Source organism: Oryctolagus cuniculus, chromosome 1, assembly GCF_964237555.1.
Source record: "Oryctolagus cuniculus chromosome 1, mOryCun1.1, whole genome shotgun sequence".
Classification (NCBI taxonomy): Eukaryota; Metazoa; Chordata; class Mammalia; order Lagomorpha; family Leporidae; genus Oryctolagus; species Oryctolagus cuniculus.
Window position 1 is genome coordinate 155224451 of NC_091432.1, and position 130074 is coordinate 155354524.

General features: G+C 42.5%; 2 protein-coding genes and 2 long non-coding RNA genes across 7 annotated transcripts in view; 3 read left to right on the plus strand and 1 right to left on the minus strand.

Annotated features, from left to right (window-relative positions):
• The first annotated feature begins 3334 nt into the window (after positions 1-3334).
• Positions 3335-57699, plus strand: CARNMT1 (carnosine N-methyltransferase 1). 3 transcript variants are annotated; one of them, XM_002708240.5, is made up of 8 exons: positions 3335-3823; positions 17902-18097; positions 19889-20052; positions 40702-40842; positions 42485-42663; positions 44045-44158; positions 54304-54407; positions 55058-57699. In XM_002708240.5, exons 1-8 carry the CDS (start codon positions 3345-3347, stop codon positions 55157-55159), a joined length of 1479 nt encoding a protein of 492 aa, XP_002708286.3. In that variant the 5' UTR covers positions 3335-3344; the 3' UTR covers positions 55160-57699. The 3 variants fall into 3 exon arrangements, with proteins under 3 accessions (XP_002708286.3, XP_051702570.1, XP_051702569.2); XM_051846610.2 differs by lacking the exon at positions 3335-3823 and adding an exon at positions 4027-4296; XM_051846609.2 differs by lacking the exon at positions 3335-3823 and adding an exon at positions 4229-4335.
• Positions 57700-60999: 3300 nt separating this feature from the next.
• Positions 61000-61262, plus strand: LOC138844089 (uncharacterized). The gene is made up of 2 exons (XR_011379508.1): positions 61000-61114; positions 61195-61262. It is a non-coding gene; the product is annotated as an uncharacterized lncRNA (long non-coding RNA).
• Positions 61263-78164: 16902 nt separating this feature from the next.
• On the plus strand, positions 78165-86376 carry C1H9orf40 (chromosome 1 C9orf40 homolog). Its single transcript, XM_002708210.5, has 2 exons — positions 78165-78828; positions 84872-86376. Exons 1-2 carry the CDS (start codon positions 78427-78429, stop codon positions 85028-85030), a joined length of 561 nt encoding a protein of 186 aa, XP_002708256.2. The 5' UTR covers positions 78165-78426; the 3' UTR covers positions 85031-86376.
• Positions 86377-87804: 1428 nt separating this feature from the next.
• LOC103348271 (uncharacterized) overlaps positions 87805-130074 on the minus strand; it is a 53963-nt gene continuing 11693 nt past the window's right edge. The window contains exons 2-4 of one of the 2 annotated variants that reach the window (XR_007919858.2): positions 113396-113573; positions 108823-108907; positions 87805-88062 (exon numbers count right to left, since the gene is read on the minus strand). This is a non-coding gene — a long non-coding RNA (uncharacterized lncRNA). Of the gene's footprint in view, positions 88063-108462; positions 108640-108822; positions 108908-113395; positions 113574-130074 lie in introns of those variants that run through there. The other variant, XR_516703.3, reaches the window with a different exon arrangement.

Consider the following 130074-nt stretch of genomic DNA (forward strand, 5'->3'; position numbering starts at 1 on the left):
GCTCAGGGTGTTCTGGTGAGAGACATTGCTGGGGAAACCGACCTTACACTGAGGATTGCCCAGATCCTTTGTGTGATCCTCGGGACACAGAGGACGAATATGACATCCGCTGGGGCTAGGGCTCAGGCACTGGTCTCCATTGAGGAGAGGAGCTCAGCTGAGCAGAGTAAATTTCCCTTCTGAGTAAAAAAGAAAGGAGAAAGATTTACCACGCCAAACCTGGGTGTGTCACATTAGGCATCTCTTAACCCTTGAGAACTGAACAGAGCTCTCTGGTCACACCCACTACTAGCCTCTAGATACGCACTGAAAGCAGACTTCCCACTTATTTACAGAGCCATAGTACAAGGATAAAAGCCACCAAGGGGGGGGTAGGAAAAGGAAAAGGAAAAGGAAGGGAAGGAAGGGGAGGGGAGGGGGGGGAAGGGAAGGGAAGGAAAGGAAGAGAAAGGAAGGGAAAGAAAAAGAAAAAACCAACAAGTATCTCTGTCGCTCCCCCTCTTCGTGGAGGAACGACACAGGACCCTGCGCTGTTCTTTCGTCTGCTCGGCCCTCCCCGGGTTTGCTGCTGGTTCTTCCCGGGTTGGCTACTATCCCTTCCACCTCCGTGGAAGGGCAGTTCCCCCTGGCCACATTCCCCACTTCCGCAGGGGAGCGGCACACCACCGGCCGGGTCTCTCGGGGGCTGCACGGGTGTTCCTTCAGCTAGATGTTCCCCTTAGATGTTCCTGGTGCATGCCGTCTCTCTCCTCCTTTATAGTCCTCCTCCGCCAATCCTAACTCGGCTGCCCACACGCCGAGTACGCTGCTCTCCTCCAATCAGGAGCAAGTCCTACAGTTTATTAGTTGAACTGGAGGCAGCTGTGCGGAAGCTGTTTACTTCTCTCCCAGCGCCATATTGTGGGAGAGCAGATGCATAGAATAAGTCTTAATTCCAGTAACTCAGTCCAGTCCGGATTGCTCCCCACATATCTCCACATATGCTGGAAAGCAAACGCACCAATTCAAGAAAACAAGAACAAGGAAGACAACATGACACCCTCAAAATAACATGACACTTCAATGCTAGATTGTGAAGATGATGAGATGGAAGAAATGCAGGAAATGGAATTCAAAAAATTGATCATAAGATTACATAGAAATAATCAGAAGCAAATGCATGAACTACAAATGATCTAGTTTCCTCAAAACAAATAAATAGAAAACAAACAAAAAAACAATGAAAAATAAAAAGAAAAGTAAGAGGGCATGCGGGGGGCGGGGTGGATTATTGGTGACTAAAAGAGATATAGTAAACATTTATTTATTTATTTATTTGGAAGACCAAGTGACAGAGAGGGAGTGACAGAGAGAGAGAGAGAGATCTTCCATCCACTGGTTCACTCTCCAAATGTTCCAAACAGCCAGAGCCAGGCCAGCCCAAGCTGGAAGTCAGGAACTGCATTCAGGTCTCCCACATGGGTGGCAGGAACCCAAGCACTGGAACCATCACTTGTTGCACCCCACGGGGAGCAACAGCAGAAAGCCAGATTGGAAGTGCAGAGAAACCGGGACTCAAAGGAGATACTCAGTGTGATCCCAAGTGGTAGCTTAACTTGCTGACCCATAGCTCTTGCCCTAATATTCTAATTAAAAAAAAATGTTAAAGCTAATAAATAGTCATCTTTGGGGAAATGGGAAATTTGAATAAGAACTGTGTGTTAGATGATATTAAGATGTATTAATTTAGTTGACAAAAGTAATAACAGCATGGTGGTTACCTTAAAAAAAATTGTTGGCACTGGCATTGTAGTGCAGCATGTTAATGCTGGAGTGCTGGTTTGAGTTCCAGCTGTGGTGCTTCTGATCCAGCTCTCTGCTAATGTGCCTGGGAAAGCAGTAGAATATTGTCCAAGTGCTTGGGCCCCTGCCACCCACATGGGAGACCTGGAGGAAGCTCCTGGCTCCTGGCTTTGGCCTGGCCCAGCCCTGGCCTTTGCCACCATTTGGGAAGTGAACGAAAAGATGGGAAGATTTCCCTTGCTCTCTGTCACTCTGCCTTTCAAATAAATAAAATGAATCCTAAAAGAAGAAAGCAAATCTAGAAGAATAGGCAAGGAATTGATGTATTTGTCTGCAGGTGACTGTAGGTGACTTAGGATGGGGGTAGAGAAACCGTTCACATTTGTAATCCTCTTTCATTTTGACTTCTGAGTCAGGTATTACTGCACTATTATTACAAAATGGACTGGATTTTTAGGAAAGTTTTGTATAAAAACAACACTGGAGGCTGACACTGTGGCATAGTAGGTTAAACCTCCACCTGCAGTGCCGGCATCCCATATAGGCACCGGTTGGATTCCCGGCTCCTCTGTTTTTGATCCAGCTATCTGCTGGGGGCCTGACTCCTGGCTCCTGGCTTCAAATCAGCTCAGCTCCGCCCATTGTGGCCATTTGGGGGGTGAACAAGTGGATGAAAGACCTCTCTCTGTAACTCTGCCTCTCAAATAAATAAATAAATAAAAATCCATGACACTAGCATAAAATAATCACAAATTTTCTTATCATTGCCTTTGTTTCAATTAGCAATTTAAACCAGGAAAATATGAGCCACTTCATTTTCAACTTGATTATATCTATTTAGCAGACTTTATGGTCCCTGCACATATTTAACAATTCTGAATAAAACAATTTCTTTTGTGCCATTATTTGTAAGCCTGATTTACTGGGTGATAAATTGAATAGAGTGAGTTATTTTCTAAGAATAGCATTGAATGAAGATAGGTGGCCACTTTAGAGCTAAATCCAAGGAGAAGAGAGGCAAACACTGAATGGATATAGATGAGGAAGCAGTTATTAGATCAAGTCCAGTCTTGCCAAGAGCCACCATCACCGACACCTGCTGGGTGTTGTGGTCTTCTGAAATTCGGGTACAGGACAGAATTAGTTTCCTGCATTTTCCTCATCTGCTGCCATCGCCTCAGGGCGGGATTAGGATTTTCACCGGTCCCTAAACACTGGACACATGATGGTGCTTCCCTTTCCTCTTCTTTGATTAAACACAGGAATTCATTTAGAAAGTGAATTTAAAAAGTAGGATGAATGCAAGACTTTCCTTCTAACCCAAACTTTTTCTGCTTGGCTTTCCTTTGCGAGTGCTTTAGCTTAGGCTCATTTACTTGCCTGTGCCACAAGGCAGCCGTCCCAGGAGCCTTAAGCCCCACCTACAAGCCGCTCCCAGGTGCCAGCTGTGCAAGCCCCACCCACCGACGAGCTCCGCCTCCGTCTCCCGGCCCGGCACTCAGCCCCGCCCCCCAGGAGCGTCCTCGTGACGCCAGCGCGCTGTCGGCGAATCCTGGCAGCAAATGAGCGCAGGCAGCCGCGGCCCGCTGTCGTACCCTCGCACGCGCACGCGCGTTTGTTCCCGGAGCCCTGAAGACCTGGCGGAGCCCGGCGCGGATGGAGGCCTGAGGGCGGCGGGGGCGGAGCGCGCCGCGAGCTGGGGGCATGTCCGCGTCGGGCGCCGTCTAGAGGAAGGCCAAGCAGCCGCCACCACGCTTTCACTCGCGGTGAGACGCAAGCGGGCCAGGCCGAGGGCCGCGGCGGCGATGCAGCGACGGAGGCGCCCCCCGCCTCCTGCCTCTCAGCTGCCCGAAGGCTGCGGGGGAAGCGGCGGCGGCGGCGGCCGCGGTGGCAGCGAGGAGGTGGAAGTGCAGTTCTCCGCCGGGCGTTTGGGCTCGGCCGCGGCGGTTTCGTCGACCGCCGCGCGCAGCACGGAGGAAGAGGAGGAGAGGCTGGAGCGCGAGCACTTCTGGAAGATCATTAATGCCTTCCGCTACTACGGGTAAGGAGCGGCGACGGACCCCCGCCCCCCACGCCTCCAGGGCGCGGGGACCGGCCTCTGGAGCTGACCTCCGGGCCCCCGGCCACCTAGCAGCTCCGCAGCCCCCCTGCCCTGCGCACCCTCGTGTCCGCCGCGCCGTCTGCCGCTCTGCCTCCTGTCTTCTGAATTCAGAGTCAGATTAGCTCTCCTGCCTTCCACCCCTCGTTCGAGGCTGGGCTCTGAGACTGGTTGGGGCGACCGGAGGCGTGATGTAACCATTTCAGATAAAAAAGGATGGTGGTAAAATCGTCCAGTGCTGGGCCTGATTGGTATGTGTTGTCCGCGTGTCCTCTAAAGTGAGCACACCGAGAGTCCACGGTCACCTGCACGTGGGATGCCACAGGACGCATTTCCCCAACTGTTGCCAGCTCTCTTAAGGGTGTAAGGTTTCCATCCCACCCCCTAGGCGCTGTGAACGCACCTTTGCTTCAGTGGTGAGCAGTTTGAATGGTGCCGCTCATTGTCCTTAACTGGTGGGTGATTAAGGGCGGAGGTGTTCCCGGAATTCTAAAGGGTACTTGATTACTAAGGAGGGAAGTGAAGAGAGGCACAGTAACAGTCTGCATTGTGTTCTTTTATTCTGCAAACATGTATCAAATTCTCCTTGAAGCTGGGCACAGCGGTAATTACGTTCCTCATTCATAATACAACTTCTCAACTTCCTTTAGAAAGATGTTCAAATAGCTTAATCACAAAATTATAATTCCAAGATCTGAAAGAGACTTAACTGGATTTTCAGGTAAAGAAAGATACCACTTTTAATCGTGTAAGAGATCGAGAGGCCATCGGTAGCTATATTCTGAATCTGCTAGACTTGACCTCCTGTGCAGGTTAAAGTGACCTCTTAGATGGGCTCCTGCTGTGCTCTGTGGACATCTTTTATATGTTGTTCCTCTCATTTGTACTGTAGTTGTTTTTGGATATAAATCTGTTGTTTGACTGTGACCTCCTCAAGGGCAGGGGCTGAGCCTTATTTATTTTTAGGTCAGCAGTGCTTGGCATCTGTGTTGAAGCTCTATTTTTAACAAATAAAACATAATAGCAAAGAAATACATTATTCCCAAATAGGATGCTTTCCACTAATGATTAGTTTGTTACTGTTGTGAATTTAGAAGTTTGCTTAATACAATGTTAAAGTTACTTAGTATCTGATTACATTTTATCGGGCAGTTTTGAAGTTCAAAGATCTTGATGAAATAATTTATTAATTAAACTCAAAAATAGGGTCTATGTACTATATTATTTAAGGGGCCCAGAAGGGAATTTGCAGTTTGAGTACTTTATTTCTCCAGATTCAGTAGCAACAACACAGCCAGTCTGTGTCTTTTAACTGGAGAGTTGAGGCCATTTACATTCAGAGCAACTATTGATAAGTAATGGCTTTGCCTTGCCATTTTTCCATAGATATTCCTATTTTCTTACTTTGGATTTCCTTTGTACTTTTACTGGGAGATTTCCTTCCTTAACTTCTTCCGTAGTGATGACCATGTTTCTGTGTTTCTGTGCAGCAAATCCTTAACCATCTTTTGTAGGGCTAGTGTCACAGGTAGTGACAAATTATTTCAATTCTTTCAATTTCTGTTTGTTATGGAAGGTCTTTATTTCACCTTCATTCATAAATGAAAGCTTTGCAGGATATAGTATTCTGGGTTGACAGTTATTTTCTCTTAAGACTTGGAGTATATTTTGCCATTCTCTCCCAGCCTATAGGGTTTCTGATGAGATGTCCACTATGAGTCTAATTGGAGACCCGCTGAAAGTAATCTGGCATTTCTCTTGTGCAAGTTTTAGAATCTTTATGTTTTACTGTGGAGAGTTTGATTACAATGTGTTGTGAAGGTCTTTTCTTATCATGTCTATTAGGAGTTCTGTGTGCTTCTTGTACTTGGATATCCCTTTTTTCTCCAATTTAGGGAAGTTTTCAGTTATTATTTCACTAAAAAAGGCCTTCTAATCCTTTCTGTCTTTCCACACCTGCAGGAGCTCCTAGAACCCAAATGTTGGATTGTTTGATTGTATCCTGTAGATTACCAACTGTTTTTTAGTTTTCTGATTTCTTCTGGTATTTGTTTTGACTGTATAATTTCCTAGGCTTTGTCTTCTAAGTCAGATAATCTTCCGTTTCACCAATTCTATTAAGGCTTTCTACAGCATTTTTTATTCATTCTATTGAATTCTTGCTTTCCAAGATTTCATTTTGATTTCTCTTTAAGATCTCAATTTTGTGGGAGAAATTTTCTTTCATGTCATGTATGGATTTCATTAGTTTGTGCATTTGATTCTGATTATTTCTGACTAATCATATGATCAAGTTTTTGAATTCATTTCTTCAGTCTCATCATCTTCAAAATCTAGTATTGAAGTGTTGTGTTCTTTTAGGGGCATCACGTTGTCTTCCTTATTCTTGTTTCTTGAATTGGTGCATTTTTTTATTTGGCATTTGTAGAGATACTCATTGGTTTCTTTGTTTTATCACCTTGGCAGCTTTTGTCTTTGGACTATGTCTGAGTGAATTAGTGGAGTGTCTGCTTTCAGGGAATACCTCAAGGCCAGGGAGCCCTGTTCAGAGCTCCAGGGTGAAGGGTGTGTCTGAGGTGATGTACCCATGTTTGGCATGGTAAATCTCCTCTTTTTCTTTTTTTTTTTCTTAATCAGGAGGTTTGTTCTTGTCTATTGCTGTAGACTCAGCTGAGGTCCTCTCTTCAAAGGAGGCCAGTGCCTGGGCACTAGCCCCAGTGAGTATATTATTTGTCCACTTTGCCACAAGGACCACACAAAGGATCTGTGCAGTCCTCAGTGTAAGTTCAGATTCCCCAGCAGTGCCCCTTACCAGGTAACCAGGGATTCCTGATTGTCTGGAGCCTCCCATAGTGACTGCCCAAAGTCCCAGTCACACCCTGAGTCCTCCCATGCAGCCTCAGTATTTTCACAGCCCCTGCACACAAGCCTCCCACAGTCACAAGCACCCAGCCCCATCTGTTCTCCCCACTGGACTCAGGAGTCTCCACTTGGGTGGTTGCTGGACATGGACATGAGCTGGCACAGCTGTTACACATGTCCAAAATGGCACTTGTTTTCTATCAGCTTGTTAAAGGACACTGTTGAAGGGTGACTGGAGATAGAGAAAGCATGTCTGTCCTTCCACCTTTGGTTTTTTTTTTTTTTTTTAAAGATTTATTTATTTATTTATTTATTTGCAAGTCAGAGTTATAAAGAGAGAGAGAGAGAGAGCTCTTCCATCCAGTGGTTCACTCTCCAGATGGCTGCAATGGCCAGAGCTGCGCTGATCCGAAGCTAGGAGCCAGGAGCTTCTTCCAGGTCTCCCACGTGGGTGCAGGGGCCCAAGGACTTGGGCCATCTTCTGTTGCTTTCCCAGGCCATAGCAGAGAGCTGGATCTGAAATGGAGCAGCCAGGTCTTGAACCAGTGCCCATATGGGATGTTGGCGCTTCAAGCCAGGGTGCTAACCCGCTGCGCCACAGTGCCGCCCCCACCCCTTTGTTTTCTCTCCACTGGGCTCCATGCTGGGTTTCTTTTAGGCTCTTCCTGCAGCTTTTGTAGCCAAGTTCTAACTGGCAGGTTTTTTTTTTATTATTTTTTATTTTTTTTTTTATTTTTTTGACAGGCAGAGTGGACAGTGAGAGAGAGAGACAGAGAGAAAGGTCTTCCTTTGCCGTTGGTTCACCCTCCAATGGCCGCCGCGGCCGGCGCACCACGCTGATCCGATGGCAGGAGCCAGGAGCCAGGTGCTTCTCCTGGTCTCCCATGGGGTGCAGGGCCCAAGCACCTAGGCCATCCTCCACTGCACTCCCTGGCCACAGCAGAGGGCTGGCCTGGAAGAGGGGCAACCGGGACAGAATCTGGCGCCCCAACCGGGACTAGAACCCGGTGTGCCGGCGCCGCTAGGCGGAGGATTAGCCTAGTGAGCCGCGGCGCCGGCCCTCCTGCAGCTTTTTTACCAGTGACTTGAGCTGCTGCATTCTGGTCTCACCTCATTCTCCAACGCTGGTGTGGAGGCTCTCGTCTGCTTGGGTCCTGAGTTGTGCATGTCCTTGCTCTATATGTAGGTCCACTGTGTCCTTGCAATTTGCGTAGAGTTTCCTCTGCTGTTTCCCTAACTTTTCCCTGAGACCATACTCTTTCCACTTTTTTAAACTATCTTCTCCTAGACCAGAACAGTAAGCACCCTCCCTACTCTGCCATCTTTCACACAATTTCTATTGAAACTATTCAACTCCCATCAATAACTCTTTAAGATTTATTTTTATTTATTTGAAAGAGTTACAGAGAGAGGTAGAGAGAGAGAGAAGTCTTCCATCCACTGGTTCACTCCCCAAATGGCTGCAACAGCCAGAGCTGAGCCCATGCAACGTTAGGAGCCAGGAACTTCCTCCAGGTCTCCCATGTGGGTACAGGAGCCCAAGGACTTGGGCCATCTTCTACTGCTTTTCCAGGCAATAGCAGAGAGCTGAATCGGAAGAAGGGCAGCTAGTACTTGAACTGGCACCCATATGGGCTGCTGGCACTTCAGGCTAAGGATTTAACCCACTGCGCCACATCGCCAGCCCCAATTCAATGACTCTTAATAGACTTGAGCAGCCTAGTAGATTTTGAAGTGTATAGTCCCTAGTTAGATTTGAGACACTTATTAAAAACACACATTACGGGCTGGCACTGTGGCGTGGTAGGCTAAGCCTCCACCTACAGCACTGGCATCCTTTGTAGGCACCAGTTTGTGTCCTGGCTGTTCTTCTGATCCAGCTCCCTACTCCGGAAACTTACCTTCAAACCTGAAGCCTTTTGTACTGAAAGCAGAATGTAGCAGAAAACATCCTAGATTGATACATTCTAACATTTTATGAATTTGTGGATGTCTCCGAGTTGCAGTAACAGCACCAAGGTAGTGCTGGTTCCAATAAGGGTTTTATTATGCAGTGGGAAAGTCACACATTCTAATTCACACAATGCACTGGGCAAACCAACCACTCAAGGTTTCCAGAGTATCTCCCCTGCTCCTCATGACATGTCTTAGCCACAGAGGGTGGATTCTCACATCAGCAAAAGTGGGGACTCTAAGCCAAAGAACGCAGGTCTAGAAGGGCAAGTAGAGTCTGGGTTTCAGGTGAGCAGGGCTTCAATGTCGTCAGGTGAGCTTGGAGCCTTGGCATCAGGTGAGCACATGGCTGGCTTGGAGAACTATCAGGGGAAGGTCTGAGTGTGGTGGGTCAACCTGGAGCTTTGCTCTGCCGCTCTCAGGAGAGCCTGTTCAGAGAGTCTCTGGGCCTTTTTTTGGTCTGCATTTTTGGCAGTCAGTATAGGGCCAATAGGGTTCTGAGGAAGGTGTGTGCATGCAGTGGTGGTTCTTACCCAGTCCATGCAGATCTCTTGTAGTCAGCTTAGCCCTTGCTTATTTCTTGTTAATATTATGGTGAGGCTGTTTAATTTCTGCTCCTTACAGTGGACTTATATACTGTCTAGTACTATAGCCATGAATAACAGTGAAGTTTAAAATGTTTAGCTTCAGTGAAGTTAAAATTCAGTTGCTGTGTCTCATTAGGCACATTTTCAATACTCAGTAGCCATGTGCGACTAGTTTCTGTTGTATTGGACAGAACAGATACAAGCCTTTCTGTCACCAAGTAAGAACTCATGGATGATCTTATTCTACTTTGAAATTCCTAAATGTCTTTTCATGAGATTCCTAGAGATTTCACTTAGATAACATTCTAATGTAAAAATGAGTATAGCATTGTAATGAATAGTCAAAACGTTAGCTTTAAAATCACTCTTGCGCCTTGGCTCAATAGGCTAATCCTCCGCCTGCTGTGCCAGCACACCGGGTTCTAGTCCTGATCCCTGATCGGGGTGCTGGATTCTGTGCCGTTGCCCCTCTTCCAGGCCAGCTCTCTGCTGTGGCCTGGGAGTACAGTGGAGGATGGCCCAAGTGCTTGGGCCCTGCACCCCCATGGGAGACCAGGAGAGGCACCTGGCTCCTGCCATCGGATCAGCGTGGTGCACCGGCTGTAGCAGCCATTGGAGGGTGAACCAGCGGTAAAGGAAGACCTTTCTGTCTCTCTCTCTCTCTCTCTCTCTCTCACTCTCACTGTCCACTCTGCCTGTCAAAAAAAACAAAAAACAAAAAACAAAAAACTCTTGATGGGCCAGCACCGTGGCTCACTTGGTTAATCCTCTGCCTGTGGTGCCAGCATCCTATATAGGCACTGGGTTCTAGTCCCGGTTGCTCCTCTTCCTGTCCAGCTCTCTGCTATGGCCCAGGAAGGCAGTGGAGAATGGCCCAAGTGCTTGGGCCCTGCACCTGCATGGGAGACCAGGAAGAAGCACCTGGCTCCTGGCTTCGGATCGGCGCAGCGCCAGCCATGGCTGCCATTTGGGGGGTGAACCAACGGAAGGAAGACCTTTCTCCCTGTCTCTCTCTCTCACTCTCTATAACTCTGCCTGTCAAATAAAAAATAAAAAAAGACCACTCTTTGTTATGAATAAGATACTTAAGTACATAGAAAGTACTACAATTGAAAAACATTAGGTCTTGTTAGCAACTTCCCACTTTTAGGTGAGATTTTTTAAAAATAGATTTTTTTAAAGGATTTATTCATTTATTTATTTATTTGACAGGCAGAGTTAGAGAGAGACAGAGAGAAAAGTCTTCCTTTTCCATTGGTTCACCCCCCAAATGGCTGCTACAGCCGGTGTGCTACACCGATCCAAAGCCAGGAGCCAGGTGCTTCCTCCTGGTCTCCCATGTGGGTGCAGGGTCCAAGCACTTTGGGCCAAGGATTTATTTATTTAAAAGGCAGTGTTACAGAGAGAGAGGTCTTCTGTCCACTGGTTGACTCCCCAAATGACCACAATGGCTGGGGCTGGGTCAGGCCGAAGCCAGGAGTCTTTTTCCAGGTGGGTGCAGGGACCCAAGTACCTGAGCCATCTTCCACTGCTTTCCCAGAGGCATTAGTAGGGTGTTGGATTGGAAGTGGAGCAGCTGGGATTTAAACTAGTGCCAATGTGGGATGCCACTATGCTACCACGGTGGCCCCTAAATTTGTTTATCTTTCATTGACGAATTACATGAGATGTTTAAAATCAAGAACTCATTTTTACAGTTGAGAAAACAGGTATAAAAGATGGGCAACTTGTGGAAGGGACTTACCTGAAATTTCAAATGGTTCAGTAGTTCAGTAAATTTTTACCCAGCAATACTAAGCAATGAAATGAGTAAGGAAAATCTAACCTTAGGTATTTAAGAAAGCTTTAAAATGAATTGATATAGACTTCTGACAAACTATTTTCCTGTTTGGAATCCTTAGACTAGTTCAATTAGTATAGAGGATTAGGTCTGTACCTGTTCCCTTGGCTCAGACCCGGTGTGGACCCACCACACTGAAGTGGGAAGTCACTGCTGACACTAGCTTTCTAGAGAAAGTTGGGGGTGGAGACACCCTTAAGGAAAAAATGGTAACTGGATGTACTTTTCCCCCTTATCTGATAGAGGATGTGGCGTTCTGATGCTGACTTAACTTCAGAACCACTGAGAGTCTGATGTTTGTTAAACTTTCCTTTATAAGCAGGGTCAGCAGTTTCTTAAAAAGGGCAGGCAGTACATATTTTCAGCTCTTTAGAACTGTTCAGCTGTGCCACAGCATGGAGGCAGCCCTAAGCATAGCAAAGGACTGGGCCACATTCTCAGTTTTTTAAGATGCACCTATTTTAAGAGCATTTATGGATGTATGTTAACAGCAGCTCTGCATCAAATTATGTAACCAGGCATTGAGGACTCTGCTATAACTCATCCTGTTCTATCTAGGTAGTTCACTTTTGTGTCACAAATTGACAGCTCCAGTGACTGGGCTGTAACTCACTTCAGCTCCCCTGCAACCAGGGTAAGAAGTAGTCTTGGAGAACCAAAAATGGTGCCTTGGAAGTGTAACTGAACATTACTGATTACCTTTTACATATGCTGAAATATGGAGATTCAACAGTGACAAAGATGAGATATATTTTAGAAGAATTCATCTGATTAGATGGGGAGGGTGAGAGAGGAGTTAGATTGGACAGCATGCAGCCGGTAAGAGTACTCCTAGGTGGCAGACTTCTCAGTAATCTTTGGGAGATGAAACGGAATATGATGTAAAGCATTCAACCTGGGGTAATTTGCGTATAACAATTAGAATGAAAATTTCTTGGGCAAATTGATTGTGACATTATGGCTTATGAGACTAAGAGAAGAGGCAGTTCATCAATATTAGCTGGGTAGGAATGAGTTCAGGTTTTTGTGGGGCTTGTTCTAAGTGAGATCTGTTTGGTTATGAGTTTTGAGCTGTGGTAGAGGGCAGTTGTGGAGTATCCACTGCCCAGGAAGATTAGGAAAGCAGTTCTGTGAAACTACCCAGACATCAGGAGTGCCTGTGTCAACTGGCTGCTCTGCTTCCAACCTGGCTTCCTGCTGGTGAGCTTGGGAAAGCAATGGAAGATGGCCCAAGTATTTGGGCTTTTGCCACCCACGTGGGAGACCTGGATGAGACTCCTGGTTTTGGCCTGGCATTGTGGCCATTTAGGGAGTGAACCTGTGGATGAAGATTTCTCTGTCTCTCCTCTCTTTGTAACTCTTTCAGATTAAATCTTAAAAACATCTTTTTAAAATTTCAAAAAAAGAAACAAATTATTGATGGTGAATTATAAACAGTTGCAACTCTGTGGCAGAGTTACAGAGAGGCAGAAGGAGGGAGGAGGGAGAATATCTTCCATCATTGGTTCACTCCCCAGATGGCTGCAACGGCCAGAGCAGAGCTGATTTGAAACCAGGAGCTTCTTCCCGGTCTTTCATATGGGTGCAGAGGCCCTGAGACTTGGTCCATCTTCCACTGATTTCCAAGGCCATAGCAGAGAGCTGGATCGGAAGTAGAGCAGCTGGGACTCGAACCCATGCCCATATAGGCTGCCGGCACTTTAGGTGGCGGCTCTACCCATTACGCCACAGCACAGGCCCTGTGATGGCCACTTTATTGATAGGGATGTAAATTGAAAATCTTTTTGAAAATCACTTTGTCTCAAGAGCATTGAAAATAGCTGTGGGGTTGATGTTGTGGCATAGCGAGTTAAGTTGGTCCCCTCCCATGCCGATTCAAGTTCCAGGTACTCCACTTCTGTTCCAGCTCCCTGCTGATGTGCCTGGGAAAGCAGCAGAGGATGGCTCAAGTGCTTGGGCCCTTGCAGCCATGTAGGAGACCTGGAAAAGTTTCCTGGCTCCTACCTGGCCCAGCCCTGGCCATTGTGGTCATATGAAGGGTGAACCAGCAGATGGAAGATCATTCTCTGTCTCTCTCCCCACTCCTCAAACTCTGCCTTTCAGATAAAATAAATAAATAAATCTGATTTTTAAAAAGATTTTATTTATTTATTTGAGAGGTAGAGTTACAGACAGTGAGAGGGAGAGACAGAGAGAGAGAGGTCTTCCATCCATTGGTGCACTCCCCAAATGGCCACAATGGCTGGAGCTGCACCAATCCGAAGCCAGGAGCCAGGTGCTTTTTCCTGGTCTCCCATATGGGTGCAGGGGTCCCAGCACTTGGGCCATCTTCTGCTTTCCCAGGCCACAGAAGAGAGCATGTTTGGAAGAGGAGCAGGTGGGACTAGAACCAGCGCCCATATGGGATGCCAGCGCTGCAGGAGGGAAAAAAAAAATCTTATCCTTTCTGTCTTACCAATCCTGCTTTTGAAAATTTATTGTTTTTTCCCTAAAATATTATCTTCCATTGTCTCTGTTGCTGTAACTGAGTATTTTAAACCTGGTAACTTATAAGGAAAAGTTTATTTAGCTCACAGTTTTGAGGGCTGGGAATTCAGCATTGTCTGGGGGCAACTGGTGAAGTCTTTCTTGCTGGTGGGGTGCTCTAAAGGTTCTGAGGTGGTTCAGGGCATCTGTGGTAAGTGGCATTGCGTGTCTGGGCTCAGGATTTCATCTTCCTTTTCTTATAAAGCTACAGTCCTTTTGGATTAGGGTCCTTCTATTATGGCCTCATTTAACCTTAATTACCTCTTAAAGGTCCTATTTCCAAATACTGCAGTTGGATTAAGTGTCTACCCTCTTAATACTTTACAACATGGATTAAATTTCAGTATGAGTGTTGGTAGGGACCGAATATAGATAGATTTTTGAACTCCAAAAGTTAATCATGTAGACAAGTGAAAGTAGCTAAAAATGTCTGGTAACAAGTAAATTTTGGCTACATAGAGATGAACAGCCTTTAATAATTTTATATTTGAAAACTTTTCTCAATTTGGGAAAATTCTTTGGCTAAGAATGTAGAATCACAAGTGTTTCTCAAACCTGAATGTGAATATAAATTACTTGAGAATCTTGCTAAAAGGCAGATTTTAGTTCAGGAGGTCTTGGATGAACTGGGCCTGAGATTTGCATTCCTGACTTTTTTCAAGTGATAGGCTGTTTTGTGTACCGCATTTTGAATAGAAAGATGCTAGATGAAGTAAGCCAGGTACAGAAAGACAAGTAATTCACATCCTCACATGTGGCAGCCCAAACAGGCTTAGTGGAATACAGAGGAGAATAGTGGTTACTGGAAACTGTGATGATGGGAAAGAATAGGGAATGCCGGGCAAAGGATATGTTGTTTCTGGCAGGCAGGAAGATTAAAAGTATTTGAAATGACAGATATGTTGATTCACTTGATTCTGTCTTTCCACATCGTAGAGCTATATCATAACACCACTTTGTACCCCCTTAGGATAAATGATGGGGCTGTCGCTGTGGCATAGCAGGTAAGGCTGCCGCCTTCATTGCCAGCATCCCATATGGGTGCTGGTTTGAGTCCCTGCTGCTCGTCTTCTGATCCAGCTCTCTGCTATGGCCTGGGAGAGCAGTGGAGGATGGCCCAAGTGCTTGCTTGGGCCCCTGCACCTGCATGCATGGGAGACCCAGAAGAGGCTCCTGGCTCTGGATCAGCGCAGCTCCAGCCTTTGTGGCCAACTGGGGAGTGAACCAGCAGATGGAAAACCTCTCTTTCTTTTTGCGTCTCCTTCTCTCTCTGTGTAACTTTGACTTTCAAGTGATTAACTAAATATTTTTTTTAAAAAAGGACAAATGATTAGAAGTTGCCCTTTTCAGTTACAAAAAGTGATACTAGAATAAGCTTAAACAGTAAAACAGAAAGGTGGTTCCCTCTAAAGGAGAGATTATTGCTTTCTTCCCCTGAGTACTTTAACTTCTGCATTTTTAATATTTTCACAGGCAATATGTTATGTAGGTAAATACAGTAGGTATACCTACTATTTTTTTGAGCACTTCCTGTGTTTAGCAGAGAATAATGGTACCTACCTCATGGTTGTTTTTTTTTTTTTTTTTGGCAGGCAGAGTGGACAATGAGAGAGAGAGACAGAGAGAAAGGTCTTCCTTTTGCCGTTGGTTCACCCTCTAATGGCCCCTGCGGCCGGCGCACCACGCTGATCCGAAGGCAGGAGCCAGGTGCTTCTCCTGGTATCCCATGGGGTGCAGGTCCCAAGCACTTGGGCCATCCTCCACTGCACTCCCTGGCCACAGCAGAGAGCTGGCCTGGAAGAGGGGCAACCGGGACAGAATCCGATGTCCCGACCGGGACTAGAACCCGGTGTGCCAGCGCCACAGCGGAGGATTAGCCTATTGAGCTGCGGCACCGGCCCTCATGGGGTTTTATAGAGATTTTTTTTCAGAGTGATTCATGTTAAGTGCCTTGACCTAGTGCCCAGCATTTATTAAATCTCAATCTCAACCAGCTTTTTGCCTTTTTTTTTTTTTTGACAGGTAGAGTTACAGACAGTGAGAGACAGAGAGAAAGGTCTTCCTTCCATTGGTTCACTCCCCAAACGGCCGCTATGGACAGTGCTGCACCGATCCAAAGGCAGGAGCCAGGTGCTTCCTCCTGGTCTCCCATGGGGGTGCAGGGGTCCAAGCACTTGGGCCATCCTCCACTGCACTCCCGGGTCACAGCAGAGAGCTGGACTGGAAGAGGAGCAACCGGGACTAGAACCCGGCACCCATATGGGATGCCGGTGCCGCAGGTGGAGGATTAACCAAGTGAACCACGGCGCTGGCCCCTCAGCCAGCTTCTGTGTTCATCAATATTGTTGTTATTTGGTTTTTGTGAGACATTTGAGGCCCAGAGGAACGTATCTTATGGTCATTTGACATACGTGATATAAGCCCCTCAGGTTTTAACACAGATATATCTGACTTCAAAACTCACTATTCTGTCTTCAGGGGAAAAGAAGCCAATATCAGTGAAGCCACTGCAACCTTGATCTCTTCACCTTATGCCTAAGGGTCCCCTCACACCAAATCACCACACAGAAACTTAGAAAAACACTGCTTTCCCAGGCCATAGCAGGGAGCTGGATTGGAAGTGGAGCAGCCGGGACTAGAACCGGTGTCCATGTGGGATGCTGGCGCTTCAGGCCAGGGCGTTAACCCGCTGTGCAACAGTGCCGGCCCCTAATTTTTTTTTTTTTTTTTTTTTTTTTAAGATTTATTTGAAAGGTGCAGTTAGAGAGAGAGAGAGAGATGTTCCATTTGCTCTTTCGCTCCCTAAATGGCTGAAACCAGGAGCCAAGAGCTTCTTCCAGGTCTCCCTTGTGGGTACAGGGACCCAAGGACTTGATTCATTTTTCACTGCTTTCCCGATCGCATTAGCAGGAAGCTGGATCGTAAGTAAAGCAGCCGGGACTCAAACTGGCTCCAGTATGGGATGCTGGTGTCACAGGCAGCAGCTTTATTCACTACTACACAATACTGGTCCCTTCCCAGTTTTTTTAAAAAAGCACTATCTAATCCATCAGAGAAAATTACTTTAATAAATGTTTATTTCCTCCATTTCTTTGTAGTTTATTTATGATCTGCTCAAACATTAAACATACTGTTTAGTTTTAGATGAGCTGGGATTGCACATTATGGTATTCCGCAATTTCTTTTTTTCAACAAATAGTTACATTCCTGGTTTTACCAATATTATTGTTTATAGCTATAATATATTCATATCAGTGCTTCGCACTATATGGCTATATGTTAATTTCTTCAGTCTATTGATAGCTTACCTTTGGGTGCAGATTTTTTGTTATTTTCAACAGTGTTGCTATGAAGATTGGTTATGTTTCATGCTGCCCATTGGCAAGTTTCTTGGGTATTTCTAGGAGGGTTATCACTGGGTTGTGGGGCAAATACCATATTATGCTTGACTAGATAATGCTAAATTATTTTCCATACTAATTTATATACCCACCATCAGTGTACAATTGTCCTGATTATTCCACATTTTCACTAACCTTTAATATATATATATAATATATTATATAATAATATAATAAATTTTGCCCATCTGTTATATAAAATGACATTTCATTGTGAATATTCATTTAACTTTTAAAAGTTATGTTTGCTTTTCTGATTTTATAAATTGTTTGTCCCCAAAATACTGGAAACTTTTAGACTGCAAATTATGAATACTGTCATATAAAACCTTATAGAATTTCAATTTTCCCTTGCTTAGTGTTTTGGTAGTTTATAAGTTCTTTTATAATATTTAAAAATATTCGATTTGGTTGGCTTTTAATTTTGAAATACTTTTGTATATTTCCTAAACTAATTTCACAGCAGCATTTTGCTATTTAATGAGGGAAAAGTCTACAGCATTCAGGTGGTTTTGCTGAAAGTTTTCAGTTTGAAAATTGCAGTTAGAAAAATAAATAATTGTATATTAATTGCCTTTACTGTTTCCTGTTTTCCTCTTCTAATTGATATGCGTACTTACTTTTACTATTTATAAAAACATTGTCTTTTGTTTGGTTGCCTACAGAAGGATTCTTAATAAAGTAAAAGTGTACAAAACTGTCTAAGTTGATAGGTTTTAAGAAACTAAAAGACTGTAAATGATAGGATAATGTCCAATGTAATGAGGGATGAATAGTACAGAAAAAAACCATAAAATAAGACTGGCTTCTAAAAATTGTTTTGCCAATTTAAAAACACCTTTTATGTTTTAGCACCAGTATGCATGAGCGAGTACACCGAACAGAAAGACAGTTTCGATCTCTTCCACCTAATCAACAGAAACTACTTCCTCAGTTTGTTCTACATTTGGACAAGATCCGAAAATGCATTGATCATAATCAAGAAATACTACTGACCATTGTGAATGATTGCATACATATGTTTGAAAATAAAGAATATGGAGAAGATGTATGTGAAAGTTTCTTCTATTTGTTTTTACTAAATATTTTGAGATCTTTTATGTTTTAGGATTTTATTTTTATAATCTTGATACTGATTGTTTGCTCTATTCAGCAAGTGTTTTCCCTTCTATATTCCGTTGTTTGATTAGTTTAATAAAACAGTGTGCCAGAGATCAGATTCACTGATGTTATTTTTTTAAATGAAGATAGTTGTTGGCATTTTGATATGCTTTTGACGTAGTATTCTACATGTTCTGTGCTTAGGGCATTACATTTTTATATCATTTTACCATGTAGATAAAATTCCCCTCATATTTTTCTGATTTATCTACTGATATTTATCTTATACTTTAAGAAGCTTTTTCACTAATCTCAAGAGACTTGTAGAAATAGGAACTGAAGTCCTTGTTTTGTATTTGAAATATACTTTTGGACCACTCCAGTGGGAGCCTTTCTGGGCTTACCCCATCAATGACTTGGAGGGACTTTCTTCCCTGTCTTGAGAGAAAGAGAGAGAAAGGGAGGCCAATGTTGTGGCATGGTCCATACAGCCACCACCTGTAACTCTGGCATCTCATTTGGGTGCCAGTTTGTTTCCCTGCTGCTGTGCTTCCACTCCAGCTCCTTTCTAATGGCCTGGAAAAGCCACCCACGTGGGAGACCTGGAAGAAGCTCCTGGCTTCTCCCTGACCCAGCCCTGGACATTGTGACCATCTGGGGAGTGAACCAGACGATGGAAGACCTCTGTGTCTCTCCCTCTCTCTCTGCATTTTTGGCTTTCAAATAAAATAAATAAATCTTAGGAGAAGACGTGGGTCTCCATAGCCACTTAGTTTTGTCCTCTTTTTTTTTTTTTTTTTTTTTTGACAGGCAGAGTGGACAGTGAGAGAGAGACAGAGAGAGAAAGGTCTTCCTTTGCCGCTGGTTCACCCTCCAATGGCCGCCGCTGCAGCCGGCGCACCGCGCTGATCCTGGCAGGAGCCAGGTGCTTCTCCTGGTCTCCCATGGGGTGCAGGGCCCAAGCACCTGGGCCATCCTCCACTGCACTCCCTGGCCATAGCAGAGAGCTGGCCTGGAAGAGGGGCAACCGGGACAGAATCCGGCGCCCCAACCGGGACTAGAACCCGGTGTGCCGGCGCCGCAAGGTGGAGGATTAGCCTATTGAGCCACGGCGCCGGCTTTTTTTTTTTTTTTTTTTTTTTTTTTTTTTTTTTTTTTGACAGGCAGAGTGGACAGTGAGAGAGAGAGACAGAGAGAAAGGTCTTCCTTTGCCGTTGGTTCACCCTCCAATGGCCGCCGCGGCCGGCGCGCTGCGGCCGGCACACCGCGCTGATCCGATGGCAGGAGCCAGGAGCCAGGTGCTTTTCCTGGTCTCCCATGGGGTGCAGGGCCCAAGCACCTGGGCCATCCTCCACTGCACTCCCGGGCCACAGCAGAGGGCTGGCCTGGAAGAGGGGCAACCGGGACAGAATCCGGTGCCCCAACCGGGACTAGAACCCGGTGTGCCGGCGCCGCTAGGCGGAGGATTAGCCTAGTGAGCCGCGGCGCCGGCCAGTTTTGTCCTCTTTTGAGTGAAGACTGCTTAATTGTATGGTGGCTTTACTATTAATGGGTCTTAATCTATTGAGGGTAGAAAGAAGTGAGACCACTAAACTCTTTCATTTAGGATCTCAAGGTGCACTTAAACCCCTGTTGATTTATCCACTAAACTACCTATGGGCTGTTAGTAGCATGTCTATTCAACCATATTCAAAACTATTACTCTAAGAAGCTAATTGATTTCTGTTTTTTTAAACAGGGGAATGGAAAGATTATGCCAGCATCTACGTTTGACATGGATAAGTTAAAATCCACATTGAAACAGTTTGTGAGAGACTGGAGTGAAACTGGGAAAGCAGAAAGGGATGCCTGCTACCAGCCAATCATTAAAGAAATTTTAAAAAATTTTCCCAAAGAGAGATGGTAAATAGTATCTTATTTTTAACCAATTTCTTTAAGATATGGTAAGGATTGAGTTGCTCTATAAGACATTTCAAGTCTTGATTCATTTTTATAGTTGCTCTGTGCCTGTGTGTTTTGTGTGTATGAGTGGTATATTTGTTATTGAATGCTTTGTGTGAAATTGCAGTTCATATTTTGAATAATTTTGCTCTGGTAGTTATAGGAAATTATCTAGAAATTAAATAAGTTAGAATGACTGCTTGTTATCATGTGCCTTTTTTTATAATTTGCTTTATGGTGGATCAAAAAGCTATCCATTTTTAATTTTCATTATGATGAGTTTGTAAGCAAATCAGGGGTCTGTGTCATAGAGCATAGGTTCTAACCTTTTTGTGCCATGGACCCTGGGGCAGTCTGAAGCCCATGGTCTGTTTTGCAGAATAACATTTTTAAGTGAAAAAAATAAAATGAGTATTACAAAGAAATCTATTATTTTAAAATATAGCTCTCAAAATTCTAAAAAACAGATTTGTGATATAACATGCTTTCTTCATTTTTCACATTAAATGCAATCTAGCATTTTCATGTGCCATGGAAATGGTGAGTGGTATATCATTATTTTGAGAACCTTAGTAACTAAAGTGATGAAAATATGTGTGATTTTGGTTGGTAATAAAGTCATAAGCACTGTTACATTTAATATTGTTCATTGCCTATATTCATAGTTGAAGAAAAAGATATTGAATATTAATGAAATGAAATTAATTTTTTTCCATCCCCTTCATACACCCAGTGAATTTTTAGCCACAGACCTCTGGGATCCATCAGTCCTAGGTTAAGAACTCCTGACATGCATAGAGGCTACAAAGAGAACCACTGGGTGGAATTGTCTGTTATTTAAAGGGTTTTTGTTGAAGGCTCTTTATTTTGCATCTCCTTGCTCTCTTCACTGATGAGCATCTTTAAGATTAAGTGTATCCTTCCAGAATTCAATACATGTGTGTCCCAGTCTTGTTTTCATTTTCAAGTAACTTCAAAATTCTATCAAAATGGCATGAATTGTACAGATCTCCCATATACTTTTCACCTGAATTGTCAATTTTACCACATTTGCTTTATCCTCTCACATCCTCTCCTTCCCTCTTTGCTTTGCGTTATATATATTTATGTCTAAAAATTACACCAGTTATTTAAACTATTTGAAAGATTAGTTTCTATGCATAGTGCTTTTCTTCCTTACCACTTAATACTTAGTTTTTCCTAAGAACAAAGATATTCTCGTATGTAAACATAATACAATTATCAAAATGAGGAGATTTAATCTTATATAATGTACAGTGAATATTCATGTTTCATAATTTATCCTCTAATGGCCTATGTAAGATTTACTTTTTCTGTCTAGTCTAGAATCCAGTACAGGGTATTGTATTACATTTAGTTGCCACATCTTACTCTTTAATCTGGAAAAGTTCTTTGGTCTTTCTTTGACTTTCATGACACTGACATTTTTGAAGACTATAAGAGATACTTTATTGATTATGACTCAGTTTGAAATTATTGCATGTTTCTTCATAAGTAGACCTAAGCTGTATATCCTCTGTAGAAATACTACATAACTGGTATTCCTCTTCAAGATCTCACATCCAGAGACATGCAATGTCTGTCAGTCCATCATTGACAGTTTTAATTTTGATCACTTGATCATGATGTTATCTGTCTCTTCCACAATTTACTGTTTCTTTTGTTACAATGAATAAGCAATATCTGATATTTTTGCACTATGCAGTTGATAACTTGTTCCCCCTCAGACTTTGTCCTTTCTAAAATTATCGTCCATTCATGATTCTTGCATGAACCGATTTGTCCTATGCTGGTTGTAGAATGGTGATTATTTTCCTTTTGTTAAAAATATTTTGTGTTTATTATGTTCAGTTACTTGAAAGGCAGAGAAAGATATGCCATCCTGTGGTTCACTCCCAAGTGCCTTCAACTTCAGCCATCATCTGCTGCCTCTCAGGGTGCATTAGCAGGAAGTTGGATCAGAAGTAGAGTAACCCAGCTCAAACTGGTACTCTGATATGGGATGTGGGTATCCCAAGCAATGGCTTAACCTGCTGTGCCACAAAACTTATGTAATAGCAGTGATTTTTTAACTACAATTATTCCTTGGCATTCTCCTATAAGGAAGAAGAGCCCTTCCTTCTCCTACCTGTGTACTTCATCAGTAAGGACTCATGTTTCCTATTTTATGCAGTGGGTTGTAATCCATTACTGTTTTTATTTTATTAGTCAGAGTGCTTCAGATTTGGCCTGCAGGAGTTTTTCAAGGTCATGCCTGTGTCCTTTTGGCATACCTCAAACTTTATTTTTGAGTATTTCCTTACTCCTAGCACAGTAAGTTTTCAGGCCCATATTTTATCTTTTTTCTAAGATTTTATTTATTTGAAAGGTAGAATTATGGAGAAAGAGAGACAGAAAGGTCTTCCATCTGTTGGTTCACTCTCCAAATGTCTGCAATGGCTGGAGCTGAGCCGATCTGAAGCCTGGAGCCAGGAGCTTCTTCTGGGTCTCCCACGTAGGTACAGGGGCCCAAGCACTTAGGCCATCTTCCACTGCTTTCCCAGTCCATTAGCAGGTAGCTAGATTGGAAGAGGAGCAACCAAGACACAAACTGGCACCTATATGTGATGCTGGTGCCATAAGCAGAGGCTTAACCTGTGCTACAGCATTAGCCCCCTACCACAGTCTTAATTGCTTAAAGTAGCATGTAGTTTTTTCATAGTTTCTGTGATGCAGAGTCTGGCATAGCTTAACTGGGTCCTCTGTGTAGTTTTAAAAGGCTGCTGGGTTGTTTTTCCCCCTAGAGGCTTGACTGGTTCACTGCTGTTTCATTGTGGCTATAGAACATAGGCCGTGGGCCCTGGCTTTTTACTGGTTGTTGGCTACCAGCCCACCTTTGTGCATAGAGGCAACTGGTAGTTCTGTTTCTGGTGGACTTTCCCAAAATGGCCCTATACTTTAACCTATAAGGAGACTAACAATCATAGGTGTAAATATCCCATCACCTTTACCATTTTCTGTTGGTTAGAAGCAAGCCACAGATCCTGCACATGCCCTGAGGGAAGGAACTCATAAAAAGGTATGATTAACTAGGTGCAGAATATGGGGAGGCCACCTTAGAGTCTATGTCCCATAATTACTGCTGCATTTCCCTTTAAGGGTTGTACTGTATGGGGCTGGTGCTGTGGCGCAGTGGGTTAATGCCCTCACCTGAAGTGCTGGCATCCCATGTGGGTGCCGGTTCTAGGCCTGGCTGCTCCTCTTCCGATCTGGCTCTCTGCTGTGGCCTGGGAAAGCAGTGGATGATGGCCTAAGTTCTTGGGCCTCTGCACTCATGTGAGAGACCTGGAAGAAGCTCCTGGCTTCTGGCTTCGGATTGGCACAGCTCCGCCTATTACAGCCATCTGGGGAGTGAACCATCGGATGGAAGACTTCTCTCTCTCTCTCCCTCTCTTTGCCTCTCCTTCTCTCTCTGTGTAACTCTGACTTTCAAGTAAAACAAATAAAAAAATCTTAAAAAGGCGGGGGGGCTTGTACTGTTTAGCCTTCCTACTGGCAATGTATGAAATGACCCATTTAATCACAGTCCTGACAAACTATTAATTAACTTTTACCAGTCTTGGATGGCAAAATGTATTTTGGTATGGTTTTTTTGTTGTTGTTTTGAGAGACAGACATGAGAGCTCCCATCTGCTGTTTGACTCCTCAGATGCCCATAGTGGCCAGTGTTGGGCTAGAAACTGGGAGCTGGGAACTCGTTCCAGGCCTCCCACATGATGTGTCAGAGACTTAGCCACTTGAACTATCACCTGCTTCCTCCTAGTAGTGCATCTACAAGAACCTGGGCTCAGTAGTAGAGCCAAGTCGAACAGAGGCACTCCAATATAGGATGCAGGCACTTCACTCATCCTAACTGTTAGGCCAAATGCCCACCCCTTCTCAGCATAGTTTTAATTTTTTTTTTTACTTATCATTAATGAAGTTGAACATCTGTATGTTAAAGGGCCATTTTATACCTTTTTTAGAATTTTGAGAATTACATGCTTGTTTTCCCTCCTCATTTTTTTATTGGAGTGAAATGCATATAACAGAAGTATTCATTTTTGAACAAATCAACCCCAAATAAAACCTCATGCCCATTAATCAACTACTCATCATTCTTCCCACCCCACCCCTCACCTTTGTTTTACAACAGTTTGACTTTGAGCTTTTTTTTTTTTTTTTTTTTTTTATTTTATTTTTGACAGGCAGAGTGGACAGTGAGAGAGAGAGACAGAGAGAGAAAGGTCTTCCTTTGCCGTTGGTTCACCCTCCAATGGCCGCCGCTGCAGCCGGCGCACCGCACTGATCCGATGGCAGGAGCCAGGAGCCAGGTGCTTTTCCTGGTCTCCCATGGGGTGCAGGGCCCAAGCACCTGGGCCATCCTCCACTGCACTCCCTGGCCATAGCAGAGAGCTGGCCTGGAAGAGGGGCAACCGGGACAGAATCCGGCGCCCCAACCGGGACTAGAACCCGGTGTGCCGGCGCCGCAAGGTGGAGGATTAGCCTTTTGAGCCACGGCGCCGGCTCAAGCTTTTTTTTTTTTTTAATATTTATTTATTTGACAGGCAGAGTCACAGACAGCAAGAGGGAGAGTCAGAGAGAAAGGTCTTTTATCCACTGTTTCACTCCCCAAATGGCTGCAGCAGCCAGAGCTGAGCTGATCTGTAGCCTGAGCTGCTTCTGCGTCTCCCATGTGGCGCCAGGGACCCAAGCACTAGGACTATCTTCTGCTTTCCCAAACCATAGGAAAAGAGCTGGATCGGAAGAGGAACAGCCAGGACACAAAATGGCACCCATCTGGGATAATGGCACCACAGGCGGAGGCTTAGCCCCCTACGCCACAGTGCCATCCCCAAGGTGTTTTTGATGTGGTTTTTTGCTGTTGTATGTTCACATCATTTCTTTACCCTTTTCTCTATTGCATTCTTTTCTGGGACTCCAGTTATACATCTAAGAAGCTGTATGATATAATCTTTTAGGATTCAAAAGTGGCTGTTTTTCCATAGTGTCCTTCTTGTAACTCTTTTAAAAAGAAAATAAACTGTTTACTATTCCATTTCTCACAAACTTTTTAAAGTACGCTGGTGTGAATATGTGTGTATTTTTATGGTTTTTCTGTGCTGAAATTCCCATTGTATATGTGATCTGTCTTTTCAACTAGTTGCTTTAACATATTCTTCATGATTATTTTAAAATTTGATAATTTCAACATATGTGATGTTTATTGGTTTTTTTCTTTTGAAGACTTCCTGTTATCACTTTAAGTGATTTACTCAGTCCCTACACTAGTGTCCTGACACAGAAGAATGACTTTTATCTGGTTAATATTTAGTTTTTATTGTTCCTTTATATATAATTTCTGGCAATCAACTGAAACATTATGAGATGTGCAAAGTAGTAAGAAAATTTAACCAACTGTGATAGAAGACCTTTTTCTTGGTCTCTCTTTCTCTCACTGTCCACTCTGCTTGTCAAAAAAAAAAAAAAAAGCAGCAAATCATTAACTATGTTACTCTGATTCTGATTCTTCTACATCAGGTATCTTAACATAAAAAAAAAAATTTATTTTTTATTTCTTCAAGCCTGATAACTGGGTAGAATAATTAAGAATTTAGCTGTATTTCTAACTTGCTTAGCCATCTCTAGGTCTGAAACCACTAACATAAATTGGAAGAAATACAGCCAGTCCCCAACTTAAAATAGTCAACTTAGCATACTCACACAATCATTGTTTTTCACCTGAAGCACACTGTTCAGTTAATTACATGAGATATTCAATACTGTATGAAATGAGCTTCATGTCAGATGATTTTACCCAACTGTAGGTTAATTTAAGTGTTCTGGGCACATCTGAGGTAGCTTAGGCTAAGCTGTAATGTTTGGTAGGTTAGGTGTATTAAACACACTTTAGGGGAAGGCATTGTGGTACGCTGGGTTAAGCTGCTGCCTGCAACAAGAGCATCCCATTATAGGAGTACGGGTTCCAGTCCTGGCTGCTCTGCTCTTGCTCCCTGCTAAGGCTCCTTGGAAGGCAGTGGAAGATGGTCCTAGTACTTGGATTCCGACACCTAGGTGGAATACCAGGATGAAGTTCCTGGCTCCTGACTTCATGCTGGCAGCCCTAGCTGTTGTGTCACTTGAGGTGTGAATCAGTGGATGGAAGATCTCTCTCCCTGTTACTCCACCTTTCAAATAAAATAAATCTTAAATCACTAGTATATAATGGACCTAATATCCCTTCAATTGTGTGTTCAGAAAGTAATTATAGCGAAGCAAGTCAAAAAATTACTGACCACAAGTGAAAACAGCAAGTAATTTTCATATTTATACATGACATATAGATAAACAAGTACTCAAACATGTTGAATCAGCAGCCATTACATGCTAAAAGCTGACAAAACAAGATAATACCTTAATGCTACCCTTTCCAGATGAAAACATCAATACATTCATGATTTTCTGTGGGCATAGTAACCAATTTACTACTGAAGAACTATAGTTTCAAGCCTTGAGAGTCCAATATTTCTTATTATTACAAACATATTCCTGTTATTCTATTGTGAGAAAGATGCTAAAATCAAGATACATGAAATAAAAGGTGAGATGGCAGATAAAAACTCAGAAACAATTTCATTTTCTAGAAAGCAACAACATTCCCACCTGTCACATTTACAAATGCAAGGTTTATCAACAAATTATTCTCAACGGATTATTTGAGTCAGCTAGTACCTGCAAGTACATTTGGTTCACCGCCCCCCCCCCCCACCTGCCCCGAAGGCCATTGCAGCTGGCACGCTGTGGCCAGTGCACTGTGCTGATCTGAAGCCAGGAGCCAGGTGCTTCTGGTCTCCCATTCGGGTGCAAGGCCCAAGCACCTGGGCCATCCTCCACTGCACTCCCTGGCCACAGCAGAGAGCTGGACTGGAAGAGGAGCAACTGGAACAGAATCCAGCACTCCAACCGGGACTAGAACCTGGTGTGCTGGTGCTGCAAGCAGAGCATTAGCCTATTGAGCCGCAGCACTGGCCAGTTTGCTGCCTTTTTAATCTTGTGCTTGGCAGTTAAATTTGGGAAAATTTTTTTGTGACATGTTTTCTAGACAGAAATTAATTCCTAGGCTTCAATGCTAGACACAGCTGGTTAACGCCCTGGCCTGAAGTGTAGCATCCCATATGGGTGTCCGTTCAAGATCCGGCTGCCCCACTTCTGATCCAGCTCTCTGCTGTGGCCTGGGAAAGCAGTAGATGATGGCCCAAGTCTTTGGGCTCATGTGCCCGCGTGGGAGACCCGGAAGAAGCTTCTGGCTCCTGGCTTCAGATCGGCACAGCTCTGGCTGTTGCAGCCATTTGGGGAGTGAACCATCAGACGGAAGAACCCCCCCTCCTCCTGGGTAACTCTGACTTTCAAACAAATAAGGAAATCTTAAAAAAAAAAAAGAAAAGAAAACACTATTTCCTTTTCTGTGCTTTATCTATTATTATTATTTTTTTTTTTTTTTGACAGGCAGAGTGGATAGTGAGAAAGAGAGACAGAGAGAAAGGTCTTCTTTTTGCCGTTGGTACACCCTCCAATGGCCGCCACGGCTGGCGCCCTGCGGCCAGCGCACCACGCTGATCCGAAGGCAGGAGCCAGGTGCTTCTCCTAGTCTCCCATGGGGTGCAGGGCCCAAGCACTTGGGCCATCCTACACTGCCTTCCCGGGCCACAGCAGAGAGCTGGCCTGGAAGAGGGGCAACCGGGACTAGAACCCGGGGTGCTGGTGCCACAGGCGGAGGATTACCCTGTTGATCCGTGGCGCCGGCCTCCATTCTTATTTTTTACTAAGATCTATTTTCAATTAACCTTATACATGTAAGATTAACTATATATTAAGTAAAGAGTCAACAAATAGTATGAAAAAAAAACCTGTTCCTCAGTAGTAGAGACAAGGGCTGTTCAAAAGTCATCACATCTCAAAGTGTCAATTTCACTTCTATGGATTACCTTTTTAGGTGCTCTATTCGTTACCAGAGATCAGGGAGAACATATTGTATTTTGTTCTTTTGGGACTGGCTTAATTAATTAATTCTTAATTAAGAATCCGGCACCCCGACCGGTACTAGAACCTTGTGTGCCGGCGCCACTAGGTGGAGGATTAGCCTAGTGAGCCACGGTGCCGGCTGCTTTATCCATTATTATGTCTGGATTACAGATGATTTGTCATATATGAGACTGTGATCTTTGACCTCTTTTTTTTTACATGAATTATTTTCATCAGATATATGATTTGCAAACACTTTCTCCCATTATAGATTGTCTTTTCATGTCCTTTTAATGTCCTTTGGTCCAAAAAAGTTGTTTATTTGATGAATTCCAATTTATCTACTTTTTTCTTTTGTTGCTTGTGCTTTTCATGTCATATCCATGAAGTCACTACAAATCCACTGAAATGAAGATTTTCCTTAATATTTTCTTTAAAAGCTTGTTTTGAAAGATCTCTCATCCATAGTAGTTTGCTCCCCAAGTCCTGGCAATCACCAAGACTGGAGCAGGCTGACGCCACAGTCTGGAACTCAGTCCAGGTCTTCCATGTGGTGGCAGGGACCCAAGTACTTACACCATCATATGCCTCCCAGGGTGTCCATTAGTAGGAACCTGGATCAGAAGCAGCAGAGAAGAGATAAATTTTTTAAAGGAAAAAAAGGGACCCTTCCCCTGCAAAAAATTTGCTTGTATGTCAGTTTTGCTACAAATACAGCGTTTATCAAACTTCATTTCAAATCTTTGTCAAACAATTTGATAGGAATTATATACTACTATAGTTTGAATGAGTTTCTGGCTATTTTTTAATTTATATGAGTGCAGTTGAACATCTTTTTATTTCTTTGGTTATTTATAGCCCTTGCCTATTTTCCTGTGGACTATGGTCTTTCTACTGTTTATTGAATATTTTTATTTGGTAGCACTATTAACTGACTATAATTTGAATTAAACATGTTATCCCCAATAATAATAATAGTTATAAGGTTTTTTAAAAAAAGAAGCAGAGGAGCTGGGACTCAGACTGGGCACTGTGATATGGAATGCCAGCATCCCAAGGGGCAACTTGACCACTGTGCCAAATGCCTGCCCTCTCCATACCTCCCTTCTTTCCCATGCCCTTTATTCTAAGATTTTTTTATAATTTTAATTCTTAAGTTTAGGTCTTTGATCTATTTTGAGGTAATTTTAAGATTTATTTTTATTTATTTGAAAGGTAGAGTTAAAAAAGGAGATATATAGAGATCTGCCTACTGGTTCACTCCCCAAAGGCCACAACGGCTGGGATTGGGCCAGCCCAAAACCAGGAGCTAGGAGCTTCATCCACGTCTTGTAAATGGATGCAGGGTTCTTGTGCCATCTTCTGGTGTTTTCCCAGGAGCATCAGCAGGGGAGCTGGATTGGAAGTAGAGCATCCGGGACTCGAACCAGCATCATATTGGATGCCAGCATCACAGGTAGAGGCTTAACCCATTAAGCCACATTGCTGGCCCCCTATTTTGAGGCAGTTTTTGTATGTAGTATAAGCCAGTGTTCCAATTTCATTCTTTCATATTTGAATATCTGGTTTTCCTGGCACCATTTAAAAAAAAAACAACTGCCCTTCTGGTGCCGTGGTGCAGTAGGTTATTCCTCCGTCTGCGGTGCCGGCATCCCATATGGGCGTGGGTTCTAGTCCCAGCTTCACCTCTTCCAACCCAGCTCTGCTGTGGCCTGGGAAAACAGTGGAAGATGGCCCAAGTCCTTGGGCCTCTGCACCCACATGGGAGACTCGGAAGAAACTCCTGGCTCCTGGCTTCAGATTGGCATAGCTCTGGCCGTTGCAGCTATTTGGGGAGTGAACCAACAGACGGGAGACCTCTCTCTCTGTCTCTCCCTCTCATTGTCTGTAACTCTATCTCTCAAATAAATAAATAAAATCTTAAAAAAAATTTAATAAAAAACTGCCCTTTCTCCATTGTATAGTCTTGTTACCCTTGTTGGAAATGAGTTGACACTGTATGTTGGGTTTACTTCTGAACTCTATGAGTATATTCTGTTCCATTGATCTATATGTTTGTCCTTATGCCAGTACCGTACTATTTTAATTACTGTACCTTTGTAAATTTCAAATTTTGGAAGTATGAGACCTCCAACTGTGCTCTTTTTTTCTTTTTTATTTATTTATTTTTTTATTTTTATTTTTATTTTTTTGACAGGCAGAGTGGACAGTGAGAGAGAGAGACAGAGAGAAAGGTCTTCCTTTGCCGTTGGTTCACCCTCCAATGGCCGCTGCGGCCGGCGCGCTGCGGCCGGCGCACCGCGCTGATCCAATGGCAGGAGCCAGGAGCCAGGTGCTTTTCCTGGTCTCCCATGGGGTGCAGGGCCCAAGCACCTGGGCCATCCTCCACTGCACTCCCTGGCCACAGCAGAGAGCTGGCCTGGAAGAGGGGCAACCGGGACAGAATCCGGCGCCCCAACCGGGACTAGAACCCGGTGTGCTGGCGCCGCAAGGCGGAGGATTAGCCTAGTGAGCCGCGGCGCCCGCTAACTGTGCTCTTTTTTCAAGATTGTTTTGGCTATTTGCAATTCAATGTGAATTCCAGGATAGACATCTACAGTTCTGCAGACAAGGGTGTTATAGAGATTGTATTGATAAGTAGGTTGTTTTGAATAGTAATGATATTATAACATATCTTCCTATTCATGATTATAGGCTATCTTTCCAGTTATTGAAATCTAATTTCTTTCAGATATATTCTGTAATTTCCATTGTTAGGAGTCTTTTAATTTGGTTAGATTTGCTCATAAGTATTAAATTCCTTTAGATCCTATTATAAAAGGACTTTCTTAATTTCTTTTTCAGAATTTTCACTGCTAATTTATAGAAACACAACAATATTTGTGTGTTCATCTTGTACTATGTTTAATTTATTAGCTACAGTACCTTTTTTGTGGATTCTTTGGGATTTTTCACCCAGAATGGCTGCCACGGCTCGCACTGCGCCGATCTGAAGCCAGGGACCAGGTGCTTCTTCCTGGTCTCCCATGCGGGTGCAGGGACACAAGGACTTGGGCCATCCCTCCACTGCCCTCCTAGGCCACAGCAGAGAGCTGGACTGGAAGAGGAGCAACCAGGACTAGAACCTGGTGCCCATATGGGATGCCGGCGCCACAGGCGGAGAGATTATTTATTTATTTGAAAGTCAAAGTTACACAGAGAAAGAGTGGTCTTCCATACAGAGGTTCACTCCCCAATTGGCTGCAACGGCCGGAGCTGCACGTCTTCAAAGCGAGCAGCTTCTTCCAGTCTTCCACGGGTGTACAGGGACCTAAGGACTCGGGCCATCTTCCCACTGCTATCCCAGGCCATAGCAGAGAGCTGGATCAGAAATGGAACTGATCCGAAGCCAGGAGCTTCCTCCAGGTCTCCAACATGGGTGCTGAGGCCCAAGCACTTGGGCCATCTTCTACTGCTTTCCTAAGCCATAGCAGAGAGCTGGACCAGAAATGGAACAGCCAGGACTTGAACTGGCAACCATAAAGGATGCTGGCATGCAGGCTGTGGCTTTACCCATGATGCCACAGTTCTGGCCCCCAAATTATCCTTGTTTTAAAGGTGACTGTTAATAACTTTAATAAATACTAGTATAAATTACTTTGTTAATTTTTATCATTGATAGTACTTGAAGTATTCTGTAACTATTAAAAATATCACTTCTCGGCCTTTTGAGTGGTAAGATCAAGTGTACTATCTATTCTTATCAATTTATTATGACTATTAGAATTATTATGTAATCTCTTGTTTTTCAGTTTATGTAAATGTTTTAAGTTATATGGATCCTTATAAACATTACTTGAATAATATTTTCTTTTTTTAAAGATTTGTTTATTTTATTTGAAAGGCAAAATTACAGAGAGCGAAAGGGAGAGAGAGACTGAGAGGTCTTCCATCCCCTGGTTCACACCCTGAATGGCCACAATGGCCAGAGTTGGGCTGATCTGAAGCCAGGAGTTAGTTCGTTCGTTCGTTCCTTCCTTCCTTCCTTCCTTCCTTCCTTCCTTCCTTCCTTCCTTCCTTCCTTCCTTCCTTCCTTCCCTCCCTCCCTCCCTCCCTCATTTATTTGAAAGTCAGAGTTACACATATAGACAAGGAGAAGCGGGGTGGGGTTGGGGGGTCCATCCACTGGTTCACTCCCCAATTGGCTGCAACGGCCAGAGCTGTGCTGATCTGAAGCCAGGAGCCTGGCGCCTCCTCAGGGCCTCCCACACGGGTGCAGGGGCCCAAGGATTTGGGCCATCCTCCACTGCTTTCCCAGGCTGTAGCAGAGAGCTGAATCGGAAGTGGAGCAGCCGGGAATTGAACCGGCACCCATTTGGGATGCTGGCACTGCAGGCGGTGGCTTTACCTGCTGTGACACAGCGCCAGCCCCAGTTAGGAGTTTCTTTCAGGTCTCCCACATGGTTTCAGGGGCCCAAGTACTTGGGCCATCCTTTGTTGCTTTCCCAGTCCTTTAGCAGGGAGCTGGATGGGAAGTGGAGCAGTCGGGACTAAAACCAGCTTCATATGGGATGCTGGTATTGCAAGCAGAGGCTTAACCTTCTATGCCACAGATTTCCAATTGGTATTCTCTTTGAATCGTACAGAGTATGTCATTGTTTCTGACAGTAGGTAATATGGTAAAGCTCTTTATAATAGGGATATACCAGAGTTTGAATGACCTCCAAAGACTAAATATCAAATGCTATGTCACCATCATTCCTAGTACTTGAAATGTGATCTTGTTCATGGTTCTAATTAATTCCTGAATATACCATTGTGTCTAAATAGCCTACCAATTTAGCATATCTAAAAAGTGCATGTCATTGTTAAAGATACTGAGTGAATCTGCATACAAAGTACCATTTTACTGTTGGTTTTCTCCTTTTTTCTTTTTATAGAGGTGATACATTTCACAGAGTCCACAATTTAAAAGCTTTTCAAGGGATAGTTTCCTTTCTGTAACTGTTTCCCAGCCACTGAAAGTTCCCTGCCCTGAAAGTAACTCATGTTATAAGAATAGACTGGGTATATCTGAACTTTAAATGAAGTACATGAATACCTGTAAAATTTTTTTTTGCCATTTTTAGATTCAATAGAAAAGTATATATTTCTTCCTATATTGGTTTTTTATTTATTGAATTTAGTTTTATTTCCTTAAAGCAGGTAAGATGAGCTGTCAGAAAACTGAAAGCTAATGAAACACAATAAAGGCCACATCCATATTAAAGTTGTAGCTGTGCCAATAAAAAGTAAACTCTGTGACCTAAAAAAGATGTTAATGATAGCCTTCAGAATTCAGTCTGTTTCTAGATTGGTCAGCTTTGGGTCTCAGATAATTTCCGTGATCCTGTTTGTGCTGTAACAATAGATGGGAATTACCTATAAAAAATCATTAGTATGCTTACTGAAATGTGCATATAACTCCCTATGTAATCATTAAAAGGTTTTTCTTATGGAAACACATTTGTCCTATCAGTTTGTCCATGTTTAGAATTTTTAATATGCTTGTGTTTATAAGCACAAGCAACTTAGAATATACAGTTTTACTTACTTATGTATTTGTTAGTGAAGATAATACTGTCTTAATTTAATGTCAAAACACTTTCAGATTTATTAACCACTGGCTTATTTTTGCTTGAAATTGTCTTTGAATTCTGTGGTGAAAAGTTGCACATTCAAATGAGCAGTATAGCACATATATGTTTAAAGTATGAGCGCAGGTTTTAAACTTTTTTTCAGACATAAATTTGTTAATGTAACCCAATTGGTAGAACAGTATTTACTGAGCTTTATTATTTTCCCAACTAAGTTTCCAATGTTTAATAATTTAGTTCTAGGCCGGTGCTGCGGCTCACTAGGCTAATCCTCTGCCTGCGGCGCCGGCAAACCGGGTTCTAATCCTGGTCGGGGCGCCAGATTCTGTCCCGGTTGCTCTTCTTCCAGTCCAGCTCTTGGGCCCTGCACCCGCATCGGAGACCAGGAGAAGCACCTGGCTCCAAGGCTTTGGATCAGCGCGGTGCGCCAGACGCAGTAGCCATTGGGGGATGAACCAACGGAAAAGGAAGACTTTTCTCTCTGTCTCTCTCTCTCTCACTGTCTAACTCTGCCTGTTTAAAAAAAAAAAATATTTAGTTCTGTAAAGTATCTAAGTAGCTAAAGACTGCTTCTTAAGTTTGAAGCCTCCCTGAAAGGTGCAAGCACAATTTGTAGAATCACTTTTACTTAATGAAGTTTGAAAGCTGATGACTTGAATTTTTTTTTTTTTTAGATGTTTGAAAAAGATATTTATTTACGGGGCCAGCATTGTGGCATAGTGTGTAAAGCCACCGCCTGCAGTGCTGGCATCCCATATGGATGCTGGTTCAAGTCCCGGCTACTCCACTTCCAATCCAGCTCTCTGCTATGTCCTGGGAAAACAGTAGAAGATGACCCAATTCCTTGGGCCCGGGTGGGAGACCTAGAAGAAGCTCCTGGCTCCTGGCTTTGCATCAGTGCAGCTCCGGCCTTTGCGGCCAACTGGGGAGTGAACCAGTGGATGGAAGACCTCCCTTTCTCTCTATCTCTCTGCTTCTCCTTCTCTGTGTAACTCTTTCAAGTAAATAAATAAATCTTAAAAAAAAAAAAAAAAGTTTGTTTATTTGAAAGCCAGAGCAACAGAGAGAAGGGGAGAAACAGAGTGAGAGAGATCTTCCATCCACTGGTTCACTTCCCAAATGGCTGCAACAGCTAGATCTGGGTCAGGCTGAAGTCAGGAGCCAGGAACTCCATCCTAGTCTCCCACTTGCGTGGCAGGTGCTCAAGTACTTGTGCCATCTTCCACTGCCTTCCCAGATAGCAGAAAGCTGGATTGGAAGTGGAGTTGCCAGGACTCAAGATCGCATTCTCATACAGGATGCAAGTGTTGCAAGTGGTGGCTTAACCTGGTATACCATAATGTCGGCACGATTTTTTTAGACCTTAAATTTATTAGCTGTTTCGACTTTAGAAGAATGAAGGGATATCTTGTTTGGAGAAAAATCTATTATTTCTTCACATTTCAACATACTCTGAGAAGATACCGATATACTCCTGACTAGTTGAATACACATTTTTCTTTTACATGGTTGGATATTAGAAAAAATGCTCATAACTACATAAAGAAGCATTTTTTGACATAAAATTATAATTTATATTCTTAATTTTAATCTGAAAGGATTGTTAAAAGAGGTTCCATTTCAGATTTCTTTCAAATCAAAATAATAATTTATAATTAATATCCAAGTAGAAAAAAATGAGAAAAATATGGTGTAAATAGTTTATGTTGGGGCCAGCACTATGGCGCAACAGGTTAAAGCCCTGGCCTGAAGCGCCAGCATCCCATATGGTCACCGATTTGAGACCTGGCTGCTCTGTTTCCCATCCAGCTCTCTGCTATGGCCTGGGAAAGCAGTAGAAGATGGCCCAAGTCCTTGGGCCAAGCCCTGCACCCGCATGAGAGACCCAGAAAAGCCGGATTCTGGCTCCCGGCTTTGGATCGGCACAGCTCCAGCCGATGCAGCCAATTGGGGAGTAACCCATCAAAAGGAAAGCCTCTTTCTCTTTTTTCTGCCTCCTCTCTCTGTGTAACTCTGACTTTCAAATAAATACATAAGTCTTAAAAAAAAGTTTATGTCCCCTCCCCAAGATGCTCAAGTTTACAAGGTGATGCAAACATGAAACCATATTAAGATGCCATTTTCACTTCCTTTATGCATTGCACAGCTTTGAAAGTTATATAATTATCAGTGAAAGTGGGTAAAAATTTTAGAGAGGGAAGTTTGGCAGTATTTGTCATAATTCAAATGCATATATTGATCCTTGCAGTTCAGCTTTGGGGAAACTGTTTTATAGATAGACTTCTGAATATAGAAATTATACTAAGTTTATTAGTTTTAGCATTATAATAGACAAAGACTGAAAATAACCTAAATTGCTTAATTAGGCTTAATTGGGCAATTTTGATAAATTATGGAACGATCATGAAATGAAATTGGACTTTCAAGGTACATTAAATCAGGGGTCTAGATTTTTTTTCTTATGATGTCAGGCAGTAAATACATCAGGCTTTGCAGGTAGTAGGGTCTCTGTGGGGACTACTTTGCTCTGATGTCATAGAAATGCCCCCATAACAATACTTAAGTGTGAATGGGCATGGCTGTGTTCCAGTAAAGATTTATTTACAAAAATAGTGACTGGCCTATGGCCCACAATTGCTGACTCTTGTATTAAAGAGAGAAACAAAGGAAAGAGCTTTGTGTGTAAACTAACAGAAGTGTATGAAAAAATATAGACAACATTGATTGTGCCTCAGATATTTGGAAAAGATAGATGAGGTGAATATTTGTACTAAGAAGGTAATAATTTAAACTTGAGTTTTTGTGAGTGTGTAGGAGCTCTGTAGATAAAAACAAAATCTTTTGTGGGATCAGTGAGAAGCATGACTGAAATAAATATTGGCAGTGGATGAAGAGGTAAGTTTGGCCCATACTTTTGAAGGTACTTGAAGCTACTGATTACCCATTTTCCGTGGGTTATAAATTAAAACAAAATTTTTTTTTTTTTTTTTGACAGGCAGAGTGGACAGTGAGAGAGAGACAGAGAGAAAGGTCTTGCTTTGCCGTTGGTTCACCCTCCAATGGCCGCCGCGGCCGGCGTGCTGCGGCCGGCGCACCGCGCTGATCCGATGGCAGGAGCCAGGTGCTTTTTCCTGGTCTCCCATGGGGTGCAGGGCCCAAGCACCTGGGCCATCCTCCACTGCACTCCCTGGCCACAGCAGAGGGCTGGCCTGGAAGAGGGGCAACCGGGACAGAATCCGGCGCCCCAACCGGGACTAGAACCCGGTGTGCCGGCGCCGCTAGGCGGAGGATTAGCCTAGTGAGCCGCGGCGCCGGCCTAAAACAAAAATTTTCAACATTAAGCTCTGTTAGACTTTGATATTTTACATATTTGCTTCAAGCTTGTTTAATTTTTACTCTAAATCATGTCAAGTACTTCATTTCTCCCTTTTGAGATAATCATTTGTTGTTTTGTTATTCAAACCTTGTATTTCTACATTAACTAGATGTTTGTGTACTCCTAAGTAACACTGTATCCATTTAAGGTTTATTTTATGGTTTGTTGTCATTTCAAAATCATTTTTTGCTCAGTGTAATATTTTATGATACATGTATATAAACCACCAGTTAAGAGAAACGGTACAGTCTACAAATGCAAGGCACATGTGTCATTTTGAATTTTCCAGTAACCGCATAAAAATATAAACTGGTAAAATTGATAATATATTTTAATGACCCAATATATCCAATATTATATTATCCTAATATTATTTCAACATGTAACCAATATAAAAAAAACTAAAATAATTACCATGTTTTGCATTCATTTTTATATTGTCTTAGAAATCTGATTTTATTTTGCATTAACATTTTAATTTGTAGTTTTAAATGTTCAAAAATCTCTGCATCAGGCAGCCAGCCAGTAGCTGTCAGAGAACCACTTTTAGTGCTTAGTTGGATACACACTTCTGCTACCAGGGATCAGCCAAGTGTCAATATGTTGACATGACAGGAGAAAGTCTTTTGTGTTAGAGTTTTCTAGTACTACTGTAATGCAAAGATTCTGTATACCATAAAGTAAACCTCTATTAAGAACTGCATTTACTGTTAGTAAAATTGTTGGAGCAGAAAGGGTGATGCAAACACACTCTGCCCTCTTCTAATACATAGGCTTTCTGTGTTCAACCTAAAGGTATATCTTTCCCTGTTCTTTTGCCTTGAATAAACTGCTTAAGTATGCCCACCCCTTATTATGAGAGTTGTCACATTTTTAGTAAATCTATTGCTTTGCAATATTTGTACCTTTTCGGTGAACTAATTTGTATGCTTATTTTTGTTAAGAATGTCAAGCAGGCAACATTTGATTTCTGAGCCACATATTGTATGCCTCTTTATTCCTGCTTTTAAAGTTTCAGCCTGGTTTATGGTCATCTGACCATTATAGTCTATACTTAGATTTGTGTTTCTTTTATTCTCCATATAAATGTCCTAGTCTTTGTAGGGATTCATAACAGAAATTACCATTTATGGTACTTTAGTTTCATAAACATTATAGAGGAACTTTCCATTATGTGTTTAATACCCCTTATTATAAAGGCCCAATGGGGAAAAAATCTAGCTAAGAAAAGGTTTAGGGGAAAATTGTTTCCAATTCACTCACCCTTTACCTGGTTCTTTTTTTTTTTTTTTTTTTTTTTTCTTTCCAGAGTTCTAGAAGGCTTGTTTTAATGTCTTTTTACATGCCTACTGAAATGCTTTCTGTCATAGTGCAATTGGCATATATGTAGTAGTCTGCTAATTCTTTTAAAAACAAAGCTTTGGTATATTCTGTGTTTGATGGCTTGGTAATAGCCTTTTAATAATGGTTTTATACAGGGTGCTGTTAGTATATATATCTGCCATAAGGTGGGAGTAGAGAGTTTTATAGTTCTGATTAGTGAGGGAGACAATATTTAGAGTAGTCATAAAGCTAACTTTCTGTAAGTTACCAAAATAATTATTAGTACCATTTTTAGCATAATTTCCCTTGAGGTTAGCATGATTTCTGATTTCTGCAAGGAAATTTTTTACTCATCAGCCATTCTGAAATTGGTTACTGGTTTTTTTTTTTTAGACTGTGAATTTCCAAATCCTTTTATTTTCTGTTGCATTTCTTTGATTAAATAATTATTTTAAAGATTTATTTCTTTATCTTGAATGTAAAAGGGGGGTGGTGTATCTTTGATTTGTTTATTCATTGTGATTGGCACTGGGCCAGGCTATAGGCAGGACCCTGGGGTCATCTGGGTCTCCCACGTGGGTGGCAGGGGCCCAACACTGGCCAGTTTCTGGCTACTTTCCCCAGACCATTAGCAGGGAGCTGGATCTGAAGGGGAGCATCTGGAATATATATCCACGCCTATATGGGACACCAGTATTGCACACCACAGTGCCATCCCCTTTAAATAATTTTTTAAGCTGTAAGCTGGGAACAGCCACTTGGATTGGAGGTGGAAATACATCCTTTTATTGGGCAAGTGGAAACAGAAAGACACAGGTGTGGTAGAAAGTAGAATGTGCAAAGGAGGCCTGGATGGGCTACCCATTATGTTAGCTCCTTACACGTGGAGCACAGAGTCCTAGAGCTAGGATTTTTTTCAAGTCTCAACATTAAATATATATGATATATATATATATGTTAGGTGATCAATTTAGGTAGATCTGAAAAAAGTGAGATGTATCCATTCTCTTCATTAAAATCAAAATTCACATACACAAACTTTATAATTTTGGAATGAGAATTACATGGCTTCTCACCATAATTTTTTCCATATCAAGTACTAAAGGATAATCAGACCAATCCTAATAGGTCTGTTTGTCAGAAAATATTTTGAAGACGAATTTCCCCTTTTTTGTTGGGGAGAGGGATATGTACACAATTCAACAATGAAAAATACTAGATAGATTTTCATAGGAACAAATGTAAGTACTGTATGCGTAGACTGAATTTTCAAAAGTCCCATACTACCATTTGTTTTTTTTGTTTGAAGTAGGATATGCAAAGATCATCACATGGGCTACTGCTAGTAAAATATACTGTTGCTGTTTGAACATGCCAACTTAAAGACCATGTAATTTAAAGATAAAAATAATTTTAAGTGGGTTAGGTTTGGAAGTTGGATTTCATTTGAGACCCAAATTTTGGAAATTAAATAGGAAAATTTATTTTTCATTGATAGAGTGCCAGCTGATTATACATATTTCCCTATAAAAAGTATAATTTTACTTTTCTTGGGATTATTTTGATTTGCTAGAATTCCTGATAAGAGGCCTTGGGTTGCTAAGGCTTTTCACAGTTTGAAAGAGGAATGGCAGATCTTAAGCAAGGGAAATGTGATTGCAATACAATGCTGATAAAGATCACTTTGGTTATGTTCCTCTGGTTTGCCATCATGTTTTCTCGGTTAGAAGGCAGCTCCCATTTTCTCCTTGAAAATGTCCCCCATACAGCTTCTGGTGACTGGAGTATAGGAGGCTTTAGAGGTACACCTGATGTATTAAATTCTACATATATTTAATGATTATTTGTATAAATGATTGTATTACATATAAAATTTAGAAACAAAATTTTGTTTTGATGAAATAATTTTGTTCAAGTTGTTCCTGTATAATTGGGATCACTTTGGAATGATCTGTCTTCCTAAGAGAGTCTTTCAGGTGGAAAATGTTAGGAATATGAGTAACTTTGTAAGTCTTCTGATAGACAGTGACTCCTTTTTTTCTGAAAAATAAATTTCAGTGGGTAAAACTCTACACCTATATCCAAACAAAGTATTTCTTAATTTTAGGAAGTCAGTATCTTAGGGAGCTTATTATCAGATGATTAAGCTTTTAGTTGTAAATGTGGATTTTGTCTTTCTTTTTATAATTTTTTTTTCTATGAGGGGTTGGACATAATTGCCTTATTTCATTTCAGGGATCCTTCTAAAGTAACTATTCTGGTACCTGGTGCTGGACTAGGAAGACTGGCCTGGGAAATAGCTATGCTAGGTTATGCTTGTCAAGGAAATGAATGGAGTTTTTTTATGCTCTTTTCTTCCAACTTTGTACTCAACAGGTATTTAATTTATTTTTTGCTGGAAATAGTAATTTCTCAGAATCAGATTGACTTGCCTATTTTTTGAACATTCTGAATTTGAAGATAATTACACAGTGTTTGATTACAATGCATATCAAAAATGTTTAAAATCAATTCATATATAAATTACCACTTAAGCCAATTGTCTAGGTGAAACAGGATGAATAAGTGACTCTTTAGAAAGTAGTTGGGAATTCTATGAAATTGAAATGATTTCTATATAGAATCTTCAAGCCTAAGACTGATAGAGGAAGAGTATATTCTCTTTGTTCTTTTTTTTTTTTTTTAAGATTTATTTTATTTAATTGAAAGGTAGAGTTTCAGAGAGAGGTGGAAACACAGAGAGAGAGGTCTTCCATCTGCTGGTTCACTCCCCAGATGGCTGTAATGACAAGGGCTTTATCATCTCTTTGTCTCTTGAGTGAGATAGAGTTTACTGTAGCAGTCACAGCTATTTTCCTTAATCAAGTTCTTATAAATTGGCCAAGTATGCTCACATAATTAAGCTGGAAAGATCTGTCAGAACTTCAGCAGCCTCCTTTGTAAGATAGGGAAAAAGAGTTACTTTTAAGCCAGAACTGGTGTTAGAGGAAAATATCTGCCTTGTTTGAATAATATGTTGACTCTGATGGCAATACGAGTTTTAGGGGAGTGGTGAGAAAGGAAAAAGTTGAGGGTTGTAAAAATTAATTAAAAGAGATAGCAAACTTAGTTGAAACCAGCATTACTTTTTAAAAATTAGTTGGACTATTTTTACTTGAGTTTTCAGTTCAGAAATGAATTTTTATAAATTTTTTATTTATTTATTTTTTTCATTTGATAGGCAGAATTAGACAGTGAGAGACAGAGAGGTCTTCCTGCCATTGGTTCACCCCCTAAATGGCCACTGCGGTCGGCGCACTGCACCGATCCGAAGCCAGGAGCCAGGTGCCTCCTCCTGGTCTCCCATGTGGGTGCAGGGCCCAAGCACTTGGGCCATCCGCCACTGCCTTCTCGGGCCACAGAAGAGAGCTGGACTGAAAGAGGAGCAACCGGGACTAAAACCCGGGGTGCCGGCGCCGTGGGCAGAGGATTAGCCTAGTGAGCCACAGCACTGGCCCCTTTATAAATGTTTTAAATATTTATTTATTTGAAAGGCAGAGTTACAGAGAGGCAGAGAGAGAGAGAGAAGTCTTCCATCCGCTGGTTCATTCCCCAAATGGCCACAACGGCCAGAACTGGGCCAATCTGAAGCAGGGGCTTCTTCCCGGTCTCCCATGTGGGTACAGGGGCCCAACCACTTGGGCCATCTTTTACTGCTTTCCCAGGCCATAGAAGAGAGCTGGATCAGAAGTGGAGCAGCTGGGACTCCAACTGGCACCCATATGGGATGCTGGCGCTGCAAGTGGCGGCTTTACCCCCTGTACTACAGCACCAGCCCTTGAATTTACCTTTATTTTTGTTCTGTCTTTCAATCCATGATTGGTTGCTCATCTACATGTATATTTAAATTTTCAGATAATCGGATGGGTTGTGGTAGTGTCACTGTAGGTACTATAGAAAACCTTCAGTCATATTTTAGTGTTTAGATTTTCTTGGCAAAATGTTTAGTTAACACTGAATTTTTGCTCATATTTTGCAGATGCTCTGAAATTAATAAATACAGACTTTATCCCTGGATCCATCAGTTTAGCAATAACCGGAGATCAGCTGATCAGATTCGACCCATCTTTTTCCCTGATGTTGACCCCCACAGTCTTCCTCCTGGTTCTAACTTTTCTATGACTGCAGGAGATTTTCAGGAGATTTATTCAGAATGCAGTAAGTCCAAAGCAACAGATCTTGTCTCTATTCTAAATGCAATGAGCTGATTTTATCCTAAGCCACCATTTGTGATATAAGGTATACCTCAGTGATAAATTTAGTTTATTTTCAAGGTCACATAGCAGGAAGTGATGTGAACTATAAAGAAATAAAGGAACTTGAACTCTGTTGAATCTATTAATACAAGACAACATGAAGCAGAGTTCAGATGCATAATGAATGAAATAAAGATGAAAGTAGGTCAGTGTAAGAAGGGACAGGGTGAATGGCATTCAAGACAAACAGATGTAGAAAAGTAAGAATGAATGAGGTAACTGGGGACAGTAGCATAAATAGTCTTACCAGGGAAAAAAATGCTGGAGGATACAACTAGAAAAGTACCTTGTGGAAGCCTGTAAATTTTGGACTTCAGCATGGCAAACTGCCAAGATATTTGAGTGAAATATTAGAAAAGGGAGATAATAATGGGGAAGGGTACGGGGTGGGATTGGCAGTGAAAAGGAAAAAGAAAAACAATGCTGTGGGGGTCACAAAGATCATTCACTTAGCAGATAATTTGTTGAACACCTACGAAGTACCAGGCATAGTCTAGCCATTCAAAAGTGAACAGTGAGCAAAAAACGTCTTTGTCCATATGGGACTTACATTCAAGTAGAGAAGAAGGGAGAGACAAAGGCAGAGAGGAAGAGGGAGCAAGGCTATAAGTAAATCTAATGTTGTGAGGAAGAAAAATGAGGTAGGGTAGAAGGGGTGCAGAGTGACTGGGGGCCTCTTGTATAGAGTTGTCAGGGGAAGCTTTTCTAAGAGCAGAAACTAAAAGAGAACCTCAGCATGAAGAGGCAAACCATACAGATCTTGGGGGTATAGAGAATGCTGCAGAAGAATGGAATGGTGAGGAAATAGGTACTCCCTCCTTTCCCAGGTGATTATCTTGCATTGTGAATATTTAGATATTTCAGTGTCATTCATTTCTCTGTTGGCAGTAAGTGTCCGCAGTCTTTCTGAAAGTTGCCAGAATTTAAATGCAAATTTAATCAGAATTTAGAGTCCAAGTGCCTGTTTAGTTTTGCTTGGTTCTAGGTGAAGGCTAGAAGTTGAATAGATGATGAAAACTCTTACAGATATCATTTGGAAATGATATCTAGTGATAATATGTTAAAAATGATTCAGATTGATTATGAGGTTATTAAAAAACCTTTTTTAAACTACAGTAAAGTATCTCATTTAAATGATTATTTGGTTAATTTATCAGTGTTGATCAGAGGAGTTTGGCTTCTATATGCTTATAGTTAAAATATCAATACTAAGAGGTAACTGACGAGTTTAGAGGAAAAGTGAATAATGTAACATATGCAATAATTTGCTTTTTCTTGATTAGATACCTGGGACTGTATTGCTACCTGTTTCTTCATAGATACAGCTCACAATGTAATTGATTATATTGATACAATATGGAAAATACTCAAACCAGGTGGAATTTGGATAAATCTAGGTAAGTTCTTTATTATTTATTAAAGTTTCACACATTAATCTGAATACTTACTGGTGTTTTACATTTGCTAACTTCACAGTACCCATTGTTCATGGAAGTTTTAGTTATATGTGTATTTTTTTTTTAAGATTCTTGTTTTATTCGTTTGAAAGGCAGAGTTACAAGGGGCAGGAAGAGAAATAGAGAAAGAAGATCTAATATCCACTGGTCACTCCCCAAGTAGCCACAATAGCCAGAGCTGGGCCAGGCCAAAGCCAAGAGCCAGGAGTTCCACCCAGGTCTCCCACATGCATCCTCCACTGCCCTCCCAGGCACATTAGTAGGGAGCTGGATTAGAAGTGAACAGCTTTAGGGCTGGTGCTGTGGCATGGCAAGTGAAGCCTCTGCCTGCAGTGCCGGCATCCCATATGGGCGCCAGTTTGAGTCCCGGCTGCTCCACTTCCCATCCAGCATTCTGCTATGGCCTGGGAAGGCAGTAGAAGGTGGCACAGGTCCTTGGGTCCCCACACCCACATGGGAAGACCTGGAGGAGGCTTCTGACTTCGGATCGGCATAACTGTGGCCACTGTGGTAATAGGGAGTGAACCAGCAGATGGAAGACGCCTCTCTCTCTCTGCCTTTCCTTCTCTCTCTGTAACTCTGACTTTCAAATAAATAAATACCTCTTTAAAAAAAAAAAAAAGTGAACAGCCAGGACTTAAGCTGGCACCTATATTAGATGCCGGCATCGAAGAGAACCCCTTAACCCGTTACATGGGCCCCACTGTATGTGTTTTAAAACCTCTGGTTTTCTGTAGAATGCATCCTAGTGGTGATGCCTTCAAAAGCAGTGGGAGCCAAAAGTTGTATTTCACGTTAGGTAAATCTCAAACATTTCACTTTCAAAGTACATTAATTATTAGTCTGAATGGGTAATCATTTCTTTATTTTGCCTGTTTGAGGGAAAAGATTGTATCTCTTCCTATGAAATCCTACTCTTGGTAAAGAGTAGGGTTGGAAAATTTTTTGTGGTTACCTTGAGCTTTAGAAAGAATATACATTTATGCAAAAAACCTTTTTACTACATCCTGCTGCTCAGTGCTAGAAATTAGATGGTAAATATGACATCACCCTCTTATTTAGTTTGAAGGAAATTGCCAGTTGTTTCCTCTTCAGCACAAAGGGAGTATAATGATAGTATCAAGATAAATATATATGTCTTTTTCAATGAGATAAAATCTATGTTCAGAAAGACATCAAAGCTAGGGGTGAGCATTTGGCACAGCAATTAAGATACCACTTGGGAAGTCTACAGCCTATATTGGAGTCCCAAAGTTTGATCAAGTCCTGTTTCCCCCTTAGTTCCAGATTGCTGTTAATGAGCACCCTGGAAAGCAGCATGTGATGGCTAAAGTGCTTCAGTCCCTGCCACCCATGTGGAATTCCTGGATTGAGTTCTCGGCTCCTTTTGCCTGGCCCAGCCTTGGCTGTCACTGGCTTTTAAGTAGTGAATTAGCAGATGGGAGATCTCTTTCTTTATCTATGTGTCTTTCAGATAATTAAAAAAAGACATCAAAGTTAGAATATAAAGGTTTGCAAGATGAGGGTCTTCATACTATATAAAAACACCAACATATTCATAAGTCCTTCCTCTTCAGGATGGGTATAGTTTTGTTGCTGGGTTCTATCACCTAGTCTTTTTTTTTTTTTTTTTTTTTTTTTTTTTTTTTTTTTGACAGATAGAGTTAAACAGTGAGAGAGAGAGAAAGGTCTTCCTTCCGTTGGTTCACCCCCCAAATGGCCGCTACGGCCAGTGCACTGCGCCGATCTGAAGCCAGAGGCAGGTGCTTCCCCCTGGTCTCCCATGTGGGTACAGGGCCCGAGGACCTGGGCCATCCTCCACTGCCCTCCTGGGCCACAGCAGAGAGCTGGTCTGGAAGAGGAGCAACCGGGACTAGAACCCGGCGCCCATATGGGATGTCGGCGCTGTAGGTGGAGGATTAAGCAAGTAAGCCACGGCGCCGGCCCCCACCTAATCTTTTTAATGATCTTATTTTAACAGAGATTTTGCCCTTAGGACTACCCCTAGAAGTAGTAGTTAAGTGATTTCCAAACATTTCTTCAGAATTCTGTAGGATCTGATGAATGCAGCTATAAAATGCAATCATCAAAATAAGGAACAAATATAACAAACCTCAGACCTTCTTTAAAAGTAGTTTAACTTTTGGGCCGGCGCCATGGCTCAATAGGCTAATCCTCCGCCTTGCGGCGCCAGCAAGCAAGTCCTGGTCGGGGCACCGGATTCTGTCCCGGTTGCCCCCCTTCCAGGCCAGCTCTCTGCTACGGCCCAGGAGTGCAGTGGAGGATGGCCCAAGTGCTTGGGCCCTGCACCTGGCTCCTGCCTTCGGATCAGCGCGATACGCCGGCCGCAGTGCGCCGGCTGCGGCGGCCATTGGAGGGTGAACCAATGGCAAAAGGAAGACCTTTCTCTGTCTCTCTCTCTCTCACTGTCCACTCTGCCTGTCAAAAATAAAAAAAAATAAAAAAAAGTAGTTTAACTTTTGGAAAACTTCCAGGTAATGATTAAAAAATGTTACCTGCTGGGTATTTACTTGCTCAATGTGAATTAGGTACTGTGTTAGCCCCTTGCACTCTGTTTAATATCAAGGCTACTCTGTAAGAGTATTGAGATGGCACTATCTTATAGTGAAGAAACTGAAATTTGGGTTAAGTAACTAGCAGAAAAGATCTGTAGATTATATGTGGCAGAGACAGGCTTGTAGCCCAGAGCAAATTTCTTGGATACTCCAGGTCAATTTATAACTCAGCATTACCATGACCTGTATTTATGTGATTTGAAACTTTTGATACTAGTTACTGAGTTATGGTAAGGTTTTGTCTATTTCCAAAGCACTTGCCTTTTTTTTCACAGAAATAACTTATTGAACATTTACTTTATTGGATTACTAATATTTTATTAAGTTATGTAATAATAACAGTCTGAAAAAATAAAATTGGCTCCTCGTAAGAATAGTGTTTGGTAACACTATTTAAATGTGCTGCAGTGTTGCTGTGATCTGTCATGGGCAACATAAATAACATTGGTTAATTGGGAGTAAAATAGGAGAGCTTTCACTCTTAATAGAGTTAGAATAAAAGAGAAACATAGTCCTTATTTGGAAGGTTAATACTTTTTACAAGTAAAGTCCCTTGCATGTATAAGTTAAAGAATACAAAATAATAATAATAATTTCCTTATTAGTGCTTTTCACTGTTATGCCACGTATTTATTATTTACTCCATATTTCTCCTATCCAGTCTTATGGCAGTTTATTTTATTTATTTGAAAGAGTGACAGAGAGGAGAGAGATAAAGATATTCTGTTCAGTGGTTCACTCTCCAAATGGCTGCAATGAAACCAGATGCCTGGAACTCATCCTGGTCTCCTATGTGGGTGGCAAGGGGGAGAGGGACAAAGCAAGAAATCATGAGTTCTGGGCCGGCGCCGCGGCTCACTAGGCTAATCCTCCGCCTAGCGGCGCCGGCACACCAGGTTCTAGTCCCGGTTGGGGCGCCGGATTCTGTCCCGGTTGCCCCTCTTCCAGGCCAGCTCTCTGCTGTGGCCAGGGAGTGCAGTGGAGGATGGCCCAGGTGCTTGGGCCCTGCACCCCATGGGAGACCAGGAGAAGCACCTGGCTCCTGGCTCCTGCCATCGGATCAACACGGTGCGCCGGCCGCAGCGCGCCGGCCGCGGCGGCCATTGGAGGGTGAACCAACGGCAAAGGAAGACCTTTCTCTCTGTCTCTCTCTCTCACTGTCCACTCTGCCTGTCAAAAAAAAAATAAAAAAAAAAAAAAAAAAAATCATGAGTTCTGTGTCCTCTCTTCTTATGAGGACACTAATCCTGTTGGATTAGAACTCCACTCGTATGCCCTCCTTTTACGTTAATTGCTTTCTTCGAATTCCTACTTCCAAATATATTTTCACTGGGAACTGGACTTCTGCATAAACATGTGGAAGATACACCAATCAGCCCATAAAATCCCTCTTCCCTCACTATCTGCATCCAGTTGATGTACAAATTGTATCTCTTAAAGCTCTTTAGTAACTTTTTTTTTTTAAAGATTTATTTTATTTATTTTGAAAGAGTTACAGAGAGAGGTAGAGAAAGAGGTCTTCCATCCGCTGGTTCATTCCCCAGATGGCTACAATGGCCAGAGCTGTGCTGATCCAAAGCCAGGAGCCTCTTCTGGGTCTCCCACGTGGGTGCAGGGGCCCAAGGACTTGGGCCATCCTCCACTGCTTTCCCAGGCCATAGCAGAGAGCTGGGTCGGAAGAAGAGCAGCTGGGACTAGAACCGGTGCCAATATGGGATGCCGGTGCTTCAGGCCAGGGCTTTAACCCGCTGCGCCACAGCACTGGCCCCTTTAGTATCTTTTTTTCAAAAAAATATTTACTGATTTATTTGCAAGGCAGAGTTAGAGATCTTCCACCTGCTGGTTCATTCACCAGATGGCTGCAATGGCTGGAGCTGGGCCAATCTGAAGCCTGGAGCCAGGAGCTTCCTCCCGGTCTTCCACCTGGGTGCAAGGGCCCAAGTGCTTGAACCACCCTCCACTGCTTACCCAGGCACATTAGCAGAGAGCTGAATGGGAAGTGAAGCAGCTATGACTTGAACTGGTGCCCATATGAGATACCAGTACTACAGGCAGTGGCTTTACCCAATACGCCACGGTGCAGGCCCCTCTTTTTAATAACTCTTGAATCTCTTTCAGTCCCAGGATTTTTCAGCTGTGGCACTATTGACATTTGGGGTTGGATCATAAATGGGGATAGCAGAGAGTCTGGTGTATCGTAAGATGGTTAACAGACTCTCTGGCCTCTACCTACTAGAATCCAGTAGTAATTTCAAGTTGTGACAAAACTGTCTGTGGGGCAGGGGTGTGGCACATGGTTAAGTTGCTAGTTGGAATGTCCACTTGTTGATGTCCTGCCTACAGTGCTTGCAGCCCAGCTTCCTGCTAATGAAGGCAGCAGATGATTGCTCAAGTACTTTGGTCCTGCCATCATGTGGGAGACCCAGATGGTTCAGGCTCCTGGCTTCAGTCTTAGCCAGCACTGGCTGTTGTGGGCATTTAGAAAGTGAATAAGCTGAAGATGTCTCTCCCAACTGTCTGTTCCCCTGCTCCTACCCCTAACCTCTGTCCTCTGCCTTTCAAATATAATGAAAATTTTAAAATTATAATCTTTAAGCAATATTTTTAGACATTGGAACCCTGTCCCTTGGGATGGGCAAAAATGCCTTCAGTTGAGAACTACTGATCTAACTTAATCAGTGCTTACCTGGATTAGAATCATTACAGTAGTTTCCTTAACAGGGTGTCCCTGTCTTGGAATTGTCTACAACCTTCCATGCCCCTTTCAGTTCCACATGTTATCACCAGAGTGCTCTTTCCACTATGTAAATCTGTTCCTGTCAGACTCCTGCATAAAATTCTAGCTTTCTTGACCATTTAAATTCTTCAGCATTGTTTACAATGCCCTTTGTGACCTTCTATCTGAAGTCTTAGCTTCACATTTTTTAATCAACCTCTTCTGTGACTTCAAATGCAATCTTCTGACTTAGAAAGCCCATTGTCTTTCTCCTCTGTTTTCACTGTTGTTTCTGATGTATTCTTTAACACTCAGCTTAGGTGATCCTTCAGATTAGGTTAAATAGTGCATGTTCCACTTTTATGTTCTCAGAATCTGTTGAAGTGTTTCTCACTTTGTGGTATTACCACTCATGCTCTTTTTTTTATTAAAATTTTTTTTTAATTTATTTATTTGGCATGTAGAGTTACAGAAGTGAGAGAGAGACAGAGAGAAAGGTCTTCCTTCCTTTGGTTCACCCCAAATGGCCACAACGGCCGGAGCTGTGTGGAGCTGCGCCAATCCGAAGCCAGGAGCCAGGTGCTTCCTCCTGTTTTCCCACGCTGGTGCAGGGGCCCAAGCACTTGGGCCATCCTCCACTGCCCTCCCAGGCCACAGCAGAGAGCTGGGCTGAAGACGAGCAACTGAGACTAGAACCTGGCACCCATATGGGATGCCGGTGCCCGCAGACAGGATTAAGTTGGTGCGCCAGGGTGCCAGCCCCTCATGTTCATTTTTTAGGAAAAGTTTTAGTTAGGAGAAATGCACATTTATTATTATGCAAAGGTGTAAAAAAAATCACAGGAGTGTGATGTGATTACTTACTTTCTCAAAATGATTCAGAAGCTTACATACTGTTTATTTAGAGGAGAGAGAGAATGAGGAATGTAGACTAATTTGAGAATTTGTAAATTATTATTAGGGGAATGAATGGTCCCAGAAACAGAAATTATCTTATAAGAAGTTGCTTCTAATCTGAGTAACACCAAGGAACAGACCTTCTTTTGTAATAGAGGTCCATCCAGGTGTGCCACCCATATGTTTTTGTTTTTGTTTCTCCTGTTTATCTCTAAGCTTGCTGAGGGCAGGGATCTAATGCTTCCTACTCATGTGGTACAGAGCCTGGCAGACAGCAGACTTCTGTGTGTGAATGAAACTACTCTTTGAAAATTTTTAAAAAAGGAATAAAATGTTTAGGGAGATTGGCTGCCAAGAAACATGATAAAGGAGCATCTGTATTGGTAAATTCATAACATTCCTCTGGTTTTGGCTGCACCCATGTGGACATGAAGGCTTAATTTTCTCTGTGAACTATGAGTGTATCAGCCTTTCAGGGATGATGTTATTCTAACCATGCTTATACAGGCTAGATTATCAATATAAATGAGAAATGTAATGGCTAGCCATTCTGGAATACTCATAAATAGCACTGGAATTAAAACTAATGAAAATGTTTCACAAATTAGATGAAATTAGAGTAGCAGGGCTTATTAACTTAAAAATGCTTTAATTAAGAGGAACTTGAGGTACTATTTATTACTCTAAATAGAAAATATTTGTGAGCTTTTCAAGGAAACTGTTATACATATGTATCTTGGGTACATGGATGCCTGGGAATCCTGTTTTTCTTGATTATCAGTACCCCCCTTAAATACATTTCATTTATAATGTCTTTTAAAGTGAGAGAGTACATGCACATTTCCAGTGAGATAATGAAGGATATGCAATTTGCAAAGTAAACATAACCAACATCTGGAAGAATTAATGGATTAAAGTACAAAAGGAGATCTTTGTAAAACATACTGAACAGTGGGCTCCATCAGATTTTAAAACATTATAAAATTGGGGCCAGTGCTATGACAAAATGGTTTAACACCCTGGCCTGAAGCACCGGCATCCCATATGGGCGCTGGTTCTAGTCCCAGCTGCTCCTCTTCCAATCCAGCTTTCTGCTATGGCCTGGGATAGCAGTGGAAGATGGCCCAAGTCCTTGGGCCCCTGCACCCATGTGGGAGACCCAGAAGAAGCTCCTGGCTCCTGGTTTCGGATTGGAGTGGCTCCAGCTGTTGCGGCCATCTGGGGAGTGAACCAGTGGATGGAAGACTCTCTCTCTCTCTACCTCTCTACCTCTTTAACTCTGACTTTCAAATAAATAAATCTTTACAAAAAATTTATAAATATAAAATTTATAAATTATAGAATTTTTGAAAACATGAGACATTTCCTATAAAAGGTGGAAGATGAACATGTTATTTCCTCTCATTGAGACCTCAAGACAGTGATAGTAAAACTTTAAAAAGATATAAAATATACTGGCAAAGAATGGCAAGAATATCATCAAGGGACAAAAGAATTTAAAAAAAAAAAAGGGGTAGATAATTTCATAAACAGAAAAAAAAAAGTATGACTTCATGGAGTATTAGGGTGAAATGAAGACAGAAAGCAAGATGACTGGAAAATGACTAGTCTACCCCCAACCCCCACCCTTTCCTACCTTATCTCAGACTTTTTTGCTGGATTTTGATTTCCAGCTCTTTGCTTTGCATACATGCAAGCCATGCTTCTATCTTGGAGTGTGCAAGTCCATATAGCTACATGAGCTCTATTTACTTAGTAATTATATAGTAAATGCTCTTCTATCCCTTAAGTCTTTTCTGTACCTTTGTTTTCATATTTTAGATTTTTTTTTTTTTTTTTGACAGGCAGAGTGGACAGTGAGAGAGAGAGAGAGAGACAGAAAGCTCTTCCTTTTGCCGTTGGTTCACCCTCCAATGGCCGCCATGGCTGCAGCCGGCGCACCGCGCTGATCCCAAGCCAGGAGCCAGGTGCTTCTCCTGGTCTCCCATGCAGGTGCAGGGCATCTTCCACTGCACTCCCTGGCCGCAGCAGAGAGCTGGCCTGGAAGAGAGGCAACCGGACAGAATCCGGCGCCCCGACCGGGAATAGAACCCCCTGTGCCGGCGCCGCTAGGTGGAGGATTAGCCTAGTGAGCCGCGGCGCCAGCCAAGATTTGTTCACTGCATACAGTGAAATTTTGTTTCATTATCAAGTCTAACAGTCTGTCTTAACTAGAACTTTTAGAGCCTTATGGATATAAATAGTTTACATCAACTTGTCCCATACTTATCAAGTGAAACCTGTTAAAGCTGGCTGTTTTCCTTTTGATATATCCCCATCACTATTTGATGCCTCCTTTCTGACACAACCATATATTGTACCTTGTCTTTCTAGCCCTGAAATAAACCAGGTATTCCAAAGATCCCTGGTTCCTTTTAGTTGGGAATGAAAATATAGAAATGAAAATCTTGTTCTTCCACTGGAGTAATGTTGCTTCTAGGCCTCTTCAGCAGACAAGGGTAGGAAATATAGGTATTTGTCTGTGTCTATAGATTTTTTTTTTTAAAGATTTATTTATCTTACTTGAAAGTTAGTGTTACACAGAGAAAGAGAGGCAGAGAAAGAGGTCTTCCATCCACTGGTTCACTCCCCAATTGGCCGCAACGGTTGCAACTGTGCCAATCCGAAGCCAGGAGCTTCCTCCAGGTCCCCAACATGGGTGCAGGGGCCCAAGGACTTGAGCCATCTTCCACTTCTCTCAGGCCATAGCAGAGAGCTGGATAGGAAGTGAAGTAGCCGAGACTCAAACCGGCACCCATATGGGATGCCAGCACTGCAGGTGGCAGCTTTACCCGCTGTGCCACATCACGAGCCCCATATAGACTTCTATAAAAGATTTATTCATTTATTTATTTGAAAGGCAGAGTTACAGAGAGGCAGAGAGAGCAAAGTGGTCTTCCATCCACTGGTTCACTCCCTAGATGGTTGCAAAGTTCAGAGCTGCACCAATCCAAAGCCAGGAGACAGGAGCTTCTTCCAGGTCTTCCACGTGGGTGCAGGGGCCCAAACACTTGGGCCATCTTGTACTGCTTTCCCAGGCCATAGCAGAGAGCTGGATTAGAAGTGGGGCAGCAGGTACTCAAACCGGCACCCATATGAGATGCTTGCACTGCAGGCAGCGGTTCTAATCACTATGCCACAGTGCCGGCCCCATACATTCACTCTTAATGTGTGAAATCCAGTGGTTTTTATGTTCAGAGTTGTGCAGCTATCACCACAATCAATTTTAGAATGTTTTTATGACATAAAGAAGAAACTTCATGAGGGATCCATGTTTATACCGCTGACTTCTTTGAGTCATTGACCCTGTAAACTTTTTATAAAAGTGATATCACCTTCTTTGCTTCAAGTTTTGCCATAATTAGCATGTTTGTTCTTGTTCCTGTTTTGGCAGAATGCATGTCACATGTGCTAAGTCAGTACCATTTAATTTTGTTACCAAAAATCTTGAAATCCATACATAGTTTATTCATACTATGAATTTACAAATTTTCTATGAGCTTTTTGAAGATCACTCGTAGTTTGGAATTTGGGGATTCAGCATTCCTGAACCCTTCAGTACTACTCCTTCAGTAACCAAAGAGTCCCAGGTGAAGGTCCGTGATTTGAACAATCATAGTGCAAGGCCAGCTGTACCAGAGGGCCTTGCTCCAAGTGTAAACTCAGCTCCCAAATTTCACTTATTGGGCTAAAGTTTCAGAGGTCTGGATGAGTGTCCTCAGCAATTTAAAAGTTCTTTATTTCTTTTTTGTCTCATCTACTACCCAATTTATTATTCAGTTTGGAGTTCAGTCTAACGTGGCTATTAGTGCATGCTCATATTCAAGCAATTCATTCCCAGTATGTTTAAACCACAGGGCCTCTTTTGTACCACTTTGAAAATTTGGCAAATGAACTTTCCATAGAATTGAGCTATGAGGATATAAAGAATGTCGTTCTGCAATATGGATTCCAAGTAGAGGTAAGGATGGAATGAAGTATTACCAGAGTTTTAACTTAAAAATTGTATGAGTAATAAATATCATGGCAGCTACTGATCTTTCTTAACCTTTTTCTTTTCTCAACCATTAAGTAAGGATATTCTTGGTCTAGAATTATAATGTGTATGTAAAAGGGAAACTATCATCCCTGGTGAAATAGCATTTCAGTAAATAATAATTGATGCTTGTAATATTGGCTTTTATAGAGTCTCACTGATAGATACCAAGTAAACTAGGATCTGGAGAAACATAGGTATGGGAGGGCAAATGTAGAAGGAATATTGTTCTATGTCCTCTTCTGCTTATTTTTTTTAATCAGGTGCATTAGAGGAAGTTTTTATGATACATTGGCTATGTGTTTCAGCTTTGAGGAATAAAGCAAAACTGTTGAGTTCAGGCTCAACAGTTAGACTTCTTTAGTTTGAATCCCAGTTCTACCACATATTATTGGTATGACAAAACAACTTATATAACCTGTCCTTTGTAAAGAGGGATTCTCAAATAGCAGTGTTATGGGGATAGTTGTATGGAATAAGTGGATATACTTGAAATGGTGCCTACTACTTAAGTGCTCAGTGTGTTGGTGGTGTTATCATCATTGTCATCATGATCATTATTGTTTGCATTGCAGGTGGAAAAAGAATCTGTCTTGTCAACGTATACTGTGAATGATCTATCTATGATGAAATACTACTATGAATGTGTCTTGTTTGTGGTCCGTAAGCCGCAATAATGGTCTTAAGTTACATTACTCAGAAAAAAGTCTAATAAGAAAAGGCTGAAATAAACAACTCAAAATCAACTATCAGTGATGACAGGACAAAACCTCAAATCAGTGGTGCCTTCTTATTCCTAACAAAATTTAGAAATAGTGTCTATTTTCTTAATATGTCTATTGCTTTTTCAGAAATATACTATGCCATGCAGATTTGTACTACATAAGTAATATGGAGGAAATGTCTTCAAGTATACTTTCCTTGAAGTTCAGGTCTTTGAGTGGAAAAATTCTAATCTCCAGTGTCTTCTTGAAGCTATATCCATTGCAAGTCTGCCATCTTGTTGACTGATCGTATTGAAGTCTACATAATAATATCTCTCTCGCTCTCTCTCTTTCTTTTTTTTTTTTTTTTTTTTTTTTGGTGTGTGTGTGTGTTTGCATTGGAGTTATTTTGGCAGAGTCTAAAGATCTTTCTGTCACATTCAGCATCTGTTATTGGGACTTCTATTCATTTGGACCTAAGCAATCTATACATAAAAGATGTGATTCTTTTATCATTCAAATTATTTTTACTAGCTTAGTTGAACTTAGAGAAGCATAAAAAATGGCATTTTCATGAGATGCTAAATTTAATAGCATCACAAGTCAGTAAACTGCATTCAGGTAACTGAGAAATTGTCTTTTAGCCACACTAAACTGAACACTTGTTGAACACATACTCATCATGGATCACTTTGAAATGTATGAGATCTCAATATTATAAATGAGGCACAGAAGCTTTTTTAAAGGTAGTATTAGGAAGCTGAGAAAATAAGAATAAAATCTGCCCATTTGAAATATATAGTTTCAAACTAAATGAATACAGAGTTTGTCAGTGTGATGTTTACAATAATGTCTTTAGATTATCTGGATTATGAAAACAAGCACTTTTTTGTTAAAACAATTATATACTAATAAAAACTATCATAATGGTATTAATGTAAGGAAATTTTGAATATGAAATTCAGGGATAAATTACAATCCATGGTCTGTGTCTTCAATATTGTAAGCAGCAGACATTAAGGTAATTTTAGATTAACACCATTTTGTTCCCTGATTGATGGAGCTTAAACAGTGTATGCTGCTTTAAATTTCTACCTCTAGCAGATCTTTATTGGAGGGAATTTTCCTTTTTATTATTATTTTTAAATGTTCATTATGCCGTTTCCGGTAGCTTGAAAAGTAGAGATGACTCATGTTTTAACCTTTTCTTGGAGGAAAGGAATAATTTTTCTTGAATATTTTCACAGATTATTGTGATTGCTTTAAAGAACCTCTGTGGCAATTTGGATTAGATGGACTTAATAATGTGCTTGTAGCATAATTGTCATGTTTTAATAAGAAAACTTACTTGTAAATCTTTACAGCTTTGTTGTCACTTAGGATAGGGAGTTACTATTGGAGGTGGCATCTTACTAGTGGGGGTGGGGACCTGTGTCTGCATATAGTGAGGGAAGTTTTATGATCCTCACTCCTACCATGCACAACAGGGTTCCATATGACTTGTTGAATTAGGGAATTTTTAAAACTATTTCTCATTTATGTGTCCCTCAGTACGTGGCAGATGTTCGTTTGGTGTGAATTCTCATTACCTGTATGAATGAACTTGAAATTAAGGGAAAATCTTTTTCTCTTAAATCATAAAAGAAACAAAGTTTTAAAAAACATCCATTGAATGTAAAGGATTGCACGCTGTTTTTGAGTGATTTAGAAGTGCTTTTTATTCATTGGCTACTATTTGTTTTTTACAACTGTATCAAAACAGATGATCTTTGTTTTTCTCACATAGGAAAAACAAGTTGGCACTGGTGGGTTGGTTTTATTAATTAAAATTGTTTTGCTATCAGGTGATTTTTTTAACAGTGTTACTTACACTTCTAAATTATATAATATTTTAGTTAATTCTGAAATCATTGATTTGCTTTTAATTTCTCACATGAATATTTTTAAAATGTTCTACATAAATTTGCATCTTTTTCTTACAGCTTTTTCAGTTTATATATTCTAAACTTGAAAAGGTAGAATCAGTCAATATTAGAAGTGTCACTGGAGGATTTATTTAAATTTTCATTTCTTATGTTTAATCCTAGCTACTAAAGTGTGTGAGCCTTAAAAGTTTTTTTCCCTTAAATTAACTTTACACACAAAAGCTTCAATTTTCATAAAGTGGGAGGAGATAGGTTATTGTGCTTGCTTTTTTAAAACATTTTCTTTATTCTGAAATGATGTATATTTAGATACGCTAATCAAGTGGACAAGATGGTGTATATATATGTGTACATATATATATATATACACACACACAACATAAAGAGAAGCCCTACAAATAAATCACAGGATAAAAATTATGAAGTTTGGGAACTGTAAAGTGTACTGTATTTATATGTAACTAATTCAAAAAGTTGCCACAAAGGCTGAATTGGAAGCTTCATGTCTGCATGAAATTTCCTGTATTTTTAATGTGTACGATGGATTTAATTCTTCTTGAATATTAAAGTCTGCCAATTGCTATGAAACTATATTTGCTTGGTTGTTTCCATCTCAGTTAGTTATAACTTACAGATGTGGAAATTTTAATTGATGGAGCACATACACTTTGAATCCTTTGTCTGGCCTATTTTTTGTATACTTCTAGAAAGTGAGTAATAAGAATATTTTTCCTTTGAGTATGCCAGGCTTTATACTAACTATTTTCACTTTGTTTCATTCAAGTTCACTGTAATGAGATTGGAGTACACTAATGGAAAAAAGATTAATCTTGATCTTTAGTTTGTAAAATAATAGAAACAAGAACTATAAAGGAAAACAGTAGAAAGGAGTCCCAGCACCAGCCATAGTAGGATAAGCATGGTTCATCACCTCAGACAAACCACTTGGAGCTTATGTCTTCAATTGTAGGATAAGATCAATACTACCTATTTCAAAGGGTTTTGAGGCTGATCATATGAACTTTTACATAAACAAAGGACTTCATAAAATTTGTAGAAATGCATATAATAAAAAAATTATGCATAGATTCAAAACTTTGCACCAAAATAAACTTTTAATGCCATTTTCTCAGTTTGAATTACCCTCACATGTGTGTGAATAAAGGCACATGATAGACAATTAAATGTAATTTCAATCTGTGTTGACTGCTGTATAGTGATAGGAAAAGATGAAGATTGGTAATAGGACATTAGTTTTTGTGTTATGCTAGTCCTTTGAAAATGTTTTCAGTACAGTCCGGGGGAAAAATATTTAAAAAACAAAAAGGGCAGGGGTGTGTGTGTCTAGTCTAGAAGTTTGATGGGAACTGTGAGAAAATATAATAGTAGGTAATCAGAAGGCACAAATAAAGTTTAATGGAAGATTATCTTCACTTTTACAAACATGTTAATGCATGCCTCTTACATATGAAGATACTTGAACAAGTTCATGGAAAAACAGAAACATTTTGAAACCCATGAGTAATTTTTTTTTAAAGAGTTTTATTTATTTATTTGAAAGTCAGAGTTACAGAGAGAGGAGGCAGAGAGAGAGAGAGAGGTCTTCCATCTGCTGGTTCACTCCCCAACTGGCTGCAACAGCTGGAGCTGTGCCAATCTGGAGCCAGGAGCTAGGAGTTTCTTCCAGGTCTCCCATTTGGGTGCAGGAGTCCAAGGCCTTGGGCCATCTTATACTGCTTTCCCAGGCCATAGCTGAGAGCTGGATTGGAAGTGGAGCATCTGGGTCTCGAACTGGCGCACATATGGGATGCTGGCACTTCAGGCCAGGGTGTTAACCCGCTGTGTCACAGCGCCAGCTTCCCATGAGTAATTTTTTGATCATGTGCAATTTCCATAAATTTTTTGAAGACCCCTCTTGTGCATGGATTTCAAAATCCTTATATTTTCATTTTCAGTTAAGTTGTCTTTCAAAAAGACTGAACGAATTTACATGTCAACAACAGTGTTTAATTTTGCATCCATTCTTTGGCCAATACTGTATATATTGCTGCACTTTATTTTTGTCAATGTAAGGAAATCTTTATTTCTAATATTTTAAAAATATTTTGGCAAGTTGAACAATTTCTTTAAGTTTAATGGCCAAGAGGGCTATCTTTAATCTGTCGGTCAAGAGTCCTAAGTTAATAAACACAGTAAGGTTCATCAAGGAAAGTCCTAGCCAGGGTCATAAGCACTGTTGAGGTCTCTCTTCTGAGGAGAAACTACATCTGCTGCTGATTCTGTGCTGCTGGCATTGAAGCCAAGCAGCAGCAACAGCTCATTCAATTCCTTTGGTTTCATCTGCCAAACAATCAAGGAGGTAGGCCTCTGAGTCAAGGCTCCATTAAATCAGTGGCTCTGCTTCAGGCAGTAGAGTTGGCCATAAAGTTTACCCCTAAAGGCATAGCCGCCACTTTTTCATGTGACAACAAAATGCTAATAAGTCCCTTCACTAAAAATACTATTTCTGCTTGCCTGGCAGGTGTGTTGGGCTCTCTTCAGCTTGTTAGCCATCAAGTCCACAGTGACCCATTCCAGAATGCCAGATGTCAAGCCAAAGAGTCACAAGAAAAGCCTCTGTGAATCACACATTCAGTTTTAGCTTAGTTGCAGGTTAGTGGGTGACTTATTTTGTAAAACCATACAAGAGTGTACTTAGCTGGTCAGCCATTTGGTGCTACTGTAGTAATGGACCCTGGCCTCTTTTGAGTACTCAGGTAGGCATTCGGTCTTTAGAGCTATGGTTTCTTTCTTTCCCTAGGATTCTGTATTTTTCCTATTGGTGCAAAGAACCCTGGTGACAGGTTTTTTTTTTTTTTTTTTTTTTTTAAAGTATTCTGTTCCTCGTGAAAATCACCACAAACATAGGTGATTACATAGGCTTACCAGCAGGCCCCACAGAGAGCTGCCTTCCTCACATTTCACTTGGTGCATAGCCAATATATTGAAATCTCCAAAGGGACTTGTGCTCAGGACTTTCTTCACCACCAGTCATAGCTCTTAAATATTACTGGCATACTTAGCCCCTGTGCCTCCTTTATTGTTGGCCTCTATTGGGGCCTTAGGTAGAAACCTTCCTCAGGTGTCTCTGCTAAGACCTGCTCAGGGACAGAGAGGTTGGGACCTGAAAATACATTTTTTTCCTCCCTCCCCTCATCCCTGGCCTACAAAGCCACAGGAGCCTTGACATTTTATTTTGGCTTCTTGTTTTAATTCACTGTTCCAACTCAGCATTTATGAACTGACGATTTGTTTCCTTTCCCTGCTCCAAGCTCTATCCAAAGTTTATCATTTGAAGTATAGTGCCCTTTTTCCTACAGGCAGTTATACTTGTTTAAAGGTGATATGGCACAGCTGCTAAGAGGCCAAATCAAGTCTCCCCCCACCCCTCCCACCCCAGCTGGAATGCCAGGTAGCACTGCGTGGGACAGTGAGAAAAGGTGATGCAGGAAGAAATTGGTTTTGTACTGCTGCTACTTCTCCCCATCTAGCTCCAGCATCTAGGATGCCTTGCTTTCAATCTATGCACATGTACTGAACTCTGCTCAGCAGTATTGCACTTTGGCCACCCTGGCACCCAAAACCTCATTCTTGTTGCTAGCCAAGTTGTACTATGGCAGAAGCCAGGTGTTTGGCTTTGCACTATCAGGCAAGGCTTTTCTTTCAGAGTGGCCACCCACTGTCAATTTAGCCAAGTGAACTTCTGTTTTCAGGCCACCCAAATTCCTCAATACTGGTAACTTTAATTTCAGCTTGGGAGACTCAGCAGCTACAGCCATCCTGCCTTTCTGCTGGGGCTATGGAACTTGCTGCTCTATTGCTGTTAGAACATCTCATCCGCTTCCTGGAAGAGAATAAGCAGTAATCAAGGTGTGGTCATGTATCACCTAACAACATCTCAGTTGGGATAGACCACACGTGATAGTGGTCCCATAATACCTGACGACACCATGGACACCTTTGTGTAAGTACACTCTGATGTTAACACAATGACAGAATTGGCCAACAACGCATTTCTCTGAGTGACTTCAATCTTACTTGTAGGCACTCTGCGTCACTAACAGAAAGTTGAGACTCAGAACTGTCCTGCCTCTTGTACCAGCTGGACAAAATATTTACTACTGGATCCTAGGGAGATAAATTCCTGATGTGCCCTGCAAGGCTTTGTCCTTCCTAATCCAGAAAGCCACAGTCAACAACATCCTATCCTTGTCAACAAAATTGTTGAGTCTGGGATTTTTACTTTACCGTATTTATAAGCTAATAAGTTAGCTTGGTATGGTTTCATAGATTTTGGCAGAAGACATGGCATAGTGCACAAGTGATACATCGTTTCTGGATATCCTCACCCAGTGTCCCTTAAGATAACATTAAAATAATCATAATACAATGACTGAAACTTTGAAATTGATATTGGTAGAATACTGTTACAGACTGTTCTTGTTTGGAGTTTACCCAGTACTTGCAAGCACTCATATTTCCTTTTCCATTCTCATACTTTTAACCCATCTTCTTTAAAAAGTGAATTTTCTGTACTATTTAAAGGCACAGGATAGCTTTGTATTAGCTTTCTACAATACTGTATTTTAATTTTATCCAGTAAATAAGATAGAGTAACAGTTTTTTAAGACATTTATTTGAAAGGCAGAGTGTGAGAAAGAGATGGAGAGGCAATCTTTCATTTGCTGTTTCCCATGAGTCTGAAATTCATCCAGGTTGCCCACATGCGTGCTGGCAGGGGTCCAAATACTAAGGTCATCATACACTGCTTTCTCAGGTGCATTGGCAGGGAGCTGGGTAAGAAGCACAGTAGCCAGGTCCCAAAACAGCATTCTGAAATGAAATACTGGGACCACAAGTGGCAGCTTAACATGCTGCACCACAATATTGGCCCTGCAGTACAACTTTTATACAACTTAGGAGATTTTTAAAAAATTCTCCCTAAGAGAAAGTGATTCATCAGACCCTAGTGTTAAAATATCTTCTCACAATAAACGGATTTAATTGCATTAAAATGGCATTTTTCAAATGTTTAAATTACACCAACATTCCTAAATCGAGGCAACCAATCCATTGGTAACAATGGGGTGTGAATATTTGGTAAATGTTTATGGTTTTCATTTTCATTAATGAAAAACCTTTCCAAGTGCTACCAAACAGTAAAATAGATTTCACCATTTCTCAGCTAATCATAGACCTGCCAACTGTGAAATCAGAAAAGATAAAGTGTTTTATAGTAATACATGAAGAAACAGAAACAAGATACAGAGTTGCAGAGAATCAAACGAGCTATAATCACTTGAATATAGGTATCCTTAAAGTTGGAGACTACAATTGGTATTTAAAATAAAATGTGGGCCAGCGCCGCAGCTCAATAGGCTAATCCTCCACCTTGCAGCGCCGGCACACCAGGTTCTAGTCCCGGTCGGGGCACCGGATTCTGTCCCGGTTGCCCCTCTTCCAGGCCAGCTCTCTGCTGTGGCCAGGGAGTGCAGTGGAGGATGGCCCAGGTGCTTGGGCCCTGCACCCCATGGGAGACCAGGAGAAGCACCTGGCTCCTGGCTTGGGATCAGCGCGGTGCTCCGGCTGCAGCGGGCTGGCCGCACCGGCCACTGGAGGGTGAACCAATGGCAAAGGAAGACCTTTCTCTCTTTCAATCTCTCTCACTGTCCACTCTGCCTGCAAAAAATTAAAAGAAAATAAAAAAATAAAATCTGGAGAGTGAGCAATTAGCTTTGGGGTTTAGACACCTGCATCAGAGCACCTGGGTATGATTCCTGGCTCTTGATCCTTACTCTAGCTCCCTGCCAATGCAGACTCTAGTAGGAAGCAGTGATGGCCCAGAAAATTGGGACCCTCCCATCCATAGAGAAGACATGGATTGTGTTCCTGGCTCCTGACTGAAGCCCCAGCTGTTGTGAGCATCTGGGAGTCAACCAGTGGGTGAAGTTCTGTATTCTCTGCTTCTGAAATAAACGACTTGAAGACTTGATGAAATACAAATGTTCCTTAGAAATTGGAAATAAAACTTTCAGTTGATGGAGAGCATCAGACTTGGTTAATAAGTGACAGTCTCGCATTTATGTATCTTAACTGCTTTATGTGTAATATTCATAAATTAAAATTTTAGGCCAGCACTGTGGCTCACTAGAATAATCCTCTGTCTGCGGCACCGGCATCCCAAGTTCTAGTCCTGGTTGGGGCACCGGTTCTGTCCCGATTGCTCCTCTTCCAGTCCAGCTCTCTGCTATGGCCCGGGAGTGCAGTGGAGGATGGCCCAGGTCCTTGGGCCCTGGACCCGCATGAGAGACCAGGAGGAAACACCTGGCTTCTGGCTTCGGATCAGCGCAGCGTGCCGGCCGTAGCAGCCACTGGGGAGGGGTGAAACAACAGAAAAAGGAAGACCTTTCTGTCTCATGGTTTACCCCATGGAATGAAAGTACATTTTATTTTATTTATTTGAGAGGTTCAGTTACAGACAGTGAAAGGAAGAGACAGAGAAAGGTCTTCCTTCCTTGGTTCACTCCCCAAATGGCCACAATGATTGGCGCTGCGCCGATCTGAAGCCAGGAGTCAGGTGCTTCTTCCCGGTCTCCCATGTGGATGCAGGGGCCCAAGCACTTGGGCCATCTAATACTGCTTTCCCAGGCCACAGCAGAGAGGCAGATTGGAAGAGGAGCAGCCGGGACTAGAACTGGTGCCCATTTGGGATGTCTGTCTCAGGCAGAGGATTAACCTGCTGCACCATGGCACCGGCCCCAGAATGAAAGTACATTAATCAAGATGCCATTATAAAAGTTTTATTAGTGGGGCCGGCGCTGTGGTGTGGTGGATAAAGCCACTGCCTGCGGTGCCAGCACCCCACTTGGGTGCTGGTTCCAGTCCTGGCTGCTCCACTTCTCATCCAGCTCTCTGCTATGGCCTGGGAAAGTAGTAGAAGATGGCCCAAGTACTTGGGCCCCTGCACTCTTATAGGAGACTCGGAAAAAGCTCCTGGCTTCAAATCAGCACAGCTCCAGCCATTTTGGCCAACTGGGGAGTGACCCAGCGGATAGAAGACCTCTATCTCTGCCTCTCCTTCTCTCTCTGTATAACTGGCGCCACAGCTCACTTAGCTAGTCCTCCACCTGTGGCGCCGGTACCCTGGGTTCTAGTCCCGGTTGGGGCGCCAGTTCTGTCCTTGTTGCTCCTCTTCCAGTCCAGCTCTCTGCTGTGGCCCAGGAGGGCAGTGGAAAATGGCCCAAGAGGTTGGGCCCTGCACCCACATGGGAGACCAGGAGGAAGCACCTGGCTCCTGGCTTCAGATTGGCACAGCGCCAGCCGTGGCGGCCATTTCGGGGGTGAACCAACGGAAGGAAGACCTTTCTTTCTGTCTCTCACTAACTCTTCCTGTCAACATAAAAATAAAGATTTCTTTTAAAAAATGTATTAGTAAGTACAAATATCTGTGCCTAGAACCTGCCACTATTCCAAACTGAAACACCAATACATAATTGCCAAGAATATAAACTTTTGGTTGATTTTTTTGCATCTTACAAGGCAGTCATTTCTCATGCTTTGTTTTATGTGAAAGAGTTCCTATGTCCCATCTTGCCTTGGAGTAACGTCCTTTTTAGAATTCATCTTACTGAATTATCTTGCAATGTCAGTTCTGATGACTTAAGAAAAAGTATGATTTTGTAGATTATAAAACATGGAAGAATGGAAAAAATACAAAGTTACTTGTTTCTAAGTCAGATACCACTTCAGAAACATTCATCACTGGGCTACATGGAGTACATCTAGTGAGAATGGAAACACCCTAAGAACAGGACATATGGACACAGTAAGAATGATTTACTTGTCACAGTTTGCTGAAGGGAAGATAACTACCTGGCCTTCAAAACTGTGCCATCTGGTTCAGAAGCTGCTGATGGTGCCAGATCCCATGTCCTTTGGTATGGCATTTGGTCTATGCTGAAGCTGTCATTTATGAAGGGTCTGAGATGTAACCTTATTATCAAGCTTGAAGGTTAGTCTGCCACAGTGTCATGAAGGCATACAAAAGACTCCTACGTCAAAGACAGGACAGCTTATTGTATACAGTAATGGTAACAGCCAGAGAATTGATTGCCCCTTAGACCCAAATCTCATAAGCTGCAGCAAAAATTGTACCAGAGAAGATCTGTAGATGTATTGGGCAGCATCACAGGAGAAGCCCCAAGTTTGGAGAATCTTACTTAATCTTTCATAATGAGCATTGTAAACCCCAATTGTTTTTTAGACATTTATTTATTTGAAAGTTACAGGGCCAGCGCCGCGGCTCAACAGGCTAATCCTCCGCCTTGCAGCGCCGGCACACCGGGTTCTAGTCCCGGTCGGGGCACCGGATTCAGTCCCGGTTGCCCCTCTTCCAAGCCAGCTCTCTGCAGTGGCCAGGAAGGGCAGTGGAGGATGGCCCAAGTGCTTGGGCCCTGCACCCCATGGGAGACCAGGATAAGCACCTGGCTCCTGCCTTCGGATCAGCCCAGTGCGCTGGCAGCGGCGGCCATTGGAGGGTGAACCAACGGCAAAGGAAGACCTTTCTCTCTGTCTCTCTTTATCTCTCACTGTCCACTCTGCCTGTCAAAAAAAAAAAAAAAAAAAAAAAAGTTACAGAGACAGGAGAGACAGATCTTCCTCTCACTGGTTCACTCCCTAGATATTCACAACAGCCAGGGTTGGGCCAGGCCAAAGTCAGGAGCCTGCAGCTTCATTTGGGTCTCTCACATGGGTGCAGGGTCCCAAACACTTGGGCTATGGGCTATGTTCCACTGCTTGGAGGGAAAACATTCTTGAGAAACACTCTTTAGAGACATTTCAGATAGAAACTGTCTGTTGCCACTGCATGGAGAGCAGTTAGGGTTAGCAAATATTGAGCTGAAGAGCAGGGCTGGTAGATGAAGGACCAGAAATCAATATACTATTTTGCACCTTGCTGTTTAAAATTTCAGTTGAGATTATTTCAGGTAAGAGAGTAAATCTGGTCCCTATTTGAGAGAGAGAGAAAGTGAAACAGACTGAAAGTTCCCATATGCTGGTTCACTCTGCAAATTCCTCCAGTGGGTGAGACTGGGCCAGGCTAAAGCCAAGAGCCAGGAACTCAAAACAGGGCTCTCAAATGGGTGCCAGGGACCCAATTACATGAGCATTCTTCTGCTGCCTCCCAAGGTGCACGTTAGCAGGAAGCTGGAGTCAGGAGCAGAGCCAGCAATCAAATCCAGGTACTCTGACATGGAATATGGCCATCTTAACTGCTATACCAAACACTTGCCCTTAAATGTCGCTTTTTTGACTTTACATTTTGCCAAATGTTGGGTTTTTTTTTTTTAAGATGTATTTTTATTTATTTGAAAGTCAGATTTACACAGAGAGGAGAGAGAGAGAGAAGTCTTCATCCGAGAGTTCAGTCCCCATTTGGCCACAAAGGCTGGAACTGCGCTGATCCAAAGCCAAGAGCCAGGAGCCAGGAGCCAGGAGCCTCTTCTGGGCCTCCCACACGGGTCCAGGGGCCCAAGGACTTGGGCCATCTTCCACTGCTTTCCCAGGCCATACCAGAGAGCTGGATTGGAAGTGGAGCAGCTGAGTCTCGAACCAGCGCCCATATGGGATGCGGCACTTCAGGCCAGGGCATTAACCCACTGCGTCACAGCACTGGCCCCTGTTGTGTTTCTATGCATATAAATTAACTTAATTTTAAAAAATATAGCATTCCATTATATATTAATTATGTTAATATATTAATATGTAAAATATACATATATAATATATAGTACAATGCATAGTCCTGCATATACTGTGTATAAATTCCCTAGAACTACAATTGCTGAAAATGTACATACATTGTAAATTTTTCTCAGATACTGCCACAGGGCTCTCTGAAAATGCATACCAGTTTACACTTCAAAAAGTGAATGGGGTGGGTGTTGTGGTGCCATCTAGGTGGTACATCTGGATGGAGTTCCTGACTCTTGGTTTCAGCCTGGCCCAACTCCAGCTGTTGCAGGCATTTGAGGAGTGAAGCAGCAGATGGAAGATAACTGTCTGTCCCTCTTCTTCTCTCTGTTGTTTTGCCTTTAAATTAGTAAATAATGAGTATCTATTTCTCCATGTTAGTATGATATCTTACTAAACTTTTTTTGATGATTAGTTCAACGCTGAAACCTTTTTAAAATCGCAGTGTCTTTTTGTTTGGCAATTTATCACAGACAGCCCAGGGAAGCAAGGTACTGAAGATAAATCTAGTCACTATCCTAGGCTAACTGTTTACTATGTGATCTAACTTTTTCATGGATTCTACGAATACTTATTGAGAATATACATTGTGTCAGGCCCCAGACTTGGTTCTGGGTATTCAGTGAGCAAGAAGATAAATATTGTTTCTTCTATCACAGAGCATGAGTGGATACATATATCTGTATCACACACATATTAGAAAAGACTGCTGCTGGCGCCGCGGCTCACTAGGCTAATCCTCCGCCTGCAGCACCAGCACCCCGGGTTCTAGTCCCGGTTGGGGTACCGGTTCTGTCCTGGTTGCTCCTCTTCCAGTCCAGCTCTCTGCTGTGGCCTGGGAGTGCAGTGGAAGATGGCCCGGGTCCTTGGGCCCTGCACCTGCATGGGAGACTAGGAGGAAGCACCTGGCTCCTGGTTTCAGATCAGCTGTAGCAGCCACTTGGGGGGTGAAACAACGGAAAAAGGAAGACCTTTCTCTCTGTCTGTCTCTCTCTCTCTCATTGTCTAACTCTGCCTGTCAAAAAAAAAAAAAAAAAAAAAAAAGACAAGACTGCCATAGAAAATGGCATTTGAATTGAGTCCTAAGGGATGAGCAGGACTTAGTAAAACACACAAAGAGAAACACTCAGGAAACTGCATTTCATATTTTAAGTGCTTCTGTTATGAAGTTATTCATGTGTACTTTTATACAAAGAGGAAAATGTGTATTTTTCTACTTTAAGAATACTTGTATAATTTTCTTTATGTTCTGAGTTCTTTATAATATGATCTGGCACATCATGGTCAATGGTTTGAAGTTGATAAGGTTGATGAATAAATTGATGTTCAATTTACTAAAAACATACCACGAATAAATACAATTTACTGCAACAAGGAAACAGTTATCTATTGCTCCACTACTTTGAGATAAATAATATCTCAGTTGAAAGTTATGCAACAATTTATCCACAAGCCAAATTAAAATATTACAGGAAAGAGTTTTCTGATTCTAGTAATGATGGAGTTTACAGGGACCAGATTTACCCTCTTATCTAAAGTAACCAAAACCCAGATACAATACATGAAAGAACTTTTCTCACAATACTAAATATTGGGCCAGCACACTGTGGCGCATCAGGCTAACGCCCTGGCCAAAAGGGCCGGCATCCCATATGGGCGCCAGTTTGTGCCCCAGGTGCTCTTCTTCCGATCCAGCTCTCTGCTTGGCCTGGGAAAACAGTAGAAGATGGCCCAAGTCCTTAGGCTCCCGCATGGGAGACCCAGAAGAAGCTCCTGGCTCCTGGCTCCTGGCTTTGGATCAGAGTGGCTCCAGCTGTTGCGGCCAATTGGGAAGTGAACCATCAGATGGAAGACCTCTCTCTGTCTCTCTCTCTCTCTCTCTCTCTCTCTCTCTGCCTCTCCTCTCTCTGTGTAACTCTGACTTTCAAATAAATAAAAATCTTTTTTTAAAAAAAAGTTGTTTAAAAAAATACTAAATCAGCAAAAAGAGACAGAATACAAACTTGGAGCTCCCAGAATGTGGCCTTGTTAGGGGAAACCCAGGCAAAGTCCAACAGATTTCCCAAATAGAGGAAATGGAGTGGACTCCGTGGAGACTGAGGCAGCTAGAGTTTGCAAAACAGAGTTCCTGAGAGGGTAAAGCTGCACACAGAACACTTGCAATATGGAAGACAGTCCCTCTTGAGTGATCTGCAGGGTACTCATCAGGGCATGTGTGTGGGAAACTATTCAAGGCCAGGAAAAGAAGCACCTCAACGTATTACATAGGACAGTGCCCAAGGCTCACAGACAGCCAGGAAAAATGCTTTTTTTCTGCAACTAGACCAGAAAACCTCATAATTTATAGGGCACTGGCACTGGGTATGGAAAGAGAAAGATCTTGCCTCAGTAGTGGGGAACAATTAGCCCTTGGGAACAGTGCCCACGTCCTGCTTCACAAACCTTAAAAGCAAGATCAAAGTGACAGAACTTTCTATGTAATGAAACAGCATCCTTGGGGCCACCTGCAGTGCTAGCATCCCATATGGGTGTCAGTTTGAGTCTTGGCTGCTCCACTTTTTTTTTAATAGAAAACTTTTAATAAATATAAATTTCAAAAGTACAACTTTTGGATTATAGCAGTTCTTCCCCCCGTAACCACCCTCCCACCCGAAAACCATCCTATCTCCTACTCCCTCTCCCATCCCATTCTTCATTAAGATTCATTTTTAATTATCTTTATATACAGAAGATCAACTCTATACTAAGGAAATATTTCAACAGTTTGCACCCACACAGATACACAAAGTATAAAGTACTGTTTGAAGATTAGTTTTACCATTAATTACATAGTACAACATATTAAGGACAGAGGTCCTACACAGGGAGTAAGTGCACAGTGACTCCTGTTGTTGATTTAACGATTGACACTCTTATTTATGATGTCAGTAATCATCCAAGGCTCTTCTCATGAGCTGCCAAGGCTGCTCTACTTCTGATGCAGCTCTCTGCTATGGCCTGGGAAAGCAGAAGATGGCCCAAGTCCTTGGGTCCCTGCACCTGTGTGGGAGACCCTGAAGATGGTCCAGGCTCCTGGATTTGGATTGGTCCAGCTCCAACCATCATGGCCATTTGGAAAGGGCACCAGCAAATGGCAGACTCCCTCTCCCTCTCTCTGTCTGTGTAACTTTGTCTTTCAAATAAATAAATCTTAGCATCCTATACAAGGCTCAAGACTATAGAAAAACAAAAACATTTAGCACCCAACAAAGTAAACTCACAATATCTGGTGTACAAAATGTACTAGGTATGCTGAGAAACAGGAAAACAAAGCGAACAGAAACATTAACTGATTGAAACCAACCCAGAACTGTCACATGTTAGAATTAACAGAGAGAAACATTAAAACAGCACAATTGTAGTATGTATGTTCAAAATGTTATCTAGAGTCATGGTTTCTAGTGATGAAAAGTATATTTTGAGGGATGAAAAGTACAGTGTATGGGATTAACAGGTTTGGTACAAAAACGATTAGTGAAATTCAAGGCATAAAATACACAGAAACTATGCAAAAATAAATGAGAGACAGAAAATAAAAGGTAACACTGGCCTTTTTGTTGTCTCTTGCTCATGCCAGGCATGCTCTTGCTATTTTGCACTTTTTGACATTTGCACATACTATGACTTCTGCCTGGGATCACTTACCCTATATGTCCCACACTTTGCTCAAGTCCTTGCTTGAAAGTCTATCAGAGGCTGGCGCCGCGGCTCAATAGGCTAATCCTCCACCTAGCGGCGCTGGCACACCGGGTTCTAGTCCCGGTCGGGGCACCGGATTCTGTCCCGGTTGCCCCTCTTCCAGGCCAGCTCTCTGCTGTGGCCTTGGAGTGCAGTGGAGGATGGCCCAAGTGCTTGGGCCCTGCACCCCATGGGAGACCAGGATAAGCACCTGGCTCCTGGCTTGGGATCAGTGTGGTGCACCGGCCACAGCGCGCCAGCCGTGGCGGCCATTGGAGGGTGAACCAACAGCAAAAGGAAGAGCTTTCTGTCTGTCTGTCTCTCTCTCTCACTGTCCACTCTGCCTGTCAAAAAAAAAAAAAAAAAAAAAGAAAAGAAAGTCTATCAGAGAGGCCCTTCTTGACTACCTTCTATTCACTGTGCTTTACTTGCATTATTCCTCAGCACCTGACAGATGTACTTCTTTTTCTATCTCCTCCAGTATCATAGTAGGGGAGTCAAGGGGCAGCGCTATTTGTTTACTGCTGTAACCCCAGGGTCCAGATTTTTGTCTAGTCCCTAACAGATATGTAACCTATGTCTTCAAAAATATACAATTGTGAAAGATTCAGTTAGGTTTCTGGCATGAGTACCTGGATGAATGATGACACTGGAGGAGGCTACAGTATGAGATGCCTGTGAAACACTCAAGTAGAAATGAGGAAGCCTTTCATTCAACTGTTCTATTGTTTATATTGTGAATAAACAAGACAAAAAGGCAAAAATTCCTACCATCAAGGAACACTTTCTAGAGAAGGAGAAAATAGGAATAAGAATAATAAGTGAATTACATAATAGCTTGGAAGGTGAGGATGCTATGGAAAAAAATGTAAAAGGTCAATAAAATCAAGAGGGGAAATGTAGAGTGACTTGCAATTTTAAATAGGGTGGTCAGGACAGGACTCACTGAGGTGCTGACCTAGATATGATGCTCACAGAAGAGATTTATTGGTTATACTGGCAATAATATATGCACCAAAAGTTTTCATGATTAAATGAAGTATATAAAAGGTCCAGCAAATAAGTAGCTGCTAAAAATTTTTAAACCGCTTCCCTACCCTAAACTGTTAGGAGGCTTCAATCAGTCTCAAACAGGCAAGTTTAAAGATAAGCAGATGGCACATTCATGAGTTATATGTATTTCTTCTTTACCAAGAAGACATAAAAAAAAAAAAAAACCCTTCCTTCTTTATTGCTTTGTTGACTTCTGGTCATTATCCACAGTAAAGTATGGTTGAGAAAAGAAATGACTCTTTTATAAAAAGTATTTGAGGGGCCGGCTCTGTGGCATAGTGGGTGAAGCCACCACTTGCATTGCTGGCATCCCACGAGGGCACCAGTTCGAGTCCTGGCTGCTCCACTTCTAATCCAGGTCTCTGCTATGGCCTGGGAAAGCAGTAGAAGATGGCCCAGGTCACAGTGGAATCTCCCCGCTCCTGGCTTCAGATCAGTGCAGTTCTGGCTGTTCCAGCCATCTGGGGAGTGAACCATTGGATGGAAGACCTCTCTCTCTGCCTCAGACTCTCTCTAACTCTTTCAAATAAGTAAAATAAATATTTTAAAAAAATTATTTGAGCGAGGTATAGCTCAAATGCCAGCAAGTTAAATTAAATTCAAAACAATGTTCAATTAATCTAAGGAAAGGAAGTAAAAGAACAAAAAGGATATTGGGGCCGGCACTGTGGCAAAGCAGGTAAAGCTGTCGCCTGCAGTGCTGGCATCCCATATGGGCACCAATTTGAGACCCAGCTGCTCCACTTCCTATCCAGCTCTCTGCTATGGCCTGGGGAAGCAGCACAAGATGGCCCAAATCCTTGGGCCCCTGCACCCACGTGGGAGACCTGGAGGAAGCTCCTGGCTCCTGGCTTCGGATCAGCATAGCTCTGGCCATTGCAGCCAACTGGGGAGTAAAACAGCAGATGGAAGACCTCTCTCTCTCTCTCCTTCTCCTTTTCTCTCTGTGTAACTCTTTCAAAGTAAATAAATAAACCTTAAAAAAAAAAAAAAAAAAAGAACAAATAGAAAATTCCAAAGTCGGGCTGGCGCTGTGGTGTAGAGGTGAAAGCCACTGCCTGCAGTGCCTGGACATCCCATATGGGCACCGGTTCGAGTCCCAGCTGCTCCTCTTCTGATCCAGCTTTCTGCTATGGCCTGGGAAAGCAGTAGAAGACGGCCCAAGTTCTTGAGCCCCTGCACTTGCATGGGAGACCCAGAAGAAGCTCCTGGCTCCTGACTTTGTGTCAGCATAGCTCCGGCTGTTGCAGCCATCTGGGAAGTGAACCAGCGGATGGAAGACCTCTCTCTCCTTCTCTCTCTCTGCTTCTGCCTCACTGTAACTCTGCCTTTCAAATAAATCTTTTAAAAAAATTCAAAAGTCTTTCAAAATGAATAATAATGAAAACATAACATATCAAAATGTGTGGGATGCAGCTAAAGCGGTGCTACAGGTTAACATATAGCTTTAAATGTTTATGTTAGAAAAGGCTAAAATCAGTATCCAAAGGTTCTACCAGAAGAAGCAAGAGAAAGACAAGCAAAGTAAATCCAAATGAAGTAGAAATCAATCCAACGGAAAATACAGAAACTAAGATACTATGCCAGCAAATCTGACAACTTAAGTGAATAAGTGGATCTGGTATTACAACTTATGATAAATTAATTTCAAGTTATATTTCCAGGAGTTTTAAAGTGAACTCAGGGAGCAGGTATGTGGTATAGCAGTTAAGTCACTGCTTGGAACTCCCACATTCTATATGGGAGTGCCTGGTTCAAGTCCTGGCTACTTCACTGTAATTCATCTTCCTGCCAATGCTCAAGTAGTTCGGTCTCTGCCACTCACTTTGGAGATCCAGATTGGATTCCAGGTTCCTGGCTTGGTTCTGGCCCAGCCTTGGCTGTTGCAAGCATCTTTTAAATAAAATGAAAATAAATAAAACTTTTTAAAGGGAGAGACAGAGAAGAACAGCAATAAGTCAGAAACTATCATTTAAAGACAAAAAAAGGATATTATCTACAAAAACTACAAATTGCCTAAGAATAAATGTAACAAAAGTATAAGCTCTTTATGGCATTAAGAAACATAAAATGCTTGAAAATATAAATTAATCTTTAATGATAAAAAGCAAATCCATGATTACCTAAATGGTGACAGGAAAGATGGCAAAAGAGAAAGATAATATTTTTCAAGATGATGGATATGTGCATTCTCTTGATTGTGGTTATGTTTTCACAAGTAAGTGTTAATGTCAAATGTACACTTCATATATATACATATACATATACATATATATAGATATACAGTTCGTTATATGTCCATTAGACCAATAAAGAAAAAACTCCAGATAAACCAAAAATACGCTATTTAGGAATATATGCAGGGCCTTCAAAAAGTTCACAGGAGATGTGCATTATAAAAAAACTTTGCATGGATTTTGGCCGGCGCCGCAGCTCACTAGGCTAATCCTCCGCCTTGCGGCACCAGCACCCTGGGTTCTAGTCCCGGTCGGGGCGCCGGATTCTGTCCCAGTTGCCCCTCTTCCAGGCCAGCTCTCTGCTGTGGCCAGGGAGTGCAGTGGAGGATGGCCCAAGTCCTTGGGCCCTGCACCCCATGGGAGACCAGGATAAGTACCTGGCTCCTGCCATCGGATCAGCGCGGTGTGCCGGCCGCAGCGCGTGGGCCGCGGCGGCCATTGGAGGGTAAACCAACGGCAAAAAAGGAAGACCTTTCTCTCTGTCTCTCTCTCTCACTGTCCACTCTGCCTGTCAAAAAAAAAAAAAAAATTTGCATGTATTTCAAAAAAATTTTGCACCAAAATGAACACACACTAAATTGATATCACATGCCTGAGTTGGATCTTATATAAGGTACTATAAAAGAACCCGTTTCAGAGCCGGCGCCGTGGCTCAATAGGCTAATCCTCCACCTTGCGGCGCCGGCACACGGGGTTCTAGTCCCGGTTGGGGCGCCGGATTCTGTCCCGGTTGCCCCTCTTCCAGGCCAGCTCTCTGCTATGGCCCGGGAGTGCAGTGGAGGATGGCCCAGGTGCTTGGGCCCTGCACCCCATGGGAGACCAGGAAAAGCACCTGGATCCTGGCTCCTGCCATCGGATCAGCGCGGTGCGCCGGCTGCAGCGGCGGCCATTGGAGGGTGAACCAACAGCAAAAGGAAGAGCTTTCTGTCTGTCTGTCTCTCTCTCTCACTGTCCACTCTGCCTGTCAAAAAAAAAAAAAAAAAAAACCGTTTCAGAGCAACATGCTGCTAACATTGAAATAAGAACAAACATCCAATCGATGGTGAAGCTTGGGTTGAGGAAGGGTGAAATCACTGATGCCTTATGAAAAACATATGAGGACAATGCCTCCAAAGAAATCAGCACTTTACAAATGGGCAACTTGGTTTAAGAAGAGAAAATACTATATTGAAGATGAAGCCTGCAACAGACGATCACATCTAACATCTATTTGCAAGGAAAAAATTAATCTTGTTTGTACCCTATTCGTCAGAAGACTGACAGTTAACAGAAGAAACAACAGCCAACACCACAGACATCTCAAATGGTTCAGTCTACTTCCCACTGAAAAAGGGAAAAACATCTTTCTGTTCAATAGATGCCAAAACTATTGCACTCAGATCAGCTACAGACAGGAAAAGAATTCAATGGTAATTTTCAACAAGAGGAATCAAGATCCTGGAACAGGAAATGAAACTTGATTTTACCACTATGATCCTGAAGCAAAGCACAATCAAAGCAATGACTACCAAGATGTGGAAGTAATCCAAAGCAAAAGTGGACCGGTCAAGAGCAAAGTTTACAGCAATAGTTTTTTTGGGGTGCTCAAGGCATTTTGCTTGTTGACTTTTGGGGGGCCAAAGAACAGTAAGTCTGTTTAAGAGTTTTAAGAAAGTTATAAGCTTTAACAAAAATGCTCAAGAAAGCGTCCCCTTCAAAGCTCTTCACCACAACAAGGCTCCTGATCATTCTGCTCATCAAATCAGGGCACTTTTGTGACAGTTTTGATGAGAAATCATTAGCAACCACCTTATAGTCCTGATTTGGTTTCTCTTGATTTCTTTTTGTTTCCTAATTAAAAAACAAAAAAATTGCTTTAAAAGGCATCCATTTTTCTTTAGTTCACAATGCAAAAAGGAATGCATTGACATAGATAATTCCCAGGACACTGAGTTTTTCAGGAATGGACTAAATAGCTGGTATGATCATTAACAAAAGTGTTTTGAAGGCAGGTGCTGCGACTCACTTGGCTAATCCTCCGCCTGCGGTGCTGGCACACCGGGTTCTAGTCCGGTCGGGGCACCGGATTCTGTCCTGGTTGCTCCTCTTCCAGGTCAGCTCTCTGCTGTAGCCCCAGAGTGCAGTGGAGGATGGCCCAAGTGCTTGGGCCCTGCACCCGCATGGGAGACCAGAAGGAAGCGCCTGGCTCCTGGCTTTGGATCAATGCAGCGCGCTGGCAGTGGTAACCATTTGGGAGGTGAACTAATGGAAAAGGAAGACCTTTCTCTGATTCTCTCTCTCTCACTGTCTAACTCTGCCTGTCAAAAAAAAGAAAGTGTGAAAAAAAAAAGTGTTTTGAACTTCAGGTGAAGTTTATGTTGAGAAATAAAATTTATATTTTTTATTTTTAAATCCCATTTTCCCACAAACTTTTCAAAGCTGTCTCATATACATAGATGGGGAAATTACAAAGACAATAAACAAAAGAATAATGTTAATCAAAATTAAAAACGGAATCGCCTGGAGTGAAGAAAAGTGATTTACCAATGGGAGAGACACATAGGGAGATTGTCATGTTCTGGTATTTGTAATATTCTATTTCTGAAATGGAACGCTGGATTTATTACTATCAGTTTTTTAACAGCATGCATGTTGTACACAACAATTGTATATATACAGTAGCCACACTCCCCCTTCAAAAAGAGTATGTCAAGACCCTCAGTGGGTACCTGAAATAGTAGATAGCACTAAATGTTATGTACAAACGCCACAATATCACCACCAACAGTCTGAGAAGGAAGATTATTACTAAGTGAATAGCAGCTGGCACATAGAGCATGGATACACTGGACAAGGGCTGAGTCGCATTCTGGGAAGGATGGAGCAAGAAAGCATGAGATTTCATCACAGCACTCATAATGCACACTTTTAAAAGTTCTGAATTATTTCTGGAATTTTCAATTAATATTTTCAGATGGCTGTTGACCACTGTAGGTAACTGAAACCACAGAAAGCATGGATAACAGGTAACCACCACACATGATAAATTTTACAATTGGATAAAAAAAAAAAAAAAAAACAAGAAAAAAAGTCTATGGAAAGAAAACACAAAGCAATGAACCATTAGCTAAACCACACCCTATCGACTTTGAGCAGGAGCCCTTCAAAGACTTTCAACAAAATATCTGCCCTCTAGCATGAAACTGGACTGAAAACGGCAAATTCGTCCTGTGTGTCATACAACGGGGTTATTAACTTCAAACAACAGAAGAGCTAATATTTTCCTACCTTAGAAAGCCATATATTTCTACTCTTGCTAGGAAGTAAGTAACTGACCAATCCTCCCACAGCCACCTTGAGGTGTCAGGGCAAAGGGTAATTAATATTTAGGTAGTATCTACCGGCTAGAAGAAACCGTCCTTGTTTTTCTCAGAAGACCATAGCTTTTCTCTTCAAAGCACTTATAAGTCCTATTTTCTTCCATTTTTGTTTACTTGGTCACCGTCTTTATGCCAAACTGTTAAAAATACAAGTTACACCGCAGGGGCCTCTATCTTTACACTGCGTGTCAACACACAACTGCGCCGCACTCAAGTTTTTGAATCTCAGTCTGCCAACCTCACCCAGTACGACGGGAACTCGGATTTTCCCTATAATTTAGAAGCCACACAATTTTAGGACTCAGTTGGAAAAGAGAGGAGCAGGCTTGCTTCCTGCCAAAACTACCCAGCTATCTTGGATGGCTTCGTATGGTGTCTGGAATTTCAAATTTCTAAGTAGGATGTCTTCGAGGAATGCCTCCACTTTTCACAGCAGCCGCCACCAAACTAACTTCGTTTTTACTTTGTTACATTTTTTTCCTTCACGTTATCTATTGCCACTTCCTTCAGCCTTGAAACTCCCTGGTGGTTTGGGATAGTAACGTAAAGATTCTTAACCAGCACGTTAAAAAGTCTGTGTATAACCTTGGTCCCTCAATCTCGAGCCGCCCCGAGGGCACTGACCCAAGCAGGGACTACCACACACACCTCAAAGGGATTCTCTCGCCCACAGAAAGCTCTGGAACGCACAGTTCTTAGCCTATTCGGAAGCCGCTCTGCCCCTGCCCCGCCCCGCCCCTAAGGAAACAAGACCACGCCCCTCAGCCGGCTCCTCTCAGGCTCTTCAATCAGCCCGCCACCGCCTTCCCGCTTCCCGCCCCCTGTGCGCACTTCCGGCCCAGGGAGCGCTCGGGAGCGCGCTCCGCAAACCTCGACCAACCAGCGGCTCCGCCGGGCTGGCGCGAGTGCGCGCGCGCAGATTCGTGCGCAGGTTCGAATCTCCTGCGCTTCGCGGTTGCTCGCCAACGTCTGGGCCGCACCTCCGCGGTAGCGAGGGCAGCGCGCGCCGGCTGCGCCGCCCCGCCCCCTCCCCGCTGTCCACCTGCCTGTGGCCTCCTCAGCCGACCGCGGCCTAGCCCTCCCTCGCGCGCTCCGCCCCCACGGTATCGGCGCTCGGCCTCCCGCGCCGGGCCGGCTCCGCCCGAGCCTCTGGGCCCATGGCCAAGCGGCGTGCGGCCGAGCCGCTGGCGTTCCACGTGCCTTGGAAGCGGCTCCTCTGCGATTTCTCGGAGGAGCCGCCTCCGCCGCTCTGGATTCCGCCGCCCGGGGCTTCGCATCCTGGGCTGTCCCGAAAGCGCAAAATCGACGCGGGGGCCATGGCAGAGCCTTCGGCTTCGCCCAGCAAGCGCCGCGACAGCGGGGACAGCAGCGCCCCGGGCGGCGAGGAGCGTGAGGACCACAGCCTGGACACCGTCGAGCCGTCGCTGTTGCAGCCGTCCTTACGGCCCCACGGCCCGGGGGAGGAGTCCCGCGCTGCCCGGCCCCTGAGGGGCGGTGGCGACGATGGGGCGGGACGCGCAGGGTCCCCTCGGGGAGACTGGGGGGCCGCACCGCTCCAGGTAGGGGCTGGGGGCGGCCTGGGAGCCTCTGCGGGTGTGCGTGGGGAGAAAGGGGTTCGTCTTTCCCTCAGACTCCCGGCAGGCGTGAAACGGGTTGTCACACTCGGCTTGTGCACCCCCAGAGGCGACTAGCTGGGGTCACCCCTCTGGAATGGGTGCCAGCCCCCGCCGGCACGTTAGGGCTCCCCGGGCCCACCCTTGACCGCACTTCGAGAGTCCGCTAGGCTGGCCTTGTGCGGGAAAGGCCGTCGGGTGCGGTGGAAGTGGCCCCTCGTGCGGGGGCGGCGGGAGCGTGGTGGGGACGTTGACCGAGGTTCAGCTCCGCGACAAACCTCGGAGCCAGGTGCAATGCGCCTGCTTGGTTTTAACGATGATTATTCTGGAAGCCGTGAGAGACGGCTTTCCAAAGACGGTCGCCGTTGCGGTTGCCATCAGTTTGGTCGAACTAAGGGTGTGATACAGGTCCCACCGCTGTATTTGGGGGAAAACAACTCACGATCTTTAATCTTACTTAAAAAGATCACTTTTGGACATTAATTTGGTCCATCAGGTAAAGTGTACATGAGAATCTCGGGAGTTTCTGCTCCTTGGGAAATGATCCCGTTTCATGCCTGATGCTAAGAATCCCTAGAAGACTCGACTGGGTCCTCGGTGTTCAGTATGGCAGCCGCCGGTTTGGTGAGACAGTTTTTTGCAAGTGTGAAATAGTCGACTTCAAAGAGTTACTAAAAGAAAAATATACAGTACTAGAACATTTTTACCTGGACCTCACGTTAAATAACTTGGATGTGTTGGACTGAATAAAACATTAATTTCACCTCCTTTTTTTTTTACTATGGCAACTAGAAAAATATAAATTTATGTTGATGGCTCAAGTTACAGTGTTGGGCAGGTTGGTCTAGACTTAAGAATGCAAAGTGCTTTTTTTCCTTTTCTGCTATTCTCCTAGCAAGGGGGCTTTCGGAATGGAGACACCAAGTGTAGGGCTCAAAATTCACCAAACCCTTTAAAACTGCAGCAAAGCATCTTTCTCAGATTTTTTTCTGTTGTTTTAAATGTCTTATGGCAGAGTTTATCATAAGCCTTATTCCACCCTCTCCCCAAAATACATTGAGATTTCCTTTGGCATGACTCCTTCAGGTGAAAAATGCAATAATATTATACTTGAGAATGTTTTTTCCCCTGTAATTGTGAAAAAGTATGTTTTAAACTTCATCATTTTGGGGCCGGTACTGTAGCACAGCGGGTTAATGCCCTGGCCTGAAGCGCCAGCATCCCATATGGGCACCGGTTTGAGTCCCGGCTGCTCCTCTTCTAATCCAGCTCTCTGCTATGGCCTGGGAAAGCAGTAAAAGATGGCCCAAGGCCTTGGGCCCCTGCACCCGTGTAAGAGACCTGGAAGAAGCTCCTGGCTCCTGGCTTCGGATCAGCGCAGCTCCGGCTGTTGGGGCCATCTGGGGAGTGAACCATTGGACAGAAGACTTCTCTCTCTCTCTGTGTGTAACTCTGACTTTCAAATAAATAAATAAATCTTTAATAAAAAAAAAAGACTCTTCATCATTCTGATGAGTATTTCTGGTTGAAATCATGAATTGTATTTCTACCCCTAGTTTTCTTGGAGCTTAAACAGTCTTTTTCTTTAAATTGCTCTAAAATGTCACAATTAACTAATTCAGAACACAGTGGTAGTTATCCACACCTACTGGATATGGAGAGAAGTACTGTGTCATTTGAAAAAAAAAATTTTTTTTTGGACAGGTAGAGTTATAGACAGAGAGAGAGACAGAGAGAAAGGTCCTCCCTCCCTCCCACTCCCCAATTGGCCGCCACGGCTGGCACTGTGCTGATCCGAAGCCAGGAGCCAAGTGCCTCTTCCTGGTCTCCCACGCGGGTGCAGGGGCCCAAGCATTTAGGCCATCCTCCACTGCCCTCCCGGGCCACAGCAGAGAGCTGGACTGAAAGAGGAGCAACTGGGACTAGAACCCGGTGCCCATATGGGATGTTGGTGCCGCAGGCGGAGGATTAACCAAGTGAGCCACAGCGCTGGGCCCCCATTTGAATACTTTTAATTATAGATAATGCATGGTTTGAAACTTTTCTTCTTCAGACTATTTTTGATATCCAAGGTATGCCAGAAAGGGTGCTAGAGAAAATATGGATATGATAAATAAAATGAGAGTCTTTTGGTGGACTGGCGAAAAAAAAAAAACCACCTGTTTAGAATCTTCTAGACACCTGTGTGTGCCCCCAAAGCAATAACTTCTGTTATTGCAGGGAAAAGGGTCTAGGGGTTCCTTTTGTTTGTTTTGTTTTGTTTTTTCTTAAGGATTGCTTATTTGACAATCAGAGTCACAGAGATTTTCCATCCACCGGTTCACTCCACGGAGGGCTGCAACATCTGGAGCTGGGCCAGGCCGAAGCCAGGAGCTTCATGTGGGTGTCCCACATGGGTGGCAGAGACCCAAACACTTGGGCCATCTTCTCCTTTTCCCAGGCAATTAGAAGGGAGCTAGACTGGCAGTGGAGCAGCTGGAACGGGAACCAGGGCCCATATGAGATGCTGGCATCCCAGGCAGCCGGCTTTACTTTTACTTTTTCTGTAAAGCCAGCACCTAGGGGTTCCTTCTTTATCAAGACCAGTCTCTGTCTTTTGGCTAAAGCCTAGAAGCACTCATGTTTCTTTTTGTTAGGTCTGTTGCTCTTCTGCAAACCTAAGATGGGAATGTTGTCCCCTTCCTCCTTCCAGAGGCACAGACTTTTTGGTTTGAGGGTTTTATGGTTAAATTGCCGAGGAAAAATAGGGTGTAACAACAACAACAACAAAAAGGCTTTTTTGAGTACAATGCAGTAACTATCTGCCTGATATCTCCTGTGCTCAGAATAGAACTTGAGTCCCTGCTATCAATGTTTGATATCTCATTTGATAAATACTGCCTCAGATACATTATTTCTACACTGAGGACTCAATCCAGGTAATCAAAGTTTGTGGTAGGGTTATGCAAATGCAGATTTGTCCAATGGCAAGATTTACTCTTCATCACTTGGTGATACATTATTTAAAGATGTTTTTTGGTTCATGTTTATGAATACATACTTTGAACAATAGATTTTCCAAAAGGAGAATTAGAACTTTGTAACCCCATTTACTTGTTAATGTGAATTTTTTCTTGTTATTCTTTGACTTATACTTGTTTTCTAATATTAGTAAATTCCTCAAAGACTTTTAATCCCCTCGGCCGTAGAGTCTAAGATATTGAATGCACTTACAGATGAGACTTACAGACTTCTGTTCTCCAGGAGAGTAACCACTTACAGCTGACTATTGAATATTGAAATATGTCTAGCTAGAATGGTGCTGGAAGTGTAAAAGATCTTTGAAAACTTAGTATGACAAAAATTAATAAATTTAATTTCTATAATTTATATTTAAATATATTGATAACATTGAAATAATTGTATATAATTAAATATATAATTTATTTGATTTAATAAAAATTTTTGAAATGCATGTTGAAACAATGTTTTGAATAATACTAGATCAAATAAGATATTCTGATTAATTTCACCTGTTTCTTTTTACTTTTTATTTTTTTTTTACTATGGTTACTGGAAAAAAGGTTTTTTTCTTTTTTAAGATTGTTTTACTTGAAAGGCAGAGTTAGAGAGAGACAGAGAGAGAACTTCCATATGCTAATTCACTCCTCAAATGGCCACAACAGCTGGCACTGGGCTGGGTGGAAGACAGGAGCTTGGAAATCCATCTGGGTCTCCCATGTGGGTGGCAGGGGCCCAAACACTTTTGCCATCCTCCACTGCTTTCCCCAAATACATTATCAAAGAGCTGGATCAAAAGTGGAGCATCTGGGACTCAAAACCACTGTCATATGGGATTCTAGTGTCATGGGCAGTGGCTTAACCCACTGCATCACAATGCTGGCCCCACTAGAAATTTTTTAAATTATGTGACTCCCGTTCTTTTTCTGTTGGATGGTGCTACTATAGTGAATATGAGCTTAAAGTAAGAATACAATATAGTAAAACAGAATGTGTTAATGTTTATAATTGTCACTTTGGAAGACTATATAGCTCCAATGCTGCTGCTTTTGCATAAAGTATGAGTATTGGGGGGTTGCTTTTGAAATTCTGTGCTAATTTTGAACTTCATTGAAATATCAGCTTTACTTCATAGTTACTTGAAATAATTTTATAACCATTCATAGTAAACTAAAATTTTTAAGTGGCCATCACTCAGTTGGATTTATAAATTATGGTATATTATGGTAGTCATATTTTGTAACAAATGGTAGCTTTACTACAATGATCAACTTTAGGTTTTCTTGTTATTCACCATGTTTATATCCTAACACTTTTTAGAAAGTTGTCAAAATATTTTGGACTATGTAAAGTCAGTGTCCTAAAATATCAAACTTGAGGAAAAAGCTAAAAAAAAGTAATAAAAGGAGGGTATATTTTAAATATATATTTTAAGTTTTAGTTTTCATTTTATTTGAAACACAGAGCTCTTCAATCTGCTGATTCACTCCCCAGATGCCTGCAGTACTCAGGACTGGGCTGGGCTGAAGTCAGGAGCCCAGAATTCAATCCAAGTCTCCCTCATTGGTGGTAGGGATGGTACTTTGCACCATCACTTTCTGCTGCCTCAAGTGTGCATTAGCAGGAAGCTGCATTGGAAGTACAGGAGTCAAGACTGAAACTTTTTTTTTTTTTAAGATTTATTTATTTATTTGAAAGGCACAGTTAGAGAGAAATCTTCCATTCTGCTGATTCACTCCACAAATGACCGCAAGCACTAGGACTGGGCCACACCAAAGCCAGGAGCTTCTTCTGGGTCACTGATGTTGGTGCAAGGGCCATAGGATTGGGCCATTTTTCATTACTTTGCCAGGCTCATTAGCAGGAGCTGGATTGGAAATGGACTCGAACTGGTGCCTATATGAGATGCTGGTGTTAGAGGCCGTGGTTTTACCAAATGCCTGCTCCTATTTTTAAAATAAATTCTTATTTTCTTTGTTGAAAGGTGAAGCATTTTAAGATTTTTCAGACATTTTCTGTTGGTGAAAAATGGGAGAAAAATGTGGAGGTGTTCTTAGAGAAAATTATTCTAAATCTAAACACATATGTCTAAGTTTATAAATACTAAAAATGCACAGATTTGAATACATGAAATATGTTTAGACAAAACTGTATTGTTTGAAAATGCAAATTAAAAACTGTAAAATCTTTAATCTTATTTCAGAGTTTTTCAAAAATTCAAAAAAATTGTGAAGTACAAAGAGTTCCCATATACCCCACGTACAGCTTTCTCTATTAACATACTAGTATGATGTTTGTAATTACCAGTGTACCAGGCCTAGCTTCCACTGTTATATCAGTATATTTGCTATAATTAATGAACCACACCAGCTCCCCCTGCTCCAAACTTCCCTCTACCCTTCTTACCTTTTAGTCATTAACATTCTGTATTCAGATTGAGATACATTTTTTTTAAATCTTGCACATACGAGAGAGAACATGTGACATTTATTTTTCTGTGTTTGGCTTATTCCACTTAACATGATGTCCTCTAGTTCCATCCATTTTGCTTGCAAATGGTGGTTTCATTTTTTATGGCTAAATAGTATTCCATTATGTATATATACTATATATGTCTGATGATAGACACTTTGGCTGATTCCATATCTTGGCTATTGTGAATAGTACTGCAATAAATATGATGGAGAACCTATCTCTTTGAAATAATGATTTCCTGTCTTTTGGATGTATACCCAGTAGTGGGATTGCTGGATCCTATGACAGTTTGTTTATAGTTTTTAAAGAAATCTCCATACTGCTCTCCATAGTGGCTGTACTATTTTACATTCCCTCCAACAGTGTATGAGTTCCTGTTTCCTCACATCCTCACCAGTATTTGTTACTTTCTGAGACTTCAAAAATCTTATGTTTCTTTTAAAATAAATTTGTTTCCTGAAAAACGTTAGCTTTTTCAAGCCACTGATGTACTTTTATCTTTTTCCCCCCAAAGCACAATGAAGAATTTTGGCAGTACAATACCTTCCAGTATTGGAGGAATCCTTTACCACCTATTGATCTGGCAGATATTGAAGATGTAAATGAAGATAGCCTGATAGAAGCAACAGTTCAGGGCAAGAATGAAGTGGCTGAGATCGACATGGAGTCCTGACATAAGGAGCTGAAGAAATGGGCCTTGCTGAATTTGAAGAGACCTGTCTTAGTGAATTCATGTATTCTTAGGAAAATTATTTTCCATACTTGATATGATATTTCCAAACTTGAAAAATGAAGAAGAGTTGTTTTGAAGATAAATGCCTGCAGTTACTACTGAACTTACAATAGGGGATTTTTCAGTTGTAGGGGAAGTATCTTACGTGTGTGTTGTTAAAGAAAAAAGCTCATCTTGATTCTAAACTTGAAGCTATTCATCTTATAAAAAGAAATTCTGAAAGTTTTAGCAATATATGGGAAACACTCAAATATTGTTTTATAACTGTTATTAATAAAATGCTTTCTAATACATTTTATTGACTCTTCTTAGTTAAACAAAATAGCTGACTATGCAAACTTAAAATGTGGGAGATTCTGAAAGCTAGTATTGTTTTAAGAACTTTCTAATGAAAAGTAGGATTTCACTTTTGGTAGCATGTTTGCATATCTTTCAATATTTGATGTTTGTTAAGCTCTACTGAGGGCAATCAAAAATGGATAAAGAATGATGAGAAATGAGTTGGTGCCTGCTCCTTCCCTGTTTATCAAGATAATAGGAAAGAAATGTACCCTGTGATCAGTTTCTTGGTTTTGAATTGCTGTGAGGACATGATTTTTAATGCGTATTACTTTAGACCTGTAGTTCTCAACACTGACAGCACTTTACAAATCTTGGCCTGGGGGGCCAGCATTGTAGCACAGCTGGTTAAACCATCACCTGTGGTACCAGCATCCCATGTGGGCGCTGGGTCAAGTTCCAGCTGCCCCACTTCTGATCAGCTCCCTGCTAATAGGCCTGGGAAGGCAGCAGAGGGTGACCTAAGTACTTGGGCATCTGCCACCCATGTATGAGACCCAGAAAGTGTTCCAGGCTACTAGCTTTGGCCTGGCTTAGTCCTGGCTGATAAAGCCATTTGGGGAGTGAACCAGTGAATTTAAGATCTTTCTGTCCCTGTAACTCTACCTTTCAAATAAATAAATTCTTTAAAAAAAAAATAAGAATTTTGGCCTGGGCCCCATTCTTGAGAGATTATTATTTAATTGTTTTGAGGTTGAACTTGGACATAGCTATTTTTTTAAAGCGCCATCTTCCTTCCTTTCCTTTCTTTAATGTACAGACAGGGTTGAGAACCACTAGACTAATGGCAATTTTTCCTGTTTAAAGGAGAAAACTAATTTGAGATGGAGCAAAGCTTCTTTAATTAACTTTATTTTATTTTGCTCTCTATGGTTTCTGTCACAAATTATTGTGTTGTTACTACCATTTCACTGTTAAAGAAATAAAGTTTGTGTTTGTGTTATGTATCAGTGATTAAGTTAATTAAACTTTTGTACTGCGTTTGGAATGTTGGCTTTGTTTAACTCAAATAGAAAGCCAACTTGTCTGTGTGTGCATGTTTTTCATTGTTGATGACATTAGAACAAAATTCAGAAAAGATGGTAGATGTTTATGAGAGAGATTAAAAAATAAAACCCTTGGCATTTTGTGTTTATGGATTGCAAGACAGGCTGTATAGCATTGTGGTCAGATACGCTTCAAAGTCTTGTATTGTTCCCTCCTACCTATGTAACACTAAGCAAGTTATTTTTCATCTTCAAGCCTTAGATTTCTCACTTTGTAAAATGAGAAATAATAAATAGTTATCTACCTCAGACACTATGTTTACTATCAAGCAATGTTCTAAGTATTTCACATGTATCTTGTTTAATTCTCATAACTTTATCTTAAGGTAGATTCATTAGAATAAACATAATTCCATAATAATAAACTTAATTCCTGTAGTTCTACTCCATTCTACCCCATTACTAGAAGTTTCAGGATAAGAATTGGAATTTAAGAAAGAGCTGGGGTAGTAAGCAAGTGGGAGAAGTGGTTGAAGTATTGTAAAAAATAAAATAAAATGGTAAAGATTCTTCCAATCTTCTGTTGGGCCTGAGGGTGGGAAAATGTGTCTGGTATTGTCCACCGCTCTATTTCTAATGTCCAGAATAGTTCAAGATGCACAGCAGATAGTCAAGAAATATTACATTAACAAATGGGCATTTTGGAGTGGGCATTTGGTGCAGAGGTCAAGACATTATTTGGGATGCCTGCATCCCATTATTCTAGCTTCCTACCATTGTGCACCTTGGGAGGTAGCAGATGACTTGGTCCCTGCCACCCACATGGAAGACCAAATTGACTTCTTGACTCCTGGCTTTAGCCTGATGCAGCCTCAACTTTAAGGGACCTTAGGGATTGAACCAGTGGATGAAAGATTTTTGCTTTTGTCTCAAAGATATAATAAAAATAAATATGAAATTGAGAAAATAAGTGGAGAGTCTTGCTGATGGAAAGGTAATGCCAACAATTTTTCTTTTAGAAATACCTTAAAAAGCTAGATCATTTGCTCAAAGATGTGTCTGCAAAAGTTTGTACCCAGGAGATCAAATAGTAAAACATTGGAAATAGCCTAGATGCAGGATGATGGTAGGCTAACTCCCTAGTGTGGAATTCTGTGCTACATTTGGAATAAGAGGCAGTTTATCTTTCGACTGAAGAGCTTCAATAAATACTAGCTCATAAGCAGATTCAGAGTAATATAGGGTGTGAATTCAAGTAAAGGTAAAATACATATATATATTTCTGTATAAATATAGAAGTAATTAAGGGCCAAAAGATACGCACCTTGCAATTGATAGGAGTTACCACTGGAAATTGACATTTCTGAGGAGTGTAATGGGTCACAGAGTGTGCTTTCACATATTTCTCAAAATCTTGCCAATTTTTAAGTTTCATTGTGATAATGCACTTACCATACATTCACTTTTTTGAAAGAGTTACAGAGAGGCAGAGAAGTCTTCCATCTACTAGTTCACTCCCCAGATGGCTGCAATGGCCAGAGCTGCGCCGATCCAGAGCCAGGAGCCAAGAGCTTCCAGGTCTTCCATGTGGGTGCAGGGGCCCAAGGACTTGGGCCATCTTCTGCTTTCCAAGGCCATAGCAGAGAGCTGGATTGGAAGTGGAGCAGCCAGGACTTGAAACAGCGCTCCTTATGGGATACCGACACTGCAGGCGGTGGCTCTATCCACTATGCCACAGCACCAGTCCCATACATTCACTTTTTGTTTTTAAATTTTTTTTTTTAATTTTGACAGAGTCAAAGAGACAGAGAGAAAGGTCTTCCTTCCGTTGGTTCACCCCCCAAATGGCCGCAACGGCCAGAGCTACTCCGATCCGAAGCCAGGAGCCAGGTGCCTCTTCCTGGTCTCCCATGTGGGTGCAGGGGCCCAGGCACCTGGGCCACAGCAGAGAGCTGGACTGGAAGAGGGGCAGCCAGGACTAGAACCTGGCTCCCATATGGGATGCTGGCACCGCAGGCAGAGGATTAACCAAGTGAGCCACAGCGCCGACCCACATTCACTCTTAATTTGTGAAATCCAATGGTTTTTATGTTCAGAGTTGTGCACTATCACCACAATTTCAGAATGTTTTCATCACATAAAGAAGAAACTCCATCACCATTAATAGTCATTCCCTATTTCCCACTACCTAGCATCTCTCCCTGCCCCTTTGTCCCCAGGCAGTCTACTTTCTGCCTATTTGCCTATTCTAGACACATTTAAAATACTCTCATCCGCTGACAAACATCTTGCTGCCATCCACCTTCCCAGTCAGCCAATCCTCTGGTAACCAACATTCTACTCCATTATGAAATCAATTTTTGGGGGACCGGCGCCGTGGCTCACTTGGTTAGTCCTCCACCTTGCGGCACTGGCATCCCATATGGGTGCTGGGTTCCAGTCCCAGTTGCTCCTCTTCCAGTCCAGCTCTCTGCTGTGGCCCAGGTGCCTGGGCCCCTGCACCCGCATGGGAGACCAGGAGAAAGCACCTGGCTCCTGGCTTTGGATCGGTGCAGTGCCGGCCGTGGCGGTCATTTGGGGAGTGAACCACGGAAGGAAGACCTTTCTCTCTGTCTCTCTCACTGTCTATAACTCTACCTGTCAAATAAAAAAAGTCAATTTTTTTTAAGATTACACATATGAGGCCGGTGCCACAGCTCACTAGGCTAATCCTCTGCCTGTGGCGCCAGCACACCCGGTTCTAGTCCCAGTCGGGGTGCCGGATTCTGTCCCGGTTGCCCCTCTTCCATGCCAGCTCTGTGCTATGGCCCAGGAGTGCAGTGGAGGATGGCCCAAGTGTTTGGGCCCCACACCCCATGGGAGACCAGGAGAAGCACCTGGCTCCTGGCTTCGGATCAGCGCGGTGTGCACCGGCCATAGCGCGCCGGCCGCAGCGGCCATTGGAGGGTGAACCAATGGCAGAAGGAAGACCTTTCTCTCTGTCTCTCTCTCTCACTGTCTAACTCTGCCTGTCAAAAAAAAAAAAAAAAAAAAAAAAAAAAAAAAAAAAAAAAAGATTGCACACATGAAATCATGCATCATCTGGCTTATTTTGTGTAATGTTTTCAGGTTCATACATGTTGCAAATGTAAGGATTTTTAAAAATTATTTATTTTACAGATAGACAATGAGACAGAGACAGAGAGAAAGGTCTTCCTTCCATTGGTTCACCCCAAAATGGCCGCCATGGCTGGAGCTACACCGATCCAAAGCCAGGAGCCAGGTGCTTTCTCCTGGTCTCCCTTGCAGGTTCAGGGGCCCAAGATTTTTTTTTTTTTTTTTAGATTTTATTTATTTGAAAGAGTTACACAGAGAAGAAAAGGCAGAGAGAGAGCTCTTCCATCTGCTGGTTCACTCCCCAATTGGTTGGAGCTGTGCCAACCTGGAACCAGGAGCCAGGAGCCTCTTCCAGGCCCCTCACACAGATGCAGGGACCCAAGGACTTGGGCCTTCCTCTACTGCTTTCCCAGGCCATAGCAGAGAGCTGGATAGGAAATGGAGCAGCCGGGACTGGAACCAGTGCCCACATGGGATGCCAGCACTGCAGGCAGTGGCCTTACCCACTACGCCACAGCGCTGGCTCCAGGATTTTGTTCTTTTTTATGGTTGAGTAGTAGTCCATTGGGGAACTATACAAGGTCTTCAAAAACCTCATGGAAAATGCATGTTGCAAAAACTGCATAGGTTGAAGAAGCATTTTAAATTCCATTTTCCATGAATTTTTGAAATTCCCTCATATGCCACATTTTCTTTACCCATTCATCTATTGGAAGACACTACTGGTTCCATGAGTGAGTTACTGTGAATAGTGTTACAGTGAACATTGTAGTGAAGATAACTCTTTGACATGCTGGTTCTAAAAGAAATGGAATTGCTGGATGATGGTAATTATATTTTCTTTTTTTTTGAAGATTTATTTATTTATTTGAAAGGCAGAGTTACACAGAGAGAGGAGAGGCAGAGGCAGAGAGAGAGGTCTTCCATCCGCTGGTTCACTCCCCAGATGGCCGCAATGGCTGGAGCTGCGCCAATCCGAAGCCAGGAGCCAGGAGCTTCTTCCAGGTCTCCTACATGGGTGCAGGGGCCCAAGGACTTGGGCCATCCTCCACTGCTTTCCCAGGCCATAGCAGAGAGCTGGACAGGAAGTGGAGCAGCCGGGTCTCGAACCGGCACCCATATGGGATGCCAGCACTTCAGGCCAGGGCGTTAACACACTGCGCCACAGTGTGAGCCCCAGTAATTATATTTTCAATATTTTCAGAACTTCCATGTTTTCTTCCATAATGGCTGTACTGATTTACTATTCACCAACTGTATAAGGGTTCCTTTTCTCCACATCCTTGCCAGCATTAGTTATCTTTTTTTTTTTTTTTAAGATTTATTTTATTTATTTGAAAGACAGAGTTACAGAGAGAGGGAGAGAGAGAGAGAGAGAGGTCTTCCACCCGCTGGTTCACTCCCCAGATGGCTGCAACAGCCAGAGCTGCGCTGATCCGAAGCCAGAAGCCAGGAGCTTCTTCTGGGTCTCTCACATGGGTGCAGGAGCCCAAGCACTTGGGCCATCTTTCACTGCTTTCCCAGGCCATAGCAGAGAGCTGGATTGGAAGAGGAGCAGCTGGGACTCTAACTGGTGCCCATATGGGATGCCGGCACTCCAGGCCAGGGCTTTAACCCTCTGGGCCACAGCGCTGGCCCCTCTTTTTGTTTTTTGATAATCATCTAACAGGTTTGAGGTGATGTCTTAATTTTTTTTTTTTTTTTGACAGGCAGAGTGGACAGTGAGAGAGAGAGACAGAGAGAAAGGTCTTCCTTTGCCGTTGGTTCACCCTCCAATGGCCACTGTGGCTGGCGCACTGCGGCTGGCGCACCATGCTGATCCGATGGCAGGAGCCAAGTACTTATCCTGGTCTCCCATGGGGTGCAGGGCCCAAGTACTTGGGCCATCCTCCACTGCACTCCCGGGCCACAGCAGAGAGCTGGCCTGGAAGAGGGGCAACTGGGACAGAATCCGGCGCCCCAACCGGGACTAGAACCCAATGTGCCGGCGCCGCAAGGCAGAGGATTAGCCTAGTGAGCCGCAGCGGTGGCCCTTAATGTGGTTTTAATTTGCTTTTTGCTGATAATTTGGGTTAAGCATTTCTTCTTTTTTTGTTGAGCATTTTGTTGTATACTTATTGGCCATTTAGATGAGTATATTTATCATATACCTATTGCCTTCTTTCAAGAAATGTTTCTGCAGATCTTTTGCCTATATTTAAGTAGGGTTATTTATTTTCTTACTATTGAGTTTTTTTAAACTTTGGATATTAATCCCTTACCAGCTGTATGATTTGCAAATATTTTCTCCCATTCTATGGGTTTCTTCTTCATTTGTTAAAAATTCCCTTTGCTGTGTAGAAGCTTTTTAGTTTGATGTAAATTCCTTTGTTTATTTTTGTTTTTTGTTGTCTTTGTTTTTGAGGTTATAGCCCAAAAAATAATTGCCTAGACCAGTGCCATAAAGCATTTCCCTGATGTTTTCTGTTGTAGTTTTGAATTGGCTTTTGTATGTGTTGATAGATAAAGGTCTATTTTCCAAATTTGGATATTTAGTTCTCACAGCAGCATTTAAAAATATCTTCTCTCCTCCCCCCGCCATGTGTGTTGTTGGCACCTTTGTCAAAAATCAGTTGGCTGTACACACATGGATTTATTTCTGGATTCTCTATTCTGTCCTATCAGTCTATGTATCTCTTTTTATGCCAGTGCCATCTGTAGGTTTATAGTACATATATTTGAAAGGCCATGTGACAGAAAAAGAAAAAGAGAAATCTTTCATCTGCTGGTTCACTCCCCTCAACATCCAGGACTGGGGCCAGGCTGAAGCCAGGAGCCAGGAACTTTATCTCAGCCTCACACCTAGGTGACAGAATCCCAAGTACTTGTGGCATCCTCTGCTGCTTTTCCAGACACATTAGCAGGAAGCAGGATCAGAGGTAGAGTAAATAGAATTGGAACCAGCGCTCTGATGTGGGATTCTGGTGGTGGCTTAACCTGCTGTGGCACAACACTGACCCCTAGAGGATATGTTGAAGTCAGGTAATGTGATGCCTTCAGCTTTGTTCTTTTTTGATGAAAATTGCTTTGGTTGTTCAGGGTCTTTTGTGGTTCTATATTAATTTGTAGGATTATTTTTTCCTATATTTGTGAATAATGTCATTTGTATTTTGATATGCATTGCATAGACCATTTAGATGACTTTGGACATTTTAACAATGTTAATTCTTCCAGTCCATTAATACAGATGTCTTTTCATTCATTTGTATCTTCTTCAAGCTATTTTTCTTTTGAGATTTATTTATTTATTTGAAAGTCAGAGTTACAGAGAGAGAAGGAGAGGCAGAGGGAGAGATAGAGAGGTCTTCCATCTGCTAATTCATCGCCCAGTTGCTGCAATGGCCAGAGCAGCACTGATCCAGAGCCAGGAACCAGGAGCTTCTTCTGGGTCTTCCACAGGGGTGCAAGGGCCCCAGGACTTGGGCTATCTGCTTTCCCAGGCCATAGCAGAGAGCTGGATTGGAAGAGGAGCAGCCGGGACTCAAAACAGAGCCCATATTTGATGCTGGCACCAGAGGCAGCAGCTTTACCAGCTATACCACAGTGCTGGTCCCTTCTTCAAGCTATTTCATCAGTGTTTGTATAGTTTTCATTATAAATGATCTTTAATTTTCTTGGTTAAATTTATTTCTAGATATTTCATTTTTCAAGACCTGGCTACTCCACTTCTCTCTCTCTCTCTCTCTTTTTTTTTTTTTTTTTTTTTTTTTTTTTTTTTTTTGACAGGCAGAGTGGACAGTGAGAGAGAGAGACAGAGAGAAAGATCTTCCTTTTGCCGTTGGTTCACCCTCCAATGGCTGCCGTGGCCGGCACATCACGCTGATCCAAAGCCAGGAGCCAGGTGCTTCTCCTGGTCTCCCATGCGGGTGCAGGGCCCAAGGACTTGGGCCATCCTCCACTGCACTCCCGGGCCACAGCAGAGAGCTGGCCTGGAAGAGGGGCAACCGGGACAGAATCCAGCGCCCCGACTGGGACTAGAACCCGGTGTGCCGGCGCCACAATGCGGAGGATTAGTCTGGTGAGCCACAGCGCTGGCCTACTCCACTTCTGATCCAGCTTTCTACTCTGGCCTGGGAAAGCAGTAGAAGATGGCCCAAGGTCTTGCGCCCCTGCACCTGCATGGGAGACCCAGAAGAAGCTCCTGGCTCCTGGCTTTGGATCAGCGCAGCTCCGGCCGTTACAGCCAATTGGGGTGTGAACTATCGTATGGAAGACCTGCCTCTCCTCTCTCTGTGTAACTCTTTCAAATAAATAAATAAATCTTAAAAAAAAATGGTACGATTCTTTGTATATCTGTGGTATCAGTTGTCATGTTTCCTTTTTCATCTCTGATTTTATTTATTTTAGTCTTTTCAGAATCAGTTCTTTATTTTTGTGTGTGTGTTTTGTTTGTCTCTGTTTCATTTATTTCTCTGCTCTGATCTTTACTGTTTCTTCTACTAGTTTTCAGTTCAATCTGTTCTTGTTTTTCTAGTTATTTGAGGTGCAATGTTAGGTTTGAGATCTTCCTTCTTTTTTTGATGTGGGCATTTATTGCCATAAACTTCCCTCTTAAAACTGCTGTATCATAGGGACTTTGGTATATTGTATTTAATTTTCATTTGTCTCAATTTTTAATTTCTTCATTGAACCACTGGTTGTTCAGGAGTGTGTTGTTTAATTTCCATGTATTTCTATATTTTCACCCTTTGTAATTAATTCTTTTCTGGAAAGGTACTTTGAGAGTAAGTCGATATTTATTATTGTATTCTCTCACACATTTTCATTAATCATTAATGATCCTTGGCTGAAATACTTAATTGCGGTTGGTGCTGTAGCATAGTAGGCTGAGCCTCTGCCTGTAGCACCAGCATTCCATATGGGTACTGGTTCATGCCCCGGCTGCTCCTTTTTTTTTTTCTTTTGACAGGCAGAGTGAACAGTGAGAGACAGAGACAGAGAAAGGTCTTCCTTTTTACCGTTGGTTCACCCTCCAACCCTCCAATGGCCGCCGCGGCTGGTGCACTGCGCTGATCCAAAGCCAGGAGCCAGGTGCTTCTCCTGGTCTCCCATGGGGTGCAGGGCCCAAGCACTTGGGCCATCCTCCACTGCACTCCTGGACCAGAGCAGAGAGCTGGCCTGGAAGAGGGGCAACCAGGACAGAATCTGGCGCCCTGACTGGGACTAGAACCCAGTGTGCTGGCGCCACTAGGTAGAGGATTAGCCTATTGAGCCGCAGTGCCGGCCCCGGCTGTTCCTCTTCTGATCCAACTCTCTGCTATGGCCTGGGAAAGCAGTAGCATGTGACCCAAGTCCACTCTACCTCTCAAATAAATAAACTTAAAAAAAAAAAAAAAAAGAAATACTTAGTTGCTCTGGCGTAAAATGGTAATTTTGTATTTCTGTCATGCCTTCTACATTTATTAATTGAAACTGTACTATGAAACAATAGCTTTCACTCCCTTTTTTATTGAATTACTAATTATATTAATATAGACTAATGGGCATATATGTTGTATGAATCTTCCGTTACTATCTTTATTTATTATACAGATATCCTAGATTTAGACATTGGGAATCCCTTTCAGTTGGTTCTAGTGTCAGTCCCTTATTGAAATGGATTTTACTGGGGCCAGCATTGTAGTTAAGTTGCTGGTTGTCAGTCTACTTCTGATCTAGCTTCCTGCCAATGGACTGGAAAGGGGGGGGAAGATGGCCCAAGTATTTGGGCCCCTACCACCTATATGGGACATCCAAATGGAGGTTCAGGCTCTTGGCTTTGGCCTAACTCAGCCCTAGCTGTTAAAACATTTGGGTTATGAACCAGCAAATGCAAATTCTTTCTCCTCTCTCTCTCTCTCCCTCTCTCTTTCTCCCTTTCAAATAAATAAATCTTAAAATATACTTATTATTTATGATGTGCATACTGGTTAACATTGGCTATGTACTCGAGCATTTACATGGTTCATGGATGGAAATCAATAACAGCTGTGTAACACTGTCATTCACTAAAAATTTGAGCCTTGGAATCCCCTTCAGAAAATGAGAGCTTTAATATGTACCTCAGAGGGGCAGAAGAGAGATGAAATGACATTTTGTCTGTAGGGAACTCATAAGGAACACCAAAAACATATCATTTCAGGCCCCTCCTGCTTCTCTTTATGGTACTTGAAATGTGTGTTCTCACTGTGTTTCTGATAGATTGATAGAGGATAGAGAGCTAGTGGTCTCTGACAATCGTTGAAGATAAACACTCTGATTAGATCATTCCAAAAGCATTCAAGATATTGAGTCTACAGACTTAAACAGCAATTTTCTTTTTAAAAATATTCATTTACTTATTTTAAAGAGTTATAGAGACAGAGGGAAAAAACAGAGAGGAGAGATCATCCATCCTCTCGTTCATTCCTCAGGTGGCTGCAAACCAGTAGCTTTATCCAGGTCTCGCGCATGGATGGCAGGGGCCCCCAGGCCACCAGCAGGGAGTTGGATTGGAAGTGGAGCAACTGGAACAGGAACCAGCACCCATACCAGTGTTACAGGTGGCAGCTTTACCCACTTCCCCATAACACTAGCCCCTAAATAGCAATTTTCTAGCAAGTTTATAGATAAATACATAGATAGATGCTGCTGTTCTTGTGTCCTTTTTTTAAAATTTTTTTTATTTGACAGGTAGAGTTATAGACAGTGAGAGAAAGAGAGAGAGAGAGAGAAAGGTCTTCCTTCCATTAGTTCACTCCCCAAATGGCTACAACAGCTGGCGCTGCGCCGATCCAAAGCCAGGAACCAGGTGCTTCTTCCTGGTCTCCCACACGGGTGCAGGGGCCCAAGCACTTGGGCCATCCTCCACTGCACTCCCAGGCCACAGCAGAGAGCTGGACTGGAAGAGGAGCAACCAGGACAGAATCCGACACCCCGACCGGGACTAGAACCTGGTGTGCCGGCGCTGCAGGCGGAGGATTAGCCTATCGAGCCGCGTCGCCAGCCTGTCTTTAGTCTTTGAACACTCAGTTAAAATATCATTCTCTGGAGTTTGATTCTTTTTTACATCCCTCCTTTCAGAGTGGGGATGTAATTTATTTGTAATACAATTGGATTTATTCTGTTTCTATTAATTTTGGTTCCCCAGTTGTGCTTTTAAAATACTTTGTAAGCATGCAAACACTCTTACAGTCAAGACTATCAATGAAATGTGTTAGAAGGTTTGGTTCCACTAACTCTTCTGTTTTACTCCCATTTCACTTTTCCTGCTTTATTTCCACGTACCCATGTAATTAACCAATTTCATTCATTTTGAATTTGTTTTTCTTGTACAAGTGGGCAGATACTTGTGTAATTTCACATTCATTTCTGTATTTATAGTTCAAATGTAGTTAAAAAATTTATGACTCTAATGAATAAATGGGTAATAGGGGCAAAGAGTTTACAAAAGAAAAAATATATACATGAACATGAAAAAACAAACATTGCTACTCAACTGTAATCCCAAAGTTTAAGTAAGATACTATTTTCCTGTATTAAATTGGCAAAAGTTAGAGGTAATGTGTTCTTTTCCTTAAAGACTTTAAGGAAAGCAATTTTCTTTAAAAGCCCCCATCATTATCTTTGAACTGGTAATTCTGTGTTTAAAGATATACCCTACAGCGCGCGGCGGCGATCGGGCCGGGGCCGGGGCCGGGGGCCGAGGGGGGCCCTTCTGCACGGCACTTAGGACCGGCGGGACCCCCTCCGCACGCGCCCCGCGCCGCCCACCGCCCCCACCCCGCGTTTGGCCATTCAAAAACTTGCGACTTTGTCCGTGCCCCCCGCCCCCACTTTTTAAAGCACTTTTTAGAGGTTTTTTTTTTCTCCCTCCCCCCCTTTTTTTTTCTTTCCTTAAAAACCAGATTTATATATGGATCTCTATATAGATATAGATATATATAAAGCAGACCTGCCCCCGAGGCCGGCGGCCGAGCCCCGGGCACCAGGGTCCCGCGATGGCAGGGGCGGGCGGGCGGGCGGCGCGAGGCCGGAGTCCTGATGTCACAAAAAGCAATAAAAAAACAAAAGGCAAAACCCAGAAAAACCGACACCCACAGCGCAGATCTTTGCCAGAGCAGGAGAGAGCAGGCAGCCAGCCGCAGAGAACGGGTACTAGATGTTAAATCTTAATTTAAAAACATGTTTACAAATTGCAATCAACTTCTATGAAAAATTGAAAAGACAAAAAAAAAAAAAAGGAACGAGCGAGCGAGAGAGAGAGCGAGCGAGCGAGCGAGAGAGGAAGCAGAAGAAATTCCTAAAAGTCGATTTATTTTTGTACAAAATAATAATAATAAAAAAAAACCCAGCGCAAAAAAAAAAAAAAAAAAAAAAAAAAGATATATCCTAAAGAAATCATTGAAAGCTAGATGCAAATTTACATGTCACAGTATTACATATAATAGTAAGACTCTTATTAGACATTAAAAATAGGGGCTGGTGCTGTAGCGAAGGAGGTAAAGGGGCCGCCTGCAGTGCCAGCATCCCATATGAGCACTTGTTCTTTGAGTCCAAGCTGCTCCACTTCCCATCCAGCTCCCTGCTAATGTACCTGGGAAAGCAGTGAAAGATGGCCCAGCTACTTGGGCCCCTGCACCCACTTGGGAGAGAGATCTGAAAGAAGCTCCTAGCTCCTGTCTTCAGATCGCCCCTGCTCCAGCCATAGTGACCATTTAGGGAGTAAACTGGTGGATGAAAGATCTCTCTCTCTCTCTCTCTGCCTCTCTCTCTGTAACTCAGCCTTACAAATAAACTAAATTTTAAAAAAGAAATTAAAAATAGTTTTTAAAAGGATGAATTTATAATGGACAATTAAAATACATAAAGGGAGGCGGGCATTGAGGCTCAGTGGGTAAAGATGCTCATGGAATGCATGCATGCCTTATCAGAGTTCTTGATTCAAGTCCTGGCTACTTCACACCCCCGATCCAGCTTCCTGAAAATGTACCTGGGACTCAGTGGATGATGACCCAGTAATTTAGTTCCTGCTCCCTACACGGGAGACTTGGACAGAGTTCTAGGCTTCTGGCTTCAGCCTAACCCAGTCTAGGTTGTTGCAGACATTTAGGGGGTGGATTAGTGGATGGAAGATTCTCTTTCTCTTTCTTTCCCACCTCCCTCTCTGAGGCCTCATGAGTGTTTTCAACACCTGAAATTTTTAAGATACTGTTGCTCTCCATATAAATACCTCAATATTTTTAATCAACTTTTAAAATATGTTGGCCTACCCTTTAGATGAAAGGTGTTAATTATCAGAATTGCAGGAGGCTTTTTATTAGATAATTCTGCAATGGTTATTAAAATCTGAAGACAATGTCTTTATTTTTATTAATATGATAGGTTTTCTAACTTGAGCTTGTAAAACTGCAGGTGACAAAGTATGGGTATATTCAATAGTGTCTAATAACATTCCAACCCTATGCTTTACAGGTGTAATTTGATTACTGTGTTCCATTGTTAGACACATAGCTCTAAAGTCCAGTATAACTAAGTCTATCAGTCTTTAAAATGATGTATATTCTTTTTCTTATTTTGCGACTAGTATGTGACCATTCTGGAAACTTACTGAGTTACAAAAAACATAGAAAAAATTAAAATCCTTTTCCAGATACAATCATGGTTAGTATTGTGGTTTCTTGTTTCTTATCTATGGTTATACAGATATATTTGAATCGATCATTATTTCTTGACTTAATCACAGTAACACATAGACATGATTTAATATGTATTCAATTTTTCAAACACATTGTTAAAAATACTTTTGGGTTTTTTAAAAATACTCTTGTTTTCTGATCTCTTTGTGAACGTGAAATCCCTGCGTGTTTTTAAACAAAACAACTCTATTAAAAAAAGAGCATACTTATAAAAATTGGTAAGTAAAAATTAATACAAACAAGAATTTAAAAATGACAGCACTATAACTTTATAACTTAGAAGTAATGTTTAATGACACTAGATATGCATCCCATCTAATCCCTCTTTTTTTTTTTTATTTATTTATTTATTTATTTATTTTTTGACAGGCAGAGTGGACAGTGAGAGAGAGAGACAGAGAGAAAGGTCTTCCTTTTGCCGTTGGTTCACCCTCCAATGGCCGCCGCGGCCGGCGCGCTGCGGCCGGCGCACCGCGCTGATCCGATGGCAGGAGCCAGGAGCCAGGTGCTTTTCCTGGTCTCCCATGGGGTGCAGGGCCCAAGCACCTGGGCCATCCTCCACTGCACTCCCTGGCCACAGCAGAGGGCTGGCCTGGAAGAGGGGCAACCGGGACAGAATCCGGCGCCCCGACCGGGACTAGAACCCGGTGTGCCGGCGCCGCTAGGCGGAGGATTAGCCTATTGAGCCACGGCGCCGGCCCATCTAATCCCTCTTAATGGATAGAAGTATCTAAGTGCAGGGCCAGTGTTGTGGCATAGCAAGTAAAGCTGCCACCTGTGATGCTAGCATCCCATATGGGTGCTGGTTCGTGTCTTGGCTGTTCTACTTCAAATCCAGCTTCCTGTTAATGGTCTAGGAAACCAGCAGAGGATGACCCTATGTTGTTAGGCTCCTGCACCCTCGTGGGAGATCTAGAATGAGGCTTTTGGATCCTGGTTTCTGACTAGCCCATCCTTGGCCATTATGGAAGATTCTTTCTCTCTCTCTCCTCCCCACCCTGTCATGCGATTACTCTCTTTCTCTCTCTCTCTCTGTAACTCTTTCAAAATAAATAAGTAAATCTTAGAAAAAAAGAAATATATAGAGGGAAAGGTAAATAGAAATAGTTTCAGACAATAGCATAAATTGTAGGCCACTTACAATAATTTGTATTACATGCACTTTTACCTGAATTAAATACGAGAAAAGAAATTTAAGTAAAATAGAAGAAATCACTAAGCTTCAGATAAATGCATGTATACTTATTTTTGCCATATCTCGTCTCTTCTAGAGTGTTAAAAATACTCATTTCCTGCTTCAATGATTTCACTGCTGTGTATTTTTTAATGTTCTTTTTTTTTTTTTTCTGACAGGCAGAGTGGACAGTGAGAGAGAGAGACAGAGAGAAAAAGGTCTTCCTTTGCCGTTGGTTCACCCTCCAATGGCCGCCGCTGCCGGCGCACTGGGCTGATCCGATGGCAGGAGCCAGGTACTTATCCTGGTCTCCCATGGGGTGCAGGGCCCAAGCACTTGGACCATCCTCCACTGCACTCCCTGGCCACAGCAGAGAGCTGGCCTGGAAGAGGGGCAACCGGGACAGAATCCGGCGCCCCGACCGGGACTAGAACCCGGTGTGCTGGCGCCGCAAGGTGGAGGATTAGCCTAGTGAGCCGCGGCGCCGGCCTAATGTTCATTTTGATGTTCATGTGTATTGCTTTGCTTATTTAAGAGTGTCTACATCTTAATTTTACTCCTATGTTACATTATTTATTTATTTGAAAGGCAGAGTTAAAGAAAGAGAGAGAAGGAAAGACAGAGAGAGATTGATCTTCCCAGATGGCTTTAATGGCAAGGGTTGGGCCAGACCAAAGCCAGGACCCAGGAGCTTCATCCTGGTCTCCCACGTGAGTGTCAGGGACCCAAACACTTAGGCCATCTTCTGCCGCTTTCCCAGGCCATTAGCAGGGAGCTGGATTGGATGTGGAGCAGCTGAGAGTTGAACCAGTGCTCATATGGGATGCCGGCACTGCAGAGGGCAGTTTAACCTGCTGCACCACAGTGCCGTCCCCTCTTGTATTACATCTTAGCTGGTATTAAATTACTATACTTTTTAAAATTTATTTATTTTAAAAGCAGAGTGGTGAAGAGAGAGGCAGAGAGAGAGTGTGTCCTCTCTCATCCACTGACTCACTCCCACAACAGCCTAAGCTGGGCTGAGGATAAAGCCGGGAGCTGGGCCTGCAATCCAGGCCTCCCACATGGCTAGCAAGAATCCAGTCATTTGAGTCATCACTGCTGCTTCCCAGAGTCGACATTAGCAGGAAGGTACTCCAGCAAGGGACGCGGGTGTCTTCCCCAAGATCTAAGCAGCCACACTAATCGCCTGCCCCTAAAATTCTTTAGTTAAACTCTCTTTCCCTCAGAATATTGTAGATCTTGCTTAAGTATAGAGTTTATTGTTGCTATAGTGCTTTGTCAACAGCTTCTTCTTTCATTGTTGATGTCTAGGACTCATTATTGGGTTAATTTTTTTCAAGGTGAGCATCCTTTGCATTTCTTCATTTTTTGCATGGCAGACATTATGTCTATTACCTTTTTATTTGACCTGGAAGCTGGCATAATATTTTTATATTCTTCTTGGAAGAGTGGACAGTGAGAGAGAGAGACAGAGAGAAAGGTCTTCCTTTGCCGTTGGTTCACCCTCCAATGGCCGCCGCGGCCGGTGCGCTGCGGCCGGCGCACCGCGCTGATCCGATGGCAGGAGCCAGGTACTTATCCTGGTCTCCCATGGGGTGCAGGGCCCAAGGACTTGGGCCATCCTCCACTGCACTCCCGGGCCACAGCAGAGAGCTGGCCTGGAAGAGGGGCAACCGGGACAGAATCCGGCACCCCAACCGGGACTAGAACCCGGTGTGCCGGAGCCGCTAGGCGGAGGATTAGCCTAGTGAGCCGCGGCGCCGGCCCCCAGCTCTGCTTCTGATTCCAGCTTCCTGCTAATGTGTACCCTGGGAGACAGAAGTGATTGCTCAAGTATTTGAGTTCCTGTTACCCCTGTGGGAGACCTGAATTAAGTTTGGGCTTTTGACTGCAGCCTGGCGCAGCCCTGGCTGTTGCAGGCAGCTGGGAAGGGAATTGGTGGATAGACGTTCTCTCTGTCTCTCCCCTTCTCTCTATGTATGCCCCTCTCTGCGTCTCTTTGCCTTTCAAATAAATGAAAATAAATAAATAAAAATTTGGTAAGTAAAATGAAGCATTTCTAAATAAAATCATAAATAACGTAAATGACACATTATTATTCAACATTGTGGCATTCCTTTGAATACAATAAGAAAATGAATTTAAAGTAAAATTAAGAACAATGTAGAGATGTCACTTGTAATCATTTTATTTGAAAAAATTTTTGGAAGTTACAGCTAATGTTTAAGAAACTAGAATAATCATGGCCTGGGCATTGTGGCACAGCAGAGAAGCTGCTGCTTGGGATACCTGCATTCTACACTGAAGTGCCTAGGTTCAACCCCCAGTTCACTCCCCAGATACCCACAGGGACTGGGGGTGAGGCTGGACCAGGCCAAAGCTGGGAGCCAAGGGGCCGGTGCTCTGGCGCAGAGGGTTAACACCCTGGCCTGAAGCGCCGGCATCCCATATGGGCGCCGGTTCTAGACCCGGCTGCTCCACTTCCGATTCAGCTCTCTGCTATGGCCTGGGAAAGCAGTAGAAGATGGCCCAAGTCCTTGGGCCCTGCACCCTGGTAGGAGACCAGGAAGAAGCACCTGGCTCCTGGCTTCAGATTGGTGCAGCTCTGGCCGTTGCGGCCAACTGGGGAGTGAACCATCAGATGGAAGACCTCTCTCTCTCTCTCTCTCTCTGTAACTCTGACTTTCAAATAAATAAATTAAAAAAAAAAAAAAAAAAAAAAAAAAAAAGCTGGGAGCCAGAAACTCAATCCAGGTCTCCCTTGTGAGTGGCAGAGGCAGCTACTCAAATCATCACCCTCTGACCCTCAAGATTTGCATTTTCAGGATACTGGAATTAGGAGTTGGAGTCAGGAGTTGAACCTAGACACTCTGATGTGGAACATAGGCATCTTAACTGCTGAATCAAACGCCCAACCAAATGATGAATATGTTTTAAAGATTTTATTTATTTATTTGAGAGGTAAAGCTACAGTGAGAGAGCAAGAGACAGAGAGATTTTTCCATCCACTGGTTCGCTCCACAAATGGCCGCAACAGCAGGAGCTGGGCTGATTCGTGGCCAAGAGCCAGGAACTTCTTCTGGGTCTCCCACATGGGTGCAGGGCCCAAGGACTTGGGCCATCTTCTACTGCTTTCCCAGGCCATAGCAGAGAGCTGGATCGAAGAAGAGCACCTGGGGCACAAACTGGCGCCCATATGAAGTGTAGCGCTTCAAGCAGAGGATTAACCTACTTTGCCATAGCACTGGCCCCATGATTAGTATTTTTAAATCTGTCAGGATTAGTTTTTCTATATTACACATGTATGCACACACACAGACACATAAACAAATATACATATACAAAGGTACTTCAAAATGTGGAAAATGGGATTAAAAGATAAGTTTAGGGGCCAGTGCTGTGGCCTAGGGACTTAAGTCAGGGTCTGCAGTGTCAGCACCCCGTATGGGCACCAGTTCAAGTCCCAGCTGCTCCACTTCTGATCCAGCTCCCTGCTAATGGACCTGGGAAAGCAGTGGAAGATGGCCCAAGGGCATGGGGCCCTGCACCCTCATGGGAGACTTGAATGAAGTCCCTAGCTCCTGACTTCAGCCTGGCCCAGCCTTGGCTGTTGCAGCCATTTGGGGACTGAACCAAAGATCTCTCTCTTTGTCTTTTCCCCCTCTCTCTGTAATTCTGACTTTCATGTAAATAAATAAATCTCTTTTTTTAAAAAGATAAGTTTATTTTGGTGCAAATTTGAAATCTGTGCATTTTTTATAATACCCATTTTTATGACTTTTTGAAATCTCTCATATGCATGGATTCCAAATTTTATTTGCACCCAAAAGCTTATCTTTTGTTTCCATTTTTCCATGAACATTTTCAAATACTCTTGTACTTTTATTTTCCTTTTGTATTGGCTTATTTTACTCAATATTATGTTACTGAGATTTGTCTTTATTATTACATGTAATTACTTGTGTGGCTTTGTAGAATTCTACTGTATGCATTTGCCAATGTATTTATCATTTTACTACCAAAGGATAATTGAGTTTAATCAAAAAGTTTGATTCTGGGTCTGGTGGTTCACACAATGGCTAAAGTACTTGGGTCCCTACTCCCAGTGTGGAGAGATTTGAATTGAGTTCCCAGATCCTGGCTTTGGCCTAGTGGTTAAGATACCACCTGGGAAACCTGCATCCTATATTGGAGTGCCTGGATTCAAGTCTTGTCTCTGCTCCTGATTCCAGCTTCTTACTAATGTGTATCTTGGGAGGTAGCAGATGATGGCTCAATTAAGTGGGTGAGAGAACTGGATTGAGTTCCCAGTTCCTGGCTTTAGCCATGGCCTACCACCAGTCATTGTAGGCATTTGGGGAGTTAAACAATGGACGGGTGATCTCTTTGTCTCTCACTCTCTTTGTCTTCGCTGCCTCTAAAATAGACTAAATAAATTAAATTTTTTAGATTAAAAAAAAGTTGAACTTGAGAAAAGATTTATTCCTACTTGATTTTTCTACAAAACCTTATCAGAAATTTCCCTGCCACATTTTCTCTGACCTGGGTTTGATTCTTCTATGGGTCTTGTTTTATTATTTTATTTTCTGGTCCCTATGTGTAAGAGACCTTTTTTTACCTTTTTTTTTTTTTTTTTAATTTTAGCTTGCTGTTGTTGCTCAAGACTTAGACTAATGTTATTTCATTGCTTTGGAGTAATAATGGTGGTATGAGGCAATCAGTCCTGAGCAAAAGATCATCATGTGACCAGGAGTTATAGCTTCATTGGGCCAAATGTCACACACTGATACAAGTCAAAAGAATGCTTCAAGAGCAAACTTTGTGGCAGGAAATGTTGCTCATATGTTACATCATAATCACAATCATAATCATAACATACTTATTTACTCTAAGTAAATATTTGACAATATTCCATTCAATGAGTTCTAAGATCTCATATACCAAAATACATCTTCTCTTAAAAAAAAAAAAAAACCTGAAAATGGAGTAGGCATTATACCACCTCTTGCTTCCATTCCATAAGAGTGCCCGGGTTCGATTTACTGCCCCATTTCCAATCCAGCTATCTTTTAATGCTTACCCTGGGAGGCATGTTTGAAGTACCTGGGTCCCTGCCACCAGCAAATATCTGGATGGAATTGTTTAGGTTCCTGGCTTTGGCCTGACATAATCCTGGCTGCTACAGACTTCTGGGGGAGTGAACCAGTGGGTGGAAAATCTTTCTCTCTTTCCCTCTCTCTTTCTCTTTCTTTCTTTCTTTCTTTCTTTCTTTCTTTCTTTCTTTCTTTCTTTCTTATTTATTTATTTATTTATTTGAAAGTCAGAGTTACACAGAGAGAGGAGAGGCAGAGAGAGAGAGAGGTCTCCATCCAGTGGTTTTCTCCCCAATTGGCCACAACGGCCAGAGCTGCACTGATCTGAAACCAGGAGCCAGGAGCTTCTTCTGGGTCTCCCAAGTGGGTGCAGGGGTCCAAGGATGTGGGCCATCTTCTACTGCTTTCCCAGGCCATAGCAGAGAGCTGGATCAGAAGTAGAGCAGCTGGGTCTTGAACTAGCGCCCATATGGGATGCCGGCGCTTCAGGCCAGGGCGTTAATCCACTGCGCCACAGTGCCGTCCCCTACATTTCAAATAAATAAAAATAAACAAAACAGATCAATTTCTGAAAATGTCATTAGAATATGAGTGAAAACTGAATATTAAGAGTGTTCACAATTCCAGTTTTTCTACAAATAAGTGTTTAATGCTGTCTTTTTCAGTCCTTTGCTTTAGTGGTGAATCCTCTAAACTTCCTCACCTTACACTTGTGTGTTTATGTGTTAATATGACAGACACCATGGAGAACAAATTGGATGAACACTCTGGAGGATAGAAGTCCAGGTAGACAGAGAGTCTAGTGGTTCAAAAATGAGGAAATAAGTTTTATACCAAATGAGGATTAAATAAGAAGTCATAGAAGGCACAATAATAAAAATGATAGGGACTGGAAACCTCTGCCTATGGCGCCGGCATCCCAAATGGGTGCCGGTTTGTGTCCTGGCTCCTTCACTCCCAATCCAGCCCTCCGCTGATGACCTAGGAAAACAGTGGAAGATGGCCCAAGTGCATGGGAGTCTGCACCCAGGAGGGAGACCCAGGAGCTTCTGGTTCCTGGCTTCAGACTGGCCCAGCTGCGGCCACTGCAGCCATTTGGAGAGTGGATAGAACACCACCCCCATCCTGTCTGTAGCTCTGCCTCTCAAATAAATAAATCTTAAAAAAAAAATGGTAGTATTCTGGCATATCTGCCTACGCTGTACTATGTGAGCCTATGAATATTTGGTCTGTTAAATGGGAATAATGATAGTGTCTGCCTTACAGTGTTGCAAGGACTAAATAAGAACATGAAGGTAAATCAAGCACCTTGTGTTTAATAGCTGCCCAATAAATGACAGCAGTTAGGCTCTCCTGACACAGACCCCCAGTCCACAGAATTTGTTGGGGAAGAATGTCCCGGCCTTCTGAAGGAATTTTGAGTATGCAGATAGGGTGGAAGTTGGTAGGCCTGTTGGTACCCTTGAGAAAGGGAGGGAAGATATAGGAGAAGGAGTGTCCCACCCTCTTCCAGACAGAGACTTCCATAATAATCTGTGGTGGCCCAGGTGCTGCAGTGGGATGTAGAGCCACATTTGTTCTTCCAGCCTGAGATGTTCCCTGCTTGAATTTAGTCTGCCAGCTCTAGGCCTGGCCCAATGGGATTCCTTCTTTCTCCCCAAATGCCAGGGTATGCAGAGTTCTTTTTTTTGGGGGGGGGGGGGATGGGGGCGCTTCTCTGTCCCCAGCACCAGCTCCCCTAACTGGATGAGGATGAAATCGTCTCAGGTAGGATTGCTGGTATTAGAGTTCTTGTAGCTATTTAAACATTAAGGCATGGGATGGGTGGTTGCCTATCAATTGACACCTGTTTCCCATATCAGAGTGCCTAGGTTTGATACTTGTCTCTTGCTCTGATTCCTGCTAATATGGACCCTGGGAGGCAGTGGTAAAAGTTCAAGTGGTGTTCCTGTCACCTACATGGAGACCTGGATTGACTTTGCACTACTGGCCCCAGCCCAGCTAAGCCTGGTCGTTGTTGGTATTTAGTGAGTAAACCTGTGGATATGAGATCTGTCTGTCTGTCCTTTCTCTGCAATTAAAAAAAATAAAGCATGAAAACAAATTTGAATTTACCATATACAAGGAACACAGGTTTCAGACATTTCTTTTCTTACTATTTATGTCTAATTTTCTTATAACACTACAAGTATGGCTATGATTAATTGACTCTGGTTTAGTTGAATATGCACCATGATCATCTGTTGATGTGTATTTAATATGCTATAATGATAGATACCTTATAATGCTGGTAATGAAATAAAAACAGATACTGATATTGTTACTGAAAACAATTAATCTTGGGCTTTGCCATATTATGGAGATAGTACAAAGAGGGTACTTCAGAATGTTCATGGAAAATGGATAAAAGATAAGTTAACTTTGATGCAAAAATTTGCCAAAATCCATACATACATGGGATGTTCAAAAAGTTCATGAAAATTGTATATTATGATGAATGAATTTCAACATTTTTTGCACCAGAATAAAATTATTTTTAATTCAACTTTCCAGAGTTTTTGAAGCATTCTTATATAATTTCAGAATGATTACAGGACCCCTGGTCTCCTTAAAATCTAAGTTAAGAACTATAGTTCTGGAGGTTTTAATTATTTTTTCACATGATTGTTGGCACCCACCTTTTGGGCAATGGAATAATTATGGCAAATAATTATTCAGTACTTAGCAATATGCACATTAATATAATGACAAACAATGAAGGTGATGTAAAGTACATGTGTATGTGTATGTGTGTGTTAGGGCGGACAGCATTTTTTGCCAAATTCCTAGCCAATTGTTGTAACCAACAAAAGAAAATAAAGGGCTGGTGGTCAAGCTGTAAAGTGCCTACCATTTTAGGTGCTGCCTAGAACATTGAAACTCATTCAGAATGCTTGTTTTATTTATTTATTTTTTTAAATATTTATTTTATTATTTATATGAAAGAATTACACAGAAAGAGGAGAGGCAGAGAGAGAGAGAGGTCTTCCATCCGCAAGTTCACTCCCCAATTGGCCACAACAGCTGGAGCTGTGCTGATCCGAAGCCAGGAGCCAGGAGCCTCCTCCGGGTCTCCCACACTGGTGCAGAGGCCCAAGGACTTGGGCCATCTTGTACTGCGGGACTAGAACGGCACCCATATGGGATGCAGGCACTGCGGTATAATGGCACATACCCACTATGCCACAGCACCGACCCCATAAATGCTTGTTTTATTTTAGAGACAGTAGCAATATAAGGGTGCAGAGGGAGATACTAGTTGAATTTATTTAGAATCGTTTACAGCACTGAAATAATTAAAACTTACCTTCTTTGGTGGTGGAGAGGGGTGAGATGGGGAGGAAGATACATTTGAATTCTTAAAATTAAGTTGGTAATTTCTGGAAAATACCCTAGAAAGGATGATAAGAACTCTTGAGTCATCATTCTATTTCTAAATCAGTAATATAAGTTCTATCAGGAAAGTGAAGTTTATAGCATAATAAACACGACTACTAGCTCTTAAGCTCTTTATACTGTTGTATTTGAAATCTAATTGGACTCTCCTAGGTCATATAGCAGGAAATGCACAATCTGCTTCACCCAGTTGGTGGAGTGGAACTCCACAGTATGGCCTAAGGGAGGCCATGCATTTACAATACTCCTGTCACCTCAGTCTCCTGTCTGGAAGACACAAGAAATTTATCTAAATAAATCTCAGCCAATGTCATGAGTGAAGTTTGATTTTATTTTCTTCTTCTTCTAGAAGCACTTTTTTGGGTTTGTTTTAAACTTGAGAGGTCAAAAGATAGAGAAAGAAAGAGACAGAACTCTTACCCACTGCTTCACTTCCCAAATGTCTTTCACGGCTGGGGCTGGGTTGAGGCCCCAGCTGGGAGGTAACTCAATACAGATCTTCCATATGAGTGGCAGATGCCCAACTACTGGAACCATCCCTACTACCTCCTAGGGACTGCATTAACAGAAAGCTGCAGTCAGGACTAGAGTGGGTATTGAACCTAGACATTCATACGGGGTAACAGCATCTTTACCAGCGTCTTAGTCAGTAGACAAAATACCCACTCCAGAAGCTTTCATGGGGGACTGCTCATGTAATCATTGCCATTCATGACTACCATATAAAGATTGAGCCATAATCATTTGCTGAGTTTCTAGTGCCTGAGTTGTCTACACCTGTTTATTAGTTCTCCCTATTTTCCCACAGCCCTGGTCTCCAGAAATGTAAGAACAAACAGTTCAAAAGAGCACTGAAGTTTTTTGAAAGGAGCACAACTGAGAAGACAAATAAAGCTGAAGGAACACAGAGATTCTGCTCATGTTACTTACAAAGCTCTGGAATTCTAACAAAAAAGGTGGAAGTGAGAATCCATCTGTTATCATGGGGCATACGAATGGGAAGTAAAAATAAAACATTTCAGAGCAATAGTTTAATAAAAAGAACTCCAAAGGGAGTTTACAGAGGTTCTAATACATTTGATTTAGAATAACCTAACCCTGAAGTCAATTCAGTGTGGTAAATGCCAGCTCACTGGCACAGTATGTGAGCATTCACAACACACATCAGAATTGATAAGGTCTCCTCAGTAGATCATCTGCAGCTGGAGAGCTCAGAGATAGCAAGGAGAGTGTTAATCATTATTCCGGCAATCAGAGTCACAAGTTCTTGCTACAAGTGAAGTCCCTTCTGAATTAAAGTTAACAACTTCTACTCCATGCACACGTGACAGTTTCTCTCTTCCAGACTAAGCACATGGAAAGTTGTTTGGAAGTTGTTTTTACAGCACTATTTCCATTAGTCACTCTCACAAACGGGTTTATCTGATTGCTTGGTGGATGGAAACTTCAGGATAAAATGCAATGGCCAAAGGCTGAGTGAAGTTTGTCATGGCTGTGGTAATGAAGAGGGTAAGTGAATGGACTTTTTGTTGCTCTTGCTTATGTTTATTTTCTTTTATGCTCGATTTTATACACCATAAAATCCACAAGGCATAATCTTGCAATTATAGTTAACTATTTAGATTTGCTTGATAATTGTGGTTAAGTGATCATGGGCCAAAACCAAGAAATTAAAACATGCAATGAAGCATGCATGAAAAAATTGCTTCAGTTTCTTACTGAAAAGAACTTTTATTAGTTAAATAGCTTGTTTAGTTAATTGAACTGTTCCTGAAGTGTCTTTCTGCATTGATGCACAATTGGACTGTTCTGTAAATAGACTGAAGACAATGGTATGTGAATGAAAAAACATTAAAAATTTTGATTACTGTAAATAGCCAATCTGGAAACTGGATAAAACATTTGATGGCAGATTTTAAATGTCAAATATTCTGGTCCTGGTTCTCATCAAAATATTGTTGTATGACTGTTATGATCTAGCACAATGATTTTTTTCTAGTTTTTTAAAATCTATTTGAAATATACATGACAGCTTTATAAATGAAACCTGTATCAATATTTAAATTGCTTTTTGCCCTGGAAAGAAAAATCATCTTTGCATATAGTAGGTGGATTTTCATTAGAAAAGCACTCTTTTCTTGCCCATTTCAATTATAGTTGTACTTTATTTCAAGAAAAATACAGATTTCTGTTATTTGAGGCCTAGAATAGTCCTAGGGACAGGAAGACTTTGTGGAAATACTACCGATTAGTTATTTTTTCTAACTCTGCATTTATATTAATGGGTTTTAGAAGATATTTTCTTTCTTTTTTTATTTATTTATTTGACAGATAGAGTTAGACAGTGAGAGAAAGAGACAGAAAGGTCTTCCTTCCGTTGGTTCACCCCCGAAATGGCCGACACGGCCAGCGCTGCGCCGATCCGAAGCCAGGAGCCAGGTGCTTCCTCCTGGTCTCCCATGCGGGTGCAGGGCCCAAGCACTTGGGCCATCCTCCACTGCCTTCCCAAGCCACAGCAGAGAGCTGGACTGGAAGAGGAGCAACCGGGACTAGAACCCGGCGCCCATATGGGATGCCGGCACTGCAAGCAGAGGATTAACCTAGTGTGCCATGGTGCGGGCCCCAAGAAGATATTTTCTAATAAATTGTATAAAATCTTATTAAGTACTCAATAAGTCAGTGATTAATCAAAAACTAAGTAGAAGACAGCATCTGAAAGGAATTTAACTCAGAGTTTTCTTGCTATGAATCAAACTGTTCCATTCTGGAGAACTTTTAAGACTTTTCTGAGTGAGAAGTGGTAATGTTGATACGCATCTTTTTTTTTTTTTTTTTTTTTTTTTTTTTTTTTTTTTTTTTTTTTTTAAAGGCAGAGTCACAGAGAGGCAGAGGCAGAGAGAGAGAGGGAGAGACAGAGAGAATCGGTCTTCCATCCGCTGGTTCATTCCCCAGATGGCAACAACAGCCAGGAACCGGGAGCTTCTTCCAGGTCAGGAGCTTCTTTCAGGTTTCCCACACAGGTGCAGGGACCCAAGCACTTGGGCCAGATTCTACTGGTTTTTCATACTATTGCTTCAAGTTATTTTGTAAAAAAAAGGAAATTATGATTAAAAAGATTTATTAAATCTTCAATAAGACCTCAACTAACAATTCCAGCAAAGATAAACTTTATATATATATAATTACTTTTTAAAAGATTTATTGTATTTATTTGAAAGACAGAGTTACAGAGAGAGGTAGAGACTGAGAGAGAGGTCTTCCATCCGCTGGTTCACTCCTCAGATGCCCCACTTTTTTTTTTTTTTTTTTTTTTTTTTCCTAACTTGAATTGAATGACAGTAGAATCTTTTCAGGCAGGACTGGCGCTATGATTCAGTGGGTTAAAGCCTTGGCCTACAGTGCTGGCATTCTCATATGATGCCAGTTTAAGTCCCGGCTGCTCCACTTCCAATCTAGCTCTCTGCTATGGCCTGGAAAAACAAAAGAAGATGGTCCAAATCCTTGGGCCCCTGCACCCATGTGGGAGACTCGGAAGAAGCTTTTTTTTTTTTTTTTTTTTTTTTTATTTGACAGGTAGAGTTACAGATAGCAAGAGACAGAGACAGACAGAAAGGTCTTCCTTCCGTTGGTTCACTCCCCAAATGGCCGCCACGGCTGGCACTGCGCTGATCCGAAGCCAGGAGCCAGGAGCTTCTTCCTGGTCTCCCATGCGGGTGCAGGGGCCCAAGCACTTGGGCCATCCTCTACTGCCCTCCTGGGCCCCAACAGAGAGCTGGACTGGAAGAGGAGCAACCAGGACTAGAACCGGCGCCCATATGGGATGCTGGCACCATAGGCGGAGGATTAACCTAGTGCACCATGGCGCCAGCCCCTCTGTCTTTCAAATAAATAAAATAAATCTTTAAAAAAAAATAAAAGAATGTAATTGGTAGGGACTTTATTTACTGCAAAAAACCTCAGTATATATAGTGGTACCTGGCACATAATAGACAAACAATGAATGAATATTTATTTTATAATATTAAAAATTAAATATTAGCATGATTAGTGTGTGAGCAGATAAAATCTACCAAAAAAAAAAAAATCAAGGAGTGTGGGCAACTATTGTTGCCATCAAAGTCCCTGGAATCAAGTCCTGCCTCCTCTTCAGATCCACCTTCCAGCTAACATGCATGCTGGGGAAGCAGCTGATGGTGATCCAAGAATTTGGGTTTCTGCTCTCCACCTGGATGGATTTCCAGGCTTCTGGCTAGGGCATGGTTCAGCCCTGGCTGTTGTGGGCATTTGGAGAGTGAATCATCCAATGGAAGGTCTCCTTCCATCTCAGTCTCTGTTTCTGAATCAATCTCTCTCTCTCTCTCTCTCTCTCTCTCTCTCTCTGTCTCTCTCTCTCTCTCTCTCTTTCTGCCTTTCAAATTTCTTTTAAAAAGGAAACATTTAAAAAAGAGATAATCAGCGAGGATTTGTTATAGTTCTAATGGTACCTCAAAGTTCCTTGGATATAGTAGATTCTCCAAAAAAATATCTGCTGATGTAATTTAAGGGATGAAAAGAACAGAACTGGGCAATGGGAGCATATCTGTGGCCAGCTCTCCGTGTGCTAGGCATCACATTCCGCTCTCAGTGTACATATCTCATTTGATCTTCATAGTCAGGATTTTCCTTAAACAAAGAAAAATAATCTCCATTTACTGTGAGGAAATAGGGGTTCACCTGCCAAAAAGCTAACCAACTAGTAAAACAGGTCTGTTGGGCTCCAAATTACATACACTTCCACAACACCACCATTGTAACATCAGACATAGGTTTAAAAGTAAACTCAGATGTTGCTTGTAGCTACTGAGTTTAGCTGAAGAATGGCATCTGGACCAGGCATGAAGGCAGTCCTGAAAAATGCACAGAACTGGCATTGTCCAGAGCAGGAGGTGGCAAATTAGAGACTTTGGGCCAACTGCAGCCTACCGCCTATTTTGCAAACTCTGCTTTTGCAAACAGTGTTTTTGGAGTACAGACACATTAGTTTACCTTTTGTCGACAGCTACCTTTGCACTGTGATGGCAAAGCTGAATAGTTGGCAACAGACATCATGACGTATGATGATTAAAATATCTACTATCTAGCACTTTCCAGAAGAAATTTGTCAACTCATAACCTAGAGTTCACATTTTCACATGATCAGCCACTCTAAGAAGGAATGAGGTGGTCATTATCAACCCAGGACTGATGATAATGCCTGTGGCTGAATGTGTAGGTTCTCCTAATCACTCAGACATGCACCATTCAATCAGTAAACATTTACTGAGCACCTACCATGTGCTGAGCAGTATAAGTTCAGTCTGCTGGGAAGAGAAAAGTTACTAAAAGGAATACACTAAAAATAGGATACTAAAACATAACTTCTCCTTCTGCCTCTAGGTTATGTAAGAGCAGGATTTGGTTCTCTTTTTTTCTTTTTCTTTTTTTTTTTTTTTTAATCATTGTGGGCTCAGCCCCTAGTAGAGTGCCCAGTATGCTTTAGGGGACCACTCAGTGTTTAAAGAATACACTAATGTGGTGTATAGGATGCCAGTGATAGAGGTAACAGACTGTGATGAGATTAGGTCAAGTTATGAATCTGCAGAAATGGAAGCAATAAAAGTGAGGAAAGGCAGGAAGTGGGAAGTCAGCCAAAAGGGAGGGAGACACAGTAGGGATTCAGTGGACTCACCCTGAGACGGGTGTACCACTGTGAGGCTGGAGAAAAAGAACTATGATGGGAGATTTGATGTGAGATACAACGCAGGACATCTATGCAGTTCCTGACTAAAAAACTTCAGAAACTTCCTGTTGTCTAAAAGATGAAAATTGGCCGGCGCCGCGGCTCAATAGGCTAATCCTCCACCTAGCGGCGCTGGCACACCGGGTTCTAGTCCCGGTTGGGGCACCGGATTCTTTCCCAGTTGCCCCTCTTCCAGGCCAGCTCTCTGCTGTGGCCCAGGAAGGCAGTGGAGGATGGCCCAAGTGCTTGGGCCTTGCACCCCATGGGAGACCAGGAGAAGCACCTGGCTCCTGCCTTCGGATCAGCACGGTACACCGGCCGTGGTGCTCCAGCCGTGGCGGCCATTGGAGGGTGAACCAACGGCAAAAGGAAGAGCTTTCTCTCTGTCTCTCTCTCTCACTATCCACTCTGCCTGTCAAAAATAAAAAAATAAAAGATAAAAGTCATGGTTCCTTGGTGGAACTTTCAAATCCTTTATAGCTTGTTCTCTGCTGATTCAGTCTTCTTTCCCTTATGCTTTTTTTTTTTTCTTAAGATTTATTTATTTGAAAAAGTTACAGGGAGAGAGAGAGAGAGAGAGAGAGGCTTCCATTCATTGGTTCACTCCCCAAATGGTCGCAATCACTGGAGCTGAGCCAATCCAAAGCCAGGAGTCAGGAGCTTCTTCCAGATCTCCCACATGGGTGCAGGGGCCAAAGGATTTGGGCCAGGTCCTACTGCTTTCCCAGACTCATTAGCAAGGAGCTGGATTGGAAGTGGAGCAGCAGGGACTTGAACCAGCTCTTCATATGGGATGCTGGCGCTGCAGGCCAGGGCTTTAAACTGTTGTGCCACAGGGCCAACCACACCTTCCAGTATTCTTAATCAACTCCCATCATCTAGTTTTATACTCCTTTTAAAAAGATTTATTTATTTGAAAGGCACAGTAACAGAGAAAGAGAGAGAGAGAGAGAATCTTCCATCTGCTGGTTCACTCCCTAGATGGCTGCAACCTCAAGGGCTGGACCAGTCCAAACACAGGAGCTACAAGCTTCTTCCAGGTCTCCCACATGGGAACAGGGGCCCAGGTACTTGGACCATCTTCCATTGCTTTCCTAGGCCATTAGCAGGGACAAAAACAGGTGCCCACATGGGATGCTGACATCACAGGTGATGGCTTAACCCACAATGCCACAATCCTCACCCCTAGTTTTATACTTCTGATTGTGCTTTATTCATACTGTGCTTTTTAAAAAGATGTGTCCTGGGACTGGCACAATGGTATAGTGGGTAAAGCTGCTACCTGCAGTGCCAGAATCCCATAAGGGTGCCGGTTTGAGTCCCAACTGCTCCTCTTCAGATCCAGCTCTCTTCTATGGCCTGGGAAAGCAGTAGAAGATGGCCCAAGTCCTTGGGCCCCTGCACCCATGTGGGAGACCTGGAAGAAGCGCCTGGCTCCTGGCTTTGGATTGGCACAGCTTTGGCCATTCTGACCATTTGGGGATTGAACCAGTGGATGGAAGAGCTCTCTCTTTGCCTCTACCTTGCTGTAATTCTGCCTTTCAAATAAATAAATAAGTCTCTCTTTTTTAAAGATTTTATTTATTTATTTGACAGGTAGAGTTATAGACAGTGAGAGAGAGAGAGACAGAGGGAAAGGTCTTTCTTCCTTTGGTTCACTTCCCAAATGGCCACCATGGCTGGCGCTGCGCCGATCCGAAGCCAGGAGCCAAGAGCTTCTTCCTGGTTTCCCATGTGGGTGCAGGGGCCCAAGCACCTGGGCCATCCTCCACTGCTCTCCCAGGCCACAGTAGAGAGCTGGACTGGAAGACAAGCAACTAGTATTAGAATCGGCACCTATATGGGATGCTGGCACTGCAGGTGGAGGATTAACCTAGTGTGCCATGGCGCCGGCCCCTAAATAAGTCTTAAAAAAAGTGATTCAGAAGTAAGTCAGAGAATACAAAATAGAGAAGATGCAAATAAGACAGGAAAAATAATTTATCTTTCTGTTAGAGATATTCTCAAAAAACTCTGCTTTTTAGGGCAAATATTTGAATTTATTTAAAAATTTAAGTTCAAGCTCATACATGGAGAAGTGAACAAGTCTGCTTTTTTTTTGTTTGCTTGATTTTTTATTTATTTATTTTTTTTGAGAGGTAGAGTGACAGAGAGAGGGAGAGACAGAAAGGTCTTCCATCCACTGGTTGACTCCCCAAATGGCCACAACAGCCAGGGCTGAGCTGATCTGAAGCCAGGAGCCAGAAGCTTCTTCTGAGTCTCCCACGTGGGTGCAGGGGTCCAAGCACTTGGGCCATCTTCCACTGCTTTCCCAGGACACAGCAGTGAGTTGGATCAGAAGAGGAGCAGCCGGGACTCCAACTGGAGCCCATAGGCCGGCTACCAAATCTACGTCTTAATTTAGGGTATTGACCATCACTGATTTGTCAAATCCCCTTCTTGTTTCAATTTATGTATCTGACTATTGTTTTTGTACTCTCCTTTTCTTTATTCCATATTGTCATTCCTTCTTACTCCAAGGCATTCATTCCACTGTGGTTAATATGTATCCTCTTTGTGTTTTTGTAAACTCTGTATTCTTCATTCCTTAGCATGCATTTTATTATTTATAAATATGGTAGCTAGTTATGGATCTTTTTGTTTGTTTGTCTGTTTGACAGGTAGAGTTATAGACAGTGAGAGAGAGAGACAGAGAGAAAGGTCTTCCTTCCATTGGTTCACTCACCAAATGGCCGCCTCAGCTGGCGCTGTGCTGATCTGAAGCCAGGAGCCAGGTGGCCCTTCCTGGTCTCCCATGTGGGTGCAGGGGCTCAAGCACCTGGGCCATCCTCCACTGCCCTCCCAGGTCATAGCAGAGAGCTGAACTGGAAGAGGAGCAACTGGGACTAGAACCGGTGCCCATATGGGATGCCAGTGCCATAGGTAGAAGATTAACCGAGTGAACCACGGCGCTGGCCCCACTAGTTTTGGATCTTAAGCGTTTCTTTTTTGACTAAGCATTAAAGTTTTAAAGATGACACATATTGGTGTGTACTACACATATTATTTCTGATTGCTACAAATTATAAATACTCCATGTGTGAATTTACCCATTTTGCGCATTTATACTTTCAGTGATATAAATCAATATTACCACTAACTCTTATGCTATAAGTTATGACTAACATCCTTATGCTGTTCCTTTATAGCTGTAGTTTAAGAATTTATTTGGGATATATATCCAAGAATGACAATGCTGGATCAATCACTAATCACATCCAGTAAATGTGACTAAAAGGCACTGATTTCTCTACTGAGTGCTAGCACTAGTTTATGTAATACACATATTCTTTCTCTGCTCTCCACACCCAAAGCCATTGGGCCTTTATAAGCGACAGCGCTATCAGCTCTCCAGATGTCTATTTTTAATAGTCTGAGTTAAAATTGATAATTTTTCATTGGTGCTACTCTGGTTACTAGTAAGTGTCAAATCGTGCTTAATGTTTCTTTTGGGTTTTTCTGTAAATTGCATGTTTGTACATATTCATTTTTCTAAAGAAATTCTTGTCCTTTTCTTGTTAACCTACAATTTCAATGTTTAGTGATGTCACTTTTGAACCCAAAAAAATTAATTTGTAAACTCAAGTAACTATATTAAAATATTATTTAATATTTCAGATTTTGAGAAGATGGTAATGGTCCTCCCAAATCGCTACATGTAAATTAGACAACAAAACTAGTAGCCCATGAACAATATTCATAATTAAACTATATAGACTTCCAATTTCTGACCTGTCATATAAGGAGATTGGAAGTCATCACTCCTAACACACCACCACCAACAACACAACAATGAAAGTTGAACAAACTGAAAGTCAACAACTCTTCTTGTGTACAGAAATGTCAAGGAAAATTTCCAAAAGTGAAAAGCAAAGAGAAAAAAAAGAATGAAAAAGATGGGACAGAATATCCAACAGTGGTGGGACAATTACAAAATGTGTAAATATGTATAATAAGAATAGCTGTAGGAGAAGAGAAGAAAAAAAGCAAACATTTGAAGTATTAATGACTAGGAATTCCCAAAAATTAATGACAAACACCAAACTGCAGATCCAGGAAGCTCAGAGAAGGTTAAGCAAGGAGGATAAAAGCAAACTAAGTGATAAATTGGCTCTTGGAAACTCCAGATACAACCAGTGGGGGAGAAGTCACCAACCATGGAGTGTGGCAGACTGTGTCTGTGCACGTGGGCGATAGTGGAAGGAAACCACAGGGGGCCAAGTACGCTGATAGCAACTGCAAGCCAAAGGGGCCAGCAGGTCCTCCTCAAGCCCTCAGTGGAATCCGGACATGTTCCTCTGCAAAGGCGAGGGTGGAGCTGGAAAGACCCAGGCTGAGGCATGGCATACCTCAGACCTGACCTTCGGAGTTGGGGCAGTGGCCAGGATGTCTAGGAGCACAGCCTGCCCCACTGGAGCGGGTGCACTTCCTCACTGCTCACAGCCGCCAGTGTCGGTACTGACTCACAATGGCGTAGGCCCTGTCTGCTGAAGTGCCGCCCCCTGTAATTCTTAATCATGACCTTATTCTGGGACACTATCTGTTGTCTTCTTTTCCTCGTGTTTTTCTTACATAGCCCCACACCCAAACCTGTGCTCGCCAAGGGGGAGAATTCCAAGAGGCTGAAAGGGCATGGAAGGGAGTGGCAGGACCCGCTCCCCAGCCTCTCTGTGGTTGTGCCTCCAACCCTGAATTTGTTCCCTTTCCAGCCTGCACCCAGACCCAGCTCCTTGTCCAGCTCTCTGGGACCTGGGGCAACCCTCCCCATGACTGGCTTCCAGAACCAAGGCCTGGACTCCTTGTAGGTTCCTTGGCTGCTGACCTTTTGACCTCTTTGTCCCTTATTACTGAGGTCATGGCACCAAGTCCCTTGACCTCAAAGAAAACCTTACCAAAATTACTCTCCCTGACCATGGAGAGGCTGTATTCCTGAGATAACCCATCCAGCCAGCAGTTGAGATACTTGTGGGAAGCTGCCAGGTGCCTCCAAGCCTCCCTGTTCTTTTCCCAGAAGTTTCTTTTTAAGTTTTTATTTGGTTAGTTATTTATTTATTTGAAAGACAGTGAGGCAGAAAGAGATGGGTAGACAGAGAGGGACAACAGACCTCCCATCTGCTGGTTTACTCCCCAAATGCCCACAACAAATGAGCCAGGCTGAAGCCAAGAGCCAGGAACTCCATCTGGGTTTCCTGTAGGGGTGTCAGGGACCCAAGTATTTGAGTTTTCATCTATGGCCTCCCAGGTGCATTAGCAGGAAGGTGGATGGGAAACAGAGGCAGCACTGGATCCCAGGCACTCTAACATGGGATGCAGGGGTTCCAAGCAGTGACCTAACCAGCTCTGCCACAACACTGCTCCCTCCAGATGTTTCTCAAAGCCACTCTCAGAACCTGATCCTTGTCCCTACATCTCAGAGCAGGTCTAGAATGATGAGAGTGAGAGAAGGGGGTAGATGCCAGATGTCTCAGGAAGCCAGTCATTGTAATGCTGCACACTACATGAGAGCCATAAAGAACTCTCTGTGAAGAGAAAAAGATTATGCTGACCTTGTCTGCCATGGACAATTTCAGGAAAATTAACTTTAAAGAAAATTAACAATAGAAAAGTAATGAAGTCAAACAAAATTATTATGAGGAAAAAAGAGAATGAGGGTAAGAATAACAATGCTTACAGACCATGAAAGCATCCCAAAAGATGATCAGAAATAGATCAAAACTCTATTTTAAAACAAGATAACAAGATTATAAGGAAGTGGTAGACAACATGGAAGAGCAATATAAATCAGAAATAGAGAAATACAGAAATGAGGTAACAGACTGAAGAAATAATTAGAATGAAAATATCAATGAAGACTGAAGTAGAAGATAGAAAAAGCAGGGGTAAATGCTGTGGTGCAGTGGGTTACGTCACTGCTTGGAGTATCTGCATCCCTTATCAGAGTTCCTGGTTCAAGTACCTGCTCTTCTACTTCCAGTTCAGCTTTTTGCCAATGTGCTTTGCGAGGCAGCAGATGGTGGTCCAAGTACCTGAGTTCCTGCATCCATATGGGAGATCTGGACTGAGTTCCTGGCTCCCTTCTTAGGGCTGGTTCAGCTCTGGCTAAGGTGGGCCTTTGGGAAGTGAGCCAGCAGATGGAAGGTCTTTTTTTCTCAGTCTTTCCCCCTCTCTCTGATACTCTGCCTTTCAACTAAATAAATATGTTTTAAAAGAAGAGAGTGAACAAGTAATGCTCAATGGAAATAGAAGACTAAGAAGAGAAAAAATAGAAAAATTGAATTAAAAGGGAAAATTATTTGAGGAAAAATATAAACACCGAAGTTAGGCAATGATGATTCAACATATGGGTAACTGAAGCACAGAAGAAAGCCTGAGTAGGAGAATAAAGCAAACACTAAAATGTATAATTTGGGGCCGGCGCTGTGGCATAGCAGGTAAAGCCGCCACCTAACATGCTGGCATCCCATATGGGTGCCAGTTCAAGTCCCAGCTGCTGCACTTCTGATCCAGCTCTCTGCTATGGCCTGGGAAAGCAGTGGAAGATGGCCCAAGTGCTTGGGGGCCCTCCACCCGTGTGGGAGACCTGGAAGAAGCTCCTGGCTCCTGGCTTCGAATCAGCACAGCTCCAGCCATTGTGGCCAATTGGGGAGTGAACCAGCGGATGGAAGACCTCTCTCTCTGCTTCTTCTCTCTCTGTGTAACTCTGACTTTCAAATAAATAAGTAAATGTTTTAAAAAATTTATAATTCAAAAATGATATCTTGAAATGATAAGAATTGAACTATTAATTAGAAAGAGCATGCTGAGTGCCTGGGAACACTGACCAAGAATAGCTGTGACTAGTATATATTCTTGAAAACTGCTAAACTTAAGTAAAGTCATTTAGGAAAAAAGTAGCATATGATGTATAGTAGTATATTATTATCACATATTTTGTTAACAATGATTCAAATCAGGAGAAAATGAAGAACCATAGCTCCAATATTAAATGAAGGGAAATGTGAGCTGAGGATTTTATAACCAACAAAATTGATTTTCAAGTATGGAAGACAGGCCAGCGCCACGGCTCACTAGGCTAATCCTCCGCCTGCGGCACCGGTACTCTGAGTTCTAGTCCTGGTTGGGACGCCAGTTCTGTCCCGGTTGCTCCTCTTCCAGTCCAGCTCTCTGCTGTGGCCCGGGAAGGCAGTGGAGGATGGCCCAGGTGCTTGGGCCCTGCACCCGCATGGGAGACCAGGAGGAAGCACCTGGCTCCTGGCTTCAGATCGGCGCAGCGCGCCGGCTGTGGCAGCCATTTGAGGGGTGAACCAATGGAAGGAAGACCTTTCTCTCTGTCTCTCTCTCTCTTACTCTGCCTGTCCAAAAAAAAAAAAAAAAAAAAAAAAAAAAAAAAAAAAAAAAAGGAAGACACAAGGTGATATCAATAGATGAGAATAGTGTTTCTATAAATTTTTTTGAGTAAACTTCTGAAAAACAAGTGAAACAAAAGTTATGTAAGGGCCGGCGCCGTGGCTCAATAGGCTAATACTCCGCCTGCGGCACCGGCATCCCATATGGGCACCGGGTTCTAGTCCCCATTGCTCCTCTTCCAGTCCAGCTCTCTGCTGTGGCCCAGGAGGGCAGTGGAGGATGGCCCAAGTGCTTGGGCCCTGCACCCCATGGGAGATCAGGAGAGGCACCTGGCTCCTGCCATCGGATCAGCGCGGTGCGCCGGCCGAAGCGTGCCGGCTGCAGCGCACCGGCCACGGCGGCCATTGAAGGGTGAACCAACGGCAAAAGGAAGACCTTTCTCTGTCTCTCTCTCTCACTATCCACTCTGCCTGTCAAAAAAAAAAAATGTTGTGTAAGAGGCATCATCATATGTACTTGTGATGGGTGTTAAAGCTACTATATGGTTACTTGTAGCATAAACAGTAAATAAACATTAAGGAGGGAAAACATATAAAATGAATGTGTAATGGTTGTTATCTGGCAATAGACATGTGCATAACTATTTAAATAGGAGGACAAATGTGCAAACATTTGCAAAAATTATTTCAAACAATTTTTAAAAAGATTTATTTTATGTATTTCAAAGGCAGAGTTAGAGAGAGAGGAGCGAGAAATCTTTCATCTGCTGGTTCATTCCCCAAATGGTTGCAACAGCTAGAAATAGGCCAGGCTGAAACCAGGAACCTGGACCTCTATCCGGGTTTCAGGTGGGTGCAGGGACCCAAACACCTGAGTCATCTTCTGCTGCTTTCCTAGGTGCATTAGCAGGGAGCTTGATTGGAAGAGGAACAGCCAGGACTTGGACTGGCTTTAAAGTAAAGTCATTTAGAAAAAAAGTAGCATATAATGTATAGTAGTATATTATTATCAGATATTTTGTTAACAATGATTCAAATCAGGAGAAAATGAAGAACCATAGCTCCAATATTAAATTAAGGGCCCATATATGGCACATATGGGATGCCAGTGATGCAGGTGGCAGCTTAACCTGCTGTGCTATGATGCCAACCACTCAATTGTTTTAGTCATATATTAAGATTTATTTTATTTATTTGAAAGGCAGTTACAGAAAGGTAGAGACAGAGCTTGAGAGAGAGAGAGAGATTCCATCTGCTGGTTCATTAACCAAATGGCTGCAGTGGCTGAAGCTGGGCCAGACTGAAGCCAGGAGCCAGGAGCTTCAACCTGGTTTCCCACGTGGGTTCAGGGGCCCAAGCATCTGGGCCATCTTCAGCTTCTTTCTCAGGCACATTAGCTTGGCACTAGATCAGAAGTGGAGCAACTGAGACTTGAACTGGTTCTATGCCACAATGCCAGTCCCAGAATCATATTTGGTGATGATAGTATCATAATTGTTTTCTGAGACTACTGTGTGTTTATGTTCAATAAAGCAATTGAATAATGAATGTTTAATTTCATTGTTTTTGTTCTTTAGTACTAAGATTCTTCTGTTGAAAATAGATTTAATACAAAGATCAATTAAAAAATTAAAAAAAGAAGTCAAATAAAAATCTTTAATTCTGAATTTGAATTGGAAATTTACATATTAATGTGCAAGTTACTTTCTCTCTGAAATGTATGGATCTAGAAATAATGTCCAAGCAAGAACTTATGGAGCCTTGGCTGGGGTTTTTTTCAATATCATTCTCAGTAAGATAAACAAGGACTCCTTGGAGAAATAGCTGACTCTTGTTTTGGAACAAGGAATGTACAAGATAATCCAAGGGTGTTTCCTCATATATAGTCATGAAGTTATCAAATCTTATTACCAGGATTATCTCAAATAACTCAGGAGACAATTTGAAGAGGCTTCTGCTGACCCAAGGGGGATGAATTATATTTCAGTTGTGATGGGTTGTGAATTACTTATCTGTTATTGCTCTGTAACAAATTACTCCAAAGCTTTGCTAATGCTAGGTGTATTTACATAACATTCAGTTGAGTTAGGCTTCTAGAAGCAGTTTAACTGATGATTTTTTAAAAAAGATTTATTTTATTTATTTGAAAGCCAGAGTTACAGAGAGGAGCAGAGACAGAGAGAAAGAGAGAAAGAGAGAGAGAGAGAGAGAGATCGAGAGAGATCTTCCATCTGCTGGTTCACTCCCCAAATGACTGTAATGGCCAGGGCTGGGCCAGATGGAAGCCAGGAGCTAGGAGCTTCTTCGAGGTCTCCCATGTGGGTGCAGGGGCCCAAGTACTTAGGCCGTCTTCCCCTGCTTCCCCAGACTCATTAGCAGGGACCTGGATCAGAAGTGAAGCAGTTAGGACTCGAACTGGCACTTGTATGGGATGCGGGCAGTTGCTTTACTTGCTATACCACAATGCCGGCCGCTAACCGACGATTTTTTTTTCTTGTGGTCTCTAGTGACATTGCCATTAGGCTGCTAGCCAAGAATGTGTTGACCTAAATCTGGGCCTGGAAGATTTGCCTTTTTTTTTTTTTTAAAGACTTATGGGGCTAGTACTGTGATGTAGAAGGTTAAACCTGGGTTATTCAATAGAAAAGAATGTAGGGAAACAAAGAGAAGGAAAGGGAAGGGAAGGGAAGGGAAGGGAAGGGAAGGGAAGGGAAGGGAAGGGAAGGGAAGGGAAGGGAAGGGAAGGGATGGACCTGTATATTAAAGGAGACATTAAAGACCAATTTTTAAAAAATGGTTCAGGCTAAATACAGAAGCCAGGGATGCACACTTGGTTGAAAAAATCATAAAGAAATGCAAGGAAGTTACAAACGCCAGGATAATGGAGTGAAATTTTACTATAAAAGTAGGGCTATGCTGCTCCTTGTGATGCTGGTGTCCCATATCAGAGTGCCAGTTTGAGTTTCTGGCTGCTCTGCTTCCAATCCAACTCCTTGCTAATGTGCTTGGGAGGAAGCAGATGGTGGTCCAAGTACTTGGGTCCCTGCACCCAAGTGGGAAAACTGAATGGAGTTCTGGGCTCCTGGATTCAGCCTGGCCCAGCCCTGGCTGTTGCAGGCATTTGGGTAGTGGATCAGCAAATGAAAAACATCTCTCTCTCTCTCTTCTTTTTCAAATAAATAAATCTTTAAAAAAATAAAAGTAAAGATAGTAGTTCCTTTTGGAGGGAGGAGACAAGTCTGAGTGAGATGTAGCACATGTAGATGTAGAGACCTCTGGGGTTTGCAATTTTTTTTCCTGATGTATAGGTGGTTACAAGAGTTCACATGCTCGTAATTCATGAAGACATTAATGTATTTTATGTGGTTTTTCTATTTCTATGTTTTAATTTATAACTCAACAATAAACAAAATTTCTGAAGTTAATTCATGAATATGGTACAATATTCAATGAATATAGTATATATAAAATTTCTCATTTTCTTTTCTTTGTTTTTTAAAAGATTTGTTTATTTTTATTTGAAAGTCAGTTACACAGAGAGAGGAGAGGCAGAGAGAGAGGTGTTCCATCCGATGGTTCACTCCCCAATTGGCTGCAATGGCTGGAGCTGTGCCAATCTGAAGCCAGGAGCTAGGAGCTTCTTCTGGGTCTCCCACTTGAGTACAGGGGCCCAAAGATATGGGCCATCTTGTACTGCTTTCCCAGGCCATAGCAGAGAGCTGGACAGGAAGTGGAGCAGCCGGGTCTCGAACTGGCGCCCATATGGGATGCCTGCACTTCAGGCCAGGGCGTTAACCTGCTGCACCACAGCACTGGCCCCTCTTTCTCATTTTCAAAGCATAAATGGCAAAATTAGAATGCCATGCACATTTCCTAATCTTTGCTTATTTTGCTACATGTTTTATTTTGTAAATGGCTGTATATCACATAGAGCCAAACTGTGTATAAGTTACAAATTGAGTCTTTATTTCTAAGCTAAATCTCATTTTTTAACCCATGAAGAGCACTTTTAACAAGTGAGTACCTTTTTGTGAGAATATTAAGTCAGCAGATTTCAGAGATAATTTTCATATTGACTTTGATGATATACATTTCTCATAAAGTTTAAAATTTATTCTGTCCCTTCTTTAACCCAAGTTTAAGTAAGTTTTCAGTTTAAGTAAGCCTGTTCGCCCTCTGATTCAGACCAGATTACCCCAGGAAGGGTGGATTCTAGAGTTAGCAAAGAGCTTTTCCAGCATTTTCCTCAGTGCACTCTCAGAGATATTTTTATGCCAAATGGTAAAACAACACTGATGGCTAACCTTTGTGCTTCTTTGTGATAAGAGCCTGTTTACAGTGATAACTTGGATTAAAGAAGCTTCTACAGCCTTTAAACTCCAATCTTGGGCTAGTAAATGTTTTCTGGGCATCAAATTATATTGTTAGGAAAAAACACAACCTTGTCAAGTGTTTTAACTTTCTCTTTGTTTCCCTTCACATGTCTCACTTTTTCAGTCTCTTGAGTGGTATTTATTGAGTATCTACCATAAAGTTAGCATTACTAAGTGCCCTGGAGTACCAAGGAAGGAGGCACAGTGATAAACCTTATAGTCTTAGAAGATTTGAGATAGATACACATATGACACAGCTAGTAAACAGGGCAACTATCTGGATGGAGGTGCATATATATATGTGTGTGTGTGTGTGTGTGTATATATATGGAGGTATATATATATGGGGTATATATGTATATATACATATATGTGTATATATACAAGAATATATAATTTATATTCCTGTTTAATTCAAGTTGTATGCCAAATATATCAACATATGAACTACATACATAATACACATATAGACTAAGTGGTGAGGTGCAGGTTATTAGACAAGCTGCAGCATGCAAATTATGTTAAGGGACAGGAAGCCAAAGCAAGTGGAAAGTGATGTGATTCTGGTTTTCAGGCAAGACCCTATGCTACAGAGAGTTCTGGAGCTTAGTTCTTCTTTAGAAGTAATTATAGGTTCACAAGAATTAGCAAAAGCAGTATAAAAAAGATTCTATGTAAGCTGGCGCCGCGGCTCACTAGGCTAATCCTCCGCCTTGCGGCGCCGGCACACCGGGTTCTAGTCCCGGTCAGGGCGCCGGATTCTGTCCCGGTTGCCCCTCTTCCAGGCCAGCTCTCTGCTGTGGCCAGGGAGTGCAGTGGAGGATGGCCCAAGTGCTTGGGCCCTGCACCCCATGGGAGACCAGGAGAAGCACCTGGCTCCTGGCTCCTGCCATCGGATCAGCGCGGTGCGCCGGCCGCAGCGCACCGGCCGCGGCGGCCATTGGAGGGTGAACCAACGGCAAAAGGAAGACCTTTCTCTCTGTCTCTCTCTCTCACTGTCCACTCTACCTGTCAAAAAAAAAAAAAAAAAAAAAAGATTCTATGTGTCCTTCTCCCAGCTTTCCTTGATAGAAATATTTTATATAACCAGAGTGCAATATTAAGGACAGCAAACTGACATTGGGACATTCTTCAGACTCTTTTCAGTTGTCACCAGTTTCACATGCACTCTGTAGAGGATAACTGGGTTTTGATAAATGAATTCAGTAGACAAAGAAGAGCAATGAAGAAAAACTAGTGGGACTGGTGTGTGGCATAGCAGGTAAAGCTGCTGCCTACAATGCTGGCATCCCATATGGGCACCAGTTCAATTCCTGGCTACTCTACTTCCGATCCATCTCCCTGCTAATGCACCTAGGAAAGCAGCTGAAGATGTCCCAAGTGCTTGGGGCTCTGCACCCATGTAGGAGATCCGGAAGAAGCTTCTTGCTGCTGGCTTCAGCTTAGCCATTGCAGCTATCTGGGGAGTGAACCAGTGGACAAAAAAACTCCATCTCTCTCTCTCTCTCTTTCTCACCCTCTCTCTGTAACTCGGCCTTTCAGATAAATAAAATAAACCTTAAAAAAAAAAAGAAAAAGAAAAATTAGAGATAAGCAAGGCCTCACAGGGAAGTTACTTGGAAGAATTTTCTTTTTTCAGTTCTTAGCCATTCCTCATAATGTGTGAGAATTTACCACTCTGCTTTAACCTGCTGTCACAAATATTACCACTTACTCCTGTTTCTTATTATTGATTTATTTATTAAATTCTTTATCAAAATAATACTTATTTGTTATTTATTAAATGCCCTCAGCATCCAAGGTTGAGCCAGTCTGAAGCCAGGAGCCAGTAGCTCCACTTGGGTCTTCCATGTAGGTGACAGGAACCCAAGTACTTGGGCCATCATCTGCTGCTTTCCAGGTGCATTAGCAGGAAGCTGGATCAGAAGCAAAGGAACTGGGACTGAAATCAGCACATTGATATGGGATGTGGGCATCTCTCTCTCTTTTTTTTTTAAGATTTTATTTATTTATTTGAGAGGTAGAGTTACAGACATTGAGAGGGAGAAATAGAGACAAAGGTCTTCCGTCTGCTGGTTCATTCCCCAATGGCCGCAACGGTTGGAGCTGTGCTGATCTGAAGCCAGCAGCCAGGTGCTTCTTCCCGGTCTCCCGTGTGGGTGCAGGAGCCCAAGTTCTTGGGCTGTCTTCTACTGCTTTCACAGGCCACAGCAGAGAGTTGGATCAGAAGAGGAGCAGCCGGGACTAGAACTGGTGCCCATATGGGATGCTGGTGCCACAGGCAGATGATTAACCTACTGCACCACAGCAATGGCCCCATGGGATGTGGGCATCTCAAACAGCAGCTTAACTGGCTGCTCCACAACGCCTGCCCTTCACTCTTGTTCTTCCAGTGATTTAAACACAGGCAGTTTTGCCCCCTAGAAATAATTCATTTTAATTCAGTGAGTTTGTAAGTAAGTTGTTTGGAATCTAGAACAGATCTTCCCATGGGAAAAGTGATAGACAGGTTATGGGTTCCCTAGCATATTCCCAGACCTAAATAGTTCATAATGTAATGAGTTTTTATTCATAGCAACATTTCCATACGTGGTAGTGGTGGAGGAGTTGACAAAGAAGTGGGGCTTTTGCAAGAGAGGGGAAGGAGAAGTTTGGCTTGAGGACTCTGCTATGCCAGATAGACTTCTATCTCAATAGTTACCATTCTCTTGCTATTAACTTCCACTATACACAGTAAGTAATGTTAAAAGAAAATCTCTTTTTGATACTATTTATTCTACAAATGCAATCCTTCCGAATTTAAATATTTACCCACTTAGCTGTCAATTCTATAATAATGGCGCAAGCAGTCTAAGAAAGAGGGCAGAGAAACACTGAACAAAGAGGTTCAAGAAGGAAATACATCAGAATAATGATTGTGCTTATCAGCTGATTCTAGTCCTGGCTGATAAGAATAATGCTTATCTTGAAGAGGTACAATTATCAGTGACTTTCTGTCTCTCACTCCCTCTCTCTCCTTTTTCTCCCACCCCATTCTTCTCTTCACGTGTGCCTTTCTGACTTTTCTGCAACTAATTGCCTTATCATCAGAAAAATAGGAGGCATTTGCAATCTTTTAAAACAGTTCCTGGGGCTGCCACTGTGGCGCAGAGGGTTAACACCCTGGCCTGAAGTGTCGGCATCCCATATGGGTGTCGGTTCGAGACCCGGCTGATCCACTTCCCATCCAGCTCTCTGCTGTGGCCTGGGAAATCAGTGGAAGATGTCCCAAGTCCTTGGGCCAGACCTGGAAGAAGTTCCTGGCTCCTGGCTTCAGGTCAGCGCAGCTCCAGCCACAATGGGGAATGAACCCTTGAATGGAAGACACACACTCACTCTCTCTCTCTCTCTCTCTCTCTCTCTCTCTCTCTTTCTGTGTGTGTGTGTGTGTGTGTAACTCTGACTTTCAAATAAATAAATAAATCTTTAAAAAAAAAACAGTTTCTAGTATTGTTGGAGGGTGAAATATGGAGCAGTGTGCCCCTTTAAGGTAGAGGTGAGATGGTTTCTAGGACCAAAAGTAGTATGTGGAGCCCTCTGAGTGCCACAGGCATGCACATGAATCAGAACAGAGCAGAGGCATCTATGTAGAGAAAGATCTCATGCCA

Excerpts from the sequence above, each read along its gene's own strand:
- C1H9orf40 (XM_002708210.5), top strand. The coding sequence starts at position 78,427 with ATGGCCAAGCGGCGTGCGGCCGAGCCGCTGGCGTTCCACGTGCCTTGG. Across the intron at positions 78,829-84,871 it reads GGGGGGCCGCACCGCTCCAG|CACAATGAAGAATTTTGGCA; the intron begins GTAGGGGCTGGG and ends TTCCCCCCAAAG.
- CARNMT1 (XM_002708240.5), top strand. The coding sequence starts at position 3,345 with ATGAGCGCAGGCAGCCGCGGCCCGCTGTCGTACCCTCGCACGCGCACG. Across the intron at positions 3,824-17,901 it reads AATGCCTTCCGCTACTACGG|CACCAGTATGCATGAGCGAG; the intron begins GTAAGGAGCGGC and ends TTTATGTTTTAG. Across the intron at positions 40,843-42,484 it reads TCCAACTTTGTACTCAACAG|ATGCTCTGAAATTAATAAAT; the intron begins GTATTTAATTTA and ends CATATTTTGCAG.